At 34.9% G+C, this 144,179-nt stretch overlaps 1 protein-coding gene across 3 annotated transcripts; it reads left to right on the top strand.

The window, feature by feature from the left end:
• Positions 1–23,781: 23,781 nt before the first annotated feature.
• On the top strand, positions 23,782–134,159 carry ADGRL4 (adhesion G protein-coupled receptor L4). 3 transcript variants are annotated; one of them, XM_059135493.1, is made up of 16 exons: positions 23,785–23,951; positions 25,376–25,525; positions 82,088–82,240; positions 88,924–89,073; positions 89,770–89,840; positions 90,654–90,833; positions 90,944–91,127; positions 92,212–92,328; positions 97,157–97,362; positions 99,719–99,892; positions 101,130–101,333; positions 103,382–103,602; positions 103,726–103,792; positions 130,422–130,513; positions 131,839–132,007; positions 132,752–134,159. In XM_059135493.1, the coding sequence occupies exons 1-16, from the start codon at positions 23,930–23,932 to the stop codon at positions 132,812–132,814; spliced, it is 2,223 nt and encodes a 740-aa protein (XP_058991476.1). In that variant the 5' UTR covers positions 23,785–23,929; the 3' UTR covers positions 132,815–134,159. The 3 variants fall into 3 exon arrangements, with proteins under 3 accessions (XP_058991478.1, XP_058991477.1, XP_058991476.1); XM_059135494.1 differs by lacking the exon at positions 130,422–130,513 and having other exon boundaries at positions 23,783–23,951; XM_059135495.1 differs by lacking the exons at positions 130,422–130,513; positions 131,839–132,007 and having other exon boundaries at positions 23,782–23,951.
• The last annotated feature ends 10,020 nt before the right edge of the window (positions 134,160–144,179 follow it).

The following is a 144,179-nucleotide window of genomic DNA, read 5'->3' as shown; positions in this document are numbered from 1 at the left end:
TTGTTTCCAATGTATTTAAATATTTTTCAGTCTGAATCTATAAGGAATTGATAACATGTGGCTGTTTTTAAGTGAAAATGAGTCACTGTTTTCCATGATAATGTCATGACAGCTCTGCAGGCTTTCTTTAGAAAAATAAGTCAACACATGCACTTAGATTTGCATACAATTTCAAGAAGTTTTGAGGCTCCCTGATAGCTGTTCTTTAACCCGCCCAGGTTCTGAAGCTCCATCAAACCTCTATAGTCTATCGGTTGTCTCCAAAAATTTATTAGAGTCACATATCCATTACATTTTTTAGTATTCCCCCATATGTGTATATTTTTATAAAATACCATTCAAATTGCACTCTTAAATATAAGATAAACATATATAAAAGTAGACTTGAGGGCGCCTGGGTGGCTCAGTGGGTTAAGCCACTGCCTTCGGCTCAGGTCATGATCTCAGGGTCCTGGGATGGAGGCCCGCGTCGGGCTCTCTGCTCAGCAGGGAGCCTGCTTCCCTCTCTCTCTCTGCCTGCCTCTCCATCTACTTGTGATTTCTGTCTGTCAAATAAATAAATAAAATCTTTAAAAAAAAAATAAAAGTAGACTTGAAAAGACAATACAAAGATGCAATGAATAATATTTATTATTTCCTTATTGATATAGCTTCAGAACACCTATATAATTGAGAGTGATTCATAATTAATGATGTTATTTATATAAAATTGTGTTTCAAAAAGAGTTTTCAACTTTTTTGGTTTTGTTTTTTGGCTAAATTTTTGTCAGATCTGATTAGTCCCTGTTTTTGCCTCCTAAAATGATTCACAGTGCAAGTGTCGACATCCCACTTTCAAAACCGGTAGTCTACATATTATAAATCGTGCCTCAAAACGTCATGAAGATGGCTCATCAACCATTCAAACTTCTGCCTGGGTAGAATCTGGCCTAACCAGAAATTTCTCAGTGGGATATAAAAATAAAATCACCCTTACAAGTATATTTCAATAGACACATATTTCAGTTTCTTTAATCACAGTCAACCTTTAAATAATTTTTTAAATGCTTCCATCCTGACTTTTCAATACTTTCTAGATTAAGTGCTATAAATGTGTACTTTATTGAAAATATTTAAGGTGGTTTCCTGAGCTCCTGTTTCTAAACTCACATGACATCTTATTTAGATCTTTTCCTTTGGCTGCATCATTATCATCATAAAAAGAAAGATTAAAAGAAAATATATTGTGTTAAAAAAGATATCCTTTTTTGAATTTCCCTGCCAAGTATTTTTCAATATGCGGAGCAAAGTTTTCTTTTGGAAAAAAAAAAATTATACCATCCATTTCCCAACATTCACTTATTAAAAATGCACTTATATGCGTATTATTTCTGAGTATCAAGCTAGGTACTGTAGATTCCTTTTTCAAAAGTTGATATCTGTTTCCTTCCTTTATATACTCTCAGTCTTAAACTAATTGAATTAACAGGGTACCACCCAAATTTTCTCTCACAGTTTTTCTTACTGCAAATGCACTTTTCCTAAGTCCGTAGAAAATAAGTAATGCTTATCAACTACCAAGAATTACAGAAGTGTATATAAATGGGCACTAAGAATCAGCCCCCACCCTTGCAATCTGGGTCTAAAATAAATCCTGGAAATGGTGCTCATTTTATCAGGGAATATGAAAGTTGACATTTCTATAGTTAGCAAGCTTATTCTTTGGTGGTGATAGGAAAGACTGATCTAATCATTCCAGTATTCCAAATTACATCATAGATAGTGACTCTGAAAACGAAAACATACTTCGTAGACCTACTCTGTACGGTTTATACTCTGTCCTGTGACAAAGTATTTTTTAAAGAGTGAAAGATGACAGATGTGAGGTACATTAACAAATGAATAGTCACTTCTTCCCACCAGACCAAGCACTTTTAACACAGCAATGTATCAGACTAGAGAGTGATTTAAGAGGCAACATTTGAACTACAGTATATATTGCAAAGGAAGTTAACAAGTTTAAAAATATGACTACAAAACTGGGAAGCATTTCATTAATAATTTTAATATTTTGAAATTAAACTACCATTTAAAAGATGAAGTGAAAAAATATACAGTTAGCAGAATATGTCAGGTAAAAGCTAGGGAGGAGGAAATTTAATTCTGATTTAGTCAGTAATTGCTCACATTTTTCACTCTGCATGTGTACACATACATTTTTTTAAAGCACCTGGCTGATTTTGTGGGAAGTACTGATTCTCCCCACTGCCTGTTCCAATGTTTCTGCTCAAGAATTTTAGACATAAATTCAAGTCTAAATTCAAGATCCAAATGCTTAAACAGCAGGGAATTTTCTACTAATTCTATTTTGTTTTATTTCATTGTTCTTATTAATAGTAGTTGGCATTCAGGAAGAGTTATTTTAAGGAGACATGTGTTCAAGAAGAGCTCTAAAGATAAAATATGTATAAAAAATTCTGATAAACGATAAAATTCCAGAATAGAAACATGCTGTTTTGGTCAAGGGGAAACATTCCATCCCTCTGTCTTTCATCCATTTCATTAGACATGAAGAACCTCCTCTGGTAGTGGAGAAATGAGAAAGACACAGCCCAGGCTTTCAGGAGCTCACATTTATTGACAAGACCGTTAACATCCGATTTGCATACAGCATAGACATGGTATGAGAAAAATATGTTTAACATGCCATGACAGAAATGTGAACTAAATACCTCAATTTGGAGGAAATCCTGAGAAAATTCTGCCCAGGCCAGGTGATACAGGACAGATAATGTTCCCCATAGTAGTAGCCAGTACAACTTCTGCACATGCTGAAAAGGATACTTCCATTCTTCTGAACAGCACCACTTTAGGATGACAGCAGGGAGCAATTCTAGACAGTATTAAGCAAGAATCTATAGACAGTGGGGTTCTAGAAAAGTTTAGGAGAAACATGCAAATGGACACATGAAGACATTTCCTCTTTCAGTCTTTGTATGTTACTTTGAGAAGATCTGATGGTAAGAGATGGTACGGTTTTATTACCACTCTAAGAAGAAATAGGAAAGAGAAATTGGGGGCCAACGGAACTGAACACAGTACAATTATTCAGTTACATTTGTATTTTCAAAAAAATAATAATAGTACCTTTGACGAATTTATCAAGTGGTCTAGAGAATCCAAGAGTCAAACCTAGATAAATACCCTAGTTAATTTATCAAAGTCGGGAAATAGAACAGGCAGCTCAAAGCAAGAATCTATCCTTCACTGATCTAGTTAGTCCTATAATTTCCCCCTAAGTGAATCACTCCCTGGTGTCTTGATAAGAAAGCTTAAGTATCCTTGCATTGGCTCAGCTATTTTTAGCTAATGTAAGAACGCATGTTATGTACATTATTGCATGATGTAATAATGTGCAAAATGTAGAGAAGGGTAGGTGATTTCTGAAGAGGACTAGAAGCAAGGGACCTAGTCAAAGGTACACATCAAAAGAATGGAAAAAGTAAAAGTAAAGTTAAAATAGAGACCCAGGGCGCCTGGGTGGCTCAGTGGGTTGAGCCGCTGCCTTCAGCTCGGGTCATGATCTCAGGGTCCTGGGATCAAGTCCTGCATCGGGCTCTCTGCTCAGCGGGGAGTCTGCTTCCTCCTCTCTCTCTCTCTGCCTGCCTCTCTGCCTACTTGTGATCTCTCTCTGTCAAATAAATAAATAAAATCTTAAAAAAAAAAAAAAAGAATAGAGACCCAATTTGCCTATTTCACAATTTTGTCTAGCTTTGGTCCTAAATAAAATCTTTGAGATAAATTTCATTTCATACCAGGAGTATAGATTTTATATCTAAAATTACTTCTCTATTTCCTTATTAGTCAAATCTATTATCAACAGAAGATCAGCTGGAAGAATTCTACTGTAGCATTTGCCAGTCTATAATGAAATAATGACTACAAATTGCTCCCATTTATTGGAAATTGCTACATACAAGAAGTGTGCTTGATACGTATTACCTCATTTAATGATCACAGCAAAACTAGGAGGCTAATGCAGAACTATGAAGCTGATCTTTATATTCCCCAATAAAACCAAGACTCAGTTACCCAAGATCACAGAATTTGTAAATAGCAAAAGTGAGACTGAAACTCAGGCTTTCTGAATGCAAAGCCCATGCTTTTATTTTTATTGTTTTTAAGATTTTATTTATTTTTTTGACAGAGAGAGACAGAGCAAGAGAGGGAACAGAAGCATGAGAGCAGGAGAGGGAAAACCAGGCTCCCTGCTGAGTGGAGAGCCTCATGAGGGGCTTGATTCCAGGTCCCTGGAATCATGACCTGAGCTGAAGGCAGTTGCTTAACCAACTAAGCCACCCAGGTGTCCCAAAGCCCATGCTTTTAAACACTAGGTGTGGATGTATAACTCCTTGGAAGAAAATATTGGCAATTAGCCTAGGAGTGTTGAGCACCTTGTTGCTACAGAGGTAATTATTTCAGTATTTTTAAGTTTGAAGTAATCCGTGATGGTGTTTTCTAAATTTTCTTATCATAAAATCATATCAAATGTCTTTGTCAAGAAATGGCAACACTGTTTTAAATGACTACAAACTAAGTATTAGCAAGGATTAATAATGTATTTAAAAAATACTTGAAAACACTCCTGTGACAACTGATGGCTAATTTTCCTCCATTTTACACATTGACAAAAATGAGTATCTTTAAAGTTATGCTAGGATAGTAATTTTGACAACCTCTCTTGAAATTTTATGGGAACCAATGAGTTAATATTCATAAAGTACATTGTAATTCTTAGTTTAAAGGTGCTTAATTTAAAAATATATGGACGCTAATAAAAAGGTCAGATGTGTAATTTATTGAACTTAAAGCAAGTTCTTCTTTATGTGTAATTAATCATGGAACTTGTATTGACATGGACTGAAAAACAGTGTGGCTTGTTGCAATTCAACCTCCCCAGGATAGTTAAATGAGAGAACAAATTGTGCAAGTAACATCAGCCTGAACAATACAATGGAAACTAACATAAGCATAAATGCCATAATTGCCATCAATTAATATTCACTGGTTGCCTGCTGAGTGGATAGAACTATGATAAATGCTTTAAGAGTTTTAAAGAGGGGGGACATTAGGGGTCAACAGCATAGGAAAAAATAAGTTACGTGATATGTTTTTAATAGCTCTTGAATGTAGACCTTCTCTCATTTGCAGTAAGCATTATTCACACGCAACTTCATTTTTTGGTTTAATTTTTATTCATTATTTTAAAGAAGAAACATTTGATACAGACGAAAAACCAAGTGCAAGCATATACAAACTATAAAACATAAAAATAACCACATGTATATTACCTACGCCTTCTGTGTATCTTATTTTTGCCTCTCACCCAGAAGTAAACACTATCCTGAATTTTTTTAGTATGATTCCCTTGCTTTTTAAGGTTTTAGCACTATATCTGCACAGAAAGTTTGTTTATATTTTGGGGAGATTCATAAAAATGGCATCCTACTTTATGCCATTTTCAGTAACTTGGTTTTTTTCCCTCTCCTCATTACATGTCTAAGACTTAATTTATTTCATTTTCATTACTGAAAAATATTCCATTATGTAATTACACTTCATTTTATTTATCAGTTCTCTTCCTTGTTCAGGTAAATGTTTTTAGTATTTTGGTATTTGTTTTTAGTATTAAAAACTGAGCTGCTTTGTACATTTTTAAATCTGTCTCCCAAGGTTTATGTGCAAGAGTTTCTCCAATTACACATCTAGGAATAAAATTGCTAAAGGGTAGTTTTTTTCTTCCTAAATGGATACACTAAAATACAAAATTTCCCTTTATCTATATCCACACCAATACTTGATATTGTCAAGCTTTTACTTGTTGACAATCTATACTTATCCCAATGAAGTTGAGACAACTTAAAACTCTTGAGATTTTGTTTCCAATTTAATTGAATCTATAAATCATTTTTATAGAGAAGTGACAGGATTTCATCACCCTATTTAAATTTTCTAAGAAAACTTATGCTAAAATTTCATAATATTCTCCATATAAGGTCTCCCAAATTGTATTATACATTTTAGAATACTGGGGTTTTTGTTGATAATGTAAATAGTATTTTTAATTGGGGCAAGATGCAATCAATTTTTATGTACTGATCTTGTATCTAGTCACTTTGCCAATCTTTATTATTATTCCTGATAATGCATATGCTTTAAAATAATACGTATATAATAGAAGCTCTTTTTCTTCAATCCTAATGCATTGTATTTCTTTTTCTTACTCTTTTGGTCGGGCTTTCAGTATAATGTTTCAAAGAAGTGAAAATAAATTATGTTAGTCTTTTTTTCCTGATTTTAAAAGCATTCCTAATGTTTCTGATAATAATGATATTTGCTATAATGTAAGCATATTTTTATATTATATATATATTTTTTAAACCAGGAATGAGTATTGAATTTTAATAAATGGTTCTTTTCTATATCTATTGAGGCCACTGAGGCCACTGTATTATTCTTTTTTTCTCCCTTAGCCAGCTAATGTGGTAAATTTACTTAAAGATATTCTGAAGCTTTATGGTCCTTTTTTATACATTGGTGTATTAGACTGTTATTATATTTTTGGTGTGATCCTTGCTTAGTTTTAGTTCCAACGTTATACAGGGCTTATAGACTAGGCTGCCTGTTTATTCTTATTCTCTAAATTTTTGCACAAGATTAATTAAAAGGAGATGTTCTTTGAAAATTTGATAAAACTCATCTGTAAAATTATCCGGATTTGATGTTTTCTTGTGGGAATACTATACTTTTTTTTTTTTTTTTTTTGATCTACTAAAAACCCCCCTCTCCTGGAAACAATAACAAGAGCTAACACAGAGGACTTACTGAAAGTCCTAATTCCTTTGCAGGTAATTCTTCTGATCCTTGTTATAATCTTAGAAGCAATACATTATTATTATCCCATTTGAAAGGTGAAAAAACTGAGGCATGGGAATGAATGCTCAGCCCCTACGTCAAAAATTTGTAAGTCACATCTACATAATTTTGCTCCAGACCCTGTGTCCACTAGAATCATCTGTTCACCAGAAGTCCTGTGTTTCATAACTTTTGTCTTGCACTGGAGAGTTTTAGTCTTTCCATTTTTCCAATTTTAAAAGTTCTGAGAAAGGTCTTTAATTGGATCATGTTACCCTCCACTCAACTATGGTCAGGAAGACAGGGCCTACAGAAACATGAAGGCTCCCATTCTTACATGTGAATGCAGTGAAATGAAAAGGAGCTCCCAAGGTAAAGAAAGTTGTATTTATAGAAAATGCCCAAGGTCTGGGCAAACAGACGCATCAGAAAAATATCTGAATAACAGGAAAAATGCTAGACTCAGAAGAAAAATGTTCTTTTTACAAATGGAGCTTTTTGTGGAATAAAGAACTTTACCTTGCTCAAAGAGAAGTCTGACCTTTGCCCTTGGTTCCAAAAAGGTAATTCCTAAGATCTAAGATCTTGGAAATTCTTACCTGATAAAAGAGTAATTTTTTTTTTTTTTTAATGTGAAAGCCTTGGGCCACATCAAACAGTCTATGGTTAGCAATGGGATGTATGGTAAGGGCTTCAGGGTAGGCAGCATCAGCTTGACAACCAAAGAAACGGGAGAGAAAATTCAGTCACATAGGCAGCAAACTATCTCTCTGGGACCGAACACCAATAAATTTTCTGGTTGCTAAGGCTTGTGTGAACCTTCCTGTTGGACAAATCTCTGTGCATATTTTCAAACCATTGCTAGGAAGAGTTAGCACTATCCCTGACTTCTTCAGGAGAGGACAGCTAGAAGTTGCACGTAGGAAACCCTCTTGGACGGTCTCATGTCTCTCTTCTCTTTGGCTGATTCTAGTCTGCATCTCTTATAAACTATAACTGTGAGTTTAGAGCTCTCAGTGAGTTCAGTGAATCCTTTTAGTGAATTACCAAAACTGAGGGTGATCTAGGGAACCCCTGAAGTCTGCAGGTGATCTCAGAAATGAGAGTGGTCTTGTGGACTATTTCATACCTTTGTTAATAGAAAAATATTGTCTGTCTGAAACCTTGTTCTATTAGGTGAGGTGCTCTTTCAGAAAGTGTCTTGGACCCTTATATGAAGAAATTTGTAGCAGGCAGCCCTGACAAGATAACTAATATATTTAATTTTCTGCAGTGCACCTGATTCATGCTTCTATACCTGTAAATCTCTATACATATTTTATATACACATATACATCTGCATATAAATATGATTGCTTATTTAATGATCTTTCCTCCCAGACTGTGAATTCCAGAAACCAATAATCTTGTCTCTCTCTTAACCATTCACAGGGTCTTTATTCATTTTCTGTTCAAATTTGATGTATTTAATGATTGGTTAATTGATTTAACCATTCAGTAAATATTTATTGAGTGTTGGTTCTATAACAGGTAGTGTCCCACATGCAGTAGGTCCAACAATAAAAAGTTCAAATTAGACCAAAGTCTCTATTCTCATGGCTTTTACAATCGATATCTAGAAGAATCTATAAACAAAACAAATAATTAAAATACACAGTTTCTCAAAGAAGGGCAAATGTTGTTGAGAAAAATAAAGAAGAGAAGGGAAGGACAGGAGTGATACATTTAGGGCTAGCGTTCAGTAGTCAAGAAAGGTCTCATTTATAAGGTAATGTTTCAGCAAATAACCTGAAGTGTATAAGCAATATGTCAGTGCTGAGAGATAGACAAAGCCATGTGAAAACTAAGAGGAAAACATTTTCAGGTGGGAGAATTTTCAGAATAAATTCCCAAATGATGGCAGTGCTACTAGAGTTGACTGGTGGGAAGGGAGAAAAAAAATATAGAAGGCAACATGGGGTAAAAATTAGTGCAGATCATGTAAAGCCCTATATGTCAGTGGAAGAACTTTAACTTCAGTTCTGAATGAACATAGATTGTCATGTAATGGTTTTGAGCTGAGGAGTGTCATTTATACAAGTAATATTTTTGAAAATATCACTCTGGCTCCTGTACTGAATACAGATTATGTGAAGGCCAAAGGTGAGAATAGAAAGTCCAGTCAAGAAACATGGAGAGGGGCACCTGGGTGGCCCAGATGGTTAAGCATCTGTCTTTGGCTCAGGTCATGATCTCCAGGTCCTGGGATCGAGGCCCACGTCAGGTTCCCAGATCTGTGGGGAGTCTGCTTCTCCCTCTCCCTTTGCCTCTTCCATTGATTGTGCTCTCTCTTTCTCAGATGAATAAATAAAATCTTAAAAAAAAAAAAAAAAAAAAAAAAGGAAAAAAAGAAACTTACGGAGAATCCTGGAGAGAGATATGGTGGCTTGGGTCATGGTAATGATGGTGATGGCAGTGAGAAGTAAAAATGATTCTAGATGGATTCTGAAGGCAGAGCTCACAGAATTTGCTGATGGGTTAGATGTTGGGTAAGAGATAGAAAAGTCAATGGTGATCCTAAGGTTTGTGTCTCAAGTAACATTTAAGATGGAATTGTCCTTAGCTCAAATGTAGAAGTCCATTCGGTTTCAGATTTTTTGTTTGTTTGAGAGAAAGAGGAGGAAAAGAGAGGAAGTTTAATTTAGACCTTCCAATGGCATATCTAAGAAAGTAGTTCTAGGTGCTGATGATAGCATTTAAGCTTGTCAAGAATAAACAACAAGACATAAGCTTCATTAGGCTTCACCTTTTTTACTCTTACATCATCATTGTCTTGCAATAGTGCAAGACAATGATGCTCGATAAATATTCAAGACACAAAGAAACAAATGTTTTTCTATGAACATCTAAGATTCTGCCATGATTTTGCCTCTACGGGAGTTATGCAGTAATAGTACTGGAGGAGAGGGTCAGGAATTTCCTTAGAATGCAACTCCAAATATTAGTAATGTCTGACCTCTACCCACTGAGCAACTTGCTTCCTGTAACATGTTTGATTTTGATCAGTGATATTCTTGTGAGACACCTAGGATGTTAGTCAGAAAGCAGACCTCCCAGTAAGTAAATGAGATAAGTTGAATGTCCTTCAGTTTTACCTAGTAGAAAACCAGGTGATTTTCGTGTAAAAACAGCTCATTTTTCACAATTGATATTCAAGTTTTCCTGACAAAAAAAAGGGCCAAGATATTTGGCTACTTCTTAAGACCACTTCTGGAAAGAGGAAGTTTGTTTTCCTGTTGCTCTGACAGGAAGAAGCAAAATGCAATACTCAATTATTAGGACATAAGTTAAAAATGATGACTAAGTCAGTATATGGTACACTTTTAAGTTACATATTTATGTATACAGAGTTATGTGGGTGTTTACATGTGTGTGTCTACACGCTGAGTTTGCAACGCTAAACAAATCTCTTAAGGGCTGCTGGCAAATCAATTTCACAACATTGATATGACAGGTGAAACTGTGGGCTATCAGATGGGACCCAGACCCCGCCACTCACCAGAAGATGACACACGACACATTCTATTCTTGCTAAACCTCAGATCTTTATTTCTAAAAAGGTAATAAGCATTTAGTTCATGGAGCCATCTCAAAATGTGCATGAATTTATATCCACTAGAGGCTTTCTGTACAGTGGCGGGCACCTAAAAACAGTTACCACATAGTACTTATTATTGTTAATACTATTGTGTATGCAGTTTTGTATCTTTCTGATCTTTACTTGGAATTATACCATTTTAAAATACTGTTTGCAATATCCCTGGTGTTAAGTTATTTCAGTATTAAAGGCTATTTTTAAAAATAAATACACTGGTCTGCTTTTTTTTTTTTTTTTTTTTTTTTTTTAGCATCATGTCACCATGGCATTTAAAATATCTGAAATCTTGGGGTGCCTGGGTGGCTCAGTGGATTAAAGCCTCTGCCTTTGGCTCAGGTCATGATCCCAGGGTCCTGGGATCAAGCCCCACTTCTGGCTCCTTGCTCAGCAGGGAGTCTGCTTAACCCCCTCTCTCTCTGCCTGCCTCTCTGCCTGCTTGTGATCTGTCTGTCAAATAAATAAGTAAAATCTTTAACAAAAAATAAATGAAATAAAATAAAATAAAATATATGAAATCTGTATCATTGTTTTATTCAGATGAAAATCACTGACTCTATGACTTGACTGACGTGAAAGACAAATCAACTACTAATCTCTAAGCCTAGATAGCTCTGTGCCAGTGAATCTAAACAGGCAAATGGGTTGTGATTTTGCAACTCTTTTTCAAGAACTATTCTTACTCTACTTCAAAGACATCATAAATGAATGAAATATAAACATGACAGTATTGATATTGTTATATAGTTAAGTCGGCCTCAAAATTTTCATTTATTCATGATAAAGTTTATAAAAGGACAAACCAATAAATTGTTCACTGTATCAAAAACAAAATATATACCTTGCCATCAATAAAAAGTTTGTAGAGCCAAGAAAAAGAAAAAAAAAAAAGCCCTCTAAAATCTTATTTTAAATGGTTTTCTTAAAGTTATCAACTAAGGATTATATTATTTGAAGATGAAAGATTTAGAATAAAGTCTTTGGACTTATTTTATAGCCTGTCTCTGCATCATTGTCTTGACTTTATAGAGTCAGAATGAACTTCTTCAGCAACAGGGAACAACCTACACAAAAATATATTCATGAGTTAACATTGACAATATCGACGCTTTGTAAAAACAGTGCTTTTTCAAAAGAGATCAAATATCATTTTGCTTTAGATATTTCAAAATAATTATTTTTTATACTGAAAACACTTTATTATGTTAATGAATATTTGAATAAAAAATATAAATTTACAATTCTACTCCATGACTTACAAAACAGTTATAATTTATTGCATTTGAAATGTATCATATATTTGCTCTCATTTTATTTTATGTTTTATGTTTTTTTAAGAAGAAAGTTATTTATATCAGCACTTGAAATTAACCAAAAAAATACCAAAATACCCATTTTGCTCTGCTATTGCTATCACTAGTTTTATACTACTGTATAACATTGGCCAGTTGCAGCATGGTTTCTTTAATTATTTCCTTCCTGTCAAGTTTTTAAATTGTTTCTAGTATTTGAATGCTACAAAGTGGCTGTAAATACCTTCTGCATAAAACTTATCAAAATCTAAGGGTGTTTCTTTCTGGGTTTTTTTGTTTTCTTGGTTTTTTTTTTTTTTTTTTTTTTTTTTTTTTTTTTTTTTTGTATATACATGAAGAATGGGAACTGCTTAGTCAAAAAGTAAGAATACTTTGAAGGCTGTTGATAAACACTAAGAAATTGCTCTCCAAATCAGTTTAAGTTCTTGTTTTTGTTTTGTTTGTTTGTCTAACTAATTAACAATCGCAGGGAATTTGCAGTACTAGGCCACCTTTGTTCAAAGCATTCTAGGCATTGTTGTTATAACAATATTCCCTTAATAAACTTTCATAATGGGCACCAATGAGTAAACCTAGGCTAGGACTTAAAATTACTTATCTACAGCCTGCACCAGACTGGGTTTGTCCTTGAGGGAACTTGCTGCCTACTGTGGGGCACTCTACATAAAAAAGCAACACAGAGGCAGATGCTACAAGAATCAAAGTAGAGAAATAAAGTCAAGGAGATGTAGAGATTGAAGAAGTTAAATTCCATTAACAATCAGAAAGCACAGGAAATGGTGGTCCTCATTACAAGTGTGCACTCAGAATGTGGAAAGACCTTTAGATTATTCTTACTTTGTTCCTTATTAGGCCTACATATTGAGTCTCCATTTTTAATAACTGGAAAGTGTACCTCAAATTCGTCTTCATGTTCTCCCCCAAATTTATTTTTTGATCAATCTTACAAATTCAACACATTCTTAAGATAATATGAATTGTAAAATAAAAGGTCATGCACAATCAATGTTGATGTATAGCAAAAGACAATGTGCCTGATAAAAACTGCAGAGACTTCTTGTAAAGATCTAAATGTTACCTTTTTTTTTTTTACTTTCGTATGAAAAACCACCAATGCCAGCAAGCTAACATTATCATAATTGCATTTGAGAGGAAAACCAGAACTGACAATTTTACTAATAAAGCTATTAGTTCTAAGTATCTCACTTAAATGTCAACTACTTAGAAATCAAAAGTCTTTATCGATAAGCCACATTTGCTTCACTCAAAGCCGAGGATTGTGTTACAAAAACACTGTGTGATAGTTATAAATTAATAAAAATTCCTATTATCACTTACAACATGCTGGGATTTTTTTTTCATGTTACTCTGGTAAATACCTTCTTATTTTTTAATGACCGTCTTCATAATCTATAAATGCCACCATGTCGACGCTCTAGAAATGGTTTCAGTGATCCTTTGATTGAACAAAATCCTTATGGATTTCTTTGAAATCTTGAAGGTTTGTCATTATTTTTAATAGACTAAGTGAAACACTCAAAGGATAAGTCACAGACAGTTAAACCACTTGGATCTGGACTTGCCACACTGATGTACTTTCATGTAGCATTCATATTTTAATCAAGGAGGATCTCTTTAATTTAATTTACAACTTGAGGATCTATTACAATAAACCCAACATGCTCAAAGAATTAGGATTAAGAGAGATATAACAGTGAAGTTAATATCCCATCATAAATTTTGAGAAAACACTTAATTTGCCCTAACTTTGTTTTAATTTCTGGACTCAATAAGTTAGTGAAAAAAACTAATATGAAAATAAAGATTCTAATTTTGAATATTTTTGTTGTACTAGGTATGAAAAAAGTCATACTTTCAAATTTGCTTTGTGTCTATAGAGGTAAGTATACATACACACACATATATCCTATAGACATGTATACATATCTATGTATATATCTATACATATCTATTACATATCTATGTATATATACACGGGTGTGTGTGTGTTCGTATGTGTATTTAATTCCCTAACCTGTAGTTCAGGGCCCCCTGGCTTACCCTAGTGTTACTTCCGGCCAGTGCCTCTGACTTCCTGTGCTGACATTCTCCGATCATTACTAGCTGGGAGTCAAAAGCAAATTAAGGAGAGGCCCAGTATTATGTTGGTACAAAGAAAACACTTGCAGACTGTCCTGGCAGCCATGCCTTTGTCCTGATATCCCCAAACTGTCCTCATCCCCAGCTCTCTCAGATCCAACCTTGATAGTTCTGAAAACACTGTCAGTTGGCATTAGCTTTATGTATGCTCGCTTAAGAGCAAATCCCAAAACAACAATGGTTCAAATAAGAGAGGAGGTTATGTTTCTCACATTAAAGGCGAGAAGCCGCCAATTTGGCCAGTTCTGGGAGGTGGTCTTGGCTCTGCAGTCCTCAGGGATAACTGGTTTATGGCTCTACCATTGCCAGGCTGCAGCTCTTTCTCCCAGCCCAAGATAACTGCTAGTGTTCCGATTTTGACCACTGGTTCTTAAGCAACAATATAGAAGAAGTGGGGAGTAAAATATAAGTCTATTTAAAGACTTATTTTTTACAATAAAAATAAGTTTCTACAAAAAAAATCCAAAGCTGTGCTTATACCTCAATAGTCAGAAATCGCAAACCTATCCCCCTGAAATAAATAATACATTATGGGGCGCCTGGGTGGCTCAGTGGATTAAGCCGCTGCCTTTGGCTCAGGTCATGATCTCAGGGTCCTGGGATCAAGCCCCGCATCGGGCTCTCTGCTCAGCAGGGAGCCTGCTTCCCCCTCTGTCTCTGCCTGCCTCTCTGCCTACTTGTGATCTCTCTCTCTCTGTCAAATAAAATCTTGAAAAAAAAAGAGAGCCATAAATAATACATTATATGTTAGTTTTACAAAATAAAATAAAAAAACAAACAACTATGGAAAAGTGATGCTTTCCTTTAGTTACGTGTACATAAATACCCGGTTATACAAAACTCAAAAATTTGGAGGAAAAAAAAAAGAAAATTTAGTATAATTTTTAAAAAAATAGTTAGAACTTAGTCCCAACAGTACCCATAGCAAGATAGCTTAGAAAATGCAAATGTTTATTCTGGTAGGCCAAGTTCACAGCTTCAAGCGCGGGGCACCATTAGTAGGAAGGATAGAAGAAAATTACCTGTTAGGGAGGCAACCAGCAATCCCGTCACACCCTCATGACAGTCCACATTCTTGTACCACTACTGACATTTATTTCTTGGGCTTAAATGTTGGATTTATCCCTGCTTAACCAAAAAAACCGAGAGTCTCTGATGTTACCCAGTTTGTACCTAATTTCAGATTATTTGGCTTCCAGGAGTCTGTTACCCCCCTTTTAGGTATTTTCTTAGGTTTATCTATTTAGGGTTATTTATAAGAGAGGAGAACAAAGGGCCAAGTCCCCTTCCCTGGAATCCAAACCCCCAGTGTGTCCTGCAAAGCACCTATCTAGCTAAATCCACAAGCTCATGCTCATCAATAAACAAGAAGGCGTACATCCTCTCCAGGAGAGGGCTTCTGGCCTAGGTCTCTCTGCTGTACATGAAGTACAGACATACCTTCCCGGGGGTAGGGCCCTGCTTTCCTTTTTGGTGGGGTGAGTAGGACAACAATCCTTTCAGTTGTGGAGAAAGAAATTATCGGTTAATTTGGTTGATCTGAAGTCTGAATTTTGATATCAGCTGTTGACAAGAGTTGTCTAAGAAAGTACCTAGGCACCTTGTGGTCCTGTGGGAAGCCAGGTGAGATACTGATGAAGAAAGCAGAGGAGCATCTTCAAGTCCAAGCTAGCTCATTATCCAGGAAACCCAGAATTAACCTGTAGGATGATTTAGGGGTATTTCTGTTTGTCATGCTACAATTTTGAACCTCAGTGTCACAGCGAATAAGACCTATAGTAGGCACTCAACAATTTGTTGGTCAGAGAATCAATGAATGAATAGAGGTTATCTAATGTTACATGTGAAAGCATCATTGAGAAATACATTAATATCTAAATTCTTTGTTATTTTCATTAAATGGGGGAAAAAAGTCACCTTTATGTAGATATTCTAACCTGTCAGTATGTGTTTTCTCTTGAAAGGTCTAAATTTTCTATGATGTAACCAAGGGAAATGCAGAGCTCTACTGGAATAATGCTAAGAGCCTTTATCTTAGGAATAGCCCATCAGAATGGAAGCTTGTTAACTCACTATATTTCTTTCAATTCGATTCCAATCATCTAATTGGAATAGTTTCTTTTAATCATGAAAGAAAAAAAAAATATTCTCTATAAAACAATGTCCCTGAGGATTAGAGAGGTAAATAGGCCATTGCAACTGGTTTGAAGGCTCATGGAAGAGAGGAAAGCTTGGCAGGGCCACTGCTGAGTTTCCTGTCCTGGTGTAGAGATCAGGCTAAGTAGACGAAACAATTCTTTGGCTTTCAAAGATAAAGCAGTCTGACATCCCTTGGGCATATGAATCCACTGGAAGCCAATAAGGGTGGAACTGTAATAAATATGAACCGGAACTCAGTTTCCAGATATAACAGGGCACTTCCAAAATATATGGCACTCTATTGTTCCTAGTATCTTAGTCCATTATCAGACCCATCGTACAGCCGATTGCTTTTACTGGGTAAAATTTGGAGATGATTCAGAGCTAGAGTGATTTGATATTTTAGTAATAGATTACTGGGTAGAGAGAATATACATTAAAAGTTGTATCTGGACAAGTTATTTTATCATAGTTTGAACCTCTTCAGTGCTATGTAGCACTCAACATGAACCAGGAAACTAGGTTTTAAGGATTCTGGTAAGAGATTATTTTGACCTGATATCTCTCAGTACATATTTTTACAGTGAAAGTATCACACTTTAAATTCAAGGAGAACTCTTTGTTAAGGTCGGACATTTTATGATGACAGAGGTATAAAATTAATCCATTTTGTTGACAGCCTTACAAGTCCTCTAGGAAAAAATAAAACAAAAAGAAAAAGCCATTCTACTGACAAGGATAGTAGGGAAATGGAATAAAATTAGTATATTTAGAGGACAACCTCTAAGACCATAATCATATGGTTCCTCTCTAATGCTATAGTAATGGACCACCGGACACTGTAAACAAGACATTTCACTTAACTATTGTACACATCAACCTTAACAATTTTAGCACTGAATGTATAAACAATGCATATTAATTTCAGCCTTCACAAACCAAAAGAGGCAGTCAAGAGAGGATTCACAATTTTAAAGTGATATGCATTATATAAAGTTTTCAAAAGTACTCTCTTACACGTACAAATAAAACTTTTTTTATCCCCACAAATATGAGGGTAATGAAGGACATAATAAGAAGATTCATTGCTAATAATAGAATACTGATATTATTAAAGGTAAAATGAAGAATAATTATAAAAAGGAAACCTGGTCAATAGTAGAAAATAATAGAGAATAAAAAACTACTTAGGAAGGTGTTCAATATGTAGCTTTTTTTTTTTTTTTTAGAGAGAAAGTACCTACATAAAGGAAAATGGTAGCTGCTTACATCAGATCTTTATTTATATCTTCTGATCTAATTAGACAAAATGAGAAAACGCTTTAAAATCTCAACCTCAAGATAAAAGGGTCGATTACATTGATAATAATTTAACCACAACTTTTATCTTTCACAGCTAAGCAATTTCACACCTAAACAATATTATTATAATTATAGTTTAGAATACTTTTCATTGTAAATATATGTATTTATATTAAGAAAGTCACTTATAAATACCTGAATATCTCCTAATTGAAAAAAAAAAAAAAAACTTCATTTGTCCAGTGTTCTGGGCTCATTAATTATCTTTGTTACAAAAATAAAATAATATGAGAATTTTCTCCACATCATTATTCTTTGTGCCTTACTAAACTTTTTTTACATTTCACAAATAAGATTCACTTTCAAAAGACATTATTTTTAGTACGTTTTCCCTCTCTAAAAATTAATTCAGAGAAAGAAAGGTTTTTAGCATCACCACCAAAACTGATCATTGTTTTAGATTTTCATCATTTTCTTGTAAGTCATTGAATAAAACAAATGTATCTATATAATGTGATATGACAAAGAAATCTATTTTAAAATATCAATTCAAAAATGTCATTATTAATAGTTAAAGTAGTAGTAGTACTTGGTAAAATTAAATTTATAAAATTAACAACCACTTAAGAATTTTGGGGGGACCCTAGCTAGCTCAGTCAGCACAGTTTGGGACTCTTGATCTCAGGGTTGAGTTTGAGTCCCACATTGGATGTAGAAATTACTTAAAAAGATAAAAATATTTAAAATATAAAAAAATTTTGGAAGAGAAAGTAATGCAATTAGCTTGTGAATTAATTTTAGACACATGAGAAGTAAACTCTGTATTTTAGGCCTTGTTTCACAATGTTAATTCATGAGTTATGTATCCATGATACCTTTTTTTCATCATGACTTTTAGGGGAATATATGGTTGTCTTTAACTTTGTCTAATTATTTCTGTTTAACTAACAGTATATTAGCCATTGGTTGAAGATAGTACTGTTTTTATTCATTTATGGCTATAGATAGAAATATGTGAAAACTCATGACATGATAAGCACCTTTAATAAAAAAAATTTTTAAATGAGATAAATTCAAATGATAAGCTAATGAATTTTACTTAGAGTTTGAAATAGCTCTCTCTTTTTTAAACCCGTCCTTTCTCATAGAAGGCTATTAATAAAACAGATTATAATAAGAAAGTTAAATCTTGTCTGAGATTAAAGATGTGTGACAAAGTAGAAAGTAAAGAGTAAGAATAAAAAGATAATTCTCAAAGTGGTAGGAAGTTAATAATGATGTTCCCTGGAGATGTGAACAAGAGACTTGTATCTTCAATAGGCATATTAATAATAATGGATGATCGTGAGTAACAAGCAGCTAAAATATGCTGACAGCACATAATTACAATATTTAATTTTCCTTAAAAAAATCGAGCAGTTGTGGAGAATTGGAAAAAGGTATAATAAACTAGTGATCGAAGAACACAAAGTAAATGAAATGTAATGGGAAGCACGATGTATTACAAACCTAAAGAAAAAATTTAAAGTACTTGCACATCTTGATGGATTCTGTAACTTTCTAGGATATCATTTTGGACAATCCAATGAAGAAGAGCAATCAACTATGAACAAATCAATGTTACAAAATGTTAAAAGCATAGCTAAAAAGTGTAGCAATATTAAATAGAAGATAATTTTAGCATGGTTTCTATTTTTAAAGTGCCACCTTTTAAGAAAAATAGTGTCAGTTTAATATTTTTGTAACATGGAAAAAGTACAAAGAAAAATACATTAATAAAATATTTAGAAGTTAGTTACAGTGAAAACGATTAGTATAATACACATGTTTTCCTTCTTTTTTTTTTTTTTTAATTAATGCCTTGCCTAAAAATATCAGCTCCTAAGTGTTGGTGATAACCCATAAATTTATAAATCTTTAAGAACAGGAATCATAGGAGAGAAAGAATCATAAAAAAGCAGGGATATTTGCAAATGTGAAACAGAATAAAGGAAGGATTTAGTGAGTTGTCTGAAGGTCACAAAACAATTGAATGAACAGGCTGGGAAGGAACTCACGTCTCCTCCCTTCCAGTCAACATCAAAAATTACCAGACGCTTTTTGCACCCTCTTCCACTTAAAAAATTAGTAGCATAAAGCCAGTCAAGTGCTGCTATTCAGAGCTTTGGAAACTCAATTTAAATCTTTCTTTTAAATAGTAACAAGTTTTATAATGATGGGGTTAAGTTATTAAAATACCTAAGTGGACTTATATTAAAATATTAAAATTAATATTTCATATAAAGTGTTGACAGAAATTAAATAGACTCAGTATGGATTAGAGAGACACAGGTTTCCAGATACCGGACTTTGAAAACTGTATCATCTCTCTACCGATTATTTAAGATCATCAGTTTAACAGTAGACAAAATGCCATACTTCCCTCCTGTTTGAGAACCATTAATTACTCTACATATAACTAAGGGTTTTCTGGCCTTTCTTTAAATATAAATTCAAGATATTTAGATTATATTGCAAAATGTGAAATGTACCTGGAAACCTAAAAGATTTTCAAGATAAACAATTTCTAGCTAATCTCCCAAAATAAAGATTTTCTTTTGTGATGAATTTTACTGTGCATTGTTCTAGACATTTAAGAACTTATTCATTTAATGAGCAAATATTTCTATTACATACTTATCATTCTCACATCACCTTGTGAGGTGTCACGGAAGGAACATTAAAAAGAAGCTAAACTATGTTTCTTACTTTCAAGTTTTAAGATGCCAGGTTAAGAACTCTTAACTGAGAAGTCAGCCTGGTGAAAATCAATCATTACCCATTCCTGGAAGCTCCCTTACAGTGGGGGGGCTGATGTCCCATTTTGGTAAAGCTTTTCTTGGTTCAACATTGTATGTTTTTGCCATTGGATTACTCTTCCCATCCTTACACATAACTCGATTTTCCCTTTTTTACCTTTTTATAGTCCTTTTGCCAAGTATATGTTGTTAATGCTGGGAATAACTAAAAACTAACCTGTGGTGGAAAAATCTGTTCCGTAAATTGTAATCCTATTGAGAATCCTATGGGAACAGAGATAATATGAAAGAATGAGGAACTACCTAAATTAACAAATTAGCAACAAAGTCTCCTTAAGTTGAGAAAGATCAAATGACATTTAATGACAATATCTAGAGTATCATCACAGAGCTGGTCAAGCACTTTGCATCCAATCACACTGTTAACCCATAAGGGAGGGATTAGAAAATGTCACAGAGACCTCATGAGACAGGTCTAGAAGCAGCACACGTTCTTCCAGTCTCTGTGGGCATCATAAATACATCTTTGGAGAAGGTTTTTATTTCAATTGTGCATTAATTGCTATATTTTGAAGTGGTAAGTAGTAAAAAGTTCTGACATGTATATGAATGATCTTAGCAACGGTGATCCAGTGTGACATACATTGTCATTTCCATGTTATAAAGGGGGAGCTGTTCCCCAAAGAGGTTAAAGAAGCTACTGATGATAAAAGTAAGAGCTAAACCCAGGTCTTCATAGTGAATACTTTTCTATGCAAACTTTAATCTGACCAAGAACCTTTCAAGGAAATCCTGTTAAAGTTGGCACTTCATGGACTAACCCAAGCTAGAACTAATCATGAACTTGCAGAATGAGGGTTCATACTAATAATGTTTTTTTTTAAAGATTTTATTTATTTATTTATAGACAGAGATCACAAGTAGGCAGAGAGGCAGGCAGAGAGAGAGGGGGAAGCAGGCTCCCCGCTGAGCAGAGAGTCTGATATGGGGCTGGATCCCAGGGTCCTGGGATCATGACCTGAGCCGAAGGCAGAGACTTTAACCCACTGAGCCACCCAGGGGCTCCCAAACTAATAATGTATTAAAACTAATTGGGTAGGCAGTGTAAGATGACTTAACTTCCATTATGTTATACTTAGGCCAAAATCAAACTCTAAGTTTATAATTTTATCGATCATCTTCACTTGGATACCACTGAGACATGTCTAACTTTTAAAAAATATAACGATTACTTAAGGTCTGTATTTCCTCGAGATTATTTCTTTAAAATATGCTTTTCTCTCACAATTAAAATATTTGCTTGGATTGAAAATTATAAATGCTTCATTTTCAGTAATGTAAAGACAATGGGTCTAAAATTATTCAATTGTCTTCCTTAAGAAAATAGACTACTTCAAATAAATTGCTAAGTAATTTTTATTTTTACAAAGGACAGTCTTAAACTGGATCATTAAGCGTTTCATGTTCACCCTTATTCTCTCCTATATTTTCTTGATAGAAATATATGAATAAAATTTTCCTTTTATAAAAATACACAAACAAAAGGAAAGTTTGGAAAATATTTTTTAAATTGAATTTTAACTCACTTTTGTTAATTTCAAAATGATACATAAAGAATGATATTATATGTGTATGTACATGTAAATATTATATATATGTGTGTATGTGTGTGTGTATACACACATATTTTTAATTGCCCATCTTCTATTATCTTAAGCATAAAGAACAAGCATGTGTGGCTGATATGTGGTATAACCTATTTTAAGGCAAAGATTTTAAAAGCAGATACTGTGTTTCAATTTATAATTTGTTTTGGAAAATAATGTTTTTTCATTATTTTTACAGTGATGCCGTTTGAATGCTGAGTATGTCCAATGATTCCATATGATGAATATATGCCATGACTTTGGGAAAACTAGCTTCATAAATGGAATCAGGTAATTGGAACACCTCAAATTTTTAAGACTGATTTCAGTACTTTTTTCTCTTCAAAGCACCCCTTATCCTATTGTTCCTATTTTGTGAATGGTTCCAACCTTCCTCTACTCATACAACTTGAAAACCTTTACACTCTCTATTTCAAACATGTCTCTCAACCTGAGCAAGTCAATCAGACATCAATTTGTCTTTAATCCTTTTTGGACTCTGTCTTTTTTTTTTTTTTTTCATCCAAATACCCCTACCTTTATTCAAACATTTGTAGTCTATTTCCTGAACTATTCTGGCTTCCCTGTCTTTGATGTCTCCTTAATATCCTTCATTCCAACTGCTGCCAGAGTTTTTTCACTGAATCACTGTCTAGTTCCAAAAAAAAAAAAAAAAAAAAAAAAGTAATCTTTAAAAGAAAACCAATTAACAACAATAATATCCCAAAGTTTTTTTTCATGGCACTTAGGACATTTAAATCACCTTACAGACTCCCTGGACAGCAATACCTGAACAACTGGTGAGTGCTCCTATTTGCAACACTCCTCTGAGCAGGGCGCTTCTAAGAGCAATGACTGAGGAGCCAAACAGACTGAGTTTGAATCACTCCAGTCACCTTGACTAGCTGTGTGACTCTGGGCAAGTCACATACTGCATCTGTTCTTCATTTCTTTCTTGGATTGTGGTACCACTCTCAGGAGCTTTTTCTGGGAATTAAGTTAAACTAACAGGGGTCTAGGAAAATGCAGTGGAGAGCCAAGGAGCTATGTCTATACCAGAGACTGTTACCATTGTGACTTGCGTGCCTGTACCAGATTTCGTTACCGCCCCACTGAGGGCCATGACTTGTTCATCTTTGTGAGTGCGCTCTCCATACAAAAAGATTCTCCATAGATGTTTGTCAAATTATACAAAATGTACATGAAACATAAAAAAAGGTGTGCCCCACTGTTTAAAGGGAAAATCACTTGTCTGGACCGCACAAACATCAGTCATTCCTTTTCTTTAAATCAGTTTTTTTGAGGTTGAATCAACTTTATTTACTCACCATAAAATGCAACAATTTGATACTCGAGTTCTGACAAAGGCACGTACTTTCAAAACTTGGGCTTTTTGGTTTGCTCGTTTTTCACTCAGTCATTTGAAGCACGATGTGAACCTGTAGACAAGATAGAGTGTACCCTTATTCTGCGCTCTGAAACCCTGAGTCCCCACAAGGTGCAGGCCCTGTACTGCCAAAGGCCATCGCAATGTTTGCAGGTGGGGCTCAGCCTACCTGTGGGCCCTTGGTTCTTTTTGGAAAGGTATTAGTAAATAAAAGAATTCCGTCCCCTGTAATTTAGGCTCTAGGAAGTACCCCTAAGCCTTCGCAATTCTGGATACTCTCTCCAGTGGGACAGTCCGTGGGTCTCTGCCTTGTTTTGGCTCCGCAGCCCAAAGTTTGAGGGCAGAGCTGCTGCCTGGGGGCAAAGTGAGACCTCAAAGGGTCCGCCAGAGAGCTGGGGTGGTCCAGAGGCAGGGGGTGAGGTCAAGGCGGCTTGGAGGAACCGGCCAGGGGTTGGAGGTGGGGAGGCGGACGTGACAGGCACAGTGAGGGCCTGACCCGCACGCTGACACAAAAGAGGCCGGAAAGTGTCCGGAGGAAGCGGCGTGTCACGGGGGCCGGAGCCGGGACCCTGGCGCGGCCGCCCAGCTGCGTCCGGGGTACTCGGCCCGCACTGCCAGCCGCATTCCCGCCACCGCCTGCTCCGCGGCCGCCGCCAATGAGACTCCTCCCGCTCCTAGGTGAGTGCTCGGCCCGGGCCGGGGTGCGGAGGGCAGCGGGCCTGCAGGGAGTGGGGCTGCTCCGAGGTGCAACTCGCGCGCCCAGTGCCTGGGGCCAGGTTTCTGAGCATTGACGCGGGACTTCTCAGGATGTTTTTCTCCTTGGCCTTTCAACTCTGGAATCCGATATTCAGGGCCCAGGGACTAAGTCACCTTTTTATTCCTGGATACAAAACCCCCCAAATCCCCACAGGCTCAGACTGTGACCTTTCTTTTTTCTTTCTTTTCTTTTCTTTTTTTTTTTTTTTTTTTCTTATGATCTCCCCCCAAGAAATTCGGGAAAGCCAAACCAATCACACCTGGGGGAGGTTTCCTGGCATTTTGAGGGGACTGCCAGCCCAGACTTTGGGTTCGTTTAAAATACCATTTGGAGGCTGCTGTGCAGAAAGATAAATCACCTCTCTGAAACTGAATTAATTCGGTTGGGATGGTTTACACAGGACTATGCGAGGCCGGGATTTAGAATGGAAAGTTTAACAATCTCTGGTTACCCGATAAGGACAGTGTATCTCAGATGAGTGTTTTTGCGAACACTTAACTTGCATGATTCCTGGCTGTCCATCCTCAGGCAGGCGTGTCTTGAGAAGACAGGAGCCAAGGATATATAAAAAAAAAAAAGGATCGGCGCAGGCTTTTCCTTATCTTTTCCTAACAGTCCCCGGAATACCATTTTCAACTTTGTTTTCAGTAACTCTGAAATAAAGTCTTGTTCTCTTTTGTGTCTCATTTTGTTGGGTGCGTTTGTATGGTGTTGGTTTCCGAAAGATCCATCTTTGACCAATATCCTGAGTTTATCTTAAATTCCCCTAATGGAAAAAAAAAAATAGTATAAACTTTATGATGGGCAAGGGAGAATTTAAAAAGAACATTGGAATACAGAAAAAACAATAAGTACATTTGTCCTACTGGATGTTATGATCTGTTGCTCTTCATCTTAAAATTACACAGATGTGAATTTGCAAAGACCCAAACAATCAATTCATCTTGATTTCTTTACAGAATCATTCCCAGAGGAGGGAAATTGCTTTACAATCATACAGTTTCCTTTCAAAAGAGCTCACCTCGGGAGTGAAGATACCAGTGATCTAGGAACAGTGTTTTCTTTATAGAGCTGCGCTGTTTACTACATTATAGCTTTGTTGAGATTTACTTGATAAACAGAGATTGAAGAAAGTGCTAATCTTTTTGCCTACTTGCTCTTGTGCTGTTGTTTAGGTAAATACTCCCTTGGGAAGTTCTTATAATCCATTTATCTAGATGGAAAGAAAGAAGGGTTTTTGTGTTTATTGTAGTCTAACTCAACAATGTGAAGGGGGGACTTTTCTTTTTCATTTTTTCTTTCTTTCTTTCTTTTTTTTAAAAACATATTTCTGTGTTTTCCTTAGTGGGTTTTTCCACTTTGCTGAATTCTTCCTACGCTCAAAATTGCACCAAGACACCTTGCCTTCCAAATGCAAAATGTGAAATACGTAATGGAGTTGAAGCCTGTTACTGTAACATGGGATTTTCGGGAAACGGTGTCACAATTTGTGAAGGTAAACAATCGTTATTGTTTTCCTCTTTTGGATTTTTTTGAAGGATGAAATTCCAATGTGATTGGTTCTTCCTTGTCCAGAAATTAAGTGTTTTACATTCAACTGTTTGATTTCATGATATTGATTTAAAAAAAAAAAACTTAATTAACTCAATAATAAGTTTGAACTTCCCACTTGAAAATTTATACTTGATTATTGATTTTTGAGGAGTCTGTGTATATCTTATTTTTGTGTAACCCTTAAAGATTATCCTTGAGGTTAAGCTGGAAAACTAAGTTGCAGAGTGCAGAGTCAATGTTTTTGTGGGCAGGAGAACAGAAAGGTCATGAAGTCCCGGCTATACTGTTAAGTGTTGCCTTCAGGTACCTTTCTTAGTACCTGACTTCCTAAATTTGAGGACAATATTAAGAGATTCAAGGGTTTTGCCTGTATACCCTGCATGATACCCCAAAGAGAGAGAGAGAAAAAGGGAATTTTGAAAATATATTCTTTCCTGAAAAAGTAGATCACATTTGTAGAACTTGAGGCTACAATCCAGAGCAAGAACAGTGGAAAAGGTCCTGGCAGGGTTCAGTTCGGCCCACTGATTTAATAAACAGAACCCTATCTGATAATCCCATTTCAGTGGTTTCTTATCTGTGGTTTCTACCAACACTCTTCCTCTTCCCTCAAGCTTCACTTTGCCCTTATTCTCTCTTTCGTTTTTAGTAGAATTTAGTTTTAACCGAGTCAATGGAAAAACATTCTGTGTAGCAGAGAGAGAAAGAGAGGAGGAAAAACAGAAAGAAAGAAAAAAAACAGTTCCAAGTCATATAAATTAGTTTAAAATATAATTAAATGGCAAGTTCAAATTAGAACTGTGTGATTTTATACTCCTAAATGTATTTAAGATAACACAGACTTTTTCTAATTAGGACAGAATATTGTACATTGTTAATATTGCATGTGTTTGCTTATAGCATAAACAAGTTGTATCTCGTGATTCAATTTGATAGGCTCTTAAAAAAGATTAAATATGCAGTACATAGTGAGACCAGACCTCATCATAATTAGTTTAATGTTTAAAAAATGTAGAGCACAGCTACAGTTGCTTAATGGTGCATTAGATCAGGCGTTTCTGCTTGTACACACAGCCGGGATTTGTAATATACTATTCTACAAGCGCTACAAAATTCTTTCTATAAATAATCTTAGATTCTTATTGTGTATTTAATTGAATGGCATTATGGGAAGTTGATAGTCAAGTGACCTTCAAAATATTGCATCAAACATATTAGTGTGCTTTTCTGCTAATCATTACAAATTGTATCATAACACTTCAAAATGGTGTTGCCTTTTAGTTATTTAGATACTTTTCAACTGTCATGATTACCATCATTAACATTCATAATTTTTCACAATTTGGACCTTCAGCAGCTAACCAGATTATAATCATCTTTTTAATGATTTTTTTTTTTAAACGCATCTCCCATTATCCAGTACACTTGTTTTTTTTCCCTGTTGCCTAAGTCAATAGTTAGCTGAAGGGCAGAAAATACTTTCTGTTGGAAAAAAAACAACAACTTCAAGATCTTTTGGGCTGTGATTTCTTCTCACACAGAACACAATTTGTAATGGCCTTTTTTTTTTTTTCAAGTTCTTTTTAACCTAAAACTCTTACTTTAAACATATTATAAATTCACTTGTTTCAATATTCACTATATGAGGTATATAATGTTCCCTTAAAACTGTTGAAACAATGGTTTCCACCTTTTTTCATCTTTTATTAATTCACTGATAGACTTTTAACATTTTTCTCTGTAAGTATATTTAATATGCTTTTTAGAATTAAAACATGTGTTCTCAGCTGCTGACGACTCTGGGTTATATATTGGGTTTGAAGAGTCTTGGCTTTCTTAATCTCTAAAGAGATTTCCCACTTTTCCTACCTTTCTCTAAAATTGGTATTAGATCAATAATAACCAACCAGAGTTCTGTTACAGAGGGTGCATACTTCTTGAGGAATAAAAGTTGGTTTCTTTTTGATCTCATTACTGTCATCTTCCCCATTTCCATCAAATTTGGTTCCCCCCAGAGACCTGTCAAATAAACACTATGGTCATAACCAGACCTCACTAAATGTACTCTGTTCCAAGAACTAGTTTTGAACAAGTCATTTAGAATTTGGATAACCTGAGCCCATAGAAACAAGTTTTAATAGTAGTGATTTTATTTCACTTAATTATCTATTTATTAAACAAATATTTATTATTTTCATCATCATCATCACATCAGGATAGCTACTATTTAATGTGCCTTGAGTCTGAGATATTAATTAACACAACTCCTTCACCTATTATTATTATTCTCACTTTATTTATAAAGAAATAGGGTCTTAGAAAGGCCAAGTGAATCACAAATGATGCAACAAATAAGTGGTAGAGCTAAGATTTGAGCCAAAGTCTGTTTTCAGGGACTGTACTCTTACTCGTTGTGCTTGAACGTAAGGTCTCTGCCTAGTAGATACTGCTATGCCCTTGGATTAGGTAATAAACAAGAAATCAGCCTTGCTTTCAGGATATCTAGGCACAGTTACAGAACTTTACTAACAGCTTGATGCAGTGTCATAAAATGTATAAATACAGGTAAATTTGAGATGTGTAACCAACTGATGGGAACCTTTCCAACTGGAGGTGATATTTAGGCTGAGAGTTGAAGAATAAATAGGATTGGTTAAGACTGACAAAGTGACAAAGTCAGGCAAAATGAATCACCTGTAACAAAGGCCTAGAAGTTGAACATGGGTGGCGTGTCTGAAGGAGCCCCAAGTATTTCATGCTGGATATGTATCAGAGGGTATATCAGCTGAGGGGTCCGAGGAAATTGAGATAGGATGTCAGGATATGGATGGTATTCTCGTAACAAAGGAGAGCTGTTGGCAAGTATTATGTAGCTGAGTTACATGACAAACTGTGTGTCTTAGAAAGACGACACCATTAGGTAGAATAGGAATAAACTAACAAGGGTCAACCTAACCTATAAAAACAATGGTACTTTGTATAACTCATTATAGTTTATGTCATTTCTACCCAAGATAGTTTAATTTACTTAATAAGCTTTTGAAATAAAAAGTATGGATGCTGTCCTTTTTTTTATTTAATTAATTTATTTGACAGACAGAGATCACAAGCAGGCAGAGAGGGAGGGGGAAGCAGGCTCCCTGCGGAGCAGAGAGCCCATCACAAGGCTCCATCCCAGGACCCTGAGATCATGACCTGAGCCAAAGCAGAGGCTTTAACCCATTGAGCCACCCAGGTGCCCCCGGATGCTTTTATTTACAAACACCATTTTGACTGGTTATAACTAATTCTGTTGAACTCCAGGTTATAGCTTGTTGCATGTGAGAGAAGTAGGACAATGAAAGCTTAAGTGAGTTCCCCAGTGTCCCAAGACTAAGGTGACAAAGCTAGGACTCAAACCCTAGGGTTCTCAACCTTCTCTAGAATACCAAAAATGTTATTATATTACTAACCATCTGGCATAATTAGTGTACTACAGGTTTTAAAACCAAATTGGTAAAACAATATCATTTTAACAAGAAGGTATTCATTATTTTCAACAACTTTACTAAGGTATTGACAGCAATTTATTTATATACTCACCTCTATGCTGACAATGTGGATATTTTAAGACAAAACAGAGAAGTGTTTGTGTAGACATTTGGGGGTACAGTTAAAGGCTTCTGAAATTGTTGATGAGATTTTCCTAAAATTTGGGTCATTTTAGTCTTTTAAACATATATTAATGTGGCTATCCCTTATGCTTCTAATAAGGTTGGTTACTTTCTGGGGCACAGTTATAAATCTAGATAGCAAGACATCCCATCACCCCTGGGTAATTAGGAAAGTTTTAAAAAGGGGAGGGAGGTTAGAAGAGTTGAAAGAATCCTTCTGTACCTTTGAAACATAATATTGCTTGAGCTAAAACTGAACTAGGAGAGGGGAGAAGCAAGATAAGGGGAAGGATCCAGGACATTGTGGGTGTGGAAGAGATAGACTATCATACAAGCTCATTAAGTGGTACTGTGTTTTGGGAAGTTTCATGAAGTCAGCATGGGCAGGAGAAAAAAAAGTTGCCCCAGGTGAGGCTAGGAAAGGTCAGGAAGGCAGTAATTGACAGCTTGCATGCATGTATAAAAATCTTTCATAGTTTGGAACATGCCTAATATGAACAACATCACAAGCACTTTATAAGAAATAATGAAGTCTCAGTGCCTGCAACTCAGGGAGACATACTCTACACTTAAAAAAAAACAAAAATGGCTTTTCATCATTCTGAAATAACCATATATATGCCTGTAAAATTGGACTGGAAGGATATCATAATGAACTAGAGAACATTGTGACACTGGTAAATGCAGAGAGAGCAATGTCACAATAGCTATCTAAGAGTTACAAAGAAGAAATTGTCTGTGGGTTCAGAATATGGGAGAAATGCTAATTAAAATAATCCACTAGCATGGAAAGCTAGCATGACTCTGCCCAGGCTACAAGATAAGCACTGATGACATGTGATTTTTTTTTTTTCCATAACAGTTTGTTTTTAGTAATAGAGAGGATGTTCATCAAGATGGGCACACCAAAAGTCATCAGGACAGACGCAAAGCATACAAAATGTGTGTGTGTGTGTGTACATGTGTATCATCAGTTAACACAGATATACTATTTAAACTACAAGAAATAACTGCAGTTTTAAATATTTAACAAAATAACAGTGTGGTAATTTCCATAATAAAGATAGGATCAGCAAAATTTAAATTGTACAAGTCCTTTTTTCCTTCTCCTTTTAAAAATAAAATAATAGCTTAAGGGAGTTTTATTTTTCTCTTCCTATAGGTTGAAGGAATTTATCATCTTATGGAATGGATATTTTTTAGAAAATTTCACCTAATTATTATGGTAGAGGTTTTGTTTTGTTTTGTTTTGTTTTTCTCTATTGTGTAGCTCCTCTTGTCAACAAACGAAAGAGGTCATACTTCTAGTATGAGGAAAAGGATTTCTGGAATTGGCAAAGGTACTTTATTTATTTGGAGGAAGTTCATGGAAATCGTGTATCCGGGAATGTAAGCCTTGGGTTAATTCAGACTATTTCTTTGGTTACATTTTCCATTCAGTACAAGAAATCCCAAGGAAATATGTATCTCACTTTAAACAAATCTGGTACATGACTATCTAGAAAAACATCAGAGTTCATACTTTTTCAAGTTTGTATCAGTATTTATTTACCTAAGATTATTTGGAGGACGTAAAAGTGCATTTGTTTTACAAGAAAAAATTTGCTTCCTCAAGAATTTTTATTAACGTATCACATATGAAGGAAGATGAAACTGTAATGTTATCTACCTTTCTTCCATCGAACACCTGCCGTTGCTCAAATATTATTTAAATATCGCTTAAAAATCAGGAACCACTTCCTTCTGAGGATTGCAGTAAGAAAGAGGGAGGGAAGGAAATGAAAGAAGGCACAAATAAAACAAAGTGCTGGTCCCACTTGCTACCTGGGTCATGTGAGTTTTGCTAATCAGCTGCAAGGGTTTTGCTTTTGTTTCGTTTTGTTTTGTTTTAAGGTTTTATTTATTCAGGGACACTTGGGTGGCTCAGTCGGTTGACTGGGTGGCTCCAGTCCCACCACAGGCGCCTTGCTTAGCAGGGAGCCTGTTTCTCCCTCTGCCTGCCTCTCCTCCCCCTGCTTATGCTCTCTCTCACTCCCTGTCAAATAGATGAATAAAGCATTTTTTAAAAAATTTATTTATTCACATAGAGAAAGAGAAAGAGAGAGAGAAAGCATGCGTGCAAGCAGAGGAGAATCTCAAGAAGACTCCCTGCTCAGTGTGCAGAGCCACATGCTAGGGGCTTGATGTCACAATCCTGAGGTGAGGACCAGAGCCCAAACCGAGAGTGTGATGTTCAACCTGCTGAGCCACCCAGCCACGGAGCACCCTGATCAGCTGCACGGTTTTATATGTAAAGACTTACTGATCTGACTTGATGATGTCATTTCTGCAGACTGTTTCAGAAATCGTTTTTTTTTTTTTTTTTAAATCCTCCAATTTCATGTTTCTCACACAGGATAGTTATAAGAATTAATGAGATAAAGAAAGTAAGAAATAGCTTGAGATCTTAAAAGAGGCTTTAATAGGAACATATGATTTCGGGTTTTCCCAATTCATCTATGATGGAATATCATGAAAAGTTTTTTTCAAATAAGAGTCTCATTTATTCATTTTTTTTCTTTAAAGATTTTATTTATTTACCTGACAGGCAGAGATCACAAGTAGGCAGAGAGGCAGGCAGAGAGGGTGGGGCTGGAAGCAGGTCCCCGCTGAGCAGAAAGCCTGATGTGGAGCTCCATCTCAGGACCCTGAGATCATGACCTGAGCCAAGGCAGTGGTGTTAACCCACTGAGCCACTAGGTGCTCCAAGCCTCATTTATTGTTATTCATTTTTTAAATCAGTAATATCTAGGTTAATTGGATATTTAATTGGATAATTGGATATTTAGAAACAGAGAAGTAATATCAGCATAGATAATTAAAAATAAACACATCGCTTCTGAGTTCTAATTTCAATAATCAAAAAGCGTTGCTCAAAATTCTGTGCTAAGTTAATTCTAAATAAGACTTACCATCTGTTTTGACATTATTAGAGTGCTGTTATTTTTTTTTTCTAAGTGAAGACTACCATTTTTGATTTTGACTTCAGGCTAAAACATCAGTTCATAAAGTGTATATATGTCTGTGTATGTGTGTGTGTGTATACGTTTGTTGTGTGTGTATATATATATATATATATATATATGCCATGTATATGGCATATAATGTGTGCTGACGATAAGGCATCAATAAAAATTGGATATTGTTTTTCTAGAGCTAGTTTCCATTTGTATGCAAAGTGAACATGGCAACTGTACCATCTTAAACTTTCTCTTCAGCCATTTCTTTAGGAGCTGCTAGGAAATTAAAATTAAATGGAAATTGTGCTCTAAATGTGGAATTTTTCATACATTTTAATCCCCTGTTGCTTTTCAAGAAAAATACTGGTAGAAATAAGAACAAAAGATAGTAGAGATAGCACCTTCAATACCATAAATTCAGTTACTGAGTCCCAATTTTTCTACTGTGTTTATTCTAGCTCTGATCCTTCATCAATATTTTAAGATTGCAAACTTTATGTTGCAAAATTGAGGATATTTCCTTTGTTCTGGGATAGCCCCAGTTTGATAGGACATCAGCATACTTTATACTCCTGCTTATTTCAGAAACAAATTATCTAGTCTCCTGATTATCCACCTTGCCATTATTTCTCTTCTTCCTTGTTTAGTCTTCTTTCATACTTAAATAAATAACTTTCATCTTTACAGTTTATTCACAAAACAGAATAATAATATCAATGTTGTCTTTAGTGCCTTCTGTGAGCTACACACTATTCTAAGCACTTTACATGAATTTATAAATTTAATCCTCATAACAACTCTCTGAAATAAGAGCTAATATTATCCTCAATTTATAGATTAAATAATTTTCCAGTGAAAACACATTCAAATTATTGTTTTATATAATTCCCAAACAACTCTGTGAAGTAAGTCTGCAAATAAGGAAATTGAGCCTAACTGAGACAAAAATGAATGATTTTGGTTGTAGCCCCCCCCAACCTCGAAACTGCTTTTTTTCCCCACTACCTTATCAAAGCAATTGATTAAAAAGAAAAATCTATGAAGTATGTATGTTTAAAATAACTTAAATTCAGGGAAGTTAAAACAATTTTTTTAAAAAAGGTTTTATTTATTTATGTGAAAGAGAGAACATGAGAGGGGAGAAGGTCTGAGGGAGAAGCAGACTCCCTACTGAGCAGGGAGCCTGATGTGGGACTTGATCCTGGGACCCTGGGATCATGACCTGAGCTGAAGGCAGTCACTTAACCCACTGAGCCACCCAGGTGCCTGTTAAAATAATTTCCAAGTTTCCCTATCTTAATGAAACTCATCAGATATAACAGATACAATAGTTGAAACTCATCAGATAGAATAGATATAATAATTGAACTCTGTTCATCCACCTCCATAAAGCCTAGCATACTGACAGTAAAAGGGAGTTGGGCATGAGAACTCTGTAAATTAAGAGTGAATGTCTCAAAGCCGAAGCCAGTGCTATAAAACTAGGCAGTCCAGTGTTCACAAGAAGGCTGTCTGTGAGAAAAGGGTGCTTTTCCTTGTGGTGATATCCTATTTCCTTCCCAGAAAGGGAGAGGCAATCTACGTGACTGGTGACTGATTTAGACATTATTTCCCAAAGGTTGTGCTGATTGGGCTCTTTATTCCCCATTGGTGTTTGATCCCAAATAAAGCCAAGAAAAAAAACTCCAGAGGAAACTGGCATCTGCCTGGAAGGAATGGGTGAGAGTAAAAACTGATGTCAGCTTTCTGCCTACTCCTCATCTATGCTACCTGAAAGAACGCTTGGCAATTGTTCTCTTCCCTCCTTGCGCCTCCCCATACAGGGGATTTTGAGCTCTCCTGCACTAAAGAGGGAGTAATGGCTGGCAGGCAGAACCTCGGCCAAGCTACCTGTAATAATCAACATTGTTCTCTAATTAAAAACATAAGGGTCATGCAAGGATAAGCAGTCATTGGAGAAAAGCCAATAATACAAACACAAAGATGAATAAATAGAACAATTGGCCTGGAAAAATGATACTTTTAGGAAGAAAAAGCAAAGAGGTTGAAGGGAAAAGTCTGGTTTATATCTTCAAAGCGATTCTGGAAAAGTTTGCATTCAAACAAAACTGCTAAAATAGGCTTCTATGTACAAAAGAATTATCATACCACAAAACGCTTTCTTCTTCGATGTATTTTAAAACCTCTTTGCTGCTCAATTCCTCATATACCTGTTTCCTCCTCTTGTTCCTCATTTTATAGCAAAAGGCACCAAGACAATAAGCTGGTAAGGTTGTCAGTAATACAAACCAATGTTACAAATCACTAAAATCTCCGTTCCTGGGTTTCCTCTCCCACCACATAGAACAGGGAAGCTTCAAATATCAAAATTATTAACAAATCAGGACTCCTTGGTCAAGATATTCTCCTTCGTCAAGATATTCTGAGCTGATGGGCTCAGCATTCTCACCCTTTTTATAACACAATTTCACCCTTTTGTCATCTTTTCCTTTATCTGTGCCAAGAACTCTCCCAAATTCTTTCCATGCTTTATCTCAAAAGTGAAACAAGGTAGCTAATGAGTTTTCCAATCCTAATTGTATGATTTATCTGTGGTTTTCACATCATAATGTCATTAATACAGAGCCCATCACAGTCTCCTCGTGTTGTCTGTTTTCCCAAGTGATTTCCTGAATTCACTGGCTAATACTTTTGATGGTTCCTGCCAGGCACACCAAATGTATTTTTCTCCTCCAGTAAAATAAAGTTATCGTTTGATCAATATTATTCCCAAATTGAGTGGATAGTGTATAGTTGAAGGGCTGAAAAATAATATCCAATGAATTGCAGGACTAAAAAGCTCAGATAAAAAATATAAGAACAGGTCCAGACACAGAGAACCTGATAGCCATTTAATATAAGTCTTACTGAAGAAAGAATCAGACAAGATTTAGCAGAGGAAATAATAAAAGATCTGACAGTTTCCCAGAACTTAAGAAAGACGTGAATCTTCAATTAAAAGAGCCCTCTAATTCCCTCTAATTCCCTCCTATCTTCTATATATTTGTGCCTTCACTTCCTAGTTTATGCTCCAGGAACACCCACTGATTGATTCCCTGCTATAAGAGAGGAGTATAGTTTACCTCAGAACCCGTCACTTTGATTTATACATTCAAGTTGTTTATTACCTTTATGCCCTTAAATAATAATGGAATATTCTTTTTTTTTTTTTAATTTTTTTTTATTTTTATTTTTTTTTATAATTTTTTTATTTTTTATAAACATATATTTTTATCCCCAGGGGTACAGGTCTGTGAATCACCAGGTTTACACACTTCACAGCACTCACCAAATCACATGCCCTCTGACGGAGTTACTATCAGTCTGCTCTGTTCCTGAAGCCTAGGGTGAAAACCTACTCAAATCACAGGGTCAGAATGAGAGAAAGGACTTTTGGGTAGCTGTTGCCATCAGGAGAGTGAATGACTACGGGAAACATTGTTGTCAGTCCTTTGAGACTCATTTCTCTTTTTATTTTTTTAAAAAATTTTATTTATTTATTTGACAGAGAAAGAGCCTAAGTAGGCAGAGAGAGAGAGAGAGAGAGAGAGAGAAGGAAGCAGGTTACCCACTGAGGAGAGATCCTGATGCGGGGTTCAGTCCCAGAACCCTGAGATCATGACCTGAGCCAAAGGCATCAGCTTAACCCACTGAGCCACCCAGGCACCCCGAGACTCATTTCTACATTCATCTACTTTCATTTAACCTCTGCTTCCTTTAATTCTTTTTCTGAGACTAAGGAAGGGAGGGGGAGTATATTTTAGAAATCCTGTAATATTAATCATCATCTTAAAAATAATCTCCACAGGCGCCTGGATGGCTCAGTGGGTTAAAGCCTCTGTTTTTAGCTCAGGTCATGGTCCCGGGGTCCTGGGATCGAGCCCCACATCAGGCTCTCTGCTCAGCGGGGAGCCTGCTTCCCCACCCCCGCTGCCTGCCTCTCTGCCTACTTGTGACCTCTGTCAAATAAATAAATAAAATCTAAAATAATAATAATAATTTTCAAACCATAATCTTATTTTTCCAGTTCCCTTTATTAGATCCATCCCTTATATCTTTATATTCCAGGAGTTAAGACCCAGCCCTATAAATTGGAGCCTTCCTAGTATGCCATGCCCTTGTAACTAGAGTCTCTGATATAAATTCTAATATTGTTGTGCCAAGGTCTCCAAACTTGTATAAATATCCTAGTCCTGTCAGCTGGGATTCTCACAATGAGTCACAAAGTGCATCTGAGACTGTTTCTCTGTGAAATGAGATCCTCGGTGAACTCCCCTGTGTTTCAGGGCTGAGAAGTAAGCCATTAAATATAACCAGCAAGATCACTACTGTATCAGAGTCATTTGAACCATTTAAAACAAACAAGGAGGCTCTAAAATCTTGATTTTTACATTAGCTTTCCTATTGGAGAGGTTTAGTTACCGTTAGATGCTGTTGAGTGTCAAACCTTTGAATAAGATGGTGTACACATCCATTTTATGGGGAAGAGGGTTGTAACCCATGTGCTTTTATGATCACCATTTAACTAACATCTAGAACAAAATGCTACAAATGAAACTTGTCCTTGTGCTGCAATTCCATCCAATGGATGACTGCATATTTATGAATATGTGATGAGTCAGGGATGGTGAGAATGGAAGTGGTGAAGAGGGCCAGTCTTGTCTGTTGGAAATCTGGAGCCAAATATCTTCCTTCTAAGGGTTACCTGTATTTACAGGCATCGAAATGGCTTTGGGTCTGGCTCAGTAAATGGGACAGGATAATCAATAATGCATGCACTCAGGGGAGAAGTTGGACACTTTCCATCTTGGAAATATAAGCTGGGACTCATTGTGTATGAAAGACACAGTCTGTGTTGCTCACTTTGCAGGGTTTTCTCATCTCTATTAAGAATAACTGCTTATTTTTTCATGTTCTCTTTATAATTTCTTTTTATTTTTGTGTTAATATATAATGTTGGGGTAAGTTTGAATGGCATCAACCTGCTTTTCATTAGTCCCTGGGGGAATCCCAATAGTGTTGGCTGCTTGGAGATAGTGACTAGTCCTTATTTTGATTGTATCTTTGGAAATTACCAAAATTCCTTGGATCCAATCTATAAAATATTATGGATTGTTTTTCAGTGGCTATTCTGATAGGTTGGTGTGCTATTTTTATTGTTCCTTGCCTGTGCTAAATGTATTAAAACATCACAGATGATATTTCTACTTACCCAAACCAGCACTCAGTTTCGGCTGAATTTTAGACATTGTAACAGGCCATTATAGCAAAATTACCTTAGATGTGATGCCATCACAAATATTTTGCTTTAAATGATGAGACTCCATTATAGCCAGATGGAAAATTTTCATGGATGATCAGTGAGCATCATAAGCTTCTTATACTTTTTCCATGCTATCTTTGTTTTCTTACCTCATGTTGAGTGATCATCTATCACTCAAAGACTGAATATCATTAGCTTATTACTGTTCTTTTAAGTATTTTCATGAATTAGGAAGTAGCATGTGTTGAGGCAGGGTCAGTTGCAATATTGGCACTAATCTTTTGTGATGGTCCCTCAGTTTTAGGCACCCCTGGTCTACATCTTTAGAGTCCAAGAAGTTATGTTGACTATGGTATTTCCTCTTGAATCTTGGGTATCAAAAATGCTTTTTCACAAAAATTTTAGGAAGTGTGAAATTATTGGCACTTAAACAATGATGTATTTACTTTTAATCATATTAGTACTTTGATCATTTTCTTTAATTGCAAAGAGTTATTATAATCTATGTGTTATTAAAAACACTTATCTCAAATTCATTAGTCCTTCTAATGAAGTGACCTTTTTAAATACAACTTTATTACCTGAAATTGTATTTATTTTTTAGTTAAATATTTAAGAGGAAGTTTTACCTTTACTGCATAGTGTACAAAGTGAAGGACTATTGTTCATTTTGTTTTTTATCAAGCTCTAAACTTGGTTAAAATAGAATAAATGATCACATGAAATGGGAAGAAATAAAATATTCTTACTTTCTATAGCTTTAAATCATTTCATTAGAATTTTGATACTTCTAAAATATAAAGATTATGAAGAAAATATTTTAACAACAAAAAATTATTTTAACCCTTCCCAAGAGTTACTCACTTTCTTGCTCTAGGAAAGATTCTTTTCATTCCATTTAGCACTGCTGAAATCAACAAAAAAGATTACATGTTTAGGAGGCGGTGAGGAAAATGATTTGAACAACTTCTAAATGTATTATCTCAGATAATTTTCTATTTCCTGTGTGCTTGAGATGCAATTTCATATCCTGTGTTTTTCAACCATCAAACATCATCTTGGTCTCAAGGATCTGAATTTACAATAGATTTGTATAATTTGTTAGTCAGCTATAGAAGAGGACACCACTGTGGATTGTATATAGCATTTATGTAAATGTCTCAGACATTTGCAATGTTAAAAAACAGAGAACACAGCATATTTATCTGGCATGAAAATTGTTATTTTCTGAGTATGAAGATATTAGGGCAAGGTCATTGAAGTATTTCAGTTGCTTTAACTATTTTGGCTCATCGTTATTGAATATAGATAAAAGGTACTAACACTTAAATTACTGCAGTCTCATGTGTGGTTGTAAAGAAGGTGAGAATGAGGATATTAGAAGAAAAAAATATTCAGCTTAAGAAACTGGAATATAGAGAAAGAATTTCAACACGCAAATGTAACAGATGATGGTATTTTTACATTCCAGTCAAAGAGTTTTCATTAAAAATGTGATTATTTTGAGTCATTGGTCATTGATCATTGGTCATTGGTCAGACAAGCTCAATTCCTACAAAGTCCTTTTATGTGGATTAACTGCAATGTGCTCCTGTTTTCTATATCAATATGATTTTCCCCACAATTTTATGTTTAGATAATTTATTTCTATTACCAAGAAGTCCGGTTAGTATACAGTTTCAGAGATTCTCTTTATAATTGTTTAAGAGTTACCAAATAAATTGCTGGAAGGTAGAAAGTCAGAACTGTTCAAACCTAGTACTTACTTTAAGGAGGAAATTAACACTTTGGTCTTTTATTTGCCATGGAAAGAGATAATGACATTCTCTAGGAAGATTAGAATCTAACCAAACATTGTAGGCTATATATAGCATACAAAGCCTTGTGCCATTTGTGAAAATGCTATCAGGGAGAAAACCCAATGACTGAGTTTCTGTACTGTATTTTTTAGTACACAGATTTAATTTAGAGATTATGGTTTGAAAATAAAATTTACTGTATGAGTGTTTTTGGCTGATAAGAAATTGATTTTGTGACCTTGCTACACATTAATTGAAATATCTGGCCATGTGTCTTGACTAGATTTAAAAAAACATACATATGTGGAACCATATTATTCCTTCACATTGAACTGGCAAGTTAATCACTTTGTTAGCTGTATAAGGAAGAAACTACTTTTTTCCTAGTGTGGTGGTGTCTGAATAATCTCTCCGTATTGCATAACAAGTGAGTTTTATGTAATTGATATTATATTTAGTTGGTTTACTATATTGAAGGTGGAGCGCTTTGAGTTATGTAAGAGTGACATATTTATAAATTAAATACAGTAATTTATATTTCCTAATATTTTAAAAGCTATATTTATAAAATCAAAAATAAGAAAGCATGTATATATAAGCCCATTAAAACATAATAAAGGTTGTTATAAATATTATTCACAAACATTAGTAGTTTTTAAGAGATTGAAATAGAATGAAGGTAGTTATGTTGTCAGTGTCTTTTATGTCTTAAATTTCAGTTTACTTAACACATATTGACTCAGGGTGTGCTCACTCAGGAAAAATGGATTGCAGACAGGAGTTAAAACAAACTGTGCAATATGGAAAATCTTCCCCAAAGAATAGACAAACATATTACCTGCATGAGATTCTTTAAACTGAACTAAGCTTATCTCTGAGTTCTCTTAGATAAGCTTATCACTTATCTACATAGAATTGTCCAGCCAAGGGGACATCTCTACTTTATTTCTCTTTGATGGGTATAACATAAGAACCAAAATTGGGTCATGTTTATTCAGTACCTTCATGCTGTTGGCCCTCTGCTAAATGATTTTTAACTTACTATTAACTTACTATTAAAAATGTAATGAAGCTGTGTTTAACATTTAGAACTTGAGCAAAGAAATGTGATGATCTTTGTGAATTTGGGGGAATCAAAGTTAACTTATACAGACAACAGAATCAATTTTGATGAGATTAAACAGAGGAGGAGGTGGTTCTAACACTTGTTTGATAGTTTTATATTTATGGCAATATTTTGATATTTTGAAATTAAAAAATTGTGTATCCCTTGTGTCAGAAAGATTCTTATGCCACATTTCCAGGTGCCATATGGAGGGTAAGTTCTGAAGATAATTCCTGGACCTGTATAAACACAGAAACCTATTGAGAATACTAAAAAAAGCTACAACAAATCTCTGCTGTATATGCAACGCAGGAAGGCAAGCAGATGCTTGATTATAGCGTTATGTTTGTTCAACTAATGTCATGTTTATTGCTGCAGTTTCATAATGGAATACCATGTGGAGAAGAATGGTTTTTTAAATGTGCTTTGGACTTTGAGTTTCAGTTTATTAGTAGACAAATATGTCAGAAAATTTTCAGGAGAGGCATTAATTGTTGTTTTAGAGTCAATGATCTCTTTAAACTTATCCTTTCAAAAAAATCAGATGGTTGCTTTAAGAATAAATAAATGTAGAGTTAATCTGACTTTAAGCAAGAGTTTAGACTATAACCCATGGTGCAATTTCATTATTATGATAAGAAAACTTCAGTCTTGCTAATTATTGGTGATACAGTTAATAAAATATAACAATGATTCATAAACTGTGATCCAAGGACTTACTACTAAAGCCTTAATATTTGTAGATCGATTCCTCTATTAATAGAAAAGAAATTATCATTATAACAAGACTTAAAATTGAGTGGAAGTATGATACATTTAGAGGGTAGAATTTAAAATAAAATTTTGACATATGGTAAGTATTCAAAACTAGGATATCAAGTACAGATAGTAAATATAGAAGAGAAAAGGAATGGCTGTAATTTATTTTGAAGTTGGTTTCAGACGATAAAACATTGTAATGGAGACCTACTTTCAAAAAATGGGCCTCAATTTTTTAGATTCAGACACTATTGATGATTTCAACCAAGATTGCTCAAAAGAAGATTTACAGTTTATTATGGGCAGCAGGGCCATGAAGGAAGGGGAGCCCTCTGAGGAAGCCATCTGTTGTCTTAAATCCTGGTTCTGTCATTTACACACTTTCAGATTTGGACCAGTTTCTACATCTTTGCCACATAAACAGTTTTACCAACGTCAAAATTGTTTTGGAAAATTCTAGAAGGTGATACAAATACAGCACTTAATTATGACCCTGGCCATATAAAGATATCTCCATAAGAGATACCTGTGATTAATACAAAGCTGTCAGTCACTTTCTGCCAAATAGTTTTTGGTAGGTTCGTTGTCTTTCTACTTTCCCAAACCATTCAGGAAACCAAATTAAGATCACCTAGGCAGCTAGGTTCTGTGCTGACATTACACGCGTAATAACAAAACGCTCTTCTCAGACTCCGTGAACAACACATATGTGCACTTCAATACGTCTGGAATAAGGGTATATTACTCCTTACTTGTTAACAGTTTATCAATCCTTATATCTTAGGCTTGCTTTGTCTGAAGAAAAACATTAAACACACACACACACACACTCCAATAAAAGAAATTATTTTTAAATGGTTAGCTTTGGAACCGTGGTACCTAATAACCAAACTAAAGTATAAAAGAAACATTTAAAAAGTATAAATTCTCAGTAAAGTTTATTTTGTTTACTATGACTATTTATCACCATTGATTAACAAATATCTTAATACCCATCACATTGTTTACTGCTTGAAAACAGTTGGGTTTACAAAGAAACATGAAAAAGCCTATTATCAAATTCTATAAGTCAAAAGATCTAAAGCTATTTCAAAGTATATGAGATAAATAGACACAGAAAAATAGATGATAAATATTTCTATATGTGTAGATGCTTTTAAATATTATTATGTGATTTTTAAAAAGACTTGCAGGATACTTTGTTATAACCTTACTAGAATAGAGAGTATATATATAATATTTATAATGTGTGTGTACATATATAATAACATATATAATAGGATCACCAAATATGTAATAAGATCATTAAATATAATTACAAGATTTATTTTTCATTAAATAAGATCATTCTGAGAAAAATACAAGAGAAAGTAATATTGCAGAGTAGAAGGATTGAATGTTTTGCACAACTGTGTTTCAAAGATAGGAATTTGGTGTCTTATCTTCCAATATAATCTTCAAGTAGATTCTTAAATTTTCAGAGGGAAATCACGAATTCATAGAGGAACCTCACAGGACAGCACTTACTAGGACTTTCAGTGCCTGGGAGAAGTGATATGTGTTTCCTGACAGGAACTGGTTGAGAGGAATGATTGGAATTACTCTATCATGATTCTGCTCTTCCATGGTTGTCCAAGCATTCATCAGTGTAATATAGCTATCCTGAATAAGGATAGATTTGAATGGAAATATGTCAAGACGTCTTTATTCAGTTCAACAATATTTCTGAAATACAGCTTAACTTACATCAACCCAAGATGACCAAATATTTGTTCATTGGACTTGAACCATCTGTAATTTCTTGAAAAAAGTTCCCAATAAATGAAAAGTAAGGAGATTAAATACAAATTCAGTTGATTAAGAATGAAAGGCATCCTTTTGAAACTAAATCTAAACTAATATATATATTTTTTATGTTGAAACAGACTTCTTAGCACTTGACCAATGATGAAAATTCCCATTAGGCCCTCCTAAGTCTTTATTTACTCATCTCATTTTCTTTAAACCTTCATTTCAAAATTAGTGTTCAGGAGTTGATGATCAATATAACTTTAAAAAAAATGTCATGAAATAGAGTGCTTAAATCCTTGATACAATAACATTTGTTTTCCATTTTATAATTTGGCAAGAAAATACTAGGTAATATACATTTCTTCACTTTTAATTGTTATTTTTAATTCTATTCATTTTGTAACTTTAAATTTGTCAACATTCCTGAATTACAGACATCAAAAAAAATGGTTGCCATTTAAAAAGTTATTTTAAATGATATGATAAATAATACCTAACAATAAATCTAAATCTAAAATTCTATTGGATAATTAGTATACTTTTTTTAACAATAGAGCAGTAAGATTTAATCAAATTGGGTGTTCTTTTGTATAGATCACTATTTGTTAATTTCTGCGTTCATTCACTCAAAATATACAGTTGAGCACCTCTGATTTATTAGACAGCTTTTAGTGTTAACTATAAAACAGTGAGCAAGCATACGTGGCCTTTATGAATTCCAGAAGGATAAGAAAACTTTAAAAACAAAATTACACAAATGATTGCTTAATCATTTGACCTGAGTGATCATGGAAACTCCATAAGGAGACAATGTCTAACTAAATGAGGGTTGAGCTAGGAATTAGCTTGATGTAGAATGTGCTTGAGGATGGGAATGAGAGTAAGAATGATTATTGCATGCACCTGTGAAAGCTGTAATAAATAAATAATAAAAAGATGCAAATGTCAAGAATCAAAATAATTTACAAGTTAGTAAAGTGCTGGAATTATAGAAGATGTATCTAAAAAGTTGGTCAGTATCCATATGGAGTAGGGTCCTGATGTCATCCAAAGAAAAAGTTGGATTCTAATTTTAGATAGTTGCATTTCTGAAGATCACATTAATTTTGACAAAAGAAATGAATTGGAAGCAGGCAAAGTGTGGATGCAGGCTCATAAGGTAGGGCTATTGTATTGTTGGGGAGACAGAATATTGGCTTAGTTGAGAGACTATGGACTCTGAAAAACAATCTGAGGGTTTTGAAGGGGCGGGGGGTGGGAGGTCGGGGTACCAGGTGGTGGATTTTATAGACGACACGGATTGCATGGAGCACTGGGTGTGGTGCAAAAATAATGAATACTGTTATGCTGAAAATAAATAAAAAATAAATTAAAAATAAAAGATTAATGAAATTAAAAGAAAGCAGGAATAATATATGCATTATAGAGATATACAGGTCTTAATAATGAATTGGATGTTCTCAGTGAAGGAAATCTCTTAAATTTGTAGTATGAACCGATGGGCAGATGTCGATGAGTTTGGTGATAAAAGGAAATTATACAGAGAAGTGATTAGTTCTGTTTTGGACATGGTATGGCTAACATACTATTCATATATCTAAGTGCGGACAATAGTACATATTGGTCTAAAACTTAGAAAAGTCTTAAATAGAAATTTTTTTGAGTCCTTAGCAGAATGTTGATGTTAATGGAAGCTATGGAAACAAATATATTACTTATAAAGACAACAACAATCATAATTCTATGATTATAGAATTAAAATAAAGAGAATCTAAGCATAAACCCTAAGAGATTCAAATTTTTAATCAGTTGGGAAATAAAAACTGGCACAGAGTATTTAGAAAAATGGTCTTAAAGGTAGAGAGAGCTTGTATGTTACCCTTAAAGCTAAAGGAATGGGTATTTCAGGAGAGAGGGAGTTCACAATTTTAAATGCTACTGAGAGGCCCAGTCAACGTTGAAAAATACCCAGTAAGTCTTTTAATATAGAGATCAGTGAAGACATTAGCAAGAACCACTTTGGTGGAATATTGGTGAGTGAATCCTATCTAGAATGGGGTGAGCAGTGCCTGAGAAGTAAAGACATTCTTTTAGATAGTTTGGCTATGAAGGTAAACAGAAAGGCCAGTATGGAGATTGACCAAATATAAAGGCTATTCGAAAGAATTGAGTAGAGAAAAAGTAGAAGATGAAAGAAAAGACTAGAAGAAAGAGTAGCTTCAATTAAGACGATAATGGTTGAAGGGGCACCTTGGTGGCTCAGTCATTAAGCATCTGCCTTTGCCTCCGGTCATGGTCCCAGGGTCCTGGGGTTGAGCTCCGCATCAGGCTCCCTGCTCAGCGGGAAGCCTGCTTCTCCCTCTCCTTCTCCCTCTGCTTGGGGTCCCTCTCTCACTGTCTCTCTCTCTTTCTGTCAAATAAATAAATAAAATCGTAAAAAAAAAAAAAAAAAGACAAAAATGGCTGGAATCTCAAGCTCAGGGAAGGGACACCCGGGCTAAGTGCAGGGTACAGAGCTGGAGAAGATTCTGCCTTCTTTGTAGGCACAGACAAAGATTTGGCATCTAGAGCATCCTAACATACTATTTTGAATTCTTCAGTGGTCGGGACAAAAGAGTGAAAAAATATGTGGTTTGTCTAGGAAAGTGATAGGAGTCTTGCAATATTGAAAAGGACAGCAACAGAGAAATTATCCGTATAAAATAACTAAGCAGTATTTGCCAGTGCCTAGGGTACCAGGCCAGATGATGGTTCCAGGGAAGCCTATGCTCTCCCAGAGATAATTATCATCATTTCTGTCTTAATCAGTCCAAGCTGCTATAACAAATATCAGAGTGGATGGATTATAAACAACAAACATTTGGTCACACAGTTCCAAAGGAACAAGGTCAAGGTGCCCTCAAACTATGTGTCTGATGGGAACACTTCTCTTTGTACCTTCCCAGGGGAGAGAGGGAATAATCTGGGCCCCTCATCCTCTTAAAAGGGCACTAATCCCATTCATTAGGGCTCCACCCTCACAATGTAATTACCTTTCTAAAGGCCCACCTTCACACTGGGGACTAGAGCTTTAACATATGCATTTTGTGGGGACACAAATATTCAATCCATAGTAGTATCCCTAATCAGCACTTCTTACATGTTGCCTTAGAATTGTCTCAGAATAGTGTATTATGCAATAACTACCAAATAACTAGAACTGGCAGGGAATGAATCCCATTTAGATAGATGACGGTGAATTTTTTTTTTTTTTGGATCCTGCATTTATGCTATAAATTGGCATTTTGCAGACTGCACATCCAATATATGTACATTTATTAATTATATTCAAACTACTCTACTTTATGAAAGACTCCAAAATGGAATTATAAAAAGGAAACGTTATAAATAAATGAAGAAATGCTAATATTTTTTCCTGTATATCAATGGATCATTTTGTACACATGTTTGGGTGCATTTCCCCCATGGTAATTTGGAAACAGCTGGTACTGATGAGCTCCCCTTTGACAAGTATACCATGGCATCCTGTCACATATACTGTGTGGCTGTCTCAAATTATGCATGCAAAATATAATTATTGTGCTTTCCATTTAGATATTGAGATGTGCAGCTTCTTTTAACTAATGTTCTTGATGGCGAAAAAAATTCATCTGAAATTGAAAATTTACTATTAAAAATAGCACTAACAGCTCCTTCCAAAATACCATTTCTAAATGATACCATTGTGCCATAATTTATCTAATTTTGTTCCATGACACATGTATTGAGATTAAAGTTCCTTCAAAGCATCTTATTGCTACAGAACACCTCCCTTATGGTCAAATTCATTTTTAGACTCTTCATCCACTCTCTTTGCCAAGATACATTTTTTTCCACTCTTGATCATCTTTTGAGGTGTTAACTTAGATTGTTTGCAGTCATTTTGAATAGGACACCAGCTGCTTTTAGTTATGATGAGTCAACAACTTGGAAAATATTTGAATTTGAGTAGAAACATAGTTTGCATTTGGATCTCAAATTTATTTTATTAGTTACAAATATTATTTTCTCTCTCATCTTTTGAAATTTTGAGTGAGAGGAAAAACTAACGCATACTGCTTTTTAAAAAATTAACATTTTTGTTTTAGATTTCTTCGCCAAAAACCAAAGTCATTTAGTCATTATTCTGCTGTATAAAAACTTAAATGTGAATCATATTTTTCATATATTACTTAAGCTTTGCCATTCATATCTTCCACAACATAAGAGGATGTTCTTATATGTAATTTTAATCTTTTGTCTTCACTTAGAGGAAATGGAAAATGAGATTATTATATAATAGCTATCAACAAATCTGAAATTACCATCACAGGAAACATATTGTGTTAGTTGTGCAAAACAACTAAAAAGTGAAAATTAAGATACCATTGTTAAATTTATCAAATAAGGAATAAACTGTACTATTTTATTAATATTTGTTTATAAATATTATTTCAGAGTAAAATTTTTGCTTTTATGTGTGATATATACACATAATAAAAATTCCAAACTATTTGAAAAGTGTGAAGGAGAAAGCAAAACATTACTCAAATCTCTATACCCCGGCTTTTGTGTATTTAATGAACATTATTCTGTGGATATTTTACAGGCACTAGTAAAAGGATATTCTAGGTAAGGGAAATCATTGATAGATAGAGGTGATAGATTATTATAGCAGTAAGATTATTATTTTATTGAAAGGTACCCACTCTCATTTTACTGAAAGCTAAGAAAAGAAAAAGAAACTGAAATGGAACTGAAAGAATTGCTGATTGCAGATGTCTATTTTTAGCCACAAGAGCAATAAACTTTAAAGGAACTGTAAATGTAGGAAAAAATATATATAAATAGAATCAGAGTGCTGAGATAATTTTTTAACCATTCATTTTAATTTCAGGCAATTCTGATTTGCTTGTTGCTATAAAAGATGAATCAGCCATCATAGTAACACTTCCTTCTCACTTCCCTTCCCTTTTTAACTGTTTGTTTGTTTGTTTGTTGTTTGTTTTGTGGGGTTTTTTGTTTGTTTGTTTGTTTGTTTGGGGGTTTTTTGCTTATTCTATTTTTACTTCGTCAAAGCTCATACTATTGATATCCTGTTCCACCATAATTCCCATGGAAGTTTAGTCTTGATTTTATGTTTAAAAGATTTTAGTGCTTCCCTTGAGTAATTTTCACTATTGATTCCCTATTTCTGGGGATTTAAAAATATCTCTAATTAGCTGAGTTTTATATCGAAGATGCTTTTTCAAGAAAGATTTCTGGCCACAGAATTTCCACTGTTCCTCTACATTTGAAAATGTCTAACAACTCCTTTTATACTTGCAAATTTTGTGTGAACGTACTATTTTTAACTCAAAATGTCTTTTCATTAGAACTTTGTACACCACTTCTGACTGCTGACTGCTATTATGCCAAAGATTCAGGCTAGCCTAGCTTTTACCTCACATAGATGGCATGCCTTTCCTGCCTAGATGGCTACATTCAAAACTTATTCAGATGGTCCTAGCAGACATTTTCCTTTTCTGTTTCTTTCCTTTCAGTAGTATCCTTAATTTTTAGCTTCTGTAAATAACTACACAAGCCAAAGATAATTAGTATCTCTAGGTCCTCTCAAAATACAAGAACTTAAATATTTCTTTCTTTTTTTTTTTAAGTTTTTATTTATTTATTTGACAGAGATCATAAGTAGGCAGAGAGGCAGGGAGAGAGAGGGGAGGAAACAAGCTCCCCACCGAGCAGAAAGCCCGATGCAGGGCTCTATCCTAGGACCCTGAGATCATGACCTAAGCCAAAGGCAGAGGCTTAACCCACTGAGCCACCCAGGTGCCCCTAAGAACTTAAATATTTCAACACCAATCACCCACCTCTTGTCTGAATTATTTTTATAGCCCAGTATATTATTTTTGTTCCTCATATTAGTCATTATTTTGTAGTAAAGGTAGTAATACTAGAAACAACAGGAGCTATGACATGCTTACTTTGTGCCAGGAACTGTTTTAGGGTCTTGGCTTATACTAACTCCTATAATCCTCATAACACCCGTCTTTCAGATGTGAAGACTGATATATTGCCAGGCATCAGCCTGCTAATGACTGAATGGGATTTAAAACAGGGGCAGTCCATAAAACATGGTCTAAAACAGACCATAAAACATGGTCTAAAACCACTAGTATATTGTCTATTCAAGTGTACTATGTACATAGCAATATTGTCTTAGATTTTTCTGGTTATTTATCCATCTCTCTTTCACCATTCTTTCCTGTCTGCTATTCCTGACTTCTGGGGTCAATATTCTTTGCCCTGAGGTTCACTGTTAGTGGTAAGTTTTACAGTGTATATTTATCTGCAGATTTTTTTTCTTGTTCTCTAATTTATGTAACATTCTGAGTTAGCAGATCATTTTCCCTAAGATCTTTGAAGGTATATGATATATTACTTTATAGCTGTCACTGCTTAAAAAGTCTGTTGTCATCCATCTTTGTAGGTTATCTATCTTTTCTGTATAGCTGTGGATGAGTTAGCTTAGGCTACCGGAACAAAATACCGTAGACTGGGTGACTTTAACAGAGGAATTTATTTTCTCATAGTTTTGGAGGCTAGAAGTCTGAGTATCAGCCTGGTTAAGCTCTGGTGAAAACTGTCTTCCTGACTTAGAGACAGTCACCTTCTTGCTTTATCCTTACATGACAGAAAGGAGAGAGAGAAAGAGAGAGACAACAAGCTCTATGACATCTCTTTTTAGAGGGCATTGATTCCATCAGACCAGAAGGCCACCCTCATGACCTCATCTAACCCTAATAACTCCCAAGAGCCCCATCTCCACATATCACCCGTTAGAGTTAGGACTTCAACATAGAATTTTATGGGATGCAAATATTTAGTCCATAACACCGTAGATAATCTATTTAGAAGATCATCTCTGTAATTTCACTGTGATGTGTCTAGGCTTAATTTTTCTTTCTTTCATTTTTGTTGCTTAGAATTATATTCCCCAAATTGAAATATTCTTGTGTTCAATTCTGTAAAGTTTTTATCTACTAGCTCTTAAAAGGATAACTCTCCCTCATTAATGCTCTTTAGAATTCCAGAGGAATGTTCTCTTTCTACCCTTCATGACTCAAACTTTGCTTTCATTTTCTGTCTCTTTGTTTATGTAGGATAGATGTTAGGTAATTTCTGTAATCAACACTTTCTTTACAAATTTATCTATCCTATTGTGTAACAGTCCTCTATGTTATTAACTTCAACTTTTTTTTTTTAAATTTTAGAACTTCTATTAGGTTCCTTAGACTCTCTTGAGTACTTCTTAATAGAACCTGTTTGTTGCTATCACATATTTTAAATCCCATTTCATCTCTTTAATGTTTTAAACATAGCTGTTTTATATATTGCATCCAATAATTCCATTTGTAAATTTGCTATTTACTATTTCTACTGGCCCTCACTAATGGTGGGGTTTTTTGTGTGTGTGTTTATGTGTGTTTATTATTGGTTGTAAAATTGATTTTATAAAGTCTTTATGTGAGGGAATGCCTGTGTCAAGGATCTTTCTGTGAGGAAGAATATTCATTTGCTTCTCCCAGCTGCTGTAGCCTCAGTACTGCCTCAGAGTCACTTTTTTTTTTTAATTTATTTGCCAGACAGAGAGAGAGAGAGAGAGTACACACAAGCAGGTAGAGAGGCAGGCAGAGGCAGCAAGAGAAGCAGGCTCCCTGACGAGCAAGGAGCCCAAAGCGGGGCTCTATTCCTGGACCTCGGGATCATGACCTGAGCTGAAGGCTGTGGCTTAACCAACTGAGCCACCCAGGTGTCCCTCAGAGTCATTTTCTACTAATTTTTCAGCCAGGGGTTTCTTAGCTACAGACATGTAGTCATGAATTCTGAAATGACTTTTTCTCCCCACATATCACATAAGCCAGAGCATTTCGGTATTTTGCGTTACCTCTTTTTCCTGGTGAAGACCTTTTTAAAGTCTATCCTATCACTGAGTCTGTGCGCCTGATGGTAAGCAATTATTTCAGTCTTGGCCCCATCTTTCACAGGCTCACTCCTGTTTCCTCTCCCAGAGAAGCCATTAACGATCATCAGTCCCAAAAAGTTGAGACTTGGTTGTATACCCCAGTTTTGTCTTTCTCTTTATTTTTGCCGCCAGGAGATTTCTCTTGCTTGGTGGTATGCCCAGTGGTAGTTTTAACAGTAGGTTTGTTTTATTGTCATATTATATCTGACATTTCTAGGTATATTCTTGGAGAATGATGTTGAAATTACCTAGTCTTACATAATTAGAATAAAAAAATCAAAAAATTTATTGTAAGTCATCCTATGACCGTGAAGAAAGCTAGCACAAGGGAAAAGCATCAATTCCGTGGATGAAGAGCATAAGGAGGAAAGAACTCATGACATGGTTGTGCTATTAGATTAATCAACCCTGTAGTCACTCAACTGCAGCACTTTTTCTTTTCTTTTTTTTTTTTTTGAAATGGTTATTTATATAATTGTTTCTTTTTTTTTTAATATAATTTTTTATTCTTGCCATTTGCGACAACATGGATGGAACTAGAGCGTATCATGCTTAGCGAAATAAGTCAAGCGGAGAAAGACAACTATCATATGATCTCCCTGATATGAGGAAGTGGTGATGCAACATGGGGGCTTAAGTGGGTACGAGAAGAATAAATGAAAGAAGATGGGATTGGGAGGGAGACAAACCATAAGTGACTCTTAATCTCACAAAGCACTTTTTCTTTTTTGAGATAATTAATTGCTTTATGGTTTAAGTCATTTTGAAATAGGTTTTTCTGTAACTCAAAGTTAAAGCACCTTCCATGATCTATAATCAATTTGTTTGTTTTGATTTTTCCACGGTTCCCACCTGTGCCTTGACTGGAAGACCAGGTTGGTGTGAGCTGTAGGCCAGCCTTTCACAGGAAAATGTTAAAACAAGGGGTTGTCTGATTCTAACAAAAATTATACACACACCTTTTGGACTGGTATTTGCAAGAATGGGAAATATACATGAGATTTTCAAATTAGAAAATCTCATGAGATTAGGCATTGAATCAGGAAAAAAATTTTTAAAAATAATATTTAATTAAAATATGTGAACACAAGTTATATCAAATTTCAAAGAAGAAAATTCCAGCATGATATTTCTTAGAAAATCCTGAAATTAGAACTTAAAGGAAAGTGAAATAGACAGGTGAGGCAGATTGCAAAGAAGGCTGAAAAAAAGGTAAAAAGTGGAAGTTGATAATTAATTAAACTATCTATGGAACATAAAGAAAAAATAGTAAAATGTTCTAGAATCATATTAAGCACATTTAGGAAGATAAAAAATGATTATTTACAAATTTAAGTAATTTCAGTTTGTATTTAAGTTTTGTTCTGTATTAGTTATTATTTAAACTTAATCCATACCACAAGAAATAGATATTTTCCTGATTCTTAGAAGCCGCTTTTATAAAACCAAGGAAAACCAGGGTATCATATAGACTTATTTGTTTCTGTAAGACCATATTCCTCATCATTCCAGGGGTTTTTGAGAATTACAATTACATAATAAGATTCATATATTTAAAAAGAGTATAAGATCATCAGTGCTACTCCAAATACTATTACAGAAAACAACTAACATTAACCGAGCACCTACTCAATGCAGTAACTTTTAATTCACTCATATTATCCTATCAATCCTACAAGTAGGTGTTCTTGTTGTTATCATTTTTCGTTAAAAAAGTAGTTACAATTTAACTCTTTATACCTGAATCAGCAGAGGGATAAATTCACACAAAATAATTGGAGACATCATGAAGGGAATGAGAATAATACAAGCATGGCTCGGTTATAACAAATATGTCTCTATTAGTTACTTCATATTAATTAATCTCTTTTATTTTCAATAGCTGTTCTTTTTATACCATCCTCTTTGAAGTTTGCACAATAACGTGACCACTTTTGGAGAAAGGGCTTGTTGAGGGGATGGAAGTGAAAATTAGAAGGCTGTGGTAGAGAGTCTGGTGACTTCCTCAAGAATTGTGAGCTGTCACGAAGGTTAACTCAATTTTGGGAAATGACTATTCAACCTGAGACAAAAGAAGTAGTTAGGGCTCCGGTAATAGGCGATACTGTTCAGGCTGCTGCTCACAAGATGGAGATTAACCTGCTATTCTCAGGCTTACACAGTGATGGTGCAAGAAGAAATCGGTTTAAACACTAACAATAGAAATTTAGGTTACATTTAGGGAGAGATTTTTCAGGTGAAAGGTGTTAAGTACTGGAATGAGTACAGGAGAAGTTGTCATATCTACTTTTACAAATAGTATAGCTTTTTATTTCTCTAGGATGATTTAAACATGAGAGATGAACTCAGTGACCTTTCTGGTTCATGCCTCGCTTTGTAATTCTGTGAAGAAATAAAATATTTCTTCAGAACTGCTCATAAATTTCATTAGGCTGCAGTTAGTATTCTCAATGGTAAACTAGTTACCAAAGATTTGTTCTAAGTTTTCTGACCTTCCTCCATAAATAAAGTTTTAACTCCTCAGTGGCTGTAAAATTTTCTGTTTTAAGAATATTAAGTAAAACTCAATTTTAATTGTAGAAGTCAGCACTGTTTTTCAATGAAACACTCAAATGGACTTGATTTATGGGTCTCTACTGAAAACAATGTTATATTGTAAGAGGCAGTGTTTGGTTTTTTCCTTTTTTCTTTTTTCTTTCTTTTTTTTTTTTTTTAGCTAAATATTTATTGTGTCTATTCTTAGCAGGAAAAGTATTAAGTGCTAGAGAGAAACAAAGATTGTCCTTACTCTTCAGAAGAAAGGGCATACAGTGAAGAAGCAGCACATCTGAGAAGGAAATGCCTTCCCACTGGTGCATGTGCAGATGAGAAAGCATGAAGACTGCCGGAAAAGGATGAAATCTGAGTTGTGTCCTAAAATATTAGTCTTCTTTATTAAAGCGAGTTTAAGAAAGAATAATATTTCAGAAGCCATATGTTTAATGGTTCTGAAAAGGATTGCACGAGTTGTTTGAAAATCTTTAGGGCACTTCATAAAAATAAAAAATTAAAAAAAAAAAAAAAGAAAATCTTTAGGGCACTTCATAGATCCGAAATACTGGCCACAAGCTTGGGATAAGAAGGGAGATTAACAGCCAAGGGCTGGTTTGTGAAGCAACTTCAGTACCAGGCATTGGGAGGCGGACTTAAAGAGCAAACTGTAGGATCTGAAGTGAATTTTGAAAACAAGGCTTTTTAAGTTGTGAAAGGAAATGACATGTTTTGGGTCTATATCTGTCATGACTCTGAGCAATGTTTATTATTTTTGAGGGTCAGGTTAACCATTTACAAATTATCAGGAAAGTTTGTTTTTCCTTTCTTGGAAGGCTAGCCCCATTGGAGAGGTAATTATGGAAGGCCTAGAGAAGGTTGTGATGTTTTCTTGATTTAAGTGAGGCACATTTGGGATTTGTTTTCATTAAATATAACTCATAACTAATCTAAATATTGCTGCAGCTGGTGGTAAATGGTATTAACGGTCTAATAATATTCAAATGTAGAACATTACATTAGTCACCGATCTAATATATATGCTATGCTATACTAAACTATACTACGAAGAAAAAAAGATAGGATCTTTGGCATTAGATAATCTTGTATTTTAGTCCTGACTACAAGTTTTCCAGTTTGGTAAACATTGAAAAATCAACCTCTTTGACTTTAATTTTCTGACTGGTGAAATAGAACTAATAAAATCCAACCCATAGGAATTTTTGTTAGGATCAATTGAAACAACACATGTAAAGCACTTACAGATTTCAGCACTTGGAAAGTACTTGATAAATGTTAGTCTGGTCTTGTGCATATTTGTAGAACAGTAAGGTTTCTCAGGGAATCCTTCTCAAAGACAAATACATATCATATATCCTGAAGAGTAAGGTTATGAGAAAAAATGATAATAAAAATAGAAATATCAGGCAACAATGGCCTAAGGAATTACATAAGAGGGGATTGAAACATTGATTATTCAGGCAATTTTCTACTTAGAAGTTGTAGGTTTTCATCTTCCATGTTCTTACGGGCAAAGAAGCTGCCTTTCACTTTTAGAGTTTCAGTGTAGGCAGTACATTTTTAATGCAAAAATAGTTGTATGGATAAAAAGATCAGTTATGCCAACAGATGGTCTATCTAGATCCTTTGTCGAGAGCAAGAAAATTCACCAAGAGTCCCCAAGTTCCAGAAATCTGGGAGCTGACAATAGGCATAGAGATTAGAATCAGGAATGGGTACTCTTAAACTGGAGGAAAATTGGAATGCCGATGATCTGACACATGACTTAGGGTCCAAGAGCCAAGTAGAAGTCTTTTTATTTTAGATGCCAAAGAAGCTTAACCCCAGACCTTTTTCTACATCCCTAAGGTAAATGAAGAGGTAGAGCAGAAAGTGGGATGGTTGTGGAAATATACATGATTGCAAAATTTGGTGAGGAGAATACTATTAATTTGAGTATTAATTTTAAATTTTTAATTATTTGCTGAATTCTTGTTTATTTAATAAATTTCTTTTCTGGCCTGGTGCCCTAAATTTCTTTGCTAATATTTTCTACCACAAAGACAGAATAATGGGTTAGTCTTTGTGAATTAATCCAGGTAAAGTTCACACCTGCATATATACTGTATTCATTAGCATAAATGGTCTATAGCTAGGTTCTAGGAGTGCCAGATGAAAAATAGCACTTATTCTCCAAACTACTCACCAATATACACACATACTAGTACGACTATTATTACTACTGCTTCTACACACACATATTTGCACATGGATCTGTTTCTGAGCTCTGTGTTCCATTTCACCGGTCCCTTTATCTATCCTTGTATCAGCACATTGGTCATAAGTACTGTAACTTGATATTGTCTTTACTGATAGACTCCTACACCTTATTTTCTTCTCCTTGAGAGTATCTTAGCAGTATTTAGCTGTTTGCATTTTTAATCAGCTTTATTATGGTGTAATTTACATACAACAATATTCATCCATTTTAAATGTATCGGAGGAGTTCCGATAAATTTATAAAGCCATGTAATCAGTGCCACAATCAACACATAGAACATATCCATCACTCCAGGTAATCCACATAATCAATCTTGTCCCTAACCCCAAGCCAGGTCTGAGGCAACCCCCAATCAAATTTCTGCTTTCATAGCCTAGATTTGTCTTAAATATAGGCAATCATTAAATATAGACTTTTTGAATATGGCTTCTTTTTCTCAGCATAATAATTTTGAGATTCATCCTTGTTGTGAAATATATCAATAGTTTATTCCTTTTTTTCTAAGCAATATTCATAATTAACTAATTTTTTTACTATTGATGGCTATTTGGGTTGTTTATAGTTTGGGGCTAATATGAACATTCAAATGTAAGTCTTAGTGTGGATAACTTCTCCTGAGTAAATATCTAGAAATAGAATTGCTAGTTTATTTGGTAAGTGTATGTTTAACTATATAAGAAACTGACAAAATGTTTCACAAAATGGTTGAACCACTTTACTTTCCCATAGATAATGTATGAAAGATCTAATTGCGCTACAACCTCATCATCATTTGGAATGGGCCATCGTTTTAATTTCAGTTTTACTATTAGATGTTTAATGGTATCTCATTGTGGCTTTAATTTGCATTTGTCAAGTTACTGATGAAGTTGAGCATCTTTTCATATGGCTGCTTTTCATTTCCAGTTTTTGATGTAGTGTCTGTTCAAATCTTTTGCCCAATATTATTGAGTCGCTTTCTTACTAGTGAATTTTTAGTGTTTTTTTTTTTTTTAAATACATTATGGATCTGTCTTTCATGAGATATATACTTTGCAAAAATTTTCTCCTAGTCTCTGACTTTAAATTTTTTAATTTTGATAAAGTTTACTTTATCAATTGATCTCATGGAATCTGCTTTTTGTGCTATATCTAAAAAAATATTTTTATAACACAAGTCACAGATTCATCCTATGTTTGGTTTTACATTGTGGTTTATGATCCATTTGAGTTAATATTTATACATGGAGTGAAGTATGGATTAAGTATTTTTTTAACAAATGAATATCCAAATATTTTATAACCATTGGCTAAAAAAGACTATTCTTTCCAAATAGATGGTTGTTTCATCCGCCAATAAAGACAACTGCTTCCTTTCCAACATAATGTCTTTTATTTATTTGTCCTACCTCATTTCACTAGTTAAAATCTCTAGCACAATGACAACAGATAACCTCATTTTGTTATTCATCATAAGGAAAAGCTTTCATCTTTGCTATTCAATATGATTTTAGATGATTTTTTTTGATAAGTATTCTTTATGGGGTTGAGAAAGTTTCCTTCTGTTTCCAATCTGAAGAAAGTTGTTTTATCAGAAATAGATGTTGCATTTTGTCAATTCTTTTTCTACATTGTTAGAGATAATCAGATTTGCTTTCTTTTTTAGTTGACAGTTATTATATTGATTGATTTATATTGATTGATTTTCAGAAGTTAAACATGCTCACACTCCTGAGATAAAACCGAGTTGGTCATGATATACTATACTCTGTATGTATAGTTGCAATTAAATTTGCCACAGTCGTGTTTAGAACTTTTACATCTGTTCACAAGGGATATTGGTCTTAGTTATCTTATAATGTTTTTGTCTGATTTTGGTATCAGGATAATGGTGGCCTAATAGAATGAATTGGAAAGGATTTTCTTCTCTTGGATTTTCTGGGAAAGTTTATATAGAATTGGTTTGGAAGCCTTCACCATTGAAACCATTTGGGCCTGGAGGTTTTGTTTGTTTGTTTGTTTGTTTGTTTTCTGGAATGGGTTTTAATTAAAAATTTGGCTTCTTCAGTAGTTATAGAGCTGTTCAGATAATTTATTTCTTCTTCAGAGAACATTGATAGTTTGTGCTTTACAAGAAATTTTTCATTTCATCTAACTCAAGGATTGGCAAACTTTTTTATAAAGATCCAGAAGGTAAATATTTTAAGCTGTGCAAGGGAAAATCAGGTTCTTATATACATATTTATGTAATCATTTAGCATGTAACCATTTTAGATTATATAAACCATCCTCAGCTCTTGGGCCATAAAAACAAAACTAAATTAAATTAAAACAAAAACAGACATGCAGGGTATTTTTCACATCAGACATTAAAGATTTTATCTCTGGTTTTTTTCAATATTCCATGTCTATATGTAATTTTTTTTTAACATGTGGAAGAAACTGCTGAAACTTAACCCGATTAAAACATTCTACCTAAAGTCTTATTTTCCATCTGACATGTGGGAGCAGAAACTGCTGCTGTGTGAGCAAGGGATACTGTGCTCTTACCCTCTCAGTTGGTCCTTTCTTCACATGAAGCACTAGTCAATACTTAGCTAAATCCTCAAGGTGAACCTTTGCAGTCATCTATGACTTGGTCTCTCTGTAGCTTTCCTTCCTCCCTCCCTTGCTCCCTCTCTTCCTGCTCTCACTCGTTCTTTTCCCCTGTCCTGTGAACCCTAGCTACCCGGGTCTTCTGGGGCTATTAGCTCCATCTGCTCTACTCAGAGAATTCATTAGGCTCCATCTGGGTCATAGGCAAGAAATTCTCTCAAGGCAGTAAGCTTACCTAATTTTTTTTTTTTTAACTCATCTCACAGGGATTACTGTCTTTTTATATTTGCTGTCCAATGTCTTGAAAACTGTTGCTTCAAGAAATTTTGTAAAACATGCTTTATAAAAGTTCAATATTTCTCAATAGTGATTAACCCTCTTTGAAGACAATTTGCACAGTTTTTTTGGTTATTTGTAGATATCTGTGTCTTCTTGGTATTTTAACTGATATTTTAATTCTATTGCTTATTTCTTATTATTAAAATGCTTATTGATTTCATTGCTGTATGAAAGGAATGCAATTGATTTTTTTATTGTTGACTTCGTATCTAATGAGCTTGCTGCATTTATTTATATTTCTGATAATTTATCAAATCATCTACAATTTTATTTTTCTTTTATTTCTTTTTATTGCCTCACTGGACTTCTAGTACAATAACAAGTAGAGATAGTAAAAGTAGACATTCTTATCTCATTTCTAATCTCAAAGAAAAAAATTTCTTTTATCATTAAATATTGTGTTTATTGTATTTGCTCTTTTATTTCTAACTTACAAAGATTTTCATCAAGGATAGATGCTAAATTTTATAAAGTCCTTATTCTTTACCTATTTAGATGATGCCATTTTTTTCTTTATACTTCTAGCATAGTAAATTTCATTGATTTTCAGTCGTTAAACAATCTTTATATTGTTGAAATAAATCAAAGTTAACCATCATGTATTACCCATTTTTGTATTTTGTTAGATTAGATTTGCTGATATTTGTTTAGGTATCTTGCATCATTGTTTATGAATGAAGTGGAGTTATAATTTTTCCTTTTCATAATGTCCTTGTAAGGCTTTTAGATTTTTTGATATTTCTGGCTTCTTATAATTAGACAGAATTCCATCTTTTCTGTTCTTTGAACAAATTTTTGAAATGACATTATTTCTCAGTATCATCCAGATGGTACACCATACAAGTCCTGGTGTTTTGTTTATGTGGAAATATTTAATTACAGATTCAATTTCTTTAATGGTTAATTTTATATTTTTCTTCCATGCTTATTTTTATTTACAACAAGAGAGGTACCACATACACTGGAGAAAAAATGGTCTTTTCAGCAAATGGTGACAAAATAATTAGAAATCCATCTAGAAAAAATGAAAAAACATGTCTTTAATCTACAGCACATATGACAATTTCTGTTGAATTGTGCATCTTTATATGAAATTAGAATCAGAACAGTTTGTAGAAGATTAGGAGGAGGTTAGGAAATGATTTTTTATACAAGAAAGAATAGTAGTAACTCTTAAAGTAAATATAAATGAAACTAGATTAAAACTTTTTTCATCAAATGATGTCATTAATAAAAAGCCAAACCATATAGTGGGAGAACATAAAAGCAACACATGTAATTGATCAATAACATTTATACAGCATAGATCAAAAAAAAATTTCCACAAAATAATAATAAGGCAAAAAGTCCAATTGAAAATGAGCAACAGATTGAGTAAGAAGTTCATGAAAGAAGAAATCCAAATGCCCTGAAAACATAAGGAAAAGTACTCACACTTATTAATAATCTCAGAGATTGAAAGTAAACAATAGTGAATCAATACTGCATACATACCAGGATAGGTAAAATTTTAAAAGGTTGTCAGTAACAAATGTTAATGAAATTTGGGGACAGTGGGATACAGCTAGTATGAATATAGGTTGATAAATATTTCCTATACGAAAAACCACTGACCTGTGCATCTTTATTTTGTTCACTTTTCTATATGTGTGTATAATAAAATAATTTTGGTACCAAAAAAAGTTTTAAAACCTTATATTTCTATAAACGTATTTTTTTTGCACTCAAACAGCACGTTGCTCTGACTCATTATCTACATCTAGGCTTCTCTCACTATCCATCTGGGTGACATAAGGCATATCAGATTTTTTATTTGTAAAATAAGAATGTGATATTAGTGTAGGATTATCTTCTTCCTGCTCTGAAACCTGAATTTATTTGCTCATTGTTTTGTTATTTTAACTATAGGTTTTCACCATCATTGTTTCTGTGTTATGATTGTCATATCATTAATTTATCACGAGATATTTATTCTAAGCAATAATTAACATTTCCTCCAACAGAGTTACAACTCAAAAACCATTTCAGTTCTACTTCTCAGAATTATATCCGGAAACAAATGATGGTTAAGACTGAGGATTGTTTGAAAATTACATAAATTTCCAATTTCAATTTTGTGCTAGAAAAAAGTTAATTAATTTTTTGCTCTGTAATTGTAATAGGATCTGCAAAACAAATGTTATCACCTGCCTCCTGTAGTCTATTTGCTAGTTTGTTAGTGTTTCTTCACAATATGAACCTAGGTGCTAGGCAGAATAATGGCACCCAACGATACCAATGACCTAATTCTCAGAACCCCTGAATATATCATGTTACATGACAAGAAGAAACCAAGTTTGACGGTGGAGTTAAGGCTACTCATCATGTGACTTTAAAATAGGGCAGTGATCTTAAATTGTCTGGACGGGCCCATAGTAATCTCTCAAGTGTTTTAAAATGTGGAAGAAGTGAAGAAATATGACAAACACGCATCTAGCCATTTCCGGCTTTGACAGTGGAAGTGGTACATGAGCCAGGGAATACTGGCCACCTCTAGAAGCCAGAAAGGCAAGAAGATGGATTCTCCTCTAGAGCTTTGTGGAGAAAATTCAGTCCCACTGACACATTTACCCCACATTTAGCCACATTTTAGTTCACTGAATCCATTTCAGCCTCTAATCTCTAAAATTGTAAGTTAATAAATTTGTGCTATTTATAACCACCAAGTTTGTGGTAATTTGTTATAGCAGCAAAGGAAATTAATACAGTAATACTGTATAAAAGTGAAAGCATCATGGATGTATTTCCGTTATCATTATTTCTTAATTCCTAAAATTTTGAAGTCATATTTTGAAAAGAGACACCATAACAAAATTTTGAAGCCAAATGGCATAATTGAGTTGCCAATAAATACCTGAAAAAGATAAAGAAAATAGATCACGATATTAAAATTCACCTGTTTCCACCAGAAGACATAACATAGGGTTGTGATTTCCCCCAAATTTTATAAGTAATCATTAAACAATAAATTAAAATCAGAGTAGTTACCCCAAAAGTAGAAATCAAGTAGAAGATTTTTTTAAGGAAAGATGAACTGACATATAAAAAAGGTACGTGTGTGTGTATATATTTGAGAGAATACTATGAAAGGTAAAATCACAGGAAGAGGAGGTCTGTGGTTTTGCATGCTAGCAAGAGGTGCTTGAAAGAGAGGTGTGAGTGTGTGTGCATGTTTGTGTGTGTGTTCAGTATACTGATCAAGCAAAGATAAGAGAGTATATTTTTCTTTAAAAATTATTGCCAATACATTCTCAATAATTCAGTAATGAAATCGAATTAAAACTCATGAATACAAAGATTTTGTCAGTTGCCCTAACCTTAATTTGTTTGTTAAAATTGGTAAAAACTCTTCTTAGAGTTATTGAAAAGGAAAATTATAAAATGTGAACATACGTGAAAAATGAACATGAAACAAAAACCCTTTAGCAGTAATGGATATTTTAGCACAGTTTAAGATCGGAGAAGGATAGCAACCAGGTCAATTTATTATAAAGATTTTAGGTGGCAAAATTCATTGAAAAATGTGTTTATGTGTTTAAGTTAACATTGTATGAATAGACTTCCTTCTTATTTTTTTTTTTTTTACTTCCTTCTTATTTCTGTTGACACTGAACTGTTTTCATGTATACTACATCCCACAGCACTTAGGAGAAATTGATATGTGTTACATTTTATTCAAATTGTATATGTATTGTGCTTGCTCATAAAATATCCCTTATTTGAAGCTTTACGTATAAGCCATATAAATATCCTTTAAAACCATATATGTTTATGAGAAGGGTTTTTAAGTAATATTTTTCATTATAAGCAGAACAGATGCTCAGAATCCTTCATTTCCTTATAATGGAGGTAATCTCTTTATCTACAGCTTATGTAAAATGCTTATGTGAATATGAAAAGGAGTTACTGGATATTTACTCTGTTACACAGAGTGGGAAAAAAAAAACAAACTCATTTTAAAAAGATATAAATCGGATGATAAAAGGAGTTCTTGGTTTAACTCTTAAAGTCTGAACCAGAACTAAGAATGTGTTTTTCAAAATGCTTTGAAACTAGCTCAAAGGAAAAAAAAGAAGAAGAAGAAGAAGAAACAGAAGACTAAATCTGGAGTAAAGTGGAGAAAACTTGATATTTGAGAGAAAATGCAAACGCTAACAACCTAAGGGTGCCACCTGTCTAGCTTCCTTTAAAACCACAGAAATATGTGCTTTGCAGCGGAATTCAGTGATGTTCAGAGCTGCGAGCCCCACAGCTGGTGGGAGCGGGGTCCACTGGCAAGCTTATTTCTCAACCAGACTTCCCACCCTTTTGGTGCAGAATGGGCAAGACGGCAACAGCAGATGGAGTATCACTGTGGTACAAAAAACATTTGAGGGGAAACATGTGCAGATGTATTTTGGCCATGAAACCACATGAAAGGTCTTACAATTTGAGAAATTAATTAGAAAACAGAACTGTTGTGTAGAATTTCAGAAAGTTTTTGCAGTAAGCAATTACATTTGTAAAACCAAATAGCCAATGCCTTTCTCCTTGTCTTTCAAATAATACATTTTATTTCCAACATGTTCCCTTTCTAATTTAACAAACTCCTATCAGTGTACTGGTGGTGAATGGATACAGTCCCTAAATAATAAAACTTTGCTATGGGAATGAAACTTTTTTTAGTGCAAATTCCTCATGTTTTGGATTTTATTCTTTCTAACATATCTGTAATTTCCCTTTGTTCTAAATATGCTAGGCTAGAAAACTTACAAGTCAACAAGATTTATAGTAATTCTATTTGTAGGACTAGGCGGTAATTAATAAGTTTTTATTTACTGTCTTAATGAAGACTTGACCATAAATATTAGACCTAAAATTCATACTGATAGAGAAATCAGACTTTTTCATCACGATGATTCGGTATGGTGATAAGTACATGCTTTACATAACAGAGGTAGGATTCCATAATCTAAGCAGTGGGCTAAAAATAATTCTTTACTTTCCTACATATATATTCAAAAGTTAGCATGCTTTATTATTCATATTCATATAACACTTCCAGTATGCCTAGTACTACCTGAAGCTATTTAATATATATTTTTTTTGTTTGTGTCTTTATTTTTTAAAACTATATTAGGTTCACAGCAAATTGAGAGGAAGGTATAGAAATATCCCTACACCCCTAAACCCACACGTAGCTAGCCTCCCCCACTATCAACAATACCCCCACTAGAGTGGTACCTTTGTTACAATTGCTGGACCTATGTGGACACATTATCACCCAAAGTCCACAGTTTACATTAGGGTTCACTCTTGGTGTCCATTCTCCAGATTAGGAAAAATGTGTAATGAACTATATCTACCATTAGAGGACCAGCCAGACCATTTCATTTTTACTCCCTTAGAAGTCCTCTTTGTTCTGCCTATGGCTTGGCTCTCTCTCTCCCCTCTTTTTTTTTTTTTTAATTTATTTGACAGAGATCACAAGTAGGCAGAGAGGCAGGCAGAGAGAGAGGGGGAAGCAGGCTCCCTGCTGAGCAGAGAGCCCGATGTGGGGCTTGATCCCAGGACCCTGGGATCATGACCCGAGCCGAAGGCAGAGGCTTTAACCTACTGAGCCACCCAGGCGCCCCTCTCTCCCCTCTTTAATGGATTTTTAATTTCCACAATAACCCTACAGTGGACATCCTTTATTCCATTTTGCTGGTGGGAGAATTAAAATTTGGATGTGTCATGTAAGATTCAGACCTTGTTCTACATGACTATTCAGTCTGTGTTTTTCCCAATTTCATTATGGCTCTTTTCAACCAGGATTTCCAAATAACACCTTTTTTTTTTTTTTTTTCCCCTGTGTTGCCATCACTGTCAAACTGAAATAAACTTTCCTTTCTCATTGGAGATTTATTGTTCTTTTCGCTCTATGTTCATTGGAGGTAATGTAAGTCCTGCCTAATATTTTACAGTGTCAGCTCAACGATCAGATTTAAAACCCAGCTCTGATACTCAGATGCTCTATTTTGCTGTGTGCTGCCTCATGTTTCTGTTTTCATCCGTAAAATGGGGGCAATATTATTTCAAAGATTTGTTTTAATATTTAAGTGACACAGTACTGCAACTGCCTAGCAAATAATAAATGCTCAATCAGTGTTAGCAATTACTTTCTTATCTTAAGAGAGAGATGTAAATGGGTCCAGCAGTTTTAATACTTATGACCTCTTGTTCTCTGAAGTAGGTTATTTAAAAGAGGATTCTAGTTAACACTTGCTCTCGGTTGATTATTTTATTGTTTGCTACATAATTGTTGGGATGTGAGACTAGGAAATAATTTTTCCCCTTAAATTAACATACTATTGTTTGGGTATCTCTGGGAGTGCTATAAAAACTGAAATGTTGGTGTGTTGTTCTATATTATTTATATTTGTGTGTTAGCATGCAGGGTTTTCCTGCTATAAACAAGCAAGTACAAGGAGTAAGGACTCCAAAGGAAATATTCCTTTTCTAGTGCAGCTAAAAGTAAGTCATCAGTTGATTTTTCACTTAAATTTTACTCTTAGAACAAAGTATTATACAGATTATGGTTTTTTGAGTTATATTTAAGAGTGATTATTATAAAGATTTTTAAAAATACAACAGTTTTGGGGCGCCTGGGTGGCTCAGTGGGTTAAGCCGCTGCCTTCGGCTCAGGTCATGATCTCAGGGTCCTGGGATTGAGTCCCACATCGGGCTCTCTGCTCGGCAGGGAGCCTGCTTCCTCCTCTCTCTCTGCCTGCCTCTCTGCCTGCTTGTGATCTCTGTCTGTCAAATAAATAAATAAAATCTTAAAAAAAAAAAAAACAGTTTTAGCTTTTACGTTAAAAAAAAAAAAAAAAAGGATCTCCCGAAATATATACTTGGATTTTATGAGAACTCTGAACTAAGTAATCATAAGCTTCAATTATATTTTTATATTATGACTTAGGCGAATTTCTATTTTTAAAGATTTAAATAGCTAGGAATAAAATAGCTTCACAGTTTCACTTATTTAAGTCCATTTGCATTCACTAACTCACTTATTGCTGAAAACATTTCTACAGAAATTTAGAAAATATAATATTAATATCACCACTTTGTAGGTGAGAAAACAGAGACGCAGAACAGTGTGACTTGTCTGAAATGATATAATTGGTTATAAATAGATCCAGGACTGGGGCTTATCTTCCCGACTTAAAGTCTTTGTAAAATTTCTTAACATACCAATAAGCAGAATTCTGTTCTGATTACATGTCCTTCTGCTCCCAAAATATCTAGTATGAATCGTTTAGCCAGAACCAAGATGTTCCCATTTTCAGTAAGTCTGCTCAACAAAGTCATTAGGCATAACTAACTGCTATCACAGCCATCTGTAAATGGGTTTTGAAAGAAACAACTTTGATACTGTAGCAGAAAACATCACAGAGGCAGAAAACAGTATTTTATTGGATGAGTTTAACAATATCTCAACTAATAAATTGGCTGTCATCCCTGCCCACTGTAGAGATAAGGGCGATGAGGACATGGAGATGCCCTTTTGGGCTGTCAATTTGTAATTACCCCATGACAGAACACAGTTTTACTATGATTGATGAAACATTTTAGAAAAAAAAGGGGGGGGGCTTAAATGGAAGAATTTTATTAGGTTTTAAAATGACAGTGCTAACAATAGTGCTGGGAAAAAATAAACATGAAAACATTTTAAGTAGATAGCAAGAACGCAACCTAATCAAAACTGCCCAGAATGTCCTTGCTGTTTTCACTTACTTTTGCATCATATATGGAGATATAAACAACTTAATTCTAAGGTTATGGCTGCAACATTTTCTGCTTTGTACTTTGATCAGAAATAGTGTCTGAAAAAAAAATGAGATACCTCTAAGACTTCAGTGGCTTGTCATAAAGGGATGTTATTAAACATGAAAAAAATCCAGTAAATGCATACTCTGAGCTAGAAAAAGCACTAGAGTGATAAGGGAATGTACATTATACAGAAATATCAGGATCACTCTGATCTTGAACATTCATTTTCACGTTGGACAAAGTTTTTGAATCAGTCTGCCTTGCTCTTAAGTATTCGTATCTCAAGTTATATAATCAGTTTTACCATCCCATATTGGGTCAGATCACTGGTCCAGAAAATAAGGCATCAGGTCTTTTCCCAGAGTCTGTACTATTAGCTAAATCATCTTCACACTGCTCAGTGTACCTAACCAGTGGTATAAGGCTACAAAACTGATGGAGGAAAGCAATTTCTACCTGACCCTTAAGGCAATTATTTTAGGGTTGGAAGCGTGGTATTTGATTACACCTCGTATCATTTTCAATTTAAAGAGCTATAAATTACTCACACCTTTTTTTTGAATGGCAACAAGTTTTAAATCAATGGATTCTCCTGAGAATTGAAGAAATGCCCATATGTTTATTATATGCCCCATAAAACAGTGTTTCTTTACATGCTTTAATTATTTCTTAGGGCCATGATTTTATTATGTATAAATTTATTTTTATTTTTATTTTTTTTTACTCAGAAATGCTATAAAATAGTCAAGTGACTGATGATTTGAGACCAGCCAGACATAAATGATGAAATAATAGTTCTGTGACATGCTTTATGACAAAAGCAGACTTACCTTCAAAATAAAAACAAACATCATATTTAATCCTGCTAGTATGAAAAACAGGAATACAAGATTTATTTTTCACAGTCCCAAAGTAGATCTCAAATATCCAAATCTAATCAGAGGTTTCTGTCTCACTAAAGACACTTCAAAAGGCAGAGAAAGATCATCTTGGTAGCACTCTGGAAGTGAACATACCCCTAAGTAGACAGTCAGAGGAGTTTGGGATCAGGGAGGAAGAACATGCAGGGGCACAAAGGAGCAAAGTGGGATCAGGGCAAAGGAAATATGGAGTATGAATTGCCTACTGAACAGCATAGTCTCTGTTGCAGTTTGCTCATATGATTCTTGCCCCTTACAAAGCGTATACCAAGTCATAAGCATACCAAGCATACCAAACAAAGCACATACCAACGTGAGAAAAAGGGTATGACATACTCAGATCTGGGTGTAAATGAGAAGACTCAGTGTTATAATGTCTTTATTGGACAAGCGTTTATTGTGCCTCTACTATGGAGCAGATATATACAATGTCTGAAAATACAAATATCAATAATTTATGGTGTTCTTCCTTGATACTCTCACAGTTTAAAATCGAGGACATATTTGTAGAGAGTTCATCTACTTATAATAATAAAATATGGGAAACTTGTTTTAATAATAATAAGATAGGAAAACAAGTGTTTATGTATACCACGCTTTTGCATATCAAGTTTACTTAAGAAAAGGTAAGCATCTGTGGCCATTTTTTCTCAAGCAGATTGGCACCACAGTTTGTATCAATTAAAATTTGTTATTTGATTAGCTTTATGTAGTGCTGTATTTTGTACATTTTGAGATGTGTGTCAGATTTGAAAGTGTATGTCACCAATAAGATGGGAAAATCATTGACATTATATTTCTGAATTTTTTCTCTCAACAAATAAAAACTATGTATGTTACATTTATACAGACACATATATATACCTATATGTACATATATACTTATTAGTAATAAAATAAAACACATATGTAACATTTCATTCTAATTTAGAAGGCTATATGATATGATTTACGGCAAATATCTAAAGAAAAAGATGTCATCCTGACATTGTCAAGATAAAGTTCATGCTTGGATGGAGAAGACAGGAAGAGAAAGGAATCAAAGGTGTCTTCAACATGTGTCTGCACAAGGACTCGTGAAATAATGGTGTGGATAAAAAGAGCTTAAGGGAGGCAAATGGTTGTCATCTTTAAAGAGGAAGGTAATAAATTAAAAGTTTCTATAGTTAATTTAGGGAATTGTTGAAAGAGATAAGTAGGACTATCTAGTAGCTATTGAATTAAAATTCAGAGAGAGATTAAGGATGTAGACCAAAAAAAAAAAAAAAAAAAAAAAAAAAAAAAAAAAAAAAAAAAAAGGCATGTAGGAGTGTCCCCAGGGGTAACAGTTGAATACAGAGAGTGAATGTAATCTCTAAGAAGGACAAAGGGCTGCTAACTGAGGCATATTAGGGATGCATTAAATGTTGATTGCAGATAGCCTGAAATCCTGCCCATGCTTCGCTCTCTGGGCCCTGTACTATAACTGAAGGATTTGAAAAATGAGCGTTAGGCTTTTGCCCCACCAAAAATTAAAATATAATATAGATTTGAACATTAAACAATGCTATTTTTTCATATTAGTCAGTCTGATATCAAGATGCACTACTGACTGATAGAGATATAAGTTGTGTTTGTTCCCATTTCTTTCTCAGAAATTAAGACAGTCCTATCTCTTGGAATAGATAATAAAATGTGCAAGACTTAGGTGAAATTGATACCACCAATGTAGGCAGCGGGAAGAATATCACTCAGACATGGGACAAGCAAAATCCTAGTTTAACTAAAAAAAAAAAAAAATTAGACAAAACTAATAGTTTTGCTTTTCAATACCATCTGTCACACCTAAATGTAGTAAATACAGAGGAAAAAGTTATAATCCCAAGTTATGGACGGTAGCATATCATCATTATACTATGTACAGTTGGGTGACAGAGGAAATCCCAAATAATATTAGAACAAAATGTCAAAGATGATTAGAGTCAACTTCATGATACAGTAAAGAGAGTACTATGTAGTTGTATGGATAAATGTTTAAACTTTTAGTAAGAGTAGATTGGATATAGGGTTTTTTTTTTTCCAAAACATTTTATTACATTGATCAAGTGTCATTAAGTTTATGGCATCTTAAAATCAAGGAAACAAGAATGCATTGATTGTCAGGCTGCCAGTGTTGTAGGTATATACTTTGATAGTAAATGTGTCATCCCTATCTTCTTGGTTCATTGATTTATTTTCGATTTGCTTTAAACTTTAAGTACATTAATTATTAACAAAATATAGCTGAATTTCATCTGTAATCTAATCTAATAAAATGAGTCTTATAATGGGAAATATAGGTTTCTTTCATTTGGTTTAACAGTTGAATTTGATAAATATTTTTATTCCAGCAAAATTATTTCGTATAGGATATTTTATTTTGTTTATAGTTTCATTTTCTTCCTCTTTATTTTAACTTTGAAATTTACTATTCACCCCTCTTTTCTTTGCTTTTTTGAAAATTCAGGTGTGAATTTTTCAGTCCATTTCCTACGTAGGGGCTAAGGGCAGGACGCCCCAAGATGGGGTCTCTTTAGTGTGAAGAAGATTCTTTTCAGTTAAAAAGCAGTCAAAACCAAGTAGATTCAGGAAAAGCTCTTTACCTCCCCCTTCACTTCTCAAAAATAATTTAATAAAGGACCTGTTCCAGGAAGAGAGATATCACCAAAGATAACTATTTTTTACTACAAACTAGGTGTAGTAGACAGGGAAAAATCTAGCAAGGCTTGTTTGATCAAAGTCGTCTATGACCCACTCATTCTGAGTGGCTCAACAAATGTTTATCCAGCATTTGCTCTTGTTGTGATGAGCACTGCATAGTACAGGAAAGCGATGAACCACTTAATTCTACATCTGAAACCAATTTTACCATATATGTTAACTAACTAGGATTTAAATAAAAACTTGAAATCTAAAAACAAACAACAAAAAATGTACTCTTTTTCATCATCCTGCGAATTGCATTCCTTCCCTTTGAAGTCCCAGACCCTAGCCTCCTTCTCCTTACTTCAGAGTGACATAAATACTTCCTTTTGCCTGACTATTGTTGATATTTCCATGTCTGGGTGGATTCCCCTACTATTAAGTTTTATTTTCTCCTGTTCATCTGCCTCATGTCTATCTGATTCTTAATCCAGCTAGAAGGACCTTGAATGGGGTAGGAAATTCTTGCTCCCTGACACCTACTCCTGGTACTCAGAATCAAATCCATGTTTTTATACTTCACTAAAATTAGGTAACAACACTTCCTTTCTGCAATGTGTTTTGCTTGTGCACTGTACCCTATTCTCACCTTGACCAACGTGATACCAGCTCTATGAACTCAACTATGTCCCTGCTATTAGCTTTTCCTTTGAGTAAATGTAAGAACCCAAATTATCTCTTTTTTTTTTTTTTTTTTTTTTTTAAAGATTTTATTTATTTATTTGACAGAGAGAAATCACAAGTAGGCAGAGAGGCAGGCAGAGAGAGAGAGGAGGAAGCAGGCTCCCCGCTGAGCAGAGAGCCTGATGCGGGACTCGATCCCAGGACCCTGAGATCATGACCTGAGCCGAAGGCAGCGGCCTAACCCACTGAGCCACCCAGGCGCCCCCCAAATTATCTCTTATTTTGAACATTCCTAATCCTACAATCATTCATTTGAATTTGTATTCTGTAGGGTTGATCATATCCACCATTATTACACCTCAGTCTAATCTTCCTCTGTGTTAAGGCCTATCTACTGAATTACTTTATTATTTAATTAAAACATTATCTTGAATGTTTACTTCACACAGAGTACATGGGTGGGTCACCTACTCTCTGAATTTGTGCTTTTCTACAACTGTTTCTCACTGTATTGAGTGAAAGATTTCTTTAGCTGGCTAGAGAACTATAGGATCAGTTATTTTATCCCAGTGACTTGCACATGCTATCCTACTGCCTCTCAGGTATGTTAGTGAGAATCTGATACTATTTTAATCATTTTCCTTTGTTAACTGGCAACTTTTTTTGTCTGAGAGCTTGTAAGGTTTTTCTACCATTGATTTGATTTTCCCCTTGAATATGTATTACTTTAATGATTAGAAACAAAAATCAATAAAACTAGTTTCTCAAAACCTATTTTATAACTATAACTGAAATACCAAAAAGACTCTAAGAGTGTTATTCATCTTTACTATTATAGTTAATAGATACAATGGAATGAAAAAAAAATTAGAATCATTGATTCATAATTTGAAATAAGTGTATGAGGATTTTGATCTTGCCCTCTGCAGCCAATGAGCAAGAGAAGTGGCTTCCAGTGTCTAGAGAAATTAGATGGCTTGTTTTCTTTTTTTTCCTACTCTATTTATATTTAGTTTTGCTTGTTTGCTCTAAAATGTATGTTTTAATAGTTCTGACAAAGAGAGAACCAAAAATGATCATAGCATAAAATAAGAACATTTTCTCAAGTGTTACATTTCCTTCAGAAAATAAGTAAATGCAAAAACAGCCCGAGACCATTCTACACCTTGGGTGTGGGGCTGGGGGATATATATATAAAATATATTAATAATATATATAATAATATATGCTTATATATTATGTATATATATATCCATCCTTGGAAAAACCTGATCCATAATCAAAGGCAAATACTTGAAATATCAAGTATTTTCAAAAAACTTTTCTTTTCAAAAACTTGAAATAATATTTATAGTTTTGAATAGTTTAAGAAAATTTTTTTCATTGAAGAAATTCTTTAAAATAATGAATACCCAGTGGACTTGATTCTTGTGTAATCCAAATTTCCTTGCCGTGATAATTCTAACACTTTGCATTTGATATATCTGATTTTTCTTTACTAAATTGGACTTATTAAATCAATGGTCATAGAAAAAATGAGTTTATACTATGTATTTTATAATCAACAATGGAAAAGTGAGAAGGATTTCTTCAATACCGGATTTACTTATTTTTTATCTAATAATTTTTTATTTGTTATCTAATATTACTTACATTTATCTAATATTATCTTCTTAATAATTCTGCAAATGTGATTCTGTGTATGTGGAAGGGTGGGTTATGTGTGTATCATATTCTGGCCTTCACTTAAGGTGCAAGAGAAATTCTTAGAGGGGAAGAAAAATATAACTCTGTCTTTCTTTTCCTTGTCTTAGATAGAGGATGTAATGACATCATTTCAGTGTGGAAGCAATAACTCCAGTTCTTTTCTTGGATGGCTGAACCCATTCTAATTCCACTGTTGTTCTTTCATCTTTCCCTTCTCTTGACCTTTTCTCCCCCTTACCTGTATGTTTACCTTAATATTCCCAAGAAGAGTACAAACCGCAGAAAGTCCATAATTGAGGAGGCTAATAATGATGATTTTTCTAAGTTCATTAGAGTGTTGGGTATGAGAAGAGAATTGTCAGTGCTGCTGGAAATAAATGAGCCCAGCAGGCTGCCTTGGGGAGAAAAATAGAAGGAAAAAAGTAAAGCTTTGGCATTGCCCCACCTTTGACATAGAGGATCTGTTTCACAAGGAGTCACATCATAGTTATAGTCATTTTAGTGTTCAAATTTACGGAGCAATACTGGCAGTCGTGTCCGGAGGGAGAATGTGTGTAGAAGCAATGTTGCTGTTAAGGTTCTGTGGCTTTCAAGTTGTTATAATCCATTTGAGCCCTGCCAATAATATCTCAAGTGCTTGCAAAAAGAAGATAATATTTTCTCTTTTTAATTATTTTTCCCTAAGTGAGGTCATTAGATTAACAAAAATGGAACACAAATTGTGTTCAGCTTCTGGAATGCCAGTGTCTTAATAAACCATAAAAAAAAAGTTATAAAATTCTACTTTATCATACACAAAGTCATATAATTGTATGGTTTGTTGCCAAAAACATGTTATTACTTGGGTAGTCTATATCACTCTTGGATTTAGAGAATTAGATGCCCATTAATGGTGCCTTGTTTAGAAGACTACTTTATGACTAAGTACACCTCAGTCTACAATGCAGAGATACAAGGTAGAGCCAGCTAGTCTTGGGATAAAAACTGTGTACAATAGATTTTTCCCTCTACACTGCATGATTTAGCTCATTTGAGGTTTGCTTTGTCATAAGTAAACTAGGGATAATACCAATCATTGTGTTATTGTAATAATAAATAAAATGAGCTGACTAGCAGAATGCCTGAGAAATGTTTTCTCTCTTCTTTCAGATTATTAGGTATAAACTGCACTGATCTCGGTTTTTTGTATAAGCCCACAATAACAAAATGAGTAGCTAGCCACCAACCACAGGAACACATTGCCCAAAAATAGGTTGAGAGAGGATTCTAGCATTTACACCTGTTTATTATTTACACTTCTGTGTGGCTTTCTGGTAGCTGGACTGAACCTTGTTGGAACTGCCAAGGTTTTTCTTGCCAACACTGGGAACGAAAATAAGCTAAGGGGCTTTCTTGGTCCCTGTTCTCTGTTCTCACATCCTAACCTCTGGATTGTATTACTCAGTTGGTCAGAAGAGCCAAACCCAAGTAAAAACATACAAAGAACAGCTACAACAACAAAAGGAAAACAAGAGTGCAATAATGCCACAGCCATGTTCATTAAAACTACCGAGATGAAAGCAGAAGGTGTCAGGAGACAGGGTCCACCTAGAGATAGGTGTAAAGAAAGACAGCAGGCTTGCTACTTGCACTAGAGCTGAATAAACGCCAGGCTTTTGATTCTGACACCTCCTCTGGAAGAGGAGGGAGCCTTGAGTGTTACCTCGTGATTAAATAATTTATGACTACATGATCGACTGCCCAATTGTTAATACTATTTAATGTGCTAAAGGCACCTCAGTCTTTCCTTGGTCAAAGCAAAATCCTTCATTAGCCCCAAAGGAAGCTCCTCTTCTGCTTCTCCCTGTCCTGGTAATTGGATCAGTTTATCAGCCAGACTTCTTCCAGTGGGAATCTGGGAGTCATCCCTGCCTTCTCCCTCTCTAGTTAATTTATATCTAATTAATCTCTAATCCCCACTGATATTTTAAAAATTATCCTATTATCAAAAATCCAAACACACAAAAGCAAATAATATTAATAATAAAAGATCCACATATAGCCATTATCCAACTGATACAATTTTCAATTCATGCCTAATCACGTTTAACCTAACCACTTTTTTTTTTTTCTCTCCCCACATCATTGATTTTTAACCTCTAAATATTTCCAAAATATAGCTTACCCCACTTTCTCCTTGATTCTGCTTTGGTTGGTTCTTCATGTCTTGTAGTGTTCTGCCCTGTCTACTGGGATCTTAGCTAATTTTCATTATCTTTCCAAACCTGTTTTGAAATTCAAATCTAATCAGATTTCTCCACTACATAAATTTGATGATGACCATTATTTTACTCAGTGAATATAGTCCCAAATTCTTGGCAAGTGTTTTCTGAGTTTAGGCCATGCCTACCCACACAGTCTTGTCCTTCACCTTCTACGCTTCTACCCAGTGTTCAACAACATAGCTCTGTTGTAAATTATGCAGCTCGCGCAGGCCTCCAAGCCTGGGATAAGCTCTTTCCTTTGAAAGGATTACTGGGAGCCCCTTTAGTTTGTCTAAATTCTTATACTTCAGTGGTTGGCTCCAGCATCCCCTCCTCTTCTAAACCTTCCCTGTAAATAACCTTCACCCTTCTATCTTGAAAACTTGCCCAGGAAACCATTCTCCTCTCTGAGTTACCACTGCACTGCTAAATAGCCCTTGTATTTGTTACACACCCTGCATCCTAAGAATGGAGGCCTTTGTCCATCTTCTCCAGTAGTTATGGATCCTGTTGTGTTACCAGATGAGAATGCTTTTGTTCTCGACTGCTCAACTCAGTGTGTTCTACATGAACCATGAAAAAAATTTTTGCTGAAGGAATGTTAATATTTCTCTTTAACAGTTTTTGATAAATGTTAAAAATTTTTTATCTCCAACTTAATGGTGTAACAGTGAATTTCTCAAGTGATATTCTAATCGAAATATTTAGTTTATAATCCCACAAGGAGGCTTAAACTTAGAGTTACAGAGAGTGGGTAAGGGAACTGGTCAATTGATTTGAACAATGGAAATTAGAGCACAAAAGAAGCAGGCTTCTGTTTTCCTGTATTATATCCATCCAAAGAAACTTTCTCCTTGAAAATTAATTATTATGAAGTTGGACACTGGAAACGTTAAGGCTATTTTAATACTTCAAATTTATATATTACTTCATGAAGATAATTTCTTGCCTATCTCCACTATCTTGGGGGAAACGAGGAGGTTACTTTTAGATAAGTGCTATTTTACAAAAACAAGATTTGACTCAGACCATTAGGGAATTAGTCCTTATTGTATATTCAGTCCAGAAGATTGGGAGAGAGATAACAAAATACTTTTATTTCCCAATTCTTGATAAGAAAGCTAAGAGGTCAAGTGCTCAAAACCACACAGTAGAGAAAGACACAAAAATCATTGTTAATCTCTTTTTTCTGGCTATTAATAATGTTGCCCAACAGTTTTAAAAATGTGTTGGAGTCCAATAACTTATTGCCATGTTAATTTATTTTTAGAAACATAATCAGTTGATATAAAGGGTCTCATTTTCTTGGACTCTGACCAATGCTTCAGACCTAGTGAGTCCTTTTTCTCAGTATTTTTGCATATCATTTTTCAGCTATAGACCACAAGGGATACAATCTTCCTCGTTCTCTTTATTACCAATAACTGATCTGAGAGCACAATTTCTTCTAAAGTTAATATAAACTTTTCCTAGTATGCTGTAAAAGGAGTCAAATTTTGAGATAAAAATTGAAACTTTTATTTTAATAAGAACTCAATTATATGCTACTGTGTTAACTTGCTTTAGAAAGTGAACTCTGACAGCAGGGCACATATCCTGACTTTTTGATTAATTTTTACTTATTTCCCAATATAGACCATATTCACATTTGGGAACTAGGAGACTCCATAAATATTTGAGTAACTAAATGATTGAATCAAACCCAGCGTTATGAAATATTTTTCTTTTACTTTATTTAGATGATTGTGTTCAATCTGTGAGCTGCTCTCAGTTAATTTGAATAAACTAGTTTTGTGTATGCATACATAAACATATATGCTTGCTCCAAGTATATATGTATATACTGTCATTAGAGTTATAGACTGTATCTCTGTGTACAGAATAAATTAAAAATTAAATAGACATGTTAATAAAGTATTACCTCTTAATAAAGTATTACATTTTCAGCACAGTTTATATAAAGCCATTCAAAATTTATCTTACTTGGGTGCCTGGGTGGCTCAGTTGGTTAAGCGTCTGCCTTCAGTTCAGGTCATGATCCTGGGGGTCTAGGGATTGAACTCCCATGTCAGTCTCCCTGCTCAGGCGGGAATCTGCCTCTCCTCATCCTCCCCTTACTCCAGCTTGTTTGCTCTCTCTCTTTCTCTCTCTCTCTCTAGAACAAATAAACTCTTAAAAAATAATAAAATAAATTACTGAAATTTTAAAAATTGAGCTGTGAGAAAAGTAATCGTACGACCATACATTATAGATTCCTTATAAATAATAAGGAATTTATAATAAATAAATATCTTTATTATTATACCTGTGTAAAGATAAGTGATTTAAACCTGTTCCCAAAATTCAGAAGCTCCCTTCCACATAGAGAAGAGATAACATTACACACTAAGGCCAGGTTGCTGTTAAGAATTTTAAGCAGGAACCAGATTTCTAGCAATTTAAATAGCAATAGTAGTATTTTGTAAATAAGGAGATTAGCAGCCTGTATATAGTGTTTACTACATGCTAGGCACCACTCTAAAAATTGTCTGAATGTCAATTTCGTTAGTCCTCTTGACAATTATCTGAGGTAGTCACAACATACTTTCCATTTTACAGTAATCTTTCTATCACAGTAACTAGCACATAATAAACACTCAGTAAATGGTAGCTATTACCACAATGAACTCTCTTATAATGTAGTATTTAGGAAAAATGAGATCACTTTGACATTCAGAATGCTCCAGGCTTGAATCAAACTTTGCCACTTATTAGTTGTGTACCTTTGGGCAAGGTAATCCAACGTTTTGTATTTCAGTTTTATTGTAAAATAGGAATCACATCTGCATCATTAGGTTTATATGAGGACTAAAAACAAGTGTCAGATAATGTATCCAAAGTGCTTAGTACAATGCCTGGTTCATTGGGAGTCTTCAGTGAATGGTAGTAATCATGTCCGATAACCATGTCTTAAAATGTGCTCTCATGGATGCCACATGGTGTCCTAGACTACCCTGCAGTCAGGTGGGAGGTGAATGATATCAATTATGTTAGTTCCTTCTCCTTCCATAACATTTTTTAATAGTTCCATAATGCCTAAAATTATGTCCAAATAAAACTATATAAAAATGTAATGCACGAAAACCTCATCCTTCCAGACTCCATGAAATCTCTTCTGTCCTCTTTCCCCACCCGAGTAAAGGGAATGAGGCCATCATTTATTCTGGCAGAGTCTTCTTTCACCACATATGCACTTCTCTGGTCTCTGCTTACTCGTCCCCGCTTGTCAAGGTCTCCAGATTCTGAAGGGCAGAGACAGAACTATAGTTCCTCTTTCATCCTCCATCAGAGGCACAATATCAAAATATCAACACAAATCAAAAGCACACAAAATAAATGATTGGCCAAGGGAAGAGTAACAGCTATTAATGCAATGGATATGTCTAATTTAAAAGATGTTTATTAATTAAAGAAATTACAGTAACTTCAAAAATATAATGTTATCTTCCCTTTTGAGTTCCAATTAATTTATGTATGTTTGCTATTAATCAACTAGATTTTCTTATATTTGGTAAAATTTTTTGGTATTCACATATATCTGGTTTCATTATTCAAATGCAACTATATTTGTGGAACAATAAATATGGCAGAGAGCTCTGACTGTTCAAAATCTCTTCTTTCTTCTTCCTGGCCTATAACCACCAGCCTCCCTTGTAGTTAAATGTGTCCATTTGAATGAATTCTGGTGAATAGAATGTGGACCAAGATGGGATTGGGAGGGAGACAAACCATAAGTGACTCTTAATCTCACAAAACAAACTGAGGGTTGCTGGGGGGAGGGGGTTTGGGAGAAGGGGGTGGGATTATGGACATTGGGGAGGGTATGTGCTTTGGTGAGTGCTGTGAAGTGTGTAAACCTGGTGATTCACAGACCTGTACCCCTGGGGTACAGGTTTTTATATGTCTATAAAAAATAAAAAATTAATTAAAAAAAAAGAATGTGGACCAAAGTGATGGATGACTCTTTTATGCTCCATTCTACCCTAACTCCCTACCTGGATCAATACAGAGAGCCTGGAGACCCAGTGGGTGGTGGAGCCATTAGATGGCAAGAGCCTGGGTCCCTGAACCATTGTGTCAGGATGCCTAGAACACTAATCTTGGTCACTGACTATAGCAGTAAATAATATTTTTTGGTACTGAGCTCTAACATGTTTAAGTACATTTAAAGCACTTAGCTTGAAAATCTTACCTGACCTGTCCATAGTCATTTTTGAAAAAAGAGAGGAATTCACCCCTAGTTTCTACCATATGTTAATGTCTACACATATATCCTTAGTGTTTGCAAATGAGTAAGTGGAAATAAAACTTAAGTTAAAAATAGAATTTTTCATGTGTCTGAAGCCATTTGTATGTCTTCATTGCTATCAGACACATGAAAAAATGTTCATCATCACTAGCCCTCAAGGAGATTCAAATTAAAACCACATTGAGATATCACCTTACACCAGTTACAATGGCCGAAATTAACAAAACAGGAAACAACATGTGTTGGAGAGGATGTAGAGAAAGGGGAACCCTCTTCCACTGTTGGTGGGAATGCAAGTTGGTGCAACCTCTTTAGAGAACAGTGTGGAGATTCCTCAAAAAATTAAAAATAGAACTTCTCTATGACCCTGCAATTGCACTCCTGGGTATTTACCCCAAAGATACAGATGTCATGAAAAGAAGGGCCATCTGTACCCCAATGTTAATAGCAGCAATGGCCATGGTCGCCAAACTATGGAAAGAACCAAGATGCCCTTCAATGGACGAATGGATAAGGAAGATGTGGTCCATATACACTATGGGGTATTATGCCTTCATCAGAAAGGATGAATACCCAACATTTGTAGAAACATGGACGGGACTGGAAGAGATTATGCTGAGTGAAATAAGTCAAGCAGAGAGAGTCAATTATCATATGGTTTCACTTATTTGTGGAGCATAACAAATATCATGGAGGACAAGGGGTGTTAGAGAGGAGAAGGGGGTTGGGGTAAATTGGAAGGGGAGGTGAATCACAAGAGACTATGGACTCTGAAAAACAATCTGAGGGGTTTGAAGTGGTGGGGGGGGTGGGAGGTTGGGGTACCAGGTGGTGGATATTATAGAGGGCACGGATTGCATGGAGCACTGGGTGTGGTGAAAAAATAATGAATACTGTTTTTCTGAAAATAAATAAATTAATTTAATTAAAAATAAAATAAAATAAAAAGATGAAAAAAATAGAATTTTTCTAAATTCTATGTCTGGGTGCCTGGGTGGTTCAGTTAGTTAAGCTCAGATCATGATCTCAGAATCATGGGATCAAGACCCATTGGCAGGGAGTCTCCTTGTCCCTCTCCTTCTGCTCCTCCCCCCATGAGGGCTCTCTCTGTCTCTCTCAAATTTAAAAAAAAAAAAATAGAATGCAAATAAAGTCTCCATTTTCCTTCTGAAATCACTACTTCAATATCTTTCCATTTCCCAAAATAGACCCATAATTCATTTGATAAGATCTTATTATACATTTTGGCATTTTAAAATAATTCTCACAGAAGCAGCAGGAGGCAACAGTTAAGAGAACAGGCTTTGGAACCAAACTACCTGGCTCTGTAACTAGCTGTGTGATATTGGCAAGTTACTTTTTTCTCTCTATTCCTTCTTTTCTTCAGCAGTTAGAGGGGGTAACAATGGTACCTTCTTCCTAGAGCTTATGTAAGGATCCGATGAATTCATATTTATAAAACATTCAGGAAAATCTCCAACTCTTCATTACCACTGTATATCTGCAATAGCCTGTGTACAAATTAAATATCATACCGTTTGTTCTTAAAGAGAAATTAAACTTGGTTTGATAAAAACGGGGGATGAAAATTAAAGATATTTTTTGAACTTGTTTTTAGAGAGATTCCCCTATGGTTTTTCTCTGTGCTCCCCAATTTGGCTTTCCTCTATCTTCAGAAATGTTTCAGTTACCCTATGCTTGCATCTTTGTTCAACATTCTATCTTCCTTTTCCTGATCTTTCTTCTCTCCAACCAATGCTTCTCTATCCTGCATTGGCCAGTATGGGTCCATTAGTTTCTGAGGGATGCCTTAACAACTAGCACAAACTGGAGGCTCAAAACAACACAAATGTTGTTCCAGAACCTCCCTGGTTCTGGAAGATAGAAGTCTGAAATCAAGGTGTTGGAAGGGTCATGTTCCCTCCAAAGGGTCTAGGGAAGAATCCTTTCTTGTCTCTTTCTCGCTCCTAGTGGTTGCCAGCTATTCTGTTCATGGTGTCCCTTGGCTGGCAGCTACATGACTTTCAGCGCCTCCTCTGTTTTCACGTAGGCTTCCCCTCTGTGTCTTCATGTCAAATTTCCCATACCATATCCACAAGAATACCAGCCACTGGATTAGGGCCCGACTAATTCAGTGTAACGTTATCTTAACTTGATTACATCTGCAAAGGTCCCATTTCTAAGGGACCTCTACTCACAAGACACAGGATTAGGACTTGAACATATCTTTTTGCAAGATGTAATTCAACCCACAAGATTTAATGTCACCTAAAAATATTCTCTCTCTCCTCCAGTCTATTATGATCCCATCTGAAAAGCCCTTGTTTTCTGTTTTATTTACTTGACAGGTAGTATAAATTTCTTTCTGATTTTTTAAAGGGCTTGTGAACCTATATATTTTTGTTAACTTGTATTACAAGACTAGAAGGTAAGGACCCTGGACCATGATATAAGTTTTTTTTGTATGCTCTTCTATAGGACAATAAAACACACATAGTATTCAATGAATAAATTCATTAATAAGTGAAGAGGTGTCGACCTAGTGTTGCAAAATTCTTCTAGGGAATAAATAATAAAAATAATGGTACATGATTAGAGCATGTCAATTTGTAATCTCTGATGTTTTAACTTATGGTATGCTTTTGACTAATTCTAGAGAGTATTGTAAATTTACAAAGAAGTATGATGTATTACATTATTATTATTAAATTACACATGAAATTTGGAATATGTTCTGATATAGGTTCAATAATAATGCTCAGTATTTTCAGAAGTAAGATATTCTGTTTTGCTTTGCAACTACAAAGGAAGTGTCACATTATAAATAAAAATGAGAAAAGTGTGGAATGTGGATTGTACTGTTAACCGTTCCTAAATATTGACATCGCATTACCTTAAACTGTTTAACAGTCGCAGTTCCCAAATACTGGTAGAAAATGTTAGAAATTAAATCTCAATTATATAAAAATAAAGTCTTAAATTGATATGTCCACAGATGATAACGAGTGTGGAAATTTGACCCAGCCCTGTGGTGAAAATGCCAACTGCACTAACACAGAGGGAAGTTACTACTGTATGTGTGTCTCCGGTTTCAGATCCAGCAGTAACAAGGACAGGTTCATCACTAATGATGGAACCATCTGCAAAGGTAAGTTTGACCACCTAACTTAAATTTGTACCGATCTCTTACCGCTTATTACCTCCAGAGATGAAATATTATCTGAACCAAATTCTACCCATCTTTGAGTGTACCCTAGTTGTGCAATACTTTTAGTAACTTCCTCAATTCCTTTCATTCTCTAATGCTGTATAATCAGTTACTATGGAATATTTATCTAAGGATATAAGGAAAATACTTGGGAGGAGAAAATCAAGCAGTTTACGAGAAGAAAAAATCATGAAAGTATGTGATCTAGCATGGTGACAAACAACAGAATAAATATTTACACTTTAATAGGTTGACTCAAAAAAATTACTATTTGCATGGCAAGATATTGATGCTTTTATAGACATGCACTCTGAGATGGGCTCTACATTTTCTTGGAAAATATTCAGAAAGGCATTAGTTATAAAAGAATTATTCCAGTGCTTTTAGAATTATTTATTAAGGTCTGCATTAAATGTAACTACTAATGTTCAGAAAAACTAATGTTTGTAGTTTCTAAATAGGGTCCTATTTAGAAAATCATGTCAGGTTTACTAAAATGTCCTCTGGGATGATAATAATTTCATCCCTAAATTCCTATGTGAAATATCACTCTGAATCTGAAGAGAGTGTCTAGAAGTTTTTAAATGTCCTTCTATTGTAATTTGGTCATGCATTTGATATACCAGATCCTATAGAATTTGGATTATAGTTTGAGAAATTAAGATTGTTTAGGAAATTCAAAGAGTTGAACAATTTTCAGAGGCAAATTCCCCGAAACCAAAGATTTAAACTTTGAAAGCAAGTTAAAAATCATCTTCATCATGGTTTATACAAAACTGTCCAATTTACCAACAACTAGCTTAATTAATTATGGCGGATAGTGATCTGCAGAATTAATACACGAACTGAGGCCCTGAGAGTGAAGTCATTGGCCAGGAGAAGAGACTAGACTAGAACTCAAGACTAGAACTTTGCATGAAACGTGGACAAAGGTGATGTGCTGCTTCTACTTTACATGGTTAGATAAAAGAGAGATATCCAAGTTAATTTAGATCACACTGAAGCCTTTGATTAGTTCCCTACTGAGATTCTCATCAGTAAGTGAAGGAGAAGCCTAACAATGTTATTATTAACACATGATAAGTTAGGAGACAGTGTTCAAAGAAACTTTATCGAAGAAATGTCTGTATCAAAGAAATTATCTTGTCTCATGTACCTATGGTTTCATAAAATTTACTCTGCTATATAAACAGAAAAAGAATGTATTCTCATTTGATAGCCAAGGGATGTGCACGCTACTCCAGATTCACATGTTTAGGATAAAGAGAGGTTTAGAAGCACAGTCTTGTATCTGGAAAGCCACGGGAGGCAAAAATGGGTGGCCGTCTAAATCTTAGGCATTGATCTGATTCATACAAATACAGTGGATCATGTTTTTGCATGAGAATAAAGGATTTAAAATATGAGAAAATTGGACAGTTTTTGTTGGATAATAATTCTTTCAGTATTTTATTTATTTATTTGATAGAGAGAGAAAGAGAGAGAGAGCATGAGCTGAGGGAGAGGGGCAGAGGGAGAAGGAGAAGCAGACTTCTGTCTGAGTAAGGAGCCTAACATGGGGCTAGATTCCAGGACCCTGAGATCATGACCTGAGCCAAAGGCAAACCTTTAACTGACCGAGCCACCCAGGCACCTTGTGTTGGAGGATAAATTTTATCTTTAGTGTTTTCAGCAAAAAGTTTTACAGTATATAGCTTTACAGTATATTCAGGAAGTAATCTATGAAGCTCTGTCCAGAAAATTTGTAATATCTCACTATTTGTTCTTCTCAAGCCCCTACTCTTGTTGCTAGTCTTCTTGGAATGTTGTGTGTGTGTGTGTGTGTGTGTGTGTGTGTGTGTGTTATGCATTTTACCTTTATTAGTTAAGTTCTAATTAGAGAGCTCGCTAAGCTTTACTAGAAATGCTCCAGTTAATGAAGAAACAGAACTTGTAACATCTTAATCATTGAAATTTAATACAATTTTAACGATGCTCTCCACTTCCTCTTGTCTCTGGAAGACATCTGTCTTTTCATCTGAGCATGTTTACTTTTAATATGCCCCAATTCACAAAAGGCTATATTTCTCTGTCTGTTTGTGTTCCCTACAAGTAGAGAATTCCTGTATTAGAAAAAAAAAATCGAATCCCAGACACAGAAAATACACACACACACAGAGATGATCGAATGCCAACGTTTAATGGAAGTATAACATATTTGTAATTGCAGACTCTGTCTCCCAATACTCCTTTATTATTGAGATATTGTGGAATGGGCTTAAGTTTTGGCTAATTCCCTTTTTAGCTTTTTTAAGTAATCAGTAAACACAAGAACTATATTAAAACCCAGCATCCGATATTGAGTCCTTCAGCTTCTACCTGTTTTCTTTGATGGATTATTCACTGGAAAACTCATTCGCTGAAAAATGGCTATTTCTCACCAATTTTATTGTCCTTAAGGATTAAGCTTTTTTGACAAGCAGAACAGCCATAGTTTTTTTTTTTTTTTTAACCTCTCTTGTCCTATAGTAATTTTCATTATGCATTATGATAATCTTCAGGGACTTTGAGCAGAGAACTATAATTCTGTTTCCATTTACATTAGTAAATCACCTTGTACTGTATCACGTCTGATTTGAAAGTCTAGCTTATCCTTAAATTTGACATGTCTGGTAATTATATTCATTAAGAACCTCTATAAAAAGACAATGTTTTAAGAACCCCCATTCAGGGCAAGAAATGACCCAAGCAAAATTCTTTACTTTAGTCAATATTCAAATACTGTTGTTCATAGAGAAGGTAATTTTGTTGCAGAAGGTTTTGAGGAAATTTAGCATCCTGAACATTTGCTTTCCCTTGGAATTACAGTAAAACAGAATTTCAGATTCCCTCTTTCCCAAGAGACATGGTTCCAGATTCACATTTCGCAAATGAGAAAACCGACATATCCAATAAAACAGTGAATTCTTCCAAGGCCAGATGAGTACAACCCAAGAACTCCTTCCCATTTACCATGTGCCGAAGAGCACTGTTTACTGCTTATAATTTTCTATGTCTTATTGACTTGGCTACACTGATCATTTCAGATTTTTTTTTCCTGGCTTTGAATAATATTAACGTCCAATTTTGTCTTTGCAAATTACTCTCAGTAATTGCACAAGTTATCTTTTTTCACAGTCTGTGAGTTAAACATTAGACCATTCAGTTATTGATGAAAATGATAAGAATCAAAACAATCATAGGATCATGTTCTGAAAGAAGATTATGATGAACTACTGCTGGGCCAGCACATTGTAGACATGAAAAACCAGCATAACCTTACTCATGAAAAAGGAGCAAGTGAATATTTTGATGTGCAAAACAAGTAAATGACTGTTATGATGTGCTTACGTTTGGCAAAATCAAGTTATTAATATTAAGCTGAGTGTTAGGTTGGTGGTAGAAAAAGTGGACCAGTTATTAAATAGGTATGTCAATTCCAGCCACACTGAAATAATTACAGAAGAGCAATTTAACTTTTATTAAAATGTGGTAGGGGTTCTTTTCCTCTTTTACCTCTCCGGGGAGTACTAAGACGTGGCAATCTAATGAGACACTCATTATCAATCTGTTTTCTCCAAACTTACATATTCACAGGGCTCCTGCTATTAAGAAAACACACAATATGAATAGAATAACTGTACCTATTACATCTTGGGCACAACTTCAAAACACCTTCACATCCATTTCCTCTTTGTTATAAAATAGCATTCTTTTGAGATAAAAGGTATTTGTATAGTATTACCTAAAGTCACAAGGCTAATGAGTATTATAACTAGAATTTGAATTAAAATCTTCTACGGGTCTTTTACATGTAAGAAGAAGGATACACAGTGTTTTTATTAGATCCCAGCTAATGAGGCCCTGCAAGAGATTGCTGGAGAAGTGGGTATAGATCTTGCTGCAAAACAGCGGTCATGTTCATTTTGGTAAGCCGGTCGCATCTCATTTGGACATGGCATACTCTTTCAATATTTTATGATTCTCTCTATATTACTAGGTAGCAAGGGGCATAGAGTGATATGCTAACCAAAGTAGAGGCACATAGCCATTGTGGTAGTTAGACACTCCCTTACTAGGTTAGATTCAGTGAACCCTACTACAAGGCACAGAGTGAGAACATCAAATTCAGCAAACCTTACTTCCACATTTGAGTAAAAAGTTATAAAATCAAAAAGTATAAGCCAGAAAAGTCCAAACAATTTGGAAAACATGACTTTGGTGGGATGATTAAGATTTGAAAAGCATTACTTTGGTAGGTTAATTAATATTCTCATATAACATTTGGAGTCAGAATATACAAATTTACATAATCCTCATTTTGAATGCTGGTCTCCCAGGAGACTACCTCCTTATTTTCTTTTTACAGATTACCATTTTGTCACTTGGTGAATTCAGATGTTGAAATACCCTGCTTGGTCCAACACTGACATTCTGGGATAGTAACTGGCTAAGTGACTGGTGGTAGGAAGGCTTGAACTAGAGCAGAAACCCAACAAGCACCACGGGTGTGGAGGACACACAGAGAAGAACTGAAACACAGTTGGTTACGAGCACCAAGACTATATACCCTGTGTCCAAAACACAAGAGAGAGAGAGGATGGGCATTAAGTTTGCCCAGATTTGTATGTTCCTGGGGCTCCTGGGTGGCTTAGCTGTTAAGTGTCTGCCTTCGGCTCAGGTTATGATCCTAGGGTCCTGGGATTGAAACCAATGCTGGGCAGGGAGCCTGCTTCTCCCTCTCCCACTCCTCCTGCTTGCGCTCTCTCTCTGTCAAATAAATAAAAATCTTTTAAAAAGAAAGCTATTTATGATGCTTAGAGATGGGTTTGGGACAATGTCTGCACCTTCAAATAATTTTAAAATTGAGAGAAATCAACACTCATTTCCTGTTAGCAAATAAGGCATCTAAAAATAGGAAACATGGGCATTCAGAAAATACAAGCTTCATATACATGAAATAAAATGTTCCATTGATATCATAAACGGAACATTTTATTTCTATTAACATCTTCATTGGGGTGTTATCCCCATTTGGATACAGTATACCACTGGGTATAGTACATGCTATATATTACTATATACTACTTTATTTTCCGTGTGTGTGTGTGTGTATGGAGTGGCAGTCTCTAAACACACATATACAGAAAAGAGAGGAAGAGGTTGGATCTCTGAAGAGTACAGATTATGAATATATAGGCTTGGCAGAAGAACAAAGAGTTTTCTACCCTTTTTTCAGCCTATGAATTGTCTTCTTAAATCTAGTACCATTCCCTTTCTAGCTAATGGACATGTCTTCAAGAACTACCAAGAGACTTACTGTCAGCTTCAGGTTTTGGTGGTTTGAATTTTAATGTTACTCTGTGCCTTCATTGCATTTTTGAAGGGAAAAATCAGGATCAACTACTTCTAAGATAACTAGCTAAATGACCTTTTAAGTTGGACTTTGATTACTCCCCCTTTTTTTATGGCAAACTGTATTGTGGCACTCTATTAGTTTTCTAAAAAATCAAATTTTATATTTATAATTACAAGTTTAATCATTAATCTGACATAGAGTATCTCTAAGATGTCAGAGCCAGGCTGGGAACACAAAAATCTTTGCATTAGCGTAAGGTAATGATCTGGACTCTTCAGTTACTTGGAATCATTCCCTATTGGAACTCTGCCTACTGGCAGAGTATTTATACTATATTTTTAACTTTAAGACATATTTCACTGCAGTATGTAAAATTTTAAATTAAGAATATAAAGTATGTGAGCTTAAAACCTAACATTTTTACTGTGACTTTGATATATGGCTATTGAAAATCTAAGACTTAATTCTGTACAATTTGTTACTTTATCTCTGATGACTGTGTATTCAGAATCATAGTAAAATATAACCTGGACAAAAAGTACTAAGTTGTGGTAAAATTTTAAGGGAGTTGAATCATACATTTTGCTAATTTTTAGGATAACTTACATGCAAAAATGAAGCTTTGGAAAAAATGAGCTACTTTTTTTTTATCATGCAGATTAAACTGAATTGTTACAATCCATTTAGTTTAGTAGTAGAAAACAAAGAATTGTAGATGTATTTTTAAAATGGAGTCTTTAGGGGCACCTGGGTGGCTCAGTCGGTTAAGTGTTTGCCTTCAGTTCAGGTCCTGATCTCAGGGTCATGGGATTGAGCCCCGGATTGGGCTTCCTGCTCAATGGGGAGCCTGCTTCTTCCTCTTACTCTCCCTCTGTGTTCTCTCTCTCTCAAATAAATAAAATCTTAAAAAAAAATTGGGTCTTTATTAAATTAAGATTAAATGTTAAATTGTCAATGATGGAAATTATTTTAATGACTTTGTGGATGAATAATTATACTCAGAAAATAATTCAAGAGTTTGGTCCATGAATGACATTTTTAAATTCACTTTCAAAATGGATTGGCCAAATCGGGGTTTAAAATAACTATATGCAGCTGAGTTTGCTCTGTCATTTTCCAAATCATGGGATTTTCTTTACTTTCTTATAAAATTTAATATGAAATCACTAACCATATATAACTGTATCAGCAAGGTAGCAATTGTGTAAGTACTAAATAAAAAATTTAATTTTCCAAATATTTCCAGATATAGATGAGTGCAGAGAATCAGCTGCCTGTGGAGATCATGCAGTGTGTGAAAACGTGGTTGGTGGGTATAATTGCTCCTGCAAGGAAGGTTATCAGACATCCACAGGGAAATCACAGTTCACGCCTAATGATGGCACGCACTGCCAAGGTAAGTTACATGATTACATTTTATGTAATATTGAAGAGCTATATAAAATATAATGCTGCACAATAGTAAAGTGTACAAAGAACTACATCTTCTTAAAACTGCCAGTATTCTTTCATTATCTATAAAATGAAATAAAAAAAAGTTGTCGTTTCATTTAATGGAAGAGGTAGACCGAAAGTTTTATGCGGTTAACACAGGTAGTTAACATGTAGGGTAACTACAGTCTTCCATTTCCCATAAAATATTGTACATTTTAATGAATAAAAATAATAACAAATGAAAATAAATATGGACAAATAAATGAATAAAAATAAACATTGTATATTTTATTATGAATCATTTTTTAAAATAATGAGAAGCTAATAAATATTAATGAGTAAAACAGAAAATAAAACTCAAGTGTTAAGAATGTGTTTTAAATATTTAAATAAAGGAGTAAAATTATTAGAATCAATATAATCATCTTAGGAAAAAATATTTCATTTATTTATTTGAGAGAGAGTGAGCGCAAGCATGAGTTGGGTGATGGGTAGGAGGAGAACCAGGGAGTCCGAGGTGGGGGCTAGATCCATACTGGGATCATGACCTGAGCAGAAAGGCAGATGCTTAACTGGCTGAGTCACCCAGGTGCCCCAGGAAAAAAAATTTTAAAAAACTTACTAGGCTTTTTATATGATCCATTTTCTTTTTTTACAGAAAATGTGAGTGCGAACTGCCATCTAGATAATGCCTGTATTGCTGCAAATATTGATAGAATGGTAACAAAAGTAAGTAAACTAGTTAGATTAAGAATTTATTGTATTTTGACATTTTAGTTTCCATTAAAATCCTTCCTACATCACATTTTAAATAGAAGAGCAACCAGCTGATCTTCACGTAGAGTCAAAACTATTTACATGTACAGATTTAGGTAGTTTGAGTCACAGAAAGGACCAATTTGAAAATCCCCAAGTCCTGAGGAAGACTTTGAGATACTTTGTGCATATTATTTTTTCACTATTTAGTATACTGGAAATTTTGCTTTCAACATATAAAGAAAGTTGATGAACAAAATAGTAAGAACACACTTTGACCCCAGGCTGGTTCCCACATTCTAAGAAAACATAACAAATGCCAGGAAATTTTGTACTTCAAAGGAAATATTTCAAAGAGTAAATAAAGTAGGACATTCACAAAATTGTCATGTGATTGAAAGTGTGATTCTCAACACAACAATCAGTCAGCTAAGAGCAAATTTCCAATCTATCACATTATAAAGAATTTTTCTCTGGTTGATTGAAATCTAAATCAAAATACATTATCATATATTATAACTTTTAAAAGCTCATTTTTAAAAGTTATTAATTCAAACATGCTGTTTCTTTTCTAAAGTAATTTCTCTGCTTTTTATTTGCTAACCTTTTGCAAATAATTTCAAGTTTCAGTGCTGCATGTCATGGTTTAGGTGTAGTCTGATAACTTATTAACATAGAGCACAAGAAAACCAAACTTAGAATAAATTTAACATACAATCTTTATTCTTAAAAAGATCCAATAGAGCTCTAAATCGGTTTCTTTTTTCTGGACTCATTTTTGTACAGTTTAGACATATACAGAAACCTGTGGCTTTACTACAAGAAATCTACAGAAATTCTGTGAAAGATCTTTCACCAATGGATATAATTACATATATAGAAATATTAGCTAAATCATCCCCATTACTGGGTGACATGAATAGCACGAATTCAGCCAAGGACACCCTTTCTAATTCAACTCTTACTGTAAGTATGCTGAGCTTTAACTCAATATAACTGAGCTTTAAATTTTTCCTTACATCTGTGATTCATGGATTCCAGCATTTTTAAAAGACATACATTTTTTTTTTTAACAGGAATTTATAAAAACTGTGAATAATTTTGTTCAAAAGGACACATTTATAGTTTGGGACAAGTTATCTATGAATCTCAGAAGATCTCATCTCACAAAATTGATGCATGCTGCTGAACAGGCTACCTTGAGGATATCTCAGAACTTCCAAAAGACCACTCAGTTCAATACTAATTCAAGTGATATAGGTGAGAAGCCAAGGTCAATTTCAAAACAATGATGTTTGCTAAACAGGCCATCCTCAAAAGGGAAACAAAGTATTTAAAATACTGTTAATTAAATTGGCACCTGTTTCATCAATGCAGAAATGAATGGCAATGCACATTATAAGAATAATGTGAATGAAGTGTGAGTAAAAAGGAGTACAAGTAAAATGAAGCAGTGTGAGTAAAAACATATTCATACATAAGCAAGGTCTTCTCCCTACCATCTTCACCTTGTCTGATTGCTGAGCTGTCTAGCATCCAAATGCTTAGGGTACATTACTCCCTTGTCATTTTAAGTTAGTCATCTCATGACTTGTTTGGATCTACCTTGGCCAAAGATATTTCTAGATAGATTTTCTGATATGAAGCAATCAACTTAGCAAACTAGAATGTTTCCTGCTTCATACAATCTCATATTTAGAACATTCATAATCTTGAATCAAACTGAAGATGCCTATAAAGTTGCTCTGGGAAACAAAGAACATTTTCTGATAATCATTGCATACATCTATATGATATTGTGTGGGTAACATCTGACTATGCAGCAGTAAGTATGCAAGAATTCACCACTTGCTCAAAATTAAAATAGCAAACATTATGACTAATATATAGGATCCCTGCATTTCTGAGATGCTCTTGAATAAAAAAGGTGAGCTACCCCAGATAAGGAAATTATCATCCAAGAATTTAATTCAATCATTCCCCATATGGTCAATTTTATTATAGATACCATCCTCTAAGACATAGTGGTCGCTTGTCTTTGATTTAGTAATTATAATTTATAGCTCCCTTGTGTACATATGTATTTTGTCTTTTACTTAATCCAACAAAGATTAAATTAAACCATAAGTGATAAAGTGAAATAAAAAAAGTTAAAACCTGAATCAGATTTTTAAGATACAATGTCTAAACATGTTCAGAATATGCTCATTCTACTTGCCAAAAAAGGTGAAATACAATAATGATGGATAAAACACAACAATGATGAATAAAATTGTCCTCATTAAACAAATAGATTGATTAAAGTAACTTCAGAGAATTTATGATTTTCATGGTTTTATTTCAGCTCTCAAGACTTTCTTTTTTGATTCATATCACATCAAACATACTCATCCCTATATGAATGTGGATGGAAATTATATAAAGGTGTTTCCAAAGAGGAAAGCTGCATATGATTCCAATGGTAAGACTCCAATAGTCTTATATTCAATATGTCAGTAATTTGCAATAAATACTTATCATGCCTTTGATTGTATCTGATGTACATATAACGTGTGGTTTCCTAGAGAACACATTTGATGTTTATAGACAGGATTTCTGTCTTTGTGCTCGAGATTTTCAGTCTGATATCAATACATGGTGAGAATTTTAGCTGACAATACCTATAGCCTTCTTGTCTTGTACCCAATTTCTGAAGTTGTCTGATATTGTTGAGATTCTACTGGAATATATAAAGCAATTGTGATTTTATTCCATCTTTTATAGAAATTATAGGTGCTATAATTTGCATAGGATTCTTTTACTATTCTTTCTTCAGATTACTCATTGGGAGGCTGAATTTATAATTGTGTGAGGAAGACAAACAATGTTCCCGAAGACAGAAAGTCAGTGTTTGGGCCTCAATTTCTTTTCCACTTGCCATTTCATATCCTTTTACTGTAAACTTCTCATCTAAAGGCAGGATTTCTTGGGAAATGGAATGCTAATACTAGCAGGCAACTTGATGATTATCTACCCTAATTTCTTCATGTTATGGATAGTCGAACGAAGGCACAATGAAGTTAATGGATTTTTCTCCATGCACATCAACAAATAAGACAGAGCCAGTACTAGAAGTGAGGAAGTTAACAAAGAAATCAACCTGACCAGCTTTTCCTTGTCACCTAATCAAGGACAAGGAAGCAGCTATTTTAGCCATTTATGTGGTCTTTTAATGCAATGCACTTAGGAAAAAAAAATCTCTGCCAACAGAATTGTTATCATTCTCAAATAGGTCAAAATATACTACCTAAGTGAAACATGAATTATAATAGATTTTCAAAGAATATGTGGGCTGTCATAAATGTAAGTGAAAAGTATATATAATAACAGTATGATCTTTAGTATAGAAATCATTTCATAAATGCTATATTTTATTTATTTTTTTAATATTCTGCACATCATTCTCAGAAGAACATCCTTTAAAAAAAATTTTGCACAACATTAATGTGGGATTTTTTCCCTAACCAATTGATATTATCCCCTTCATTCTTTCTTGTCATTTTTTTACAATAATAAGAAACAGATGGCCACAAAACAAAGAAAAAAATAACTAAGCCATACTACCATTGGATCCAAGGCTTTTACTCTATTACATCGTATTCTGATTAATCATGCATACATACAACTATTTAGGAGCAAATCCAAAGACTGTGTTAAACTTTTGAAATTTCTAAGACAATTTGAGTAGTGTTTAGAAGTTGAGAATAAAACCACTGAAAATACTCATTATACTGACAGATGATGGACTTAATTTCTCAAAGAGATCCTGTCTGAATGTATGATAGCCTTGTTATATTTGAAGATCACGGGTGCAAACTCTGACACTTGAAAGTGACCATAATGTCAGCTGTTAAGAAAACATAGAAAATTTGATTTCCTTAAGGTTGTGTCTTTTTTATTCTTTAAGATTTTATTTATTTATTTATTTGTCAGACAGAGATCACAAGTGGGGAGAGAGGCAGGCAGAGAGAGAGAGAGAAGAGGAAGCAGGGTCTCTGCTAAGTAGAGAGCCCTGTGCGAGGCTCGATGCGAGGCTCAATGCAGGGCTCGATGAGGGGCTCGATGAGGAGCTTGATGAGGGGCTTGATGAGGGGCTTGATCCCAGGACCCTGAGATCATGACCTAAGCCGAAGGCCGATGCTGTAACAACCCACTGAGCCACCCAGGTGCCCTCTTAAGGTTGTATCTTAAATATAAGGGCAAGTCTAACAAACTGATAAAATCTGCTTTATGGTGTCTACATGTGATTATTCATTTACCAAAAAAAATCATTAATAAAACATAGGCTTCAAGTTAAAAATGTGTATAGTGTCATTATTAGGAAAATAAGGGAGGTCCAGGGAAGAACAGGTGGATTTTTCATCTTTTTTTATAGACTGAATTTTGTTTCCTGTCATTAGCAAATAAATCCCTCATTTATTGAATGAAGATACATATCTGATAAGAGAGTTAAAAGCTAAATCAGGCCAAGAATTAGTGAGAAGTCATGGGAATTAGAAGAGGTTCAAATGATGAAAATGGACAAATACTGAAACAATACTCAGAACCGAACCAAGAAGGGATTTTTTAGTATTCTATGCAGGAAGAATCACATTTTACCCAAAGTCAAAAATTTGATGTTAAATATTTTCCTTGAGAAAAGACAGGAATGATTAATAGACTTAAGAGATCTATCTTATTTTTGGGGGGTTTCGTTTGATTTTGGACCATCTCCTACTGCAACTTCTGAGAAGGCACCGTGATATGAACTGGTTCATACACTGGACTGAGTCAAGTTGACCTTAAAGGTTTTCAGATCCTGCTTGAGACCCTGGCCTGTCCATGGCAAAGACAGGGCTAGTTCTTATCACAGGGAGTCTTCATAATGTCACTAGCCCAACCATGTTACAATAATTTCATTTCTTTCTTTGATATAAGTTTTCTTAAACTGGCAGTTGAGGAAAATGCTCTTATCTAATATACATAGATTTCAGCAATCTCTTAGAGAAGTTTCTCATGATATCTTTTTTAAAGACAATAGAAAATATGAACATGATGCATTTAGGCAATTTCTAGGTCACATAACCACAGCAGTATCAAAAAATATTATTTATTAGTGTGATGTGTGTTGTGTGGAAGGACTCAGATTTGTATCACAGTTCTTTGTTTTGGGTTGGTTTTGTTTGTTTGTTTTTTCTCTTTTTCATTAACCTTGTTTCAACCGTTATTCCCAGGCTTCTTCAGCTTAATTAGCTTCAAAGAACAAATTGTGTCTAAGCAAACACTGAAAAGAGTTGCAGTGTCCAAGGGGCTTGGGCTCAGAAATATTAGAAATCTGGATTTTCTCAGAGACATGAACAGAATTTTTTTAAAAAAACAGTCCTAATACACAGTAGCAGCTCCCAGTAACTTCTTTGACTTTTATCGTCTTCAGAAGTTGACTCAATTAAATTTGCTTCATTCTTGGAAGCTTCCTCAAAATTCTCTACAAGATCTGGAACTTTACCCTCCTCCTCCTCTCCAGTAGCAAGTGGTTCTCCTCCATCCACAGATTGTGTGGGCAGAGTTTTAACGGATCTTCTTAAGCTGCTCAGGCTGTCTGCACCAAGATGTTTTAACATACCGGGTAGCATTTCTGTCAGCAGCTTTGTCTCAGCCTGGCCTGGGATGGTGAAAGTGTTCACTGCCAAGAATGCCTGCACTTGAGGCTTGTTAAAGTGGATCACTGTTCCTTAGTGTGTGAACATACGTCTTCAGTATCACAGATACAGCTTACCCCTAACTCCTTTAAGAACTGAGGTTTTTTTTATCATCTCCTGGCGCCATTCTATGGACCACCCTCCTCTTTGGGCGAGCAACGTGCACTTGAGCAGTTTGACAAGTTTCTCTTGGTTCGTGGTGGTTTCTTTCACCTTGCTTCAGTGGAAATGAAACCAGGCCCAGAACTAGAGTTGGCGCTCCGGGGTTCTGGGCAGACCTGTTGAGATTAGGTGCAGACTCGCAGTGATGCAAGATGGCAGCTAGAGGGCACAGTTCTTTGTCTCTTATGATACAATCAACATTTTATTTATGGTTTTGAAGAATTTATGCCTTTCACATTATTTTGGTCTCCCAAATTTGAGGGACCAAATATAAAAGAGTTCTTTATAAGTTGTCAGTAATCTAAAGTAAATATATAATGTTTCTAGTTTAAAACATAACAATAGTCCTATTAATATAGCACCTTAACTTTTACAAAAGACTCATGTATTATTTAATTTGGTTTCCACCTTAGCCCATTAAGTAGCTAGAGTGAGTATTACTATTATCATTTTACAAGTGAAGAAGCTGAAATTCAAAGCAGTTTATCCATAGCCACACAAGTAGGAACAATGATTGAAACCAGAGTTTTTGATTCCAAGAGTAAATTCTTAATGCGAAGTTGTACATTCTGTGTCCGTAATTCTGTACAACAGAGAAGCTGTGTGACCTAAGTGGTGACAGGAATTTTAAAAATACAATAGATCTAGATTTTGAGTTGTTCACATACTTAATATCAGTAATAAGGAGCTGCTTCAAAAACCAAGACAATTTGAGATCCATTGATATAGGTGTAATGTCTAGGCTAAGGGAAAAATAGTCACATGATAATCTGTACTGATCAGATTGCATTTCTAGTACTGGGTTATATGCTGATTTACTGCATTTGAGGAGCGTCAGGGGCACAGATAAATAGCTGTCTGGCAAGGCAGTAAATTTCCTACCTTGAGACTGCATAACTATATAACTATATGTCATCAATATTAAATAGGAAACATTTCAGTCAGCATGAAGTGGAACTCAGTGGCATCTAACAACTTGTTTAATTCTCAACTTCCTTAATACTCCAAGTCAGTGATCATTTTCTCCCAATATATTTCTAATTCCCATCTTTGCCTAGCAAAGTAGTAACTCCAAATTTTAATCTTTTAAGTGAATACATTTCACACCTTGGTTCTTAGTCATGAGTTGGATATACATTTATCTGGGACTGTTTTTCTCCTAAATATAGGTTGTTCAAAGGGGATGCTACTGTCCATGATTAGTTTCAGAGTCATGAAGGTCAGGGAATATGTCTTAGTATGATTTGATTATATAGACATGCACTTATTATGATCCACATTTTAGGTTCTAGGTATTCATATGACTTCCTTAGAGTAAAAAACTTTGTTCAATTTTTATGTTTATTTTGAGAGCCTAAATATACTTTTGTTTTATAAGAATTTCACTAAATACACTTATTTGATTGATAGGCAATGTTGCAGTTGCATTTTTATATTATAAGAGTATCGGTCCCTTGTTTTCATCATCTGACAACTTCGTATTGGAACCTCAAAGTTCTGATAATTCTGAAGAGGAGGAAAGAGTCATTTCTTCAGTGATTTCAGTCTCAATTAGCTCAAACCCACCCACGCTGTATGAACTTGAAAAAATAACATTTACATTAAGTCACATGAAGGTAAGCTGTTTTTCTAGTAACTATTGGTTATGAGTGTGAACCATTCAGAAAAGTGAACTTTTTTTCATTGTGGCACTTTAGTTGTATGTGAATTCTTGAGTTTAAAAATTGAAAGAGTAAAGTAGTTTCAACTAATTTTTCTATAAAATATTTTTGCACTTTCCGTGCTCTGTTATCTTTCTGGTAAATATCAAGGAACTCTGCACATTTGATTTTCTGAAATTAATCTGTATTTCAATTTTATTTTTCATTACATTGTTCACTTTGGAAGTCTCCATACCTTTTAGTAATGAGTTATAAAAATGTATCAGAGCCAAAGAGATAAATTTCATTTGTGTAATGACAGAGTTGTTTGATTACTAATTGCCATTTAAAATAATATTTGCAGGGACTGAAATGCTGATTAAAATATAATCACAGAGAAGTTTACAGTATTTCATAAAGAAATTAGCTGAGACCTTTTTATTCCTTTACTGTTATTCAAAATCTTTTTCAAGCTCATATGTAATTAAAACTCCATCATAATAAACATTAGAAAGTACTAAGTATTTGGTTTTTTTATATACCTAAAAATGAATGTGAAAACTAAAGATCGTAGATCATTTACTGCTCTTTTACGGTTGATGGTTTCTTGGATTTTCAACAGAATTTCAGTCCTAGTACACGATGAAAAAGTACCTCTGATGCTCCATTTGAAGAGCCTTGAAGCTGGTCAATTGTATTTGCATGTTTATGGGGAAGAAGAGAACTAAAAGAACAGATACACTGACACAGGATACAAATGTGTCACTGTAGAGACATCTAATGTAGAGAGAAGCTAAAGGCATAGAAGATCCAAGAAAATAGTAGCTCAAACCTAAACATTGGTAGGCATTATGTTCAGAAGAGGGTGTGAAATGTTTTAAGAAAGGAAACTTAAATATTTTTAGGTGCCAACTGACCTTCTGACACTAGAACTGTTGTTCTTTCACATGCTCTGATGGGTTTTCTACAGTTTTTGCTAGTGGCAGCTGAAGAGATGCCAAGTCACGACGCCAAGTCACTGACTCCAAGTCAGTGATAATTTTCTTCCAATATATTTCTAATTCCTATCTTTGCCTAGCAAAGTAGTAACTCCAAATTTACATCTTTTAAGTGAATACATTTCACACCTTGGTTCTTAGTCATGAGTTGGATATACATATACCTAAGACTGTTTTTCTCCTAAATATAGGTTGCACTTGGAAAAAATATAACCACCTACTTCACCAGTCTCTGATATAATCACGAAACAAGATACAACACACATTTAGATAAAAATTCTTCAGCAAAATTCATGTGAAAACTTGATTATCCTTAATCTTCCTCTCTGTTCAAATCTTTTTCCCATTCAAATTAACAACCACTATGAAATTTTATCATTTTCTTTTGACAACAGACCTACCTAATTCATGGTTTCCCTCTTTCTGAGAATAAATTCTGGATCCCATTATTTTCCTAAAAATAATAGAAGCTAACACCTTCAGTTTCCTGAATTTATTTGCAATTTCACCAGTTAGTATATAGTTCTCCATTACCTCAAAGGAATATTAAAAGTAGTTTTCATAATATTATGCTATGATCACTTAATATAAATATGTGGTAAAGAGAAGTTTATCTATAAAACAACCATCCTGCAGTCTACGCAAGCAGACCCTATCTCTGATCTTGTCTTCAACTGCTCATTATCTCATGCCCAAACTATACTGGTTTCCAGGGTTTCTGGAATATTCCTACCCAGCCTCAGAGCTTTTCTATTTTCCATTCCATACAGAACCTTCTGTTCCCAAGTCTTAGGGTTTACTCTATCTCTCTAACTTCGTTGAGATATTTCCTTTAGTAGCATCTCCTAAGAAAGTTCTCCTCTGACCCGTCTCAACTACTTTCTCCTTCCCCTGGTTTATTTTTCTTTTTTAATAATTTCTCATCTCATGGGAATCTAAAATCAGCGGCTCACATACTTTTTCTGTTTTGTTCAGTATTGTATTTTTAGTACTTGGGTCAATGACTAATATCCAGTGTATTCTCTGTAAACATTTATCAAATAAAGATCGTATGGTAATTAGGTGTCTTGCACTATGCTAAATGATCTCATTTGATAATACATAATTCTCACAACTTTGTGGCACAGGAGTTGATAAAGTATTACATTGTTGCAATAACTTCGGTTCTTCCACAGAACACCAGCACTCATTTATTAGCATTGATTTTGTGTTGTACGTTTTAGGCATGGTTGTAATTATATTGATATGCAAAATGGTATTTCAAATATGAGAAATGTGATACTATATATATAATTCTTTCTCTTTTTTCCATCAGTAAAATGTCTCTTTTTCAGACCACAGATAAATATAGGAGTGAGTGTGCATTTTGGAGCTACTCGCCTGATACCATGAATGGCAACTGGTCTTTGGAGGGCTGCGAGCTCATGTCCTCAAATGAGACCCACACCTCATGCCGCTGTAACCACCTGACACATTTTGCAATTCTGATGTCTTCGGGTTCTTCCATCGTAAGATGATTTTCCATCATTCTATATTTATAAACCTGCTTGTTTTCTTTTTATGTGTGTTTATATCAGTCAAGAGAATTAATTTTTTGTTTCTTTGGGTGCAAATATATTTAACTGATAAAAACTCCAAACTATCTTTTTTTAGTCTTTGCTTTCTTACCTGTCTTATTTGACATATTTAGACTGGGTTTTAGGTAATTTTTTGCCTGGGACTTATCTAGTCTATGATAGCTGGTGGGTTGTGCATTAAATACCTATCCACTGACTCTTAATTTTTAATGTTGCTTCTAAAAACCACTTATACATTTTAATGTATCATGCTCTCTAAGGGCCATTGCTTTTGTATTGAAAGTTTATTTTTACCAATTACAAATTAGTTAAAAATATTTGAAACCTGGTCAATAAGTATTAGCATATTTATAACTATTACAATGTTTTAATAATGTAGAACTGTACAAGGTTCTTAAACACAGATCTCTTCTATAGCAAATAGGTCCATGCTATGTATTACGCATCAGTAATATCTTTCTTTTACACTATAGAGTTTCTTATTTGATATCACTGTATCATAATCTTTGTTAAATTACAAGTTCATTTCCATGTCTACTGAGAATCTATCAAATATATAAAGTGACCAAATAAATCTGCCTAACCATAATGTCAGTCACAAAGATTTTTTTCCTGAATGTTAAGTAAGCAAAGAAGCCTCTGCTCTCTATATAAGATATATATATTCATCTGGTTAGAATAAAACCAAATTTTCCCATTTCCAAGTCTCTCAACTTGACTCTTGATATTCTATATATTCAGCATTTCTGATACCTTTGTTTAATGTGTTTTAGATGAATTGCTGCATAGAAATAAGACTTGTTATTACCACTGATAAATCTGTTTTAATTAACCATTTTCACATTACAATAATGAATTGCCTTTCTAATATCAGGAAACTGATGACAATAACATTGTTAAACCATATACTAATATATACTATGCCCAGGAAAAAAAGCACTAATTACAGAACTTTTAAAGTGCTACATGATTTATATCAGATTTCTCTGAATATTGAGCATTTTCAAAGGCACAGAATTTTTCTCATCTAAATGCACATTTGTATTTTTACATTTTATGAACATTTTGATTAATGTTTCACCAAAAAAAGAAGTTCATTATATGTTGTAGTTCCTTTGACAAGTTACTGAGTTATTCTCTTAACAACTTTATTATTATTTTCCCTTAGGGTATTAAAGATTATAATATTCTTACAAGGATCACTCAACTAGGAATAATTATTTCACTGATTTGCCTTTCCATATGCATTTTTACCTTCTGGTTCTTCAGTGAAATTCAAAGCACCAGAACAACAATTCACAAAAATCTCTGCTGTAACCTATTCCTTGCTGAACTAGTTTTTCTTGTTGGGATCAATACAAATACTAATAAGGTATGTAGATCTCTCTTACTCTCTATTTTGTTTTCTAAATTTGTACTTTCCTAAATATATATGTCATAGAATCATGAATTATAATTAAGAGCTTAATGGGCAAACATACCATCTACTTTGTTCCTAAGTCTTTTCCAAGTTTGCTAATGCTACCATATCTAAAACCTGTCTGTCACAGTTCCATAAAGCACGATGTCCCTTGATGAATCATTGGGACAAATGAAAACATAACAACAAACTGAAGAAATAGCCTTTTTTGGGTGTTTTCTTTTTGTTTGTTGTTGTTGTTGTTGTTGTTTTTATGCGGGCATTAAACAGAGGCAGATGGGGCAAAGAGAATGAGAAAAAGCTTGTTTTAAGACGGGACTGACTGTAAAAGCAGTGGGTTCACAGGCTGTAAATGTAAGGAGTTGGCTCCACCGAGTCACTGCACTTTCCTAACTACCTATTTCTACCCCCGTCACTGATGGAGGACCTTACCAAACAATCCCTATATTGTGTTAGTCTGGGTCCTCCTAGAAGCAGACATTCAAAACGCAATAAATTAATCGGGCAGAATGGCTGAGAGATCATGGAAAGAGAGGGACTTGGAGAGCCATCTCACCGAGATGCAGGTCTGATCCCGAGTAAAGGAGAGAAGGAAGAAAAGACAAGTGTAGGTGGAAGCTTTGACACAACAGTACGGTTCTCGGGAAAGCACGGCGTGGTTGCAAGGAGTCCTTTGAGAAGACCTTGAGCCAGAGTCACGTGGCGGAGGACTCCTCTGTGTAGCAGCAGCCTGTGGGAAAGATGAACACAGCAGCTAGAGCTCTAGGTCAGTTGTCCTCCATGCAGATAGAGACTGGAGAAGTGTATCTTTGGGGCAACAAGACATTATATTTTCTCCATATTTCCATCCCTGCTAGAAATCTGTCAAACAATGACACTAATGCCTAGTTACCAAAGGCTTTTTCTGATGTAGATGCCACCAAACATGTTTAAATAGTATACCCTAGACTATAAACTTCATATATTTTTTTTTAATCTTGCAAGGGTATGACTAACACCTGCCAATTTTATATACCACCCATTATCCTCCAATGTCAGTTTCTTCCCTCGGTTTCATCTCCCTGTAACCCTTATCCCAAAACTATTCCTTAGAGTGCTTATTTTCAGATCTATCACTTACCAAGTTCTTCCCATTTTCAAGTCCTATTTCAATCTCAGTTCCTCATTAAAGTAGTTCCCCAATTTTGATCACTAGCACTCTCTCTGGTCCCAACATTATATGATACTCCCCAATATCTATTAGTATATAATCTCATTATGCTTGGATTGTACTCATTTTTATTAGTGCAGTAGGTGTGTAAGGGCGTATTAAGTTCTCTTTCCAGCTTTATATACTATTACTTCTATTATTACAGAAGTGGGTAACTGTATTTCTTTCTCTGTTATTTCTTATAAGCCTAACTCCAATTCTATGTGTGAAATAAGTACTAATAAATATTTAACTGAACTCCATCTCAAATTTACCTGATGATCTTATAACTTAAAACGACTCCATAATGGATATTTTTGTAAACTATGTATCATCATTCATCTCTTTTATAAACTTAACGTTTGCCACAATAATCAAGATACTTATTATAGTTCATTTACCACAGTTTAAGCAATAATTATCATTCTTTGAGCATGAACAGAATTAAGGAGAGTAAAGGCATCTCCAAAACAGAAATTAACTTAAATCACAACATATTCACTAAGATATCATGGTGTACCTGTGACCAACCTACAACTTCTCCCATGACATAAATGCATAAAAGCAGAACTCTCTGGACAAGAGCAGTCACTTAGCTCTATTGCGCGACTTCTTCGCAACTGATGCTTCACACTGATGAAACTCAGCTGGAAGTGGTACATCTTAAAAAATGGGCACTTGATGAGAGGATATTTTAACGTGATCAGGCATTATAGCAAGTGGCATAATTTAAGGAGAAAGTCAGGATCTTGTGTTATGCTAATGGAAAAGCAAACATTGCTTATGGTTTCTTTCTTTCCTCAATTTCTAGCTCTTCTGTTCAATCATCGCTGGGCTGCTGCATTATTTCTTTTTAGCTGCCTTTGCCTGGATGTGCATTGAAGGCATCCACCTCTATCTCATTGTTGTGGGCGTCATCTACAACAAGGGCTTTCTGCACAAGAATTTCTACATCTTTGGCTATCTCAGCCCCGCTGTGGTAGTTGGCTTTTCAGCCTCATTGGGATATAGGTATTATGGCACCACCAAAGTGTAAGTGAAGATGATCTCATAACTATTTGAAATACGGTTCTGAATATGCTTCATATATCATTGAAAATGTTGCTCTGTGAAGTACATACAAACATATTTATAGATTTGTTATTTACTTTTCAGATGTTGGCTTAGCACAGAAAACAACTTTATTTGGAGTTTTATAGGACCAGCCTGTCTAATCATTCTTGTACGTATATTTAACATCAGTTGGAATTCCAAAAAGGGATGATTAAAATTCACAACAATCGGGCATTACTCTGAGGGAAACCAATGATTTTGAGCACTTTACAGTATGTCGTTTAAATAATATTTTACACATATTTATTACAACCGAGGGGGGAAATATATTTATATATACATCTTAAATTCAGAGGTATTACAGTTCACCTGCCCCTCCTGGAGGAGGAGATGTTTCTACGTTAACACGCAGGAAAATCATTTCTCACTTATCAGTAGTGTCTGAGCATACTTCAATACTGAGTTTGCCAAGCAGCTGATAATCTGGCATTTCAGATGTTTACATTATTTAATCTTTTATCAATGATCAGTGATCTTTGAAGATTAGACTGTCATCTTTATCGTTTTATCATCATCATGTACCCTGTCATCATGAAAGTGATTTTAAACTAAATTGCGACATCAGAGACAAGAACCCACTATTTCTCATGAGCAGACAAGTCATATATTGATAGTTCCATTTCAGTGAGGAAGAGGGCCTTTTAATTCTTATTGGAAGTGGTTTCAAACCTACAAATTTGGCAGGTGTTATATGTTCCTTCCTAAATAAAGACATTTTTAGATGTCTCAAGAGCATTTCTAAGTGCTGTTAAGTTTTCAAAGCCATTCTGAATATAATAGTCTGTCAATGAATCTGGGAGGTCTGGCAAGGCTCTAGAATGGAATGAATTGTCAACAGAGGAGTTTTGACAATATTTTGGACAACTTTGTCCCAGAGGTTTTGACCATAAACTAGCTATCTTTTTTTGAATTGTTTTTTTTTTTTTTTTTTTTTTTTTTCTCACTCTTTTCCCTGGTGTTTTTATGGTTGTAAGGAAGCTGCTAAATGGAGAAAGACTTGAAAGGTAAAGCAGAGAATTTTCACCAAGGCTCAGTTTTTTTTTTTTTAAAGATTTTATTTATTCATTTGACAGACAGAGATCACAAGTATGCAGAGAGGCAGGCAGAGAGAGATGGAGAAGCAGGCTCCCTGCCGAGCAGAGAACCCGATGCGGGGCTCGATCCCAGGATCCTGAGATCATGACCTGAGCTGAAGGCATAGGCTTTAACCTACTGAGCCACCCAGGCACCCCCCCAAGGCTCAGTTTTTAATGGTATGGGTGAAATAACTTGCATTCAGAGGCTGTATTTCCTAACCATGATAAAAAATTGCTTATAATTCTCCCAATGAATCCAGTAATATAAAAAGGAACCATTGGCTAGATTTCAGCTAAAACAATTTCAGAGTTAGTTTATTATAATTCCAAAATTTTCAAACCACATGAGACTATAGATTGAATGAATGTTGTCCTTTCCACATACTTTCATTTGTTGCCCAGATAGGAATATTTTGTGTAAACACACTTTCTATATATTCTGATTTTCCTGGGTCTATCTCTATAGATGGATCATCTCTTATATTGTTCTGTACAAGTGAAAGTTCTTTGAATCAGTAATTCTTGTAATTAAGATGAAAAGGAGTGGGCTAGACAATATAGTGAGACAAGAAAAATAAGAGTGTTTTTCTCTTAAGTAAGAAATGAAAAGTGTTCCCTGAAATCGTTTTCCACTTTTGCTTATGTAAGGGAAAAGATAACTTTGGATTATCTTATAGTGAAGTCCGCAGACTTTAGATGGGCTTATCTAAAAATGAGTCCAGCTAACTTTCCTAGAAGCCTAAATGAATAACATCACACTATCCTTGTCTGGAATTAATGAACCCATTTATCTTCCATAGTTTCAGTATGATAATCATTACATTTAACCTGAGGGCCAGGCTACTTAAGAAATGGATGGAGCACCTCAGTTTTACTCTAAAACTGAATAATGTTTATCATTTTTAGTATCTTTAGAAGCAGAAGAGATTCCTTAATTACTGAATCGAAGTGAATTCATTTATTCTAGTTATTTCTTGTTTTCTATGCTAATAGTGATCAATTATTATTATTGTCACTGTTACTACTATTTGTTATTGTTGTTATTATTCAGCTATATGTTGTTGTGAATGTTATTATTCAGCTGCATGACAGTGTTAAGTGAGATACATCCTGTTGTCCCAGAATAGTATACATCTTTAGTTCAGAAGTGAAGTAAAAGAAATATTGGGCACCAAACATTTGAAAAAGGGCCACTAAGAGTTTGGGTTTGACACTTCCATGGTTCTGATAAAGAGACAGTAGGACCAGCTGTAGCGCCATAAGAGGGTTGAGGATGGAGGCCTCTGGCCAGGGATAGTGGTCTAGAATTAGGAGTCCTAGCGGTACCTGGCTAATTCCATCAGTTATACATCTAACTTTGGCTCAGATCATGATCTCAGGGTCCTGGGATCAAGCCCTGTGTCAAGTTCTCTGCTCAGTGGGGAATATGCTTTTCTATCTCCCTCCGTATTCTCTCTTTTGCTCTCTCTCAAGTAAATAGATAAACAATCTTTAAAAAAAAAAAAAAAAAAGAAGAAGAAGAAGAAGAGTCCTTGACCTTTGGAGGAGTGCAGTGTTCTTTATGAAAAGCTTTACTTTTTGCTGCCAGTGAAAAAAAAGGCAGGGCCTCCCTTATCTTTTGGAAGACAAGTTTTGGACAAGTACTCTGAAAGGTTTGTAGAGAATGGGATCAGAAATATAATAAGAGTAAAATTATCATTCCAATCTTAGATCGAATGCCAGTGTGGCTGATTTTTGTGTCTCATTGATATATAGAGCATAGTATAATGAGCCAGTTTTTGTAAGAGTTTGACATATGTCCCCTGACTTTGGGCCAGATCTGAATATAGAGACTAGATCTATTTGAATTTGGAGTTTCCTGAAAACTGCATGCTTACTGGAGTATTTTTGGACAGCAGGGAAGGAAAGGATTAATAGATAGCATAGCAGACAAAAGTTGTAGGGTTGCATAGAAGTCTGCCAGGTCAAAGCAAAATTATACACAACCAAAAGAACAGGTTGAATATAGATGAAGTGAAATGGTGGTATGACTGTACTTCTCTGAAGAATAGAAGATACAAAGGAAATTCTGTAAACACCAAGAAAACCACATATACTGTCTAAGTGGAGGCCATGACATAAGCCAAGATTACCAGCAATAGTAAGAACCAAACTAAACTAAAGTGATGTCATGAAGCTCATCTGGCCCTTCTGGCTTCCAACAACAGAAGAGTTGAAGGGACAGCATTTGAGAAACAACTATGCTGCCCCACACTCATCTACATAGATCTACTGAATTGAAAATCATTATCCTGGAGCACCTGGGTGGTTTAGTCAGCTAAACTAACTCTTGATTTCAGCTCAGGTCAGGATCTCAGGGTTGAGAGACTGAGCATGATGTTGGGCTCTGCACCCGACGTGGAGCCTACTTAAGATGCTCCCTCTCTCCCTCTCCCTCTCTGCCTCTGTCTCTCTCAAAAAAAAAAAAAAAAAAAAAAAATTATCCTATGTTTGGATATATTTTGGTAGGTAAGGATGCCAAGCCATATAAGTAAGTTTGCCAGGTTAATTGGGCGGAATGGGCATGATGGGCAAACAAAGGAAATATCAGAATTATGCCCTGCCTACTATAGTATCAGTGAGGATAAAGCCAGACAAAACAAATAACAAAAAACAACATATAATAAAATAGAAGTGATATTGATATGATGTGGGAGTGTTCAATTTGAGCATGATAATCATTCTACAAGTCTTCACTGAGATAGAAGAATTTGTTTGTAGATGGGGCAAGAAGTAAATTTGGCTTTACAGCAGATTTTTTTTTTTTAAGATTTTATTTATTTATTTCACAGACAGAAATCACAAGTAGGCAGAGAGGCAGGCAGGGAGAGAGGAGGAAGCAGGCTCCCCACTGAGCAGAGAGCCCCATAAGGGGCTCGATCCCAGGATCCTGAGATCATGACCTGAACTGAAGGCAGCGGCTTAACCCACTGAGCCACCCACGTGTCCCTTTATAGCAGATGCTTGATGTGAATTTAGGTGTCTACCAAGGAGCCCCCAAAATTTATTAGATTTCCTTTGAAGGTAAACAAAGGACACAGACAAAATGGTCACTATTGTTCATAAGACAGTGCCAGAAATAAGAGAACTATCATCATCTGTCTGTTGTTAAGAATAGTCAAGAATCTGGGGCACCTGAATGCCTCAGTCGGTTGAACATCTGACTCTTGATGTCAGATGTCGGCTTCAGTTCATGATCTCAGGTCCTGGGATCCAGCCCTGTGGGCTGGGCTTATGTTCTGTGGGGAGTCTGCTTTTCTCCTTCTCTATCTCCCTCTTCCCCTCCCTCCACTCATGTGTGTGAGCGCTCTCTCAAATAAATAAATAAATAATCTTAGAAAGAAAGAAAGAAAGAAAGAAAGAAAGATCGATCATCGGTCAGGAATCATCATTTCATGAATTTATCACATCCTAGTTTAGTTGCCACCAATTATTGAACAAGTTTTTCCTCCATAAACTCATTCATTTCTTCTTCACTTTCAGAATCAAACTATGTTATCCTTTACAGATATTCTAGTATTAATAACAGGAATTTTTTAAATTTACAATTTATTAAGCAACTATTACTCACAACTAATACTCAATCTCCTTAAATCATTCCCATTGTTATTATCTATTCCATCTTATAGTTAACAGAAAATGGGATTTGATTCAAAATGTTAAGTGATTGGTTCAAGGCTCTAGGTCTGCAGATAAATACTGATGCTAGAACTTGAAACTGGAGCTACCTTTCCACTTTGCCTTGCCTCTTTTGCAGTTACCTTATTGACCAATCTTTCTGCGGCCATTCTCTCCAATTTCGTTTTAACCTGTCCGTAAAACTGCCTCAAACTCAGCTCAAACAATAGCAACGATCAATTAAAAAAAAAAAAAAAAAAAAAAAACATTATGTTAAACCATGTTATTTTCCTGACTCTAATATAAACATTCTCTTCTCCATGTCTTAGCACATTTAATCTAACCCTTCAAACAATTAAAAAATGGCTACACATGTGGGTGTGTGTGTGTGTGTGTGTGTGTGCACACGTGCATAATTATTTCATTTTGAAGTTGGAAAAATTGAGGCATAAAGTGATTACACAGCTTGATTAACAGCTAGTAAGTATCTGAGCTAAAATTCATATTCATGAAGTTGAATCCATGGCCTGCTTTCTTAATTTCATGGCTGACATTCCCCTTCGCCTATAGGTCAAATTCTATAGGCTGGAATGTCTAGTTTTCAGTGATGTAGCTGAACCCAGCCTATTTTCAGCCTTTTTTTCTTTTTTTAAACACTGCATAACCCCACAAAACAGCTCCTCCAAAAATTTCATCCTTCTTAGAAAATTTGCTGTTCTTGAATATTTTCTTGGTCCTTGGCACTCAATAATCCTATCACCTTGTGCACAGTTCTGCCCGAAATCTTATCATTGATTAATATAGTACTTGATGAAAACTTTTCCAGCTTTGTAACTAATCTCTTTTTCCAATGTACTTCCATAGACTTTTTATTCAAACCCTCCATAGTGCTTTCAACGACCTGTTTTGTTGCACATGGTAATTTTCTGTATGCATTATGCTACCCATCCCCTACATCTAAACATCCAAACAGAACTATGAGTTTCTTCATTTACTGACCATATCTTGCTCAGTAATCAGTGTCATTGTGGTGCACAAACTTCCTGGCCTCCACTGAGTAAATTGCATTTATTCTTTACAGAGCAACATTCACATTGCATTGTCTATGAACTCTAGACTATAAAACTGACTCCTTTTGGTTACCTCAGATTAAAGAAGTATTTAATAAGTCTTTAATAATTATCTCTGTGTTTTAATTAATGTTAATAAAGACCATTGTAATAAATGCGGCAGGAAGAAACACCATGAGATCCTTTTGAAGCAATGTGACTGCTCTGTGTCCTGGGTTTCTAATACATAAAATGAAGATACCAGTGGGAGCCCTACACAACAAGGCTATGGTAAAAGCAAAGCAAAATGTTTTAGGAAAAACATCCATTCTTTAAACTTAAAATGGGAAAATGCACAATCGTTTGGAGGACAATTTTTGGCTCTCTGATCTATGCTTTTTGTATTAAAAAATAACGACTAATTTTAAAACCATGGTTTGCACAGCAAAAAATTGTATGAAAGGGCATGTATGTTTGGCCAATATAGTGTGTTTGTGTGTTTGTGTGGGTGTGTGTGCGCGCGCGCGTGCGCGCGTGTGTGTCTGTGTGTTTAAGCATAGATCCTAATTTTTTAAATATTGGTGAAGATACTGATAACATTTGTTTAACCATACTCTGGTTTCTCTTCAGATCGTATAAATCTTTCGCCTTTTACATTTGTTTAACCATAACAAGATATGATCGCAATATGAGTGTTTGTTACTTCTTGGCATTTGTTAAAAGTCTCTACCTCACTGTGCTAGAGAAAGTTTAACCAAAATTAAACAAAGTGTAAAATATCTTAAGAAAAACAATAAAAATGTAGTGGAAGAAAAAGACAGGATAAAGACAAAATGTAAGTGAACGTTCAAATGGTGGTTTTGTTATGCTTAGGCTTCAGTGAAAGATAGGACTGGCTTCGTGACTTTCTCTAAACAAATCTGGGAGGACCTGCAGTCCAGAGTAGATGTCTCTTACGGAACAATGGCAATACCTTTCATTCATACATGGAATCCTGGCATTTCTTCCACATAGGAGGATCTAGGTCCTGCAAATGGTATTTGCTTGTTTTTATGAATGGAACCCTAGAGCATGTCTGGTTTGAGATTATAATGTAAAATGTCTTTAAGACAATATGTAAATGAGCAAGACCTGAATGAGATCAGCACTGGCGGCTTTTTCTACCCTTAGGTATGTTGTTTCAAAGGAATATTCACGCTTTTAATCTACTCTGATAAGTGTTAGTGATTTAGGTGTTTGAGCAACAACACTCCCTGCATTGATCAAATGAAAATATTTCCTCAGGTGTTGACTCATTAATATTAAGGAGCTCTGAGAATTCCGAAGTATGAGCCAATGACCCTGTGGATTCTATCTACGAATCACTACACTTAGAACGTTAAGATTGTAACTACACATAAAAAGCCCTAGCCATGCTTTTGAAAGATTGAGCTCCACAAAAAAGAGGCTTCTAAATCTTTGTAAAGCAAGCTGCAAACTGAAGATAATTTCTATAATTCATTTCTTTCTTCAGTATTTTTCATCTTTAATGCTGAATTCTTTCAACTAAAACTGCACAAGTGATTAGATTCAAGTACACAAATATAAAAAAAGAGTTGGTTAAAATAATTTAACTTTTAAGTACAAATTGAAGTTTCCCATAGACAAGTTGGTATTGAAGAATAGAATTTGCTTGATTGAGGCAAATACTAATTATGCTATGTCCAAATAAGGCATTTTCTTTTAGAAATGTGAGCTTTCGTTTGAATTTAAATTGCAACCCTTTTAATTGAGTGTTTCTATATTACACCTACCCCTCTTCTTTTTCTGTTTGCCCAGAATTCCACTCAGTTCTTTGTAGTAGCTTCCTCTAATTGTTCTTCCTATGTCTGCAATCTCTTAATTCCCTTACACCAAGAAATGCCTATTAAAACCTCCTCAAAAGTGAATTCCTCACATAACCCTTACACAATAGACAATGTCTATGTATATTTATTATTATGTGACCTCTTCTTATTACATTTTTTAATTTCACAAATTGCCCAGCTGGAAAGAAATGCAAATATCACAAGACTACATAAAGTAACAAGTGGATTTTTTATCCCACACTCATAGTTTTCACGACAAACTACTTGTTTTCTTAATATTTGCTCTGCATCCTTCCACACCTTTCGTATGTGTGTGCGTGCACACACACACACACATTTACATAAATTTAACAAAAGAAATTGATTACAAATTCAAAAAATCTGAATCATTTGTAACCTGAAATAAATATATCATATTCATCCTTCTTCATTATAATATACGATTCTACCATTTTTATCATTGCATATTATCCATATTGTGCTCTAATTTATTTGACCACTTCCCTATTGCTGAACATCTAATTGGTTTCTAATATTTCCGTATTATAAATAATACTGCATGCCCAGAGAGTTCTTGTTGCGATGTAGCTACATATAGCCATTATGGAAAATTGTTGAGAAATGCTTCTTGAAAGTAGAAATGCAAGTAGAGACAGATTTTTAAATTTGCAAACTGCCTCGGAAACATTTACTTCAATAAATACTCATACCAACATTTAAGAATGTCCCTTTTCTGACATTTTTGCCAACACTAGGTATTATCATCCACTAAAATGTCTAAAGAGCTGAACTGGAATACATAAACCCAGGAGAAGGATTATGATAGGCCAGGGTTCCAAAACAATGGCGCCATTGACACTTTGGGCCAAATCTCTGTTGGAGGACCCATTGTATGCTCTATAGGGAGCCTAGCAGCATCTCTGGCTTCTACTCACCCCTGCCAATACACCACCACCACCAGCACTGCCTAGACCAGGCAACCAAAGAAGTCTCCAGTACAACCACATATCCCATGTGGGATGATATTCCAGATACTTTCCATTAGAAAACACTTGTCTAGACTTGGACATTAAACAGCTTATATATGAGTGCATTTTGCAGCTTCCTTTAAACAGCAAAAATATAAGAAAAAGAATTAAAATCTTAGTTTGGGCACTGTCCTTTGGATAACCCCATTGAAACTATATTAGAAATGCTAACCATTGTAAATTTTACATGTTGTGGATAACACCATCAACATTTTAATTACATCTTTTAATTTAATGGCACCATATTTGGTAGATGCATCTTTTAGTGACCTCTGCAGTTCAAGGCATTTTAAAATTCTGACTGTTTCTTCATATTATATATTAATAAGCATCTCAGTGCCTGTAACATTTTGTTACTTTTTTGTATTATTCCAACCTTCTGGAAACTATAGGTAGCTAGAATTTTAAAAAGAACAAGTTAAAAAAAACTTAACATAAATAATACATTAGTAGTTTCCAGTGTATTCTCATATATGAGAGTTATATTCTTAACTGGAAATACCTTCACAGAAAACCTCCATGGGATTTGTACTAAAAAAATTTTTCATAAAAATTGAATAATTTATAGAAATTAGAGATCCAAAAAATATATATTGAAAAAAATCCCTTGGGTCTCTCAAGCCCAATTAGAAAAAACTGGCCAAAGTGAATTTTATCACTTGTATCTTTTAATAAATATAGCTTTACAGTGAAGGATGTTATGTCATGATATGGTGAAAGTGAGTTGGTAGCACAAGATATTTTAGAATTATTATTCACTTCACATTTGTATAATCTTTTAATCTTTACAAAATCCTTTTAACATCTCAGTTAACCCTCACAAAAAGCTTTGGCAGTACAACAAAATAAAAATACTAGTAGCAGTAAGACATAATGTTTTACTAGATTTTTGGTAGATCTAGTAACTGTAAACTTGACTTACCTATTTATTGATACCTGTGGGGGTTCTGCTACTTATAACTTTTTAAAGAAGTACACCAATTCCTTGAGAAGAACTTGTTACACTAAAGCAAATTATGTACATTCTTATGTAAGCAACAGATAAAACTTTAAGCTTCTACTCACTAAGAATTCGTAAAAATCCTTGAACATGGCTAAAAGCTCAGTACATGTTCTGATCGTTAATACCTCTGATCTTCCTCCAAGAGTAAACAATGTCCTTCCTGAAGCTGGTCTACAGAAAAAGTGAGCCCTTTGAATCAGTCTTTCTTAGCATTCGCAGAGATCTTATTCCACATATGAGAAATATTTAATCTTCCCTTTAAGGATTTATTATATCCCTTGATCGCCTTCAGTATTCTCTGCAAAATACAAATGACTTCTTCTGAGAGAATGGGCTATCTGTGTGGCTCTGACTTGATTTGTTTCTCATAGGAAAATGTTCTCATGTCTAGTTTTAGAGTTTCCCAAGAAAGGAATATTTAAAATTCTTTCTGATGAAAAAAAAAAAAACAAAAAACAAAAAAGCGTGGTTCCTGGTAATATCTGATCATAAAGAGAGCCCAGGTTGTTCACTGTTAGGGCATAGCCTTTAGTCATTAGAGTTTATCTCACACTTGTTTGAATAACAGCCACCATTTTGTCTGTATTTTAAATAAGTGAAAACTAAGGCTTAGTAAAGCCTTACTGAAGCAATTTACTCAGGATCACCCAGCTCCTGAGTGGTGGAAGCAAGGTCACGCTTTCCAGAGTCACGTTCGGCAGTTTCACTAGTATATATCCTTTCCTTTTGAATGGAGCACATTTTGTCAGGCCAATGAAGAACATGTCCCCAACTTCCAGATTCCACAAATGGTTTTAGGGTAAATTGTGAAAAAACACAGCAACTACAGACTTTCTAGAAGTTATTTATAAAATTTCAGTTATTTATTTTACTTAGTGAAGTTGTCAAAATAAATTACTTTCCATCTTGTTGAAAATGAGGGAAATCTTGTCCACTATAAATATCTCTCCCCTCATTTTATTTTGTTCTATTTAGATCATTCCAGGAATATCCAACAACTAACCAAAATGCCCTACCTAAAATCATGACTATATCAGACTATAGCTCAGTATGTGGAATACAGAGTCTGGAGGCTTTACTCTTCTATTAATTGATATTCATCAACAAGTAATTCCCAATGCTCTGTTTGACATCTAATTGTTCAAATTCCTGTTTTTCATTTTCTCACATCAAGAAAAAGCTGAAGGGTGAGTTTAATGCTTCACTCATTTTTAATTGTCCTTAATTTCATATTTCTAATTAGAAGATTAATTTTTCTAGAAAAAAAAGTCTTTGGGGTTCTTTTAAAAATCTTCATGATTTTATTTTACTAATATTTACCAATATAACTAGTATTAAGTGAAAATAAAAGTACAGGTAGTATGAAAAGAAAAAAAAAAAAACCTCGGAAAAAATAGGAACAATACTTTGAATAGTTCAGAATAGGTCAAAACTTTATCAAGTATTAAAGACCTAAATGAGGCTGTGCCAGTAACAGAGGGGATATAAAAGGAGAGACTTTGCTAACAAAAAGTGTAGCAGGTTGACATGTGTAAACGAACAACTCTAAGACAACACATTAGTATGCTTGAGGCAATATTTTGGAAAAGAAAATCTGAACATCTCTTTACCCTTTATTTATAACTTTCTTGGCTTTATTGCTCTTGGAGTCAAATCTAAAACTTTTAACAAAGCCTACCAGAAAGGTGACCATATTCATTTATCAATCACCAAAATCTGGACCTTTTTAAGAATGAAAGTAGGCAGGGGCACCTGGGTGGCTCAGTGGGTTCAAGCCTCTGCCTCGGGTCATGGTCTCTGGGTCCTGGGATGAAGCCCTGCATCAGGCTCTCTGCTCAGTGGGGGGCCTGTTTCTTCCACTCTCTCTGCCTGCCTCTCTGCCTGCTTGTGATCTTTGTCAAATAAATAAATAAAATCTTAAAACAAAAAAAAAAAAAAAGAATGAAAGTAGGCAATAAAAATCACTCAAATTGGTTTCATCTTACTGATGAACCTATAAAATAGCTCTATTCCAAAATCTATTTTCAAAAGTAATTTTTTTTCTACACAACACTGGTGATTTGGATTAGAGCACCCTGTACCTGACAATGCTGCCATTTTGAATCTTTCTGCCGCCACCCCCTGATGATGAAGAAGGTAGCTGTCCCTAACCACTCATGTATCTGAGTGGAAGGTGATGCTTACATTGTATCTGGATAGGGTCTGGAAAGAGAGGTGGGATGTTGCTGATCATCTTCCATATTTGAGCCCTGGTGAAGGTCAGAATGGTCACTGCACATGTGACTCACACAGCACCCCAAGAGACATGTCATGGTAGAAGTAGAGCTTACCAGACTTCCCCCGGCTTATCTTACTAAGATCTAAAAACCAAAATCTCAGATAAATGCTAAACTGAAATGAACACTGGGCAATCAACATTAAAAATGCTGTAGGCAGCAAAAAAAGATAAAATGTACACTCTACTTAGGAGGCAGTGCATGTTCTGGCCCCTGCCTGCTGATCAGCCTCATCTCACAGGACCCTCCCACGGGCTTTTGTGTTGTAATCACATTGCTTTACAGCTTCTGAGAGTTTCTATGTACCTTCCCATTGCAGCGCCTCTGCACTAAAACACTCCTTATCACTGCCCTCTGCAAACGCTTCGTCTAGATAATTCCTGTTTGTTTTTCAGTTATCAATTCGAGCAACACTTTCTGAGGAAAGTCCTTCCAGACTCACTGATCTATAATGTCTTTTGTTATTGTTAGATGCCTTCAGAGAAATTCACTTTAAAAAAAAAAAAAAACTTTCTTCAATTTGTAATTACACATGTATTGATGTAAGTAACTGATTAATAACTGATTCATATCTGTATCCTCCAGGAGACTATACACTCTTTGAGAGGAAATCTTTATGGATTTTCTCTCACTATATTATCCCTGAAGTTTACCAGGTAATAATTACTCAGGTAATTCTGCCAGGTAAATAAAATAAATGATGCACCAAGCACAGTATTTAGTCAAAAATATTCATTCCTTTCCTCCAAAGAAATTTAAAGAAATCATCACCATCATGGAAATGGGATTGTTTTGAGAAGTCTTCTCAGAAGAGATAATATGTAAAGTGTTCATTATAACACATCACTTTTCCTTCATTTCTTTTCTCCTTAGAAGTGATTGCTGTATGTGTCTATCTACATCGATCTATCTATTTATGGCATGCTTTCACTCAGAGTTTTAACATTGGCATTTTACATTGAACTGAATAAAATGAGGTCCTGGCCAAATAAAGTGAGAGGTTTTCAAAAGCAATCTGACTGGGAACAAGAACCATAGGTTCTTTCTGTGCCCTGGATTTCTACCATGTGCACAAAGATAATGATGCCAACCCTATATACAGTGCTACTATTTAAAGAAAAAAAAAAATGAAATTAAAAGAATAAAAGCATCCTTCAAAGGTTAAAAAAGGAAAATTTTTAATAATTGGTGGATAATCTTACGTCTCTTCTAGCTTTACCTTTAAAATCGGCTGTAACGTTTTTAAGATTTTATTTATTTATTTATTTTTGAGCAACAGCTTTCATGCCTGAGCAAAGGGAGGGGCAAGGAAGAGGGAGAAGCAGACTCCCCACTGAGCAGGGAGCTCAATGCAGGGCTTCCCTGGGATCCTAAAGGGAGCCCAAGGCAGACACCCAACCAACTGAGCCACTCAAGCGCCCCTGGCAATAACTCTAGATACCTCTTTGAATTTAATTGTGCGAGTTCTGTTTTAAATGCAAAGTAACAGTCAATGGCCTACACGTGTATATATATGTATATACGTATATATGCATATATATAATGTATATTTTTTACAAGCTTCTCTGTCTCTACAGTAAGTATACACAAGGAACATGTTTCCTTGCTTATACCTTAACAAAGCGGATTTCATTGCTGGATTTTCATTGTCACATTAAATGGAACAGCTGTTATAAATGTTCTTCACGTACACTTTTTCTCATTCACCTTTATTCCTTTTCTGAATATCTCGCTATGGCTTATGACCATCTATAGTTAAAACCAGCTAAAAACTAAGCTCGTGGAATTCCCTTACACCCATGGAATCACTTTATCCTTCATGTTTATACATTTCTAGTTCTCTTCCCCTTTTAGTTCTATTTTAGAGACAGTAAATTACTCTTTCAAACACTGAAAAAAATTCAGCTATTGAAATATTCCTAATGGAAACATGTTAAAAATATGAAGTGTGAATTTTTTAATGCCTAAGGTGATTATATATTGGGATGGGATTTTTAGCCATAATAAAACAGAGCAATTATTTAGCTATAACTTGAAGGGATGTGGGAAGATATTTTCCTAATGAGGCAGTATTCTGCCTACTTGTGATTAAGACATTTGTTGTGACCTACCTGTGTGTTCAAGACTATGTTCAACAAATATACATTAAAAAATCCACAGATCTGTAGATTCTGTTAGATGCAAAAATACTGCATATACCCAAGGTACCCACCAATAAAATGCAATTTTCCCTTTATGCAAAATTATTCCTAGAGGATCATTACAATTTGATAATGTATAATATATCCCTCAGTTACAATTGCTATATCTATGGATAATATATTTCTAATAAGATATTGTTCTGTCAAAATCTGCAAGATGTGAGACAAAACAAAAAATACAATTTTTTCTAAAGATTTATTTATTTATTTGACAGACAGAAATCACAAGGAGGCAGAGAGGCAGGCAGAGAGAGAGGACGAAGCAGGCTCCCTGCTGAGCAGAGAGCTCCATGCAGGGCGTGATCCCAGGACCCTGGAATCATGACCTGAGCCAAAGGCAGAGGCTTTAAGCCACTGAGCCAACCAGGCGCCCCCCAAAATACAATTTTTAAATGTCTAATCAAATTAATGGCTAAATGCTCTTCTACATAGGCCATTAGGTATAACATCCTTCATCCTTTTATTCATTCAACAAATGTTTATTGGGCATTTTCTATGTATCAGACATTGTTCTAGACCTTGGGGATATGTCATTGAATAAAATAGAAAAAAGCCCTTACCCTTATGGATCTTGAATTCTTGAACAAGGGTCAGCAATTGCCACAGTCTATTTTTATAAATAATTTTTTACTAAGAAACAGTCACATTCACTTGTTTGTGTATTGTCTAAGGCTTATTTAATGGTATGGCAAGGTTCAGTGGTTGTAATAGAGACCATATGGCCCTCAAAACCTAAGCTATTTACAATCTGTCTCTTTACAGAAAAATGTCCTGACCTCGGTTCTACACTAGAGTGATTTAAGAAAAGATAACTATCCTCTTCCATAAAATATCCTAGAATATCATATTGGATTCATGAAGATTTGTATTTCTTATATTTAAGATATCTGGTAACTTTATCTATGGATTGCCCTTTGAAATACTCCTACTTTCTCTATAAACTTCTTGAAGATATCCAGATTTTTGACCTGGAAATTCCTATTCTACCCTGGAGGCTTTTCAACAAAAAATGAGAAATTGTTTATATGAACAAGAAATGTTTGAGTTATTGTTGAATGATATTACATTATTAATTTATTGTTGAAGTATTTATTTTGCTGACGTTATCTTAAAGGAAAGTCCTGAAAGAAGAAAGAGATCATCTGTTTTCTATTGAGATCTTATTGCCCAAAATAAGGACTGAAAGATCTAAGTTCTGATATAAGGTGCTATTTATAGGTCCAATGAGATTATATCACAAAATCATTCCTATTCAACTGTGAAGTAAATATATTATGTTTACTATTGGGCATGTCAAATATTTAGACAATTTAGAAGAACATATTTCCATATAAACATAATAGCCATTATTGATAATAACTGATGTTTATTGAGAACTTATATTGAACACTAGTCTACATACTTTATATTAATTATTTAATACATACAATCCTAGATGATAAACATTAATATTTTATCCGTATTTTACATAGAAGGAAAGCAAAACACTAAGAGTTAAATAAATTGACCAGTCATTAATTATCAGAGCTAAAATTTGAATCCATGAAGTGTGGCTCTGAGTCCATTCACTCTATTTATTTTAAAGAATCATCTATTGTTTTTTGAAACTGCCAAATTATATAAGGCAATGATCTCTGAATTTTTTGACTAAAGAGCCCATCAGTAAAAAATATGTAACTTAATAAATGTTTACATCTTGAAAAATTATAGACACTACTGTACTATTACATGAAATATACAACATATATACAATTATTTTATTAAACATTCAGAAAATATAAGTTCAAAATATTAAAAATAGCAATACTTCAATTTAATAATTCTCACTAAAATATTATTCGTTTTTTAAATGAAACATTGATTATGCTTTACGGCAATCCAAAGGTCTGGACCTAAGTTCATCTTAACACTTGGTTTTGATGGTTATCAGAGCTGATACCTCCTCACAAAGAGGCATTAAATCCATACTTTGGTGAAACTGTGTAATAGATCACATTGAATGCTCTAACACTCATTTCTTCTTGAGATCTTCAGTATTGCTTTCTAATTGCACTTTGCAATAATATTAGTAAGAAGAATGTGTATTTAAATTTATAAATGGAATGCATTTAAATTTGTGCCACATTATTTTTCAAATATTATTTTGGTTAACTTACTTCATCATGAAGAACAAAGCTATTTTCCAATGTACATGACTTTTTAAAACTCTAAGTAGAAAACATTAAAAAGAGACTGCTAAAAATGCATTACTGACTTTAGAGAAATGATGTGTTGAATTGATTATGAATTACTTTAAATATGATTGAAAACTGTGGATCTAAATGCATACTTCAAATAGTCCTCTTAATAATTTGAATTTTTAAATAGCATTTTATCAAATATGATTAGATCTTCATGTACTTTTTAACTTGGTCGACTTGCATGACCTTACAGTGTGGCTAGCAAATAAATAACTTACTCTAGAGGTAGGGAAACGTCAGTTCTGTCATTGTCTCATTTATGTAGCCATTATCAGGTTTAATTTTAACACATGGAAACATTTGGGGTCTTAGTTTTTTACCTAGTTAGCATTACCTTATTAAAACTACATAATGTGACCTGAAAATCCACTTAACAGGCACATATGCAGTATGTTGCAGTAAGCCATAAGATAACAAAAGGGTGAGCATCTCTACCTTTAGGAACAAATACTTATCCCACTGAATGGCTTGTTCCTGACATGTGGCTTTGTATGACATTGAAAAAGTGAGAACACCAGTATCATATGTATTTTAAGTAGTAAAGCCTTTATTTTTCCTTGGAAAAAGGTCAGTGGTAATTCTAATGTGTTCCCCCTGTGCCCCAGTAGATGATTTTAAGGCATTCTACTTTACCACTAACACAAACCCATCAACCATATCTGAATTCTAAAGGAAGACAATTCTGTTGTTCACCAGCATAGGAAGACTACCACATTCTTAGAACTTTGACCACAGAGAACAGTGAAGATAGCTGTCTCCATTAGGGGATCACTTGCATTACACACCAAATGCTACTGTTTACAAGGCCTTCGCCACTCGGGTCTTGACTAAGTTCAAGGAACACATTGATGCCAAACAGCTAGCCATATCACTATTCATTAATGTTTTACTCTTCTACGTTTAACCATCTTCTACTTTAAACCATTTCTAAAGTGAAGCAACTATTAGCAGATAATATAGTAAATGTCTAAGCAGTTAAGTTCATGGAATTTTAGATGTCAAATGAACTTTTCTTTACTGGCACTTCATCTATCATTTGGTAGTTTTATAATGTGCTTAAGGATGTATCCTGGGGCATCTGGGTGGCTCAGTCAATTAAGCCTCTGCCTTTAGCTCAGGTCATGACCCCAGGGTCCTGGGATCAAGGCCCACGTAGGGCTTCCTGCTCAGTGGGGAGCCTGATTCTTCCTCTCCTTTTCCCATTCGCCCTTCTTGTGCTTTCTCTCACTCTTTCTCTCTGTCAAATAAACAAATAATTTTTTTTTTTTAAAGGGGGACATATCCTCTAGAACCTGTCTACTAGGTATGAATCTTCTCTCTGATACTTCCTAAACATGTCACCTTGGGCACATTATGTAACCTCTCTATGCCTCTGTTGCCATTATTGTGAAATCAGTAATGAGGATGATGATAATGATAAGAAGAGGAATTACCCCATAAAGTTGGTGTGAGGATGAAATGAATTAAAAATTAAGAACACTTACCACAATGTCCAACACAAAGAAAATGTTCCATAAGTGTTTTGGTCATTGGCTCCCATCTCAATGTTACAGTAGTTTGTAACTACCTGCAAAATGCTATTTTATCCCAGAACAACCATTCTTCCAGTTCTCTACCCCAGCAGTCAATGCTTGGTGGAAAAGCACTGTTATCTTCTAAAGTATAAACCTGAAAGTATTATACTGAGAATGCTGTTAATATCTCAGATGTTCTGAGGATACTGTTGGATGCTGTTGTCTGATCACATTTAGAAACTGTTTAGGTTATTTATTTATATTTATTATGTTTTCAGATTGTTTCAGCTGTTTCAGCATGTTTCACATTACTCTTTTTTTTTTTTTAAGATTTTATTTATTTATCAGAGAGAGAGAGAGAGAGGGAGAGAGAGCGAGCACAGGCAGACAGAATGGCGGGCAGAGGCAGAGGGAGAAGCAGGCTCCCTGCCAAGCAAGGAGCCCAATGTGGGACTCGATCCCAGGATGCTGGGATCATGACCTGAGCCGAAGGCAGCTGCTTAACCAACTGAGCCACCCAGGCGTCCCTCACATTACTCTTAATATCTTCCTCCTAGCATTAGAGACGGCACTCCTCTCTCTCTCTGCTCTCCTCTCTTCTGGGCCAAGCGTGAATAACCCGAGCTGAGGAGTAGCTCTTAGGTCTGTAGACACTCCCCAGGCTGCTGGACCCTGAGCCTCAGGAATGTGAATGGAATAAGATGAGGCTCATGATGTTTGGAAAAAGATGCTTCCTAGCTGCGTCATGTAGATGTCCGTGGGGGCAAACTGACTCCACTCCACGATTCTGACAACAGGTCAACAAATACCATGGTGTCATAATTTTGGAGAGTTTGCACTAAATTTATAGTAATGCAATTTCACATCTAAGCTTTGGAAATTTTAATTCTAGTTATTAGTTTATTAACAAAAGTTTTTTGGATGTTTTTTTGAGGTGGGGGTTTGTTGTTTTTGTTTTTGTTTTTGTTTTTTTAACAGAGGCTGGTCTAATCCATTGCCTTCCAGCATAGCTTCACGATGCACACCAAGGGGTTTCTAAGGGGAAGGAGTCCTGCCTAGCCTGGGTGTATTTGTTACTGGTCTCAAACCTTTGATATGTGCTTTCATGCACTATACACTATTAGGATGTTTTGTCAGTCTCTGCACATACACACATGTCCAGGTTCCACACCAATTGCAGCATCTGATCTCTTCCTTTGAGATCTCTTTTCAAACTGTCATATGTGGAGAGGGTGATGTCCTTGGGGTTTTCTCCTAAGAAGACAGTGTCCTCAGATTACAAAAAGGCTCAGATGTGAAAATAATTTGAAAACTATGACGTTTTGGTTACCATACAAAACACAGGATGCCCAAGTAATTTGAATGTCAGATAAACAGCAAATCAGTTTTTAAGTTTGCCCCATATATTGTGTGGGAGATACTTAGAGTCAAAAGTTAGTTACTGTCTATCTGAATTTAAATGTAACTGGCAACCTGTATTTTTACTTGTTAATGAAGCAACCCTACAAGAAGGGCCTATAAAGGTGTGCATTATACAGAGGAAAATGTGACAGGTCCTTGAAAGTCCAAACTGTGTTTATGACTTACTGAAGAGCCAGTTCTATACTAGTTATAATTTGTGATTTCTTTAAAAGACACAGAAACAGAATCCACAAATAAGTTTTTAAATGATCAATTACGCACCAAATATCTAGAATGTCAATAATAAATATGAGTTACTAAAAAATTAGGTTTTCTTTTAAACTAGATTTTAAGTTTTTATTTAAAATATAAGAAACACTAATTATAGGGTATTTCATATATATATATATAAATACAATTTATATTTTATATTTACATGTCTTTTACTTTGCATTAGTTTTCTGTTGCTATCATAACAAATTATCACAAATTTGGTGGCTTATAACAACAAATCTGTAATTTCACAGTTCTGGCAGTCAGAAGTCTGGGTACAGTGTGGTTTAGCTGTCTCTTCTGCTTCGAATCTCAGTAGGCTAAAATTAAGGCCATTCTGGAGTCTCCAGGGGAGAATTTGTTTCCACACTTATTTAGGTTGTTGGCCAAATTTAGTGCCATGCAATTTATTTCCTTGCTGGCTGTTGGACAGGGGTCAGTCTCAATTTGTAGGGGCCTCCCGTATTTCCTGCCTGACCTGATGACCCCCTTTGTCTTCAGTTCTCTCTGGCCTCCCCTTCTGCCTCCTCCTCTTTAGTACCTCACTGCTGTGGTTCTCTTTCATTTCTAAGGGCTCACATCTCACATTGGGCCCAACAGAATAATCCAAAATAACTTCTTTATCTTCAAGTCCATAACCTTATTCTATCTGCACCATTCCTTTTGCTGTATTCACAGGTTCCACATTTTACTTGTGCCTGTTTTCTTGGAAGAGGGACTTTTTTTGCTCAGCACATACCCCACTTTTTCTGATACTCTATGGGATTAGCTTGTAAGTAAGGCATTTAAGGATGTGATTCCAATTGAGAACAGTAGAAGAAAATCAAAATGAAGACAAAACTCAACTTGATTCCAATGTCAGTAGTAGATATTTTTCTTTAATTAAGAGATGATATCTTTTCACTTTAAAAGCTTCAGCTGAAAACTACTGAGCCATCTCTGCAGGGATCTAGGGATTGAGAATGGGTCACTGTTGGTGGGGGGCAGGGGAGTAATGCCCTCTTGGTAGGCTAGGAGAAATCCACCCTTTGTCCATGGCAGAAGAGGATTAACTAGGCCAGTTAATCTAAAGGTAATGAAACTATTTGAAAGGACATAGTATTTGTGATCATGACGCATTCTTAAATGAACCAGACTCCATTTGATATATGTGAAAAATTAAAGCATGGGTCTAAAAGTGCTGTAAGAGAAATTTTCTCATTCTTTTTGGTGAGATCTGACATCAGCATATAGATGGCTTCATCAATTATTGAGAAAAAGACTAAGAAAAGAAAAATGACTGATTGGGATGATTCATTTTGAAGTCTGAAATTGAAGCCCTTGGGTCGAATGTACCTGTAGGTTTAGACCTTTCAGAATTAGCTCCTGCTCTCTCTCCAGCTTATCTATTTAAATTTCTTGTTTTAAAAAATAAGGCACTTAAAAATTTTTAATGCACTCTGTCAAACATCAGAAAATGTGTGCCAGACTTTGAAGCAACTGCATCTATCAATGAAGGTAAGAAACAGATCTCTGTATAGATAAATATTCCTTAAGATGAACCCAGGGGAAGGATTTTAAATTTAAAATACTAGTTTCTCTCAAGGGTTAAGTTTTCACAACTTGAATGATTTTTTTTCTACACAGCTGTTTTCATTCTCTGGATACTCAAGTGCAACAGTGAATTTCAGAGTTCTCATGTTTGCCACTAACCTTGTCTTGCTTATTCCTAGAAAAGTATTAAGGACTCCTAATCGACAAGCTTAATCTTTTCTTTTTTTTCAAATTGAAACAAAAATGATAACGAATGACTTCGTTCATTTGCAAGTCATTAATTAGCCCCTGTGCTTTCATGGCACTAATATTTAGAGATAAATAATAAGGGAACTACAGCTGATAAAATCGGCACACATAGCTAAATACTAATAAGCAAAAGTGTGAATCATTTTAAAGGCACCATTTCCTTAATTAAGGTTCATATTAATGAGGTTTCTTGTATTTGAAAGAAAAGCTCAAGTGTTCAAGTCAGTTATCCCCAAGGTAGTCTTGCCAGTAAACACAATGCTAGTAGAAGCTTTCCAATTATTTAACGTAAAATGCACATATTTCTCTAGCCTCAAAGTCATGACTTCTGTAATAATTGCAAACCATTTATTATCAGAAATACTTTTTAATTCTGTATAATCTTGTTTTGAGCTTCTGTTTTTATCTTATCTTGGACTATTTGTAGTTAGTTCATAAAATATCCCCTCCAGAAAATACTTGTCCATATCATATAAAATGCAGAGTTTCAACTTAATTCCCACCTCTAAGTAAATAAAGTCATGTGCCTTTGGGTGATACTGATTATTCAAGGTTTTTCACTCTATATAAAGAAGGGTTTAAAGTAGCTTATGTATTTATAGATAGAGAGAATACAGGTAGTGTAAAAGCTGCAAATACAAGTGTTTCCGGTTACCCTAAATTTGCTGGATATTACGATGTTGCATTTGGCTCTGAGTTTTATTAAAGAAAAGAACTATTCTGACACTTGTTAAAATGGTAAGGAAGACTTTTTTCAGGACTACTGTGATAGGTGTCAAAACTATTACAATAGGTGAGAGAGATTCAGCTCAACTCTGAATACAATAAAGCCAGCTGGGGATTTACAGACCAGGATCAGTTTGTGTGGTGTGGGGAGGGGAATGAGTGGAAAATTACTAAGAGAGGATGGCAAGGGTTGTGAGAATTCTTGCTAAATTTACTTTAACAGGACTCTTGCTGAGAGGCAGGCCAGTGTGATCAGATATCAAGGGTGGGGGATGAGGAACTTAATTAGATATTGAAAATGACTGTATATCAAGAGTGGTAGGTTTCTCTCTAAGCTGACTTAGCAAGATTCTTGCTAAAACTGAATTCTTCAAGGAAGGGCACTGAAGCCCAAGGTTGAGGCTGACTATAGTTTGGTCAAGGAGAATTTTTTTTCTCCATGTTCCAATGATTCAGGCAAGGAAAGATCATGTTTGCATATAGAATTTGCACTGTCCAAAACAATAACTGTCCAAAACAGGTGCCCCATCATCTGGGGCACCTGGGTGGCTCAGTGGGTTAAAGCCTCTGCCTTCGACTCAGGTCATGATCCCAGGATCCTGGGATCGAGCCCCGCATGGGGCTCTCTGCTCAGCGGGGAGCCTGCTTCCTCCTCTCTCTCTGCCTGCCTCTCTGCCTACTTGTGTTCTCTGTCTGTCAAATAAATAAATAAAAGTCTTTAAAAAAAAAAAAAAAAGAATACCATCATCTTCTCTATTGCCATAGAATTGAACTCAGCTCTGATTTTATCATTTGGGTTTCGGTTTTTAATAAACATACAGCAGGAGGCAAGTATGTAGATAAGGTGGCATTTAAACAGAGGTGGTGAGGGAATGGCCTTGGGAATATGGAGAGCCCTAGGGCTTGCTGGTGGGCTGGAGGAAGGACAGAGAATCCAATGTGAACGTAGTGACGTAACCAAAGGAGAGAGAAGTAGGACTAGAGAGAAGAAGCATAGTGAGAACAAAATCATTTCTGACCCAGAGGTCATCATGCAATCTTTAGGTTTAACTCTGAGTGCTGTGGGAAGCCATTGGAGGGTTCTGAATAGAGACATGGTCTGACTTACATTTTAAAGGGATCCATCTGACTGCTGTAACGAGTACAGATAGTAGGAGGGCAAAGATGGAAGCAGAGAGACCAATTAGCGGTTTTGCAATAGCTCAGGTGAGGCGCAATGTGGCTTCTCCCGGGATAGGCACTGTGAAGACAGTAAGTGGTAGTCCTCTTCTGAGAATGTTTTAAAGGTGGAGGTGAAGGGTTTCTGATGAATGAGGCTGATCTGCTAGGAGGATGAGATAGCTTTTATTTATTTTTTTTTTTTGAGGTGGGAAAAATTGAAGCAAAAATAAGTTCTTTAGGGGGAAGAACAGCAGCTGATTTTTTGGATTTTTTGACACGTTCAATTCCTGATGCCTATTAGACTTAGTGAAGCAGTCAGATAGGGTGTAAGGGTAATATTTTGAGCCTTTAGGTCTGATCACCCAAGAAGTGACTGTGCAGAGATAGGTCCAATGACTGATGATATACTGAGTAATCACTTACTTTCTCTGGGTTGCTCTCCTTTGGCTTTACTGGTCATTAGAGGCTGGCTTAGAAATCACATGTGAGGGTGTCATTTCCTGTGTTCTTTTGCTCTTTGCAAACAATCCCTGGGCACTTATTGAATAGTGTTTGACTTGCCGATTGACTGGTCATCTCTTCCATATATATATATATATATATATATATATATATATATATATATAATTATTTTTTCATCCCATTTCCTTAAGTGCCTTAAGGAAAAGGCTCAAGTATGTAAGTTCTTGAATGAAAGAATAAATTAAAATCCTTTGCATTTGAGAGAAAATCCAAGTAATATTCTCATTCCTGTCTATTTCACTCACCTCTTCTCATACTACCTCTCCTTTTGTTGCCCCCACCCTGGCTACTTTTGCTAATTCCTTCAAGATCTGCACTGTCCTCAATTCTCTCAAGCCTCGTGGATCCTTTGATCTGCTAATCCATTATAATTTATCGGGTCTTGGTTTAAATACTAAATCCTAAGAGAAGCACCTCCTGAACCCTTCTAACCCACCCTTATTTTGTCTATTCAAATAATCCAAATTTGTGACTTGATAACATTTATCACAGTTTGTAGATTTGTAAGTATTTATGTCAACGTTTACTATATATTTTCTTAATAATTTTATGAGAACAAAAGATAATGCCTCTTGTGTTCATTAATAGATACCCACTCCTTACTACTATACCAGAGAATTGGACCCTTTATAAAATGTTTAGAATACATATAAGAAGCTTCATATATTTATATTAGTACCAATGAATATGGATAATAAAATCAATATATCTGTGATTTTTTATAACATAGAACCATAACACCTTTTTGATAAAAGTATTTTAATCTGTTTCTCTTATAATGTGGAAAGTTTGAGATTATGGAGTAAGTCTCCTACTTGTCCAACAGCACCTGGTTTTTATAAGAATGTAAACATTCTTTCTCCCTATTGTACAGAAAAATGTACTTTCCAGAACTGTATCACCCGTAGGGAATGTTCCATTGCTGCTCTTCGCTATTTTAGCTTATGATGTGGAACAGCATTTCAAATGTTTATGGACTTCTGAGAAGACACAGCAGTATGAACAACTATTTTTCAAACCTGTTTTATTGAAGAGTATAAGAAAATTTAATATTACAGTCAGTCACATGGAAAAATTATGCATCTAGAGAACAATTTTTTTGTTACAGTTATCTCATAATTCTTTGCTGAGATAACAAATTCAATATAAATACTTCATTAAAATTATTTGCAAATGTTCAAACCAATAATTTGACATATATTTTTTATAGTAACCAACTTTAATACTTTTTATTATTTTAAAATATATATATACACCTATTTATAAAATTAAATAAAATTGTTGTTTCCAAATTTATTTAAAGAAGCTGTAGCTATAAAAACCTAGAATATACTATGTATTCTCCTTCCATAAGTAAAAACTCCTTATAAAATTAAATATTAAATTATAATTTCAGTTAGTTACTTGAGCCTAAGATAAGGTGAAACTATCAATTCAATCACTTTTAATATAATTTCTCTCCCCTCTGCAATTGCTGAAGTATTTCCTTTGTATGGAAGAATTACTGTAATTAGAATTAATTAATCATATCATTCAAGTGATGGACATTTGAAAGCAGGAAGAAGGGAATAGACCCTTATCCCTTTAAGATTTTCTCTCAAGGACTTCTTCATGGAGAAGTGACAACATGAAATTATCTGACCTGTTCTTTCATACTGCTTTTTAAATAGTAATTAGTAAATTGTTTTTTAAGGATTTTATTTTATTTATTTGACAGACAGAAATCACAAGTAGGCAGAGAGACAGGCAGAGAGAGAGGAGGAAGCAGGCTCCTCGCCGAGCAGAGAGCCCGATGTGGGGCTTGATCCCAAGACCCTGGGATCATGACCTGAGCCGAAAGCAGAGGCTTTAACCCGCTGAGCCACCCAGGCGCACCCAGTAATTAATAAATTTTGAGAAGCTACATAAAACTCCTTAAAATACAGAAGGAAAAAAACAATTTTTTTTAACTATAAGCTTTTGAAATACTAGTGTAAGAATTAGGTAAAAATTAAATTATTGTACTTTGCTATTATTGCAAAATGGCTTTGGAAAAAATCTATTTGGATTAATAAAATATTCAATAAAAGATCAATCTACAAATTTTTATAATATTTGATATTATTAGTATGCTCAGATTAAATAAATATACATTTAAAATATACTTTTGACTTAATCTTCTGGCACTACAAATATGAATTTAGGTTTTCCAAAAATATAGGAAAAGAGGAGACTTTTCATAATGCAGTCACTTTAAAAAAAGTGGAAATTGTATGTACTTTCCTTAGCCCATAATAAGAAATATAAATACTAGAATGATAAATGTTTAATAAAAAGTATATACCGTCAAACAAACATTTATTTCAGTGATTAATATTTTGAAAGTTTCTGAGGTTCAATCTAGGGAAAGGAAATCTGAGCATAAATATTAGGAGACACAGCTAGGTGAACCATACAAAAGAAAGTACACTCAAAACACTTTCTAGGAATAGAAATTGAAGGTGTTTGGTTGGATTTTCTAATTTCTCTGAATATTCTTTTTCCAGTTTAATTTTTTAAAGGTTGACACAATTATCACTAACACTTCTCCTCGAAGCAACATATAATTTAATGAACAAAATTTGATTTTTCAAATGTTCACAAAGTTTTTCAAACCAACATTTAACTTAATAAGTCTATGAATCTGTAATTGGCAGCCGATGATAGTCATCAATCTGTAGACGTGATCGTACATCTGAAGAAGTTTCTGGAACAGGGTGTTTAAAATATCTGGCAAATTGTACTACCATTTGTACTAACAATTTTCAGTGCTATCATAAAGATCAGCCACATATTTGCTTCCTGAAATCTACCAGAGGGTTTGTACTTAATAATATACATAAAAATCCCACTGTTTTCTAGTTTCTATCTTATTTGAAATCTTTTGTATTTATTTACTTCCTTCATATGTATCTAATTGACTATGAAAACTATCTCTTCTTTGAAATTCATTTATTTCCTCAGGTTAATCTCTTGGCTTTTGGATTTATCATATACAAAGTTTTTCGTCACACTGCAGGGTTGAAACCAGAAGTTAGTTGCTATGAGAACATAAGGTAAAGGTCTCTTTAACTCTATTTCTTAAGTAGTTAAAAGCTTTGGTAACTTAAGGCACAAATAATTCTTGAAAGGACTGTTTTTAAAATTATTTTTATACTTTCTTATGCCATATCTAAAATACTTATTGTTAAATAGCATTTAATATGTTTAATAAGATTATAATCACCACAGATTAAATGGTAAGTAAAGCAATCTTTTCCAACATAATCCCCTTTGAAAGAAAAGATGATGGTTGTGATTTAGGGCAAAAATAGGCCTTAGTGATTTTCTTTGGAAAACATTCCTCGGAGCTTAGTAACTGTGTTTCTTTCTTGTGACTCCTCGTTTGCATGCTGCCATGATTTTTCCTTCAACTCTCTCTTTAAAACTGATTTATTGAGACCTTGAAAATGGTTTGTTCAGGAAAAACTGAAGTGTACTATAGGGAACATTAGAAACCACTAACGTTTGTGTTGCTTGGAAACACTCCTGTAGTTTCAATACCTCGCACAAGATTTATAGTTCGGATTTAGCAAATGTTTGATCGATTACTTTCTTTTATCCCTCACATTCATAGCTTCATGTAGTGTGATGGTTTTAATAAAGTTGAAAATGACTCATTTTCTGAGGTACACTGCTTAAACATCTTCTGCAGTATGGAATGATTAGACGAAGAATGAGAAAATAATCATTCGTTGCCTCATTTTCAAAGCAGTGTCCTTAGTGACCAGGAGCGAATATTGCTTGACCAAAGTCATAGGCAATAAGTTGAAAATACATATTTCTTAAAAATTTTTAAGAAAACAGTATTCTGATATGAATTTATTTTGAGGTAACTGTATTGCAACAGTGAAAAAAAAATCTAGTTTTATCTCTTATCCTTTCTTGTCTAAACCTGAAAGGAAAGCAGAAGTTTCCTTTGATGTCGTGTACACGTACTGACCCAAGTCCACGTGGTATAATTTCCAAGGTTTCTTAGGGAAAATACCTCCTAACAGATATATGTCTTATCTTCAGGAATTATTGCAACATTTGATTTGAAATCAAAGCACATACACTGCAGTACAACAGATAAAAATATTTTAGGATTAAGGAAATTCCTTGAAAAGTACCATATTTTAATAAATTTGCCTTCATTTTGGATGCACATCCCCACCCCGGGGCAGTAACATACCCAGAAGCCCATCTCCTGAAGCTAGAATAATTTGTCAGTTTCAAAATCCCTTGTGGTCTTTGTAGATTTCTTCATTATACCAACAACTCTTTTCTCACATAATTGGAGTTTAGGGGTGTGTTGAATATATGGGATGTTCTTAACTGAAACATTTCAATTATATTCTAGGTCTTGTGCAAGGGGAGCCCTTGCTCTCCTATTCCTTCTTGGCACCACCTGGATCTTTGGGGTCCTCCATGTTGTGCACGCATCAGTAGTAACAGCTTACCTCTTCACTGTCAGCAATGCCTTCCAAGGGATGTTCATTTTCTTATTCCTGTGTGTCTTATCTAGAAAAGTAAGCAGTTTTATTTTATATTTGTTCATTTGTTTGTTTTTTTTAATTTTGGCCAACCCTACAGCATATTCATGTAGCATCAGTTACCAAATTGATAAAAACTCTTATTCTCATGGATTTATGGTGAGTCCTTCTGTAGTCTCAATGCAGTATACTTTAGTATCAAAGTAATCAGATCCCCTAGCTTTTCATATGGAAATAGGCTTTCAAACAAAACTTGTTTTTAGGAATATAAACATAGCATCTATTAATTTGAGCATATTCTGACAGATGATGAGAAAACAATACTTTTGAATCAGCATGGATGGGACTGGAGGAGATTATGCTGAGTGCAATAAATCAAGCAGAGAGTCAATTATCATATGGTTTCACTTACTAGTGGAGCATAAGGAATAACATGGAGGACACTAGGAGAAGGAAAGGAAAAGTGAATTGGGAGAAATCGGAGGGGAAGACGAACCATGAGAGACTGTGGAGTCTGAGAAACAAACAGGGTTTTGGAGGGGAGAGGAGTGGGGGATGGGTGAGCCTAGTGGTGGGTATTAAGGAGGGCACGTAGTGCATGGAGCACTGGGTGTGGTGCATGGACAATGAATCTTGGAACACTGAAAAAATTAAATTAAATTTTAAAAAAGAAAATACTTTTGAAAACCAAATATAACAATTAATGTGATTTGAAAATAATTTGATGCAGTTGTTGCAATTAAATTTAACATTTCCTTTTTTTCTTTCTTTTTTTTTTAGATCCAAGAAGAATACTATAGATTGTTCAAAAATGTCCCTTGTTGTTTCGGATGCTTAAGATAAAAAGAGAGAACTATGGATAATTGCCACACATAAAAAAGCCAGGCTTTGGATGGCCAATGTATAAAAATGACTTGAACCAATTGTCCAGTTATTAATTACTAGATAATCAACTATTTTAAATCAGTTTTTCTGTTTACAGTGTAGGAACTGCAGATAAGATACCGTACTTATGTACCATATACCTAGAGTTTGCTCTTCTCCACGACATAGTTATGTCAAAATAGTATTACAGATATATGAAAAGTAATTGGTTTCTCAGGAGTGATATCACTGCGCCCAAGGAAAGGTTTTCTTTCTAGCACAAGAAATATATGAATGTCCTGAAGGAAACCACTAGCTTGATATTTTTGTGACTCATGTTGCTTTTGAAACTAGTCTCCTATCACCTTGGTAATGAGCTCTGTTACAGAAAGTGGAATATGAGAGAATGAAGGGGCAGAATGTAAAGCAGGAAAAAGGAAATGGCTATTATAACAATGAGTAAACTTGGTTTTTTGTAAAATAAATGAGAAATTATAGGTAAAATAATTCAATGAACACATCTTACCATTGTGTGAATTGTTCTGAACTTAAATTTCTATCAAAACAACTTAGATTTATATTTGTTATATCCATTTTCTTTCCTAATTTTCTAAAGAAGACACAAAAGTTCATAAATGAAATGACAATTATGTTCTGTTTTTTAGGTTAACATTATGAGGTATATGCTGTTTTATACTTATTTCATGGATTATGACTTCATATTCTTAATCAGTTATACATAAATGTTTCAAATTAGAATATTGTTCATGGCTGTAAATGTAAAAATAGTGTATATAAAGCTCAAGAATTCTGGCCTATAATCTTTCAGTTAGTGAAAAATATTGTTATCTCATTAGGCTAGTATAGTTGATTTCTTTATTTCTTTTAATTTTAGAAAAGTTATAGCTCACATCACAATATTCCCTTTTAACTTACTATTTTTAAAAGGGCATTGTAAATATGAAAGTATTCAGAAAGTGAATTGCTATTTTTTTTCTGTTCAGAAAAGTACACATTTAAAAATGTTATTTATAACAAAGAAATCACTGAGAACTGTAGAAATGGTCACAGTGGATCTATTTTCTGACAGTTTTCTACTATCTATTAAAGCATATCTGCTTAAATGTATGGCTTCTATCTATCCTCAAATCTTCTCATTAGAATGTAGAAGCAGTTATTTTATTTCAAAAATATGTAATTGTCTGCACGTACCTGTAGAAGTTTGCCAATACACTAAATGTTGTGATTTTAAATTAATTTCTCCGGCTGTTAAAATGAAGTCTGTCAAAACTTGCTCTAACAAATAAAATGTTATCTAAATGAATACAGCTACTGCTCTGCTGAGACGTTTTCTCAAGAAAGATGAGCTACCTGACAATATGTCTTACACATCTTTAGAGACTCCATGATAAATTTTCGTTATATCTTCTGATCTCTCATACACTAAGCCTATGACCCATTATTATTATTGTCATTATAGAACAGTGTTATAAGAATGTGATATTGAGGGGTGCCTGGGTGGCTCAGTGGGTTAAAGCCTCTGCCTTCGGCTTAGGTCATGGTCACAGGGTCCTGGGATCGAGTTCCGTATCAGTCTCTCTGCTCAGCAGGGAGCCTGCTTCCCCCTTTCTCTCTGCCTGCCTCTCTTCCTGCTTGTGATCGCTCTCTGTGTCAAATAAATAAATAAAATCTTTTAAAAAAAGTGTTATTGAAAAACTAATCTGCTTAATTGATATATACAAATGATGTATGGTAGGCAGAATAACACCTCTCCCTACACTTCCACACCCTACTCTTCAGCATCTGTAACCACTATTGTTAGGCTACATAAAGAGGTTGGTTACATTAGGGGTTGCTAATCAGCTGACCATGACATGTGGAGATTATCCTGGATTATCTGGGCAGATCCAAGGTCATCACAAAGGAACTTACAGATGAAGAGGGGAGGGAGGGAGGGAGAAAAGGGAACATATCAGGGTGATACAGCCTGAGACATTTTGACCAGCCTTTTCTGGCTTTGAAGACAGAAGCAGTCCACAAGCCAAGGAATGCTGGCAGCTTCTAGAAGCTGGAAAAGGCCAGGAATTTTTCCTTAGAGCCTCTAAAAGGAAGTCGGCCATGCTGATACTTTTATTTTGGCCCAGGAAGACCTATTTTGAACTTCTAACTTTTGGACTGTCAGATTAATAAATGTATATCATCTAAAGCCACCAAATTTGTTGATAATTTTTCATAAGCTTATTGATAATTTTTTATAATTATAGCTACCATAGAAAATATTATGGAAATATGTAATAGCATCTTTAGAGATAAACAACTACTCATACCATTAGGGCAAACCTTAACTCTGGATATCATTGGCCAGAGCTTGTATTCTTTAGCATGCAGTTCATAACCTTCTTGGGAGCCTCCTGGGTATATTCTGAAAATGTCCCCCATGTGTGGAGGACAGGGAGAGGCCAAAGAAAGAGGCAGGCCACTCCAGACAGGGAGGTGGCAGGTTCAAAGCAAGAAAATGTGTCTTATGAGATTTGTCTTGGATGGCCACAAATGAGTAGATCTCCGCACTCACCCACCAAATCTTAAGTCTATATAGAGGCCCTACCTGGATTTAGCCACATGTACCATCCAGATAATCTCAACACCACATTCCTATCTCAAGGCTGCAATGCTGGGGCAGCTTCTGGAAGCAGTGAAGACAAGCAGTACACACATTCCAAGGACTGTGAAGAGGTGAGGAGCCTCCAATTTCTGAGGTTTAGTTTGCGAATCAACCAGATGTCAAGTCTTCTTGATACCCTCCTCCAGTAATGGATTTCAGATCTTCTCATATCTGCATACCTCCCTCAGTTTTCACCTTTTCCCTGTGAACATGTCTTCCATTCCACTAAACTGTTTCTCTTTCTCAAAACTTACCATGGTTTACCAAACTCCCAATTCCTGGAATTTCCTTCTTGTTACCCTCATTACCCTGACAAACATTTAGCCACCCCTAATGTGTCTTTCTCTATGAAGCCTTCCTGGACTCACACAGGAATTAATCACTTCCATGTCTGTGTCACCATTTTATCTGCACTTAACCTATTTTTAACATTCGTCACTAAGTATTGCAATTATTTAGGCCATTCTCAGGATATTCTTTATACCTAGTTTTATTCATTAATGACAGTTACCTTTTCTCTTTTTTGTTTCCGAATTAATCTTACTGCTTTCTGCTGCCTTCTGATCATGCGACTGATAGGAGAGTCCAGACCTTCTGAACAGCCTGGCTTTTGCTTTAGGTATTCCACACTGGAAACCCATTCAGTGAACTGGATTTCTCAGGGAAAGCCCTCTGTGCTTGTCTCTGTTAGGGAGTTCAGTGGAAGAGATGACCTAGCAATCTCCATCTGGTGAAGTATAGCACACAGAGGAATTAGGCTACCACTGTAGCCTCTGACTGCAACTCAGTTTTTCCAGGAAAGACCTTTGAGGATTTGTAAGGAGCTTAGAAAACCACTAATAAAGTAGTGATTTATTTTCCATGTGGCTGTTATTCCTTATGTACGGCTCACTTCCTTATTTGATCGGGAGACAAATATTAGAATTTTAGGCTCAATCTCCTCCAACCCTAAAACGAATCACAAATTCTGTTATATTAATTTATAAACTCGTTTTTTCTTGATAAATAAATAGGGATGAGAAGAGATTATAGGCTCTCAAGAGATCCAACCAAAGAATTCAATACTTTAAGGTTGGCCTCAAACAATGAGAAGGATGGATACCAAAGAAGTATAAGATAAACTCCCTGTAAAAACTTCCTATTGGGGCGTCTGGGTGGCTCAGTGGGTTAAGCCACTGCCTTCGGCTCAAGTCATGATCTCAGGGTCCTGAGATCGAGTCCTGCATCAGGCTCTCTGCTCAGCAGGGAGCCTGCTTCCCTCTCTCTCTCTCTGCCTGCCTCTCTGTCTAGTGATTTCCCTCTTTCAAATAAATAAATAAAATCTTGAAAAAAAATTTTCCTATTAACTGGACATATAATCCCCTAATTAAAAAAAAAAGTGTTGCTTGATTGATTACACTGTGAAAATATATTTACAGGCAGTATGAATATATAAAAATATATTTACACAAAATATAATAATTAGAAAAAGTATTTAAAAATCTATCAGCAAATACTCCACATCTGCATGCTAGGAATAATCAACAATGGTACTTACTAATTTGATAACATCATTTCTTCAGTCCCTTTTAATTCAATGCCACTGCCCTAAAACTAGACAATAACTCTGCATTTCTTGATTTTCTACGCACTCAATTTAACTTATCATACCTATCTTCGATGCCTTACACAGTAGGAGTCTTTTCTATATATTAACATCATTCTCTAATTTCTCCAACATAAAATCTTTGAAGAAGACATAAATTATGGATTCAGAAAAAGTACCCATTGTTCAGGTGTTACCTTTACCTGGAAAGTCTTCTCCCATGCAAATTCTACCCATCATTCAAAACCTCCCTCTATGAAGCTTCTCTGATCAATTTGGTCCTTACTATTTCCCCAACCTACCACAGCTATAGCACAGAGAGAGTATACAAGATAACACAGCACTTAGTAGGAGTCATTGTAAAATTGTCAGGCAGTGTTCAAACTTAAAACTTTTAGGGTTTTGATTACATATATATGAGAAATAAATTAGAAAATGCATTTAAAGGAGGGGGGAGAAGATTATTTCCTGAAAGTTGACAGAGATTTCAATTATTACATTACATGATTTCATTTAATCCTCACAGTAACATATGCAATTCTATCCTCATTTTTCAGTGTGAAATACATGCAACGTCACACGGCTAGAAAATTGCAAAGTCAGTGTTCAAAGTGAAAGCCCCAGTTCCTTGTGCTCCCCCATGGGAACTCAGGGACTGGCTCACACCTCAGATAGGAAGTTCTACCATTCCATGGCCACAAACTCATATAGTAGGAGGACAGTATTCCTATTTATAATTATGTTCTCTTGGGAACGACATGCTTTTTTAACATAGGATGTTGACAGGTCTTTTCTACATGCATATACAATATGAAATACATGCATATCACATGATTTAAGGTATAATGTTTGTTTTCTTTTCTCTTTGCTTGGTTGCCATCTCTTGCACATTTATTTCTCTTGTCCTGATTCACATCCTCAGCTAGGCAATTCATTTTAATTACCTGTTATGTATTCTTCATAGTGTTCTTCCTGTTTATGTTCTCATGTTCAAATCATTAATAGATTACATTATAAACACCTCTTTCCTACCTGTTTTTTTCTCACTTGGAAAGCTGAAAGATATAGCTCACTCGTTCTTTTTAGTGGAGTAGTATTCCATATTGGGGATGGACCATAATTTGCATAGCTGATATGCAATTTAGATTAATGCAGTAATATACACTAGAAGACTTCAGTATCTTTCACTAGGAAAGATACTGTGTGCCATATAGCTCGGTTTTATTGTCAGAAATACCAAATGCTATCTTTTTCCTATGTTCCTATGGTACACATGGGTTCATGCTGAGAAGACAAAACACTATAACTTACCTTTCTTTGATGTAGAGCTTTCTTGTTACTTCTTGAAAGTATCCAGGGAAGCCATACCATGGATTTGAGATCCACAAGTCTTGAGTATTTTAAGTGAAGAGGATTTGAATTATTTACCCGAGACTGAAGGCTGGAGCAAGCATTAAGATCAGTAGGCAAGGGATGCCTGGGTGGCTCAGTCGGTTAAGCCACTGCCTTCAGTTCAGGTCATGACCCCAGGGTCCTGGGATCAAGTCCCGCATTGGGCTCCTTGCTCATTGGGGAGCCTGTTCTCTCTGACTCTGCCTGTCTCTCTGCCTGCTTGAGCTCTCTCTCCCTCTCTGACAAGTATGTAAATAAATAAAATCTTTAAAAAAAAAAGATCAGTAGGCAATCTGCAAGTAGAGAACATTTTACTTGGTCTTTCATTCAGATGTTACACATCACAGGCTTGTATGGTAGTTACACTTAACTATAAAATGAGAGGGCTCCTTTAGCTGCAATAGATCTCTTCTGGCGCCCACAAACCATGATTCTAATTCCGACCCCCCACGTGGAGACATGGTAAATAATAAAATCTATAATGTATATTACATTTTAATGCACTCAAAAATAAGGGAAAAAATAATGGGCCTCTTTCCAAATTGTCCTTAAGAAATGTGGATTCGTTTCCTATTGGGCTGCTATTTGCCATATATCAGAATCTAAGGGCCAGGCTGTTCAACCTGAAAATGATTATTTTCTTTCTTTTCCTTAATGTATCAGAAGTGGATCTAAAAGAACCTCCGTATGCAGGGGGGCTAATTATCCTGGCAGTCAGTTAAGCTTTGGAAGTTTTAGGTGATAAGAACAGAGCCCTAAAAAGGACTCCCCGCTACTGCTGCCTGCTGCGAAGAAAGAAACATGTGCTGCCATCCCTGCAAATATTGTTCAAATTACCCGAAAATTCTTCTGGTTTTCTGTGCATCCTGGCTCCTGGAACATGGCACTGTTCTCTTGAGGTCATTTACTCTGTCACTTCCGCCTGCTCGGCAATCATGCCAACTACATCTCTCCCTCAGTCTTACGCAGGAGGCTTCTCCGCCAGACCTCATGTAACCTGAGTGGGGAAAATAATTATTCAAAACAGCCCTGTTGCTTGTTCCTCAAGGGCCATCAAGTTCCTCTGCCAACCACTGAAATGCTCCCTCAATTTGATTCCTTCTCAGATGCTCCTAAAGGAAGGTATCCCTAAACAGCCACCTCTCACATCTTAGGACTTAACTCTCAAAGAAGCAGGACAGTGAAGCAGAGACGGGAACCAGACTCCGCCGTCTGTCAGCTCAGGTCTCCAGGGCTAGAATTCCACCTCTAGCTCTGGTGAGCCGGGATTGCAGGCAAGCTAGGGCCAGCCCTGGCTTTGAAACAGATAATAGTACCTGCCTTATAATGTTGCTGTGAGTATCACATCACTTAATAAACGGAAGATCATTAACTCCATTGCTCAGTGCACAGCAGGTAGACATTGAAGGACTGGCTCTTATTGTTCTAACCTGCAGGAATAACTATTGATTGTGGACCTACTGGGTGCCCACAACAGGTCTAGGTAGGTGGTAACATTCACTGGTAAAACTGAACTGATCAAAATAGACCCAAATCTCTTGTACATAATAAGGATGTTCCTGGTATTGATTTATCAGCAAGTTATTTCTCAAACAGCAAGGAAACGATAAAAATAGAAATCAGTAATGATGAAGTCAAACTGTAAGTTTACCATCTCCTTTTCAACCATCTCCCAGATGACCTTCCAGACTCCCATCCTGCCAGATTCACAACTCCTAACCTCAAATGTCATTGCCACGCATGGTGAAGCTTGGTAGGATGGCAGAGAGAATTTCAAGTGCCTCGCATTGTTGACATGTTCTTGGGGCAGAGGTGAGCCCAGGCCCCACACTGCTCCATACATGGAAAATCTCTGCTCCAGTGGAGCTAATGTCTTACAGTTTGATGAAAACAGCTTTCTTGTGCAAAGGTACATTAATATATTTTTATCTAAATATATATACTACTAGCATTTACAGGAACTTGAAAAATGGGATCTCTTTTTTATAAACAGTGCACAGAAGCAAAGATAATTTAGTATTCTTAGATTTTCATATATCCCTTTCAATGAGAGAGATATTTTTATTGGCATTATTTGGGCACTTCATGTTCTTTGTTCAGGACAATTTTGCAGTCATTTCATTTGCTCCTGCTGAACGTAAAACCATAGAAACCATGCTCCTTAAAACACAGTTTTGATTTCTTTAGAGGCAAAAGCAAATGAGCTATTTTAATACTTGAGAAACAAAATAATATAGAAATCTTCAATAGGAAAGGAAAAATATTTTTTAATAAATGTTTGTTACTCGCAGGTAAAATGCATTTGGTTTTACCTATTATTTCTACGATTTCAATGTTCACCATTGTTTCCTAAAAAGAATAAGATGTTTTTGTTATTATATAAGGTGATTTCTAGTTTCTGTATTTAGTAAACCATATTGAAAATTTTTGAGACAAATGAATTAGGAGTTCTATTAGTTAGTAATTTGGGAATTCAGACATTTTGTTTTATCTGTCACCCTCATCTGCATACCTCATTCTGATAAAGAATGCCTTAGAGGTCAGAAACATAGTTCTTTATTCTTCTATGTGCAAAAGTGTAAGACATGTTTAGCATTGTGTGATTTTTTTTTTTTTTTAACCAAGTAGATTTGCATGCAGAGCTTGAATGAGCTGAACATAAAGCCAAACATTTTTCTACTTGTAGAGCTCTCTTTTGTTCACCAAATCTCGATTTCCTTGAGACTAGGAGTATGTTTCCTAGCATGCTTCTGTTTTCTTTATAAAATACAAAAAAGAATAAGTGGATTAATATATATAATTTCTGACTTGGGCATGATGTGAATTTTACACACAGAATTGTGTACATCCAAACTTCTTGAAAAATGAATTTAAGGCACTTTACAGAGATGGATAAAATAGAAACTAGATAGTATAAATGCAAAGCACATACTAGAGTCATGTCAAAGGAAAAACAAGGTTACAGTCATAAAATGGAGGTAAAAACTTTAAGTAGGAGTGCTTTATTCATTCAAGTTCTGTCCTATTACCCGTTGCCATGTAACAACACCACTCCAAAACATGCCTTTGAAAAACTGATTTATTCTTATTTCTTACATTTCTGTTGGTTGCTTGAGCTCAGTAAGGTAGCTCCCACCCGGGGTTTCTCATGAAACTACAGTCTGATGCCCACTGGGGGCTGCAGCCATCTGACAGGGCTGCCTGCTAAAATCGTGAAAGGGATCATGGACCAAGCCCCCATTCATGGTCTCTCCAAGTCATTTGGGTTTCACATGACATGGGTTCTGAGGTCCATGAGGGAGCATCCCAAAATAAGCATTCCAAGAGACCCTGGTACACACTGAAAGCCTCCTTACTACCCAACCTCTGAAGTCATACAATCTGCTTCTGCCAAAGTAGTCAATCCCCAAGCCCACCCAGATTTAAGGGGTTGAAGAAATGGATCCCCGTTTTAATGGAGGAGTGACAAGGTCACATTGCACAAGACTATATGGAAATGGAAAATATCATTGAAGTCATTTGGGGAAAATATAATCTGTCATAAGTTTTATGCTCTTGCTAATATCTGTATATCATAATAATATCCTTACATTAGACAAAAAAATGAATTTCATAGGACCATTTCCTCAAGTGTCCTTGAGTGTAAGCCAATGAAAAATCACACCAAAGAACAATTCAGTAAAAGCAATAAAAACCATAAAAGTTCTAAGTTATATGACCCAGGTAACTATTTTTTGCTATTATGTCTTAATCCAGGGGTAGATTTAAAAATCCATGTCTATATCAGTATTTCCCATACTATATCCTAGTATTCTGGTTAATTGAAATAGGAACTTCTTTTTTTTTTAATAGTACCTTCTTGAAAAAATAAAATAATAAAGGCATTCCATAAGAAATTTTTTTGAAAAACCCCACATAGTTACCCATACCAATACTCAATTTCACCACTGACCCCGAATCAGCCCTTCGATTCTTTTAACATAGAAAATGTTTTCAGAACTATTGCTGTCTAAAAAATAAAAATAAAAAACATACACACAAACCAAAATGCTGACGTTAGTCTAACATAGCTTCGCCATGCCTTTTTAAACTCCAAATACACCAATTAAGATCTGGGAGACCTCAGAGAGAACAGACCACAGAGTGTGGAAGTGATACACTAGAGTTGTCACAGCCTTCTACTGTCACTCATCCACAATTATCGACTTTGTCACTTGAGCTGTTCAGAAATACTGAGTAGTGCTCTACCTGAGAATAAACTTTAAGTACCTACTATATATAAAATAATATGCCTTTGTATTCAATCAATCCAGGAATACAATTAGTGTTCTTTTATAAAAACATACAACAACAACATAAGAGGACTCAGGAGCTTCATTAAGAGGTAAACCAAGGGGTGCCTGGGTGGCTGAGTTGGTTAAGCAACTCAGTAGGTTAAGTGACTGCCTTCAGCTCAGGTCATCATGTCTTGGGATTGAGTTGTGCATCAGGCTCCCTGCTGAGCAGAGAGTCTGCTTCTCCCTATGAGCTTCCCCCTCTCATATTCTCTGTCTCTTATTATCAACCTCCCCCCCATAAATAAATAAATAAATAAATAAATAAATAAATAACGTCTTTAAAATAAATAAATAAAAATTTTTAAAAAGAAGAGACAAACCAAGGGAATATGTTACCACAGAATATAAACAAATGATTGGATGACTAAGTGGCCAGAGTTATACCCCATAAATGTAGCACAGTGAGAACAGCTTAGTTAAAATTCTCAAGCAAGATGAACTTTTACAAATAAAGTTATCTCAGTATTAAAGTCCAGGTTATAGTATAAAATGTAAGGTTAGTATAAAAATCTATGAATGTCTTTCTTTCACTTACTTGATAACTTTCAAAACAGTTTCAAGTTTAGAACATATTTGCAAATATTTAGTTTTTTAAAAAACTACAATTCTAAAATTTGGGTGAACACATTTATGGTTCATAAAATGGCAGGTAAATTATCTTGTATTACTCTTAATATTATTTTAAGTCTAATCCTCATAAGACTAGTAATAGTGTAATGCTTTCTAAATTAACATGAATGAACTAATGTTGCTTAGTTCTATGTCCTAGGCAGTGGATCCCATTTACAGAATAATATTTCTGATCTGAAATAAGGGAAGACGACTAATGAATACAAGAAAAATTAGAAAGGAAAGTTTATAAATGCAAGCGTTTCAAGAGTTTGATATATTTAGTAAGACCAGACTTAAACTAGGTCATATTTTCTCATTCCAAGACAACCTGAGTCAAAAGGCTAGGACCTAAAACAGATTGTCCACTGAAACTAGATTAGATTTTCTCTAGCCTAGATCTAGTTGAGGAACTTTTTCAAGACAAAATGATTCAAAAATGAAATGTGTGCTACCCTTGAGATTAAAGAACTTTCGGGTCCCCACTTCACTGTGACAGTGTACAAAAGGGAAAAGGAAATAATGAAGTTGTGCTTAATGGAAAATGAATTTATGAATTAGTGAGGAAATGAAAAAAGCTTTAAATGAGAGCAGTTTGCAGGGAATCCTCCCCGAAGCTACACAAAATTGAAAGGCATCTACCGAAACTTAAAACTGCATTCAGTGTTATCTTCTAGTCTGCCCTTTTAATGGATGATTTGTATGCAACACTTCCAAGTGAGATGAGAGTATTACAGACTACTGACTCAGACATAATCA

The sequence above is a fragment of the Mustela lutreola genome, chromosome 10 (genome assembly GCF_030435805.1).
Source record: "Mustela lutreola isolate mMusLut2 chromosome 10, mMusLut2.pri, whole genome shotgun sequence".
Taxonomy (NCBI): Eukaryota; Metazoa; Chordata; class Mammalia; order Carnivora; family Mustelidae; genus Mustela; species Mustela lutreola.
Note: the sequence above shows the minus strand (reverse complement) of the source record. Positions and strands in the feature narration are given on the sequence as shown.

What these genes read in the sequence shown, in the direction of transcription:
- ADGRL4 (XM_059135493.1), top strand. Translation starts at nt 23,930, where the DNA reads ATGAGACTCCTCCCGCTCCTAG. An exon ending in CGGTGTCACAATTTGTGAAG is followed by an intron (nt 25,526 to 82,087) that starts GTAAACAATCGT and finishes ATATGTCCACAG; the next exon opens with ATGATAACGAGTGTGGAAAT. An exon ending in TGTCTTCGGGTTCTTCCATC is followed by an intron (nt 99,893 to 101,129) that starts GTAAGATGATTT and finishes ATTTTCCCTTAG; the next exon opens with GGTATTAAAGATTATAATAT.